General features: G+C 38.0%; 6 protein-coding genes across 8 annotated transcripts; all 6 read right to left on the reverse strand.

Annotated features, from left to right (window-relative positions):
* Positions 1–19,235: 19,235 nt before the first annotated feature.
* etnk1 (ethanolamine kinase 1) lies at positions 19,236–38,485 on the reverse strand. Its single transcript, XM_042511242.2, has 8 exons — positions 38,194–38,485; positions 35,455–35,714; positions 34,263–34,403; positions 31,537–31,679; positions 25,614–25,697; positions 25,357–25,517; positions 23,192–23,265; positions 19,236–22,117 (listed from the first exon to the last, which is right to left on the reverse strand). Exons 1-8 carry the CDS (start codon positions 38,338–38,340, stop codon positions 22,045–22,047), a joined length of 1,083 nt encoding a protein of 360 aa, XP_042367176.1. The 5' UTR covers positions 38,341–38,485; the 3' UTR covers positions 19,236–22,044.
* An 800-nt stretch (positions 38,486–39,285) lies between these two features.
* On the reverse strand, positions 39,286–51,837 carry pyroxd1 (pyridine nucleotide-disulphide oxidoreductase domain 1). 2 transcript variants are annotated; one of them, XM_042511241.2, is made up of 13 exons: positions 51,518–51,837; positions 51,326–51,406; positions 50,951–51,070; positions 49,722–49,850; positions 49,327–49,400; positions 48,696–48,892; positions 48,489–48,586; positions 48,261–48,363; positions 48,045–48,160; positions 45,833–45,955; positions 44,895–45,032; positions 44,627–44,706; positions 39,286–42,765 (listed from the first exon to the last, which is right to left on the reverse strand). In XM_042511241.2, exons 1-13 carry the CDS (start codon positions 51,593–51,595, stop codon positions 42,726–42,728), a joined length of 1,377 nt encoding a protein of 458 aa, XP_042367175.2. In that variant the 5' UTR covers positions 51,596–51,837; the 3' UTR covers positions 39,286–42,725. The 2 variants fall into 2 exon arrangements, with proteins under 2 accessions (XP_042367175.2, XP_042367173.2); XM_042511239.2 differs by having other exon boundaries at positions 44,617–44,706.
* Positions 51,838–55,221: 3,384 nt separating this feature from the next.
* iapp (islet amyloid polypeptide) lies at positions 55,222–59,105 on the reverse strand. Its single transcript, XM_042511024.2, has 4 exons — positions 58,593–59,105; positions 56,880–56,974; positions 56,323–56,463; positions 55,222–55,756 (listed from the first exon to the last, which is right to left on the reverse strand). The coding sequence occupies exons 2-4, from the start codon at positions 56,957–56,959 to the stop codon at positions 55,582–55,584; spliced, it is 396 nt and encodes a 131-aa protein (XP_042366958.1). The 5' UTR covers positions 56,960–56,974; positions 58,593–59,105; the 3' UTR covers positions 55,222–55,581.
* Positions 59,106–64,268: 5,163 nt separating this feature from the next.
* On the reverse strand, positions 64,269–78,584 carry LOC121961584 (solute carrier organic anion transporter family member 1C1-like). 2 transcript variants are annotated; one of them, XM_088072808.1, is made up of 18 exons: positions 77,754–78,584; positions 77,585–77,664; positions 76,625–76,797; positions 76,290–76,417; positions 75,329–75,478; positions 73,746–73,887; positions 73,459–73,591; positions 72,189–72,313; positions 70,246–70,392; positions 69,700–69,798; positions 68,830–69,066; positions 68,523–68,687; positions 67,700–67,895; positions 67,386–67,551; positions 66,980–67,164; positions 66,438–66,502; positions 65,344–65,461; positions 64,269–65,211 (listed from the first exon to the last, which is right to left on the reverse strand). In XM_088072808.1, the coding sequence occupies exons 5-18, from the start codon at positions 75,428–75,430 to the stop codon at positions 64,689–64,691; spliced, it is 2,403 nt and encodes an 800-aa protein (XP_087928934.1). In that variant the 5' UTR covers positions 75,431–75,478; positions 76,290–76,417; positions 76,625–76,797; positions 77,585–77,664; positions 77,754–78,584; the 3' UTR covers positions 64,269–64,688. The 2 variants fall into 2 exon arrangements, with proteins under 2 accessions (XP_087928934.1, XP_087928935.1); XM_088072809.1 differs by lacking the exons at positions 77,585–77,664; positions 77,754–78,584 and having other exon boundaries at positions 68,830–69,063; positions 76,625–77,551.
* Positions 78,585–78,725: 141 nt separating this feature from the next.
* LOC121961436 (solute carrier organic anion transporter family member 1C1-like) lies at positions 78,726–93,356 on the reverse strand. The gene is made up of 15 exons (XM_042511424.2): positions 92,813–93,356; positions 92,277–92,387; positions 90,753–90,894; positions 90,124–90,256; positions 88,891–89,015; positions 88,629–88,775; positions 88,378–88,476; positions 86,734–86,988; positions 85,260–85,424; positions 83,694–83,889; positions 82,634–82,799; positions 81,983–82,167; positions 81,698–81,762; positions 81,488–81,605; positions 78,726–80,485 (listed from the first exon to the last, which is right to left on the reverse strand). The coding sequence occupies exons 2-15, from the start codon at positions 92,325–92,327 to the stop codon at positions 80,272–80,274; spliced, it is 2,061 nt and encodes a 686-aa protein (XP_042367358.1). The 5' UTR covers positions 92,328–92,387; positions 92,813–93,356; the 3' UTR covers positions 78,726–80,271.
* Positions 93,357–93,511: 155 nt separating this feature from the next.
* Positions 93,512–116,314, reverse strand: muc5e (mucin 5e). Its single transcript, XM_042511668.2, has 44 exons — positions 116,175–116,314; positions 114,775–114,819; positions 113,889–114,114; positions 113,109–113,238; positions 112,894–112,957; positions 112,311–112,393; positions 111,719–111,914; positions 110,714–110,839; positions 110,492–110,612; positions 110,227–110,362; positions 110,073–110,150; positions 109,879–109,957; positions 109,600–109,737; positions 109,050–109,199; positions 108,739–108,833; positions 108,508–108,640; positions 107,363–107,606; positions 107,133–107,173; positions 106,845–106,933; positions 106,507–106,661; positions 106,280–106,418; positions 105,441–105,545; positions 105,061–105,255; positions 104,860–104,932; positions 104,622–104,791; positions 104,273–104,429; positions 103,666–103,776; positions 103,314–103,455; positions 103,145–103,173; positions 102,464–103,009; positions 102,144–102,356; positions 100,255–100,496; positions 99,904–100,090; positions 99,010–99,232; positions 98,237–98,397; positions 97,998–98,067; positions 97,778–97,887; positions 96,628–96,659; positions 96,380–96,533; positions 96,239–96,276; positions 95,997–96,104; positions 94,928–94,967; positions 94,585–94,693; positions 93,512–94,341 (listed from the first exon to the last, which is right to left on the reverse strand). The coding sequence occupies exons 1-44, from the start codon at positions 116,221–116,223 to the stop codon at positions 94,161–94,163; spliced, it is 5,913 nt and encodes a 1,970-aa protein (XP_042367602.2). The 5' UTR covers positions 116,224–116,314; the 3' UTR covers positions 93,512–94,160.
* Positions 116,315–121,896: the final 5,582 nt, after the last annotated feature.

The raw sequence follows: 121,896 nt of genomic DNA on the forward strand, positions 1-121,896 counted from the left end.
GCCTCCATGATATTCCCTTGGGGACATTTGCTGCATAATTAAGAATATGAACTGTAATGACACAGTGAGATTTAATGGAAACTTGCAGTCTAAATAGGCGACGTTGGAAAGCCATTATTACCCAGCCAAAGAGGGCTTAGTGGGGTTCTCAAGGGACAACGGGCTCCCCAGAGTGGAACCCTGGGAATAGAAAACCCTAGAGAACAAGAAAGGAAGTACGAAAGAAGGAAGGAAGCAAAGCTCCTTCACCACAGCGTTCCTATCTTAAAACCGAAGGCATAGTTCAGACTTTTGACATTCAATATCACAGGCAGGTATCTATTGTCATTAGCTCAGGTTATTGTGAGGAAGCAGGTTCCCTCAAAGCTTTTACCTCCATAAAGGTGCATTCTGGCTGAATACAAAGAAAATACCCTGCCATGCTTTGTGTGTCCAAATTTGACTGCTAAATTTGACTCTTTCATTTTAGTTGACCACAAACAGCTAAAATTGAATGCCGCTAGCTGTTAGAGTACATGATCGTTCTTGTGTTTGCCTTTGAATTCTGATCTCAAAATGATTTCTTCCTTAAGACCATTCTTTTCCATTTGTCTAGGCTACATGTTTGCAAAATTACTCACAAGGGCTTGTCTTTGCTGTAGCCTTTGCCCTCTTATCAAATTTGCATCTGTTTGTGTCCATTTTTTACTTTTCCTTGACTTAGTATGCAAAAGTGCTGAATCTAAAATGAGCCTCTCATTGACTCTGAACTCAATCTCAGAACACATCAGCTATCATCTGACAACAATAACCCATCTGGGGATGGGTTCCAACATTTCAGACTGATCCAGTGTAGCCAGAAAATATACGGGCCAAGACTTCCTCTTCCATACACCACTCTTGGCTAGTGTCCTTAAAAAGATATCTGCATTTGATGCAAACAAAAAAAATAAAATAAATAAAGCTCATACAAAGCTAATTTGACATCAGACAATAGCCACTGGGTCCCAAGCTTGCATTTTCACCAATGTGTCCTACTTCCTCACACAATCTGTTTACCTGCCGTTCAAATATGATTTGTCAATGCTATCTGGACCATAAACTAACTATAAACCAAAACCAGAACACTTTTGACACCAAAATCTTTTCCCGTTGCATACAGATTCTGCATACAAATGCAAATGTCTGTTAGGAATGTTGGGCGGTCAGTACAGCGCCAGTTTGGAGAAGCAGACAGAAATCCCACCATATAAGCTAAGCAATGTATTGCAGTGGACAGGCAGCAGCAAAACATATTTTAGTTACCAAAAAAGTCCAACTTAAAAGAAAAATCTTTATGTTAAGGTGTGCACGAATTGACAATATTTTCATCACTCTTGCTGTCAGACAGCTATTTCTTTTGGCAACACATTTTTTCCATCAAAGAACTTTTTTATTCCTATGCATAAATGCAACTGTGCCTTACAATGTATAACAATGCGGGTCAGCTGTTTGGGTCAGACAGAGCAGTTTATGGAGGAGATATCAAATACAAAAAGATTCTTAGGAAGGAGTGATTATGACAGCAACAATGTCGTTTACTGTGGAGACAAAATGTTACCATTGTGAATCAGTTTAAAGAAGAAGAGGGAGATTGAATGGGCAACAGAGAGGAGAAAACGGATATTTATTTGAAGGTTTTTAGATCTGTTATACCTGATGGTTGGGTGAAACAGTGCTCTTCAAGCAAGTGTCTCTCTTACTTATTTTGCAGTGGGTTCGCATAATTCTCTTAAGAGAAATGATCACTGGAAATGCAGAGTTGTTTCAGTGTTGTAGGTGGAGTGCTCATGTCTAGACTATATTCTGTGCAGCCAGCAACAGCTGTTGAAGGCCAATATCTATCAATGGAACACAAGGAAATCAAGTGACCATGAGTCTCATTTATATAACGGAGTGTCAGATCCATACTAAAAGTGTACATGTGGGCAAAAGCCGAAAATTATGTGTGATTTGCCAAAATGAGTCAGACATATAAAATCCTGCATCCCTTTATGAATGGTAAGGTAAGGACTGTATGTTGCTCAAACTCACATCCTGCCCTCTACCCACCCACATTCAACCATAAATGGCCAATGCAAAGCACTGCATGAATGTTGATGCACAGAAACTAATCTGCTGATCAATGGTTCTTTACAGTGAATGAAGGCATCAACCGAGAGGAAGACCAAGAAAAGAAATTTTTCTGATGCAGAAATTGAGGTGCTTGTGGGTGAGGTGGAGGTTGGAAAGCATTTATTATTAATTCTACCATCACATTCTCGCAGTGCCAGTGCATCCATCATGTAGCATTATGCACAAGTGTCACCGCAGTATTTATATACAGCAATCAGACTGACTGCTTGACACTTTGCCAAAAATTATAGTGACAATCAGTGACATCCCCCACCCTGGTATATAATTTGAAAATGGAAGTCTGATAGGTGAACACAATTTATACTATTGAGTTTTGTTGTGGTGATTTTGGCCCGCGTTATGATAAGGATTCATAATGAGGATATGGAGCGTAATGATTGTGCGAGAGCTGTCGCTGGCTTTATTTCCAGACTTTTACACAATCCATATGTGCAGGTGGTGAGGATGTGCTGGGTGAGGTGAGTTGAGAAGGGAGTGAATGTGGCAGCCAGCGCGGTGTCTCCAGTGACAGCACAATCATGTTCACTGCAGCGATTTTACACACAAAAACTATAAAAAGTGACATTGTACATATATGCAAAGCACTATTGAATATTGCTGAAAATTACTGATGCTCTGCTTTACAATTCTTTCATGTTAGTCGATGTTATCTTGGATATCTATAACCAGTGATGATAATTTCATCAGTTACAGTCCGTCCCTCTCCTCCTCGCTCTGGGGTCGGGAATATGATGTTAACACGGTGCTGATGAAATATTGAGCAGATTATGATTTAAGATTTGAGTTGGCTTATAGATTTTACAGTTGAAAGGTGCTAATGGGACAGCTATGGCTCACGACAAGCACAAGTACAAATAACACTCCTGGTTTGAATGTTTATGATGATGTGGATCTATAATTAACGTTTGATATTAAGTGGAATTAAATGTGTGAGAGGCATCATCATACAATCTGGCTTCAATTCACCACCTCACCATCTGCGATGCCAATTTCCCCTGGTCTCCAAAATGTTTGTATGCATGGGTCAGGGTTTCTGTACAGGTGCGCACATTCTGCCGTCGAATTTGTTTTTACAGACTGAAAAGCCTGGATAAACACAAAAACGCACCATCTTTGAAACCTTTTAGAAAAATAAAGTTTGATTTCAGTTTGATTTTAGAACAGCACATTCTGACCCAAACAGCTGATCTGCGGCATAATGCAGCACATGACAAGGTTGAGCTTAGGCATCGAAATATGGAATTCCAAGCCAGAAGAAAGGGCTGACATTAAGTTAAAGCTGTTAAAATATTTTAACATAGCATACACTCAAACTGATATAGATTTTAGCCTTTTTTCAAGTGGCTAAAAAGCATTTTGCTCCTGACTCTCATTCACAGCAGTGCATTGCTTAGCTTCCATGGCGATATTCCTGTCTGCTTCTCCAAACTGAAGGAATGCCAACCACTTCTGCAACGACACTACTCGATATCAGCGAAACGGCGGTGGAATACACACTAGCTTGCTAGCTACCTAGATTTATGAAAAATAGTGACCGAAAACTGAGACAAGTGCAGATGAGATTGACACAACTGTATCAGTTGTTTAAGGCAACAAAAGCACATGGTTAGATTTGGAAAAAAGCATTATGGTTTTGGCTGACATTCATACAGGAAGCAAACACTGGTGAAGGTCCGGTGTTTGTTGGATCCTCCAACCCACCCACTCAATGGGGACTTTCCAGCTCCTGGAGTTATTTTGTTGTCCAGCAGTGTTTCATACCACCAAGACAGGATGGCTTTTTACGTCTGTGTCTGACACAAGCAGCTATATTTAAATTATTTCCATATTTCTAAGAAATGAGAACAGGTTGTAACAACAGCCATCATGAAAGGACAGCAGTTTAGTTTAGTCTAAATGTCTGAACTGTGTTGGTTTCTCTTTGGTTTCTCAACATTTGTTTCACAGACAAACGTATGTGTTAAAAATAGAAAGAGGATAGACGCCGGAGAAAAATTAAGTTAACTCTACATTACCTAAAAGCAAGTTGATGTCCTTTTGAACTTCATTCACGTTGCTGTAACAGTATACCCTTTGTTCCTTTAACTCCCCAGGCAGCTATTTTGTTATTGTGTAAGAACCTATTATTGCCCACTGGTCCTTGTTCATCACTCTTGTTGACAATTTTATTCTGATAGGACACAAAACTTGCAAAGCTACTTCAGACTGAAGGAAACTTGAACATTCACAGTTGCTCAGAGCTGAACTTCATGGAAATCTTCAATAGTTGCGAAGCACTAAAAACAGCTGGGAGAATACAGCAGGATGAGGCTGCTGAAGTCAAGGTAAACTATTTGCTGTGAACAGCACGCGGTAAAATAGAGAATTCCTCTGTTGTCAGCGCTCAGTGAGCAAACAAAACAAAGGGAACAATGAGTAAAGATGTAAAAAGCTTGCCGCACCAAAGAATGTGGAACTGAGAGAAAAGAGAGGGAGAAAAGAAAGACTGAGAAAGTGAAAGAGAGGGTGTTGAGAGAGCCAAGGAGAGGGTAAATATGGAGGCCAGATAACAAGAAAACAAAAGCAAAGAGAAGAAAATCAAAAAAGTGTGTGTGTGTGTGTGTGTGTGTGTGTGTGTGTGTGTGTGTGTGTGTGTGTGTGTGTGTGTGTGAAAAGGAGAGAGAAATGAAAGGAAGGAGAGACACAGTTAGCCGCCCGCAGAACAGAACAAACTCATTTACAGAGCAGTGCCAGACTTGAAAACAATTATCTGCCATCTCCGTTGCCTCTGTAGAAGAGTAGCCCGTTTTGTGGGGCTCTTTGTTTTTCTCAAGGACATATTCATTATTTCAGATGAGACCCATTTGAGTCTAAATAAAGACTTTCTCTCCTCTCTGTCAGATTCACTGGTGCTGTGATGTTGCATCTGAGGGGATGTGAAAACACGTTTGAAAAGGAGTCTGATGAAAGCACTTCCATGCCACTAATGCATGTTCATTAAGTTCAAATTCTCTTTTATTTCCACCTCCCTTTTAACATTTGAGTCCGGGTGCTAATATTTGTGTTTTTGTGTTTTTCTGTGTTTGCACTGTGCACAAGTTCTTGAAAAACTGAACGTTCGACCAATCGGTGACATCTTTTTCTTTCGCTCGCCGCCTACGACAATAGTCTTCTGTCCAAACGGGCCTTTGAAAGCAGGCCGCATCTTCTCCTGTGCATGCATGGAAGAGGGAAAAGCCTGGCACTAATCACATCCAGACAAAAGACACCTCTGACAAACAGTAAACAAGGAGCCAGAAGTCTTTTATGACTCACAGGGAACACACACACACATTTACAGAAAGTGTTATTCCTCTCCGGATGAGGCGATTTTGACATTGCAAAAATAATTTGTGTTTGTAGCCTCCTTATTCCCTCCTAAGGTCACAACGCCAAACACAGATGGAATCAAACTGACATTGAGGACGCCGTGGAAAAATAACCGCACGGGTCTCGGGTCCCATCTTACCTGCTCAGGGAGGTTGTCTCGTCTCTGCTGAAAGACCTCAGTGTGTGGAAAAATGAAAGGGGAGGGTACACAGACAAACAAACAGACACAACACACACACACGCATGCAAACACAACACACTTCAAATGGCCTTCGAGAGTGCTGCATTCCACATTTAATTGGAAGCGAAAAAATCCGGCATACAGCACCCTCCAAAGTAAACTTCTCACAGTGGCAAGCCAGCCAATCACGCGGGGAGGCCAGGTCTCAGGGGCCCCACCCTCCAGAAATAGGCACAGATAACCTATTGTTGGAGCTCAAACAGTGGTCACACACACAGATGACCTCATACACAAAAACACATATTCAGAGCAGTTCTGAAAAACCAGCTGCAAACATGTTTGGATCCGAGACGCAGCAGCAGGTACTGCGAGTGTTTTCACAGCTATTTAATCCCAAAAATTGTACACAAGATGAGAAACTAATGGAAACTAATGGATTGGAGTTAAAAGCAGAGCGGAGAACGACAGTGAGAAAGGGGGCATTCAGGTTGTAAGAGGGTAAATAAAGGTATCCTTGGAAACTATCATTTAACAAATGTAATATCAAATTCACAAGATGTATTTCCTCCCCTTTACACACATTTTTGGGATCCAAGTGAGACAATATTGAGGGATAAATTTGGATTTAATTCACACGTATTAATGCGACGTGACGTTTGCACTGTATCATCAGAATGACAGCAGGTCTGTGAGCCCATGTGGGAAATTTGACGACTTTGATCTGAGCTTGTGTGCTTGCAACCCCTTTCAAAAAATTAAAAAGAGAGGAAAAGTATTTTATTTTTTTAGCTGAAATTGTATTTCATTTATGTGCATAATTATCTAAATATTAGTAATGAGTTGGACATTTCCTCAGCGCCTAAAAGACAAAATCAACATGATGTGGCTGTTGTAGTTATTCTCCCATATTTCCTGTAATTTAGGGCATTTGTTTTTGTTCCGACACTTTTTTTCTTTTTCTTTTTTTTTTTTTAAATGCACGATTTAAACTCTCGCGCTCTAAAATAAATAAATGTGTCTGAATCCAATCTGGATTAAAACATTATAATTGTGAGCATTTATCCCTGAAAATCCACATCTGAATTTTTAAGAGGATGTGAGCACTAGTTTTTATTTAACGCAAACACACACAGGGGGGACATCTGTGCTGAACGCTGACCAAATCCGTGGCGACTTTACTCACAATACAATTTTGTTGGAAGTGTTAGAATTTGTTTCAAGTTGATGGCACAGCCTCCATTTTGAGTTGACTTTGATATCATTCTGCAAACAGTGAAATGTCTGGATAAGTGTTGCGTTTAGGCCAGCCATCTGTACCATCTCCAACTCCAGAGCAGTTACATGCAGAGCACCATCGAATTAGAGGGGGAGAGACGCGGCGGCGTTTTAAATGGTTCACTGCTGGCATCTACTGGAGAAACAGAAGAACCCGGGCGCTGAGGGAACTCGGCCGACCCTCACTGTTCACTCTCGTCTCCCTGCTCTTCCCTTCCAAGTGGATGATTAACTCCACGGATGAGGCATCACCTACGATTCAAGCATCATACGTACCATGAATAACAGACATTATGTGGTTTGGCAATTCGAAAAAAAAGCAAGACACGGTACTTAATCATCAACAGTTTTGCCAAAACTGACAGATTTCCTGATGAGGACTGGTTTCAGCTACAAAGTAAAAAAGTGTGAGATGAATTATTAAAGTGCGATGTACATAAAATATGGGACATTTTTCTGATATTGAGTTCAGCACAATCATCAGCATATCAAAGATGTATTTAGAGCTTTCTACCTATCTATTTAAATCTTTACCTGATAACGCAAGATTTAATAAAGGAAAGGAATGAAGAAAAATGGGTTTTGAGCTGTTGATCAAGTGTTGTTTTTAGATGTAAAATGTTAGTTTACTGCTCTTTTTACAGGTTAGAATTCAATATTTGGATGTAGGGTAATGACTGCTTGCTTTAAAGTGCAGAATATTTGTATCGGTCACTCGTATTAATTGTAGAGGCATTTTTTAAATCAGCTAAATGGCAATAAAATGCCAGGTGTAGATTTCAGGACGGACACGTCCACCTCTATACCTAGAACATGTGAATTTCTCTTTCTCAATAAAAAGATAAAAGTAGCAGAGCACTCTAAATTTGACAAAATTGAATACATTTTTACCATAAATTGGTGCAGAAAAGATCTAAATTGGTGCATAAAAAATCACATAATACAGGAAATGTTGTTTCGTGTTTGCTTCAAAATTTCTGGCAGAGGACTCATAACATCTCTGGTCCATATGTGCCCCACCACCCAACGCTGAAACGAAACCTACGCCGTTGCATAAAATAATTTTTTTTTTACTTTTTTTCCCGGCATCTCACTTCCTCTATGTTCATTACAATTTGCCAGGTGGAGACATTATGGAGTGATGAGACGAGAATTAAATAGGTGCTCAACAAGAAGAGAAAGGTAATGGTTGTAAGATAAAATTAAACTTCAGATTATGAGATAAAAAGAAAAAAAATATCCAGTGAAGTAAATGAAATGTTTTAATTAGTCCAGTATAGTCTCTCAATTTGCAAAAGGCTTCATATAATAACTCCAAAAGATTCCTTTTGGGGAAATACTACAAATAACTGTAAATACCTACACATACAGCCTGCATGTGTTTACTATGCTGTATATTTATGTGCATTCTGGGCACACATGGGACTTGACATGTTTATTTACCAGCATCAGTTGCTGCTATAAATGCTTCATTTATTCATGGCCACGACAGTGTGAGTTAAAAGTGCACTAAAAATGGTGTTAAAAACATAGAAACTGTAAACAGTGACATGCATATGACATTTTTTAACTGTCATAATTATTTGTGTTATGTAAGTGTCACCAAGTTGGGTGCAAATAGAAAATCAAAGATACTTTTGAGTATAATAAAAAATCTCCATTTCTTCATTTTTACGTCCATGTGTCACTCCTGACGGCGATCAGAAAGCTTGTAGCGAGAGCAGCTTTGGAAAAGATCTCCTGTGTGAAGGAATGTGATTACTATGATTTCTTTTTTTTTCTTTTGCCACGCACAATTCTCATCTAATTCTTGTAATTGTTGCCTCATAATATGACACATTCATATCAGCGAATGCATTCAGCTCCAGCCTGTTTAGGACGCTGTGGATTGAGTTAGAGAGTTCATCCATTACAATAAGGAACAAAGCGCCCCCCTATCTGTTTCAGACATTTCTCTCTCTATGATGCCGAGTATGGCTCTGAGGTTGTCAGGGAATTCAGGCAAACAATGTATCGCTTTGAGATATATCAAGAGCTCCACAAAAAGATCCTGTGTTGTTGATAATTTTGAAAGGGAGGGAGAAAGAGAGGAGGGGTGTGTGGAGGGGGGGACTGAGACAGAGACAAACTCCAGACAAAAGGGATTGTCTTGATTATTTGTCCGTCAGCGATGTCAGTAGCGTATAATGAACGACGATGGCTCGGAGGATAACAGTGATTGAGATTAGGCCCCGCTGAGAAAGAGAAAGGAAAAAGAGAAAGAGGGGGCGAAAAGAGAGGAGAGAGAGGGAAGGAGAGTGAAGAGTGGAGAATAGGGATGTCACTAGACTAGAAGAGAGCTCTGTGATAACTGCCAGCCAACAGCCTGTTTGATCCAGAGGGATGGCAGAGGGATGTAAGGCGTTTGAAGCTGACAATCCCTTTGTGATGATAACACATGTTTTTCAGTGTGCGCGCTGATCCTCCCTCTCCTATTGTATTATGGGCAGCAGACGGCAGCTACCTTTAGGCCCAGCGTGGTTATGAGCAGCTGTCGGCATTGTGGGAAGTGCTGCTAATCTGCTTCAGTATCTTTAGCCCCTCGTTTAGCTCTTTGATCCTCTCCCATTATGCCTCCCTTCCCATCACAACCAGGGAGTGAGCTTGGCAAAGCTGTGCTGGAATGTTGGGTAGATAGAGAGAGAGGGAGTAAAATACACAATGCTCCCCATCAGAGGCGCGTCTATTAACAGATGTTTCTTGCCATTTTTCCAAGTGTTCCTCTCTCGGAGCTTCTACACCTGTCACGGCTAGTCAGACAGAGAGACAAGAGAAGATGGAAATCTGGCAAACCCTTCATTTGTTCTCCATCACTAAAGCTTTCAATAGGCAGGTGTCCATTACAGATTTGCGCAAAAATTCACTGAGTGATGTTATGCGTCTTTTCTCTCAATGTTATGCCACTTCTCCTCTGGCGATTAACATTCCAACAAGCATGGCGATAGATGTTCAAAACATTAGCAGGTTTTTTTTTCTATTGCAGCCACCGCACTAGCTATCATTATTTCTAATCAATGGTGATGTATGCGTGATGTGTGAGCGATAATGGAAAGGCAAGTCCCTTATACGTGGGAGCAGCTACAACTGCAGCTACAATTGGATTGAAAACTTCCACATGATCTACGTTTTGAAAAGTTACATGATGCAGTAGCACCTCTTGTAGCTTCTGCTGCATCATGCCAGTTTCAACTGACAAGCACAAAGCCATAGCATCATGTGACCTACAAAAGCCAAAAAAGTCTTTCCATTGCAGTTTTTTGCAAATTATTGCTTTTTAGAGTCGCCTGAAATACCAACTAATGTGAGCGTAAAAACTTTTTTTGTGATAAATGGGAGTTTTGTTTTTAAGTGACATGTTTCCATTTGGCATATTTACAGTTTCAATTCGCACAGTTATAGGGTTAATGGACAGTTGCAGTTAGGAACTTGTGGTTAACATCAACTAAACTCCATGCACTCTGGCTCTGTTCACCAATATAGCATTTCTGGCAACAAGTAACCACCACACTATCCCAGTTTATAGGCTACATTCCATTATCCACCTCTCTATCAGTGATCTTGATACACTTAACACATGTTCAAATCAAGTCATAACACCCCTACTCGTGGCCAGAACTATCACCAAGAAAACAATACTACTAAACTGGAAAATTAGGAAAAAGGTCAATATCTCACAATGGTTGGATCTCCTAACACAGCAGATATCAACTTGTGGTTTAAATCCCATCCACTACCTTACCTGCTTCTTCCAAGACATGACAGGAGGAGCTTATTTTGGGTGCATCAATAGTGCAATGCGAAGTCATAATAGTTTGGCAAACAACATGATTTTTAGTAATTTTGTAGTCAGAGGGGAAAGCATGCCTTCTGCACTGTTAAGACATGGGGGAGGACTTACAGTTGTGATTTATGTTGTGGGTGGGTGTAGCAGAGGCTGGTTCAAGCATAACTTATCACATCATCTGTTTCCTCTTCTCTTTACGCAGTCTGCTCTGTGTTAGAACAGGAGTCATCAGTCAAAAGTCAACTCCTGTCTTTGTAACAAGCACATAAACAACACCTTAAATTATAAAGATATATATATATATATATATATATATATATATAATTACTACAGAACACAAGAGCTTTATCTGTGCTTCCACCAGAAAAAAACGGGGTTTAAATTGAGCTCTTTTCATCTATCAGTACTCAATACATTTAGGTTATCGACCAAATAACCAAGTACCAAGTGGGACAGAGACTTCTATTACATATGTATAAAATCATATATTTCTAAGCAACCCGACTATATGTATAATCCATACTGGTAACTTGGTTTTGTCATTATATTGTATGTATTGGAATTCTAACTTATTTGCAATTTTTAGGTGTTTTTATATATTGCAACGTACTGCTAAGTTACCTACTGCTGTTTTTATATTTGCTTATATTTTATCATATTGTTTGCTATTTATTTGATTTTTCTGCTGTTATTTTAGTCCTTGTACATGGCACTCTTTGTATCTGCACTCCTCCAACTTTTTTAGATTTATTGCTATGATGACTGGGCCACTACCAAAGCAGCTATAAGTCGTACAGTCTGTGATGTAGAGCACGGTGTATTTAATGGAGTTAGCAGGTCAGCATGCAGAGATGACACTAAATGAGTGGTGGTGGCATTTTACAGAACTAAATGCTTCCATTCACATGATGGGTGTTGAATGAGGTAGAAAAAATAAGGCATTAAATTAAGTACTGTTTTGGTATCAGTATCACAATAACAGTATTGGTATTGGCACTGGTATGGTAATTTTGTTTATTTTCTGGGAGGGACTTGCACTGCAAAACATCACTGACTGGCCAAATGCTCTCTCCGCAGCATTTTAGACTACCATTTACAAAAAAACAAAGCAATGTTTTGCTCGTATCGCAGGTGTTTTTTGAAAACTGGGGTTTACCCTCCTTTGTTTTCATTAGAAATCCTGTCCACAAAAGCCCTGCTATAAAAGAAAATCTTCGTCCAAAGAGCAAAACACATTTGAGGTGCTGTCAGGCACCGAGTTAACCATAACCCTAAAGCCATGCAAAGAAGAAAAAGAAGAAGAAGAAGAAGAAGATAATGACGATGATGATATTGGCCAATTAGAATCCACAAAACCTGTTTACTGAAGGCCTGCAGCAGTGACCTCCGTGGCTCATATTAATGCCTCTGTTTCTCAATACAGTGGAAGAGTAATTGTACATTTATGAGTAAACAACTAAAAAGTCTTATTAGCAAGGAGCCAACACTATTTTGGTCCTTTCACAGAATGTCGCCTCATTTATGATGCCACAGACATAAATGTGGCGACATTCTTCCCTCAGAGTTTTTCAAAAAGTCCCTTTTTCAGTGACCCGAAGCACAGTTAATGTGTGAACAAACGGCCAAATCATACAGAAAAATCTATATTTTCACACACCCATGTACAAATGGACAAAGCATAAGAATACAGCTGTCTTACAATTTTAGATTTCACAAAAATATCATCCTTGTCTTATTTCCCTGTCACTGTCCTCTTTTGTCAATTGTTCTGCATTGTTTTTAATGCTATATGATAATGAGAAGGACCATTTTCTACAAAGTGGACAATAGCCGTTGCACCTCATTCCGGAGTTCCTGGGACTTTTGTATAAAGAGGGCCTATTTTTCGAGTCAAAAAATACAGTATAAGCCCCTGTTTTCTCAAAAATAAAATCAAGCCAAAATGTGGGAAACTGGCAGGTAAATTCTCACAACTTAACTGTTTTGAAGACGTTTCCAACATCCTCAAAGACTCTTCTGTCCTGCCAGAACCATAAATATTCAGCCCAGTGCTGAAGATTTTCATCTTCATTCCTTCAGACAAAGATGGAAACCAGAGGTGACACACATTTCTTTGCTTTTCCTGTTGTTACAAAACTGTAAGTTTTCTAATCTGCCCTCATTTATCTACATTTCTCTTGTAGTCTATGACGTGTTTGTGTATAATGTGGTGTTTATATTTTGAGGAGGCAAAAACAGTAAAAGAAAGTGACAATCTGAAGTAAGCAAAACCTAATGCTAAACACTAAAAATATTAAACAGAGAAGTGATGCCCCCAAAACACCTGACACCACTCCTGCACCGCTTCATTATCAAATATTCACAATCTGCTGTGGCTCTGCTTCCACTTAAGTGCAGTAAAGTTCACTGAGAGTCATCAAAGTATCCAAAACAAGGCACAAGAGGTAAGAAAAAAAAAAGGTCCACACCTCCTGCGGTGGTGAAATGATAGACAAGGGAGCCGAGCTAATAGGCTAATTATGACTGAGAAACAAATCAGGTATGAGACAAACGACAGTCTTTTAACAGCTTTGACTGTTTGAGCAAAACGGTAAGTAGTAGCCTGTAATGAGACGAGGTAGGTGTTGCGGAGGTGTGTCTGTGTGTGTTTCATTGTGTGTGTCAGCTGGGGGTGCAAGCAAGCTGCAGCGAGTGGAGCAGATACAAGCAGCACACAATTAACAGAAACATAAATATCTCGCCGTGCTTAAGCAAGCCATTAATCAGATATAAATAGAGCGAAGGAGCCCTTTGTGATTAACGAGGTGAGACTCGCTGCTAATTACTGCTTCCCTCTCCTCTGGTAATTAGGTTGGAGCGTTGAATGGGGATGAACAAGACTGCCCTGACCCCCCCCTCCTCCTCCTCCTCAACACACACACATACACCCTGCAATTGTTCTGTTTTGCGCTCTCTTTGATTGCAGTAGGATACATGTATGAGAGTGTGTGTGCTCCTGTCTCTTTTTCCCTTGAGTGGTGTGTTTTTGGCATTTTTAATGGGATGGGCAAAGTGAGACGCAGACCTTCTTTGTCTGATCTGCACGTGAGGGGAACTCGAGTTTTTAAATATGAAATTGTCCAACTTGAGGTCACAGGTGGCAAGGGCACCCTTAGCCACCCCACTGACGCGGCTCTGCTTATTCAACTTGAACTTTTAGTTGCAACATAATATGGTATTCTCCAGGAAACACAAACAAAACATTTACAACATGAAAAAAAATCATGGACACCTTGTTGCCCCTGCGTGTATCTGCACAGCTTTGGCTATTTAGTAGTTTTCAGCTCAGCTGCTCAACAGTTAGGTTAAGCAGATAAATTCAATTTTAAAAAAATTGCATTGATCTGGTAAATACTGAACTTGAAAAAAGTGTGTAATATTTATTAAATTACTGGAGCTGGAATTTTGTTGCAGCTGATGTTTAGTGGATGCCACTAGTTCATATTTTTTAGGCCAGTAGAATAATTGTTAATCGTAGAATGTAGCTGTAATCTGCAGTCTACTCACTGACACACAAACAATTTATAAATTATCATTGCGAATTTGGCTTTAATTATTTAAAGGAGACACATGTGTCAGTTGGAGCAAATCTCTATAGCCCCTTTCCCTGTGGACCAAAAAAACCTACCATCTCCTAACATCTTGCTTTTGTCCTCAGTAAAGGTTATGATCAGCATTTCTTGCTGGGACAAATGTCTCCACCGTATTTATTGGCGCTTATCAGCTCCCGCTTTGATCAGCTATGATGGAAACATGACACGTGGGTGAACTCGCTAAATTTTGCCCCTTTTCTAGCGCAACAATTAGAAACTTCTGCAACTTATCTCAGCAACAAATCCCTTCCAAGCAGTGCTTGAACGTCATTAAAAATAAGTGGAAAGCGAGTTTGAAAAAGAGACAGAATAGGCAAGGGATATTAAAAATAAGTACAATAAGTCTTGTACAACTGCGTTCTACTATTCAATAGCCCTGTTTTTTGGTTTGTTTTTGGCGTTAAAAGTGACACATCCAAGAAAAAAACCCTGACTTCTGGCAATGGGGAAGGAATCTATTGTCATGGGTTTTACTTTGTTTAAAAAGCAGTCTACCCACCCACACGTCCCACCACTGTGGGTCAGGGCAGCATTATCAGCGGTAACTGCCGTATGAGCACAAGGCATAGCTAGTTGGATACAAACACAGGGACTCATATGCATGAACACAAACACACAGCCAGACGTCTGCCAAAACAAAGGACAGAGAAGCTCAGATTACAAAACACAGAGGTAGCATGACCTCATTCTCTGCACAGGACTCCATTACACCACTATATCTTTACATAGCAAAGCGTGGTTTGCTGCTATAATAATGCAGCAATTTCAGTTACCATTACATTTACCAGTTAAAGTTTTTAAATTTGCTTGTGTCTTTGTTGAGCATTACAACAAAATGATTACTTTGGTGGCTGGTAGAACTATGCAAGTAATTTAAAGTCATCTTTGCTGGCCAGTTTAACTCTAAACTGCTTACATGTGTTATTTGGGTGAATGAATCTGCATTAAAGCCTAATCCATACAGGATTTTTGTAGGCTGATACCAATATTGCCAGTGAAGAATTTGACATCCTATTACCAAATCATGTTATGGGTTGTGCAAATAAATTTACACATTTTTAATAAAGTTCTCCTAAAGTTGTTGTTTGTTGTTGCAGGCTTTTTTCAAAAGAAATTTCTACATCCAAGGAATAGAGCCTTGCAGCTGTTAACTGGGTTCATTGTTACATTTTTAAACCCAAACACAAGTTGGGCAAAGAAATCAGACTTTCTCCATTGAGGTTCAACTCAGCCAATGAGATTGTCCTGCCTGCAGAGAAATGAGACCAATGAGACTGCTCTGCCTGCCTGAAATGTTTGTTGCTAAAATTCCACTCCACAGGGACGTTGCCTTATGAGTTTGGTAAAATGACAAATGTAATGGATGTGCATCACAGCTGTGTCAGCATTTCTCCCAGGCCTCAGCCTCCGACTATCAACAGCCTTACTTTCCCACTCCATGTTACACACATGCACACACACACACACTCTGAGCTCTGGTGATATACAAGTGTAATCCATTACTACACACTTACACCAATTGTCTTCAGTTGAAAGTGGCTGCTATGACCTTTTTATGGGAAATGAAAATAAGTGGAGGCGCAGAAGAGCCGATATTGGATTCTGTTGTTAATTAATGTGTGTATTATCCGGGTGGATGAAGCCGGGGGGAGGAAGTTAATTGAATTACAGTCAGCGAGTTGGATAATGCACTGTTGTAATTGTTGGACTGTATAAGACAGTGCTCACATTAGGGAGACGAAAGGCAGGCCTGATTTGCTTCTAGAGAATGGTAAGAAATTACTTGTTTGGTTTTGGGGGCTGAGGCATGAATGAGTTTCTAATTTTACCCTCGAGATGGCAAACTGTAAACATGTGCACAACTAAAGCCTGTCTATGCACCCCTTATTTACTTACAGCGCTTTTGAAGCACAGAGACAAACTAACGCACTACACTATCTCATTTTATAGTACTATTCACCGACTAATAGGCCTAACAAATAATGTTTTGCCTGACATCAGGCTCGAGAGCCCTAGAGCTAACCTAGTCCCTTCTTGAATTCATTTCATATTACCATTATTTAGACCTATATCTTATATTCAGGCTGTATAACTAAATTTGGTCCTCCACAAAGGAAAACTGGCCCAGGGCTCAATGTTGCAAAGCAATCTAAGCCTATTTCAATGTGATATTTTCCTCAGTAAATTCAGTATTTTCCTATTTTCTATGATTAAAGAGGTTCAATACAAGGCATACTAAGGGGCTGTTTTTTTTTTAAATATAGAAATCTGTTAATAAGCATTAATATTACAAATAAAAAATGGTGAAAAGGATTATTTGTACCCTATGGTGTGCTTTTTGCCAGGTTTGGGGACCTGTACACGCACTAATTTGTTTCTATGGGTAGTGCTGCCATCTTGTGGTCAGCTTTGATACAACTCTCAGTAAAATGCATGTATTACACACACATGCTTTCTCACCTCCAGGCCAGTCAGTTCTGATGAGAGGATTAGATGTCAGGATCTTAAAATACAAAGCAACTTTATAGTAATATTCTGATGCTAAAAAATATTTGGAGCTTTCATCTGACTTACACTGAACCCAAATCTAAAACAGTTGCTTGGTGTCTTGCCATGTCATAGCACCTTTGGCGGGTAAATACATTTTTAGTAGAGGAGTGGTTCCAGATGAAGCCACTTTATATGGAGGATGGAAGCTGCCAAAATTAATAATGAATAAATATTTCAGATCGGCTCTAATCCTTCTGCCACCCTTAACAGGAAGCGGTTATAGCTAATGAATGAATAAATGTAACACAAATATCAGAAATAAATTAGGCATTAACAGATAAATGTGACATACATTCATATTTGTTTTAATGTGCCTCTTTATTTTTCACCTTTTTAATAATTCTACTATTTATTTAATTATGTGTCTGCTTACATTTATATTGTCTTAATATTTTTTGGCACATTTAATGGCACATTAATTTATTTATCAAGTCGTTCATTTATGTATCTAATTCGGTAGCTTTCGTCATTCACAACTTAAGACAGGTCAGTTAAAATAATAAGTAGGACAATATTTCATTTGACCTACAGCTAACAAATTTGGATTTGCAATATCATATTGTGCTGTCATACAACAAACCACATGGCGTTCATTGTTAGATTTGTTTTGGGCCACAGATTTACAGTGTATGTTCACATTTCAAAGAAACCGAGCATGTATCACAGATAATTTGAATTTAACCTTCAAAATATAGTAACCCACTAGAAGGATTATACTCTTATCAAAAAAAAAGATTGAACACTAATATCCTCAGAATTAAAAGTTCACCTCAAGTTAAAAAATGCGTATATGAAAACATAACTTACATAGTCTTCACTATGGGCTTGGCAGACCAAATCTAGCTTTGAAGGCCTGCAGTATTCAGGTTCAAGAGAAGATTACAGGACAGTTTAAAACAAAATAAGAATGCAAGATCTCTCACAAAAAAATACCAAACCTGCTGCACGGTTCATGCACACACATTGGCTGAACAGCCAAAAAAAAGTCCCTCAGGGATAACAGCAACAATTCAACAGCTTCAGTACCCATACAAACACCATTTATGTCCTTCATAGCATCAACAAGTGTCAAGAGGGGCTAAAGTATCCACAACAACATTTGAAAACAAACATTTGAAAAGTGACAAGCGAGCAAAGAGACAAAAGACAGGCATAAGATGCGTTTGACTCACGGTTTTGGACATTCAGGCCCTTTCTTCTTTCTGTCTGGAAGTCTCCGTGTGTTAAATCTCCCACGGATGGCCGCTGTGTTGGTTGACAGAAGTCTCCTCTGTCCGTTGTAGTTATTTTCCGCAGCAGAGTCTTGACTCGTCATAGCAGGTAAAACACAGGTGCGTGACCCCGTGAAGTCGTTTGTAGTCATCAATAACGCCGGTGTTTTTTTTTTCCTACAACAGTATAACAAAGCCAAAATATCATAACACAGGCAAGCTTTTAACTAAATTGTGGTGTGAACTTCACGTCGTTTGTTGAGGCGCGCGTGGCACTTAGTCACAATTTGAGCGACTAGCTGGCGTGTAACAGTCTTTTTCCCAGAGGGCGCTGTTTCACTCAACTGACGCTGAAATAAGTGAAGAAGACAAAGCCTATACATCAAAATAAGAACATGATTGAGATGAAACAATTGACTGTCTATTTTGGTAACTGCTCTTTTAAAAATATGTTTTGGTCTAATATTATTAGTACTTATCACTAAAAAATTATGACGTCATTTAGCTGTATTGATATGACTTATTTTATGGATAACCTGGATGCAAATATTTTATGGTGCTAGAACAGTGACAGGGTGTTTTATAAAATTTCCACTGAAATCAAAAACACATGGGCTGAATATTATTTTAATTTCTTTTATTTTGATATCTTTTTGACTTGATGTGTTATTCAATGACAGTTTTCTGATTTTTTAAAATTCTTCGCGCCTCTCTCTGAATTTCTTTTAGATAATGATTCCCGATTCTCCTTCTCTTCAATATTAAATCATGACAGTTGAAACTGACAAGAATGAAAACACTATCAGAGTAAAAAAAAAAAAATGGAAGGATTGTCACTGAAACAGCCCGATCTGAATGCAAATAACTGTCAAAATAAAATAATGTATGATTGTTCTATTTCAAAGTGGAAATACTTCCTTTTGTAATGTCAAATTTTATTTTCAATTTCAATTTAACTGTTAAAGCTGTTATTTTTGTCAGATATTTTAAAACAAAGAAAATCATGAAATACTTTCCATAAAATTAAAGTAAAAGTAGATCAGTCAGTTATAATCATACAATCATATTGCCATTTCATTTATTTTGTTGTAATAAAATTGCCCCCCTGCCAAATAAAAATGACTTAAATGATTTTAACTATTTGAGCTGGTAAATGAGCAACAAAGACAGAAAACTCCCTGTTTAACACAAGACAAAAGGAGGACAAAAATAAGAGTAAATAGACTTTTTTTTTTCAAAGCATGTTTACAGTATTTAAAATGTCATTTTTTAAATTCACCTCTTACCCAAGGCAACTATTCACTTTAATTCAACTTTTAGAAAACAAAAAAAATACAAGAACTCCCTCTATTTACATTCATTCACATTTGAGAACAAGCAGAGATATTATTACATGTGTTTACTGTACATATAAACAAATGCTAAAGTGGCCAGAGAAATTAAAGCACAGACTTTCGTACAATGTTAAATGGTTGTGAAGGTTCATATTGTTAGTAGTGCTGAAATGACCTATGTATAATGTACAGTAAAAAAGGCATTCATTTGTTTCAGATAGACCTGGAAATAAAGCTCTATAGGAAATATTTTAGCAGTGTCATTTTTAACATATTGATTAATCAGATTAAGTAGCAATCACATTTGACCAGCTGCACTGATGTGTATGTACTAACAGGACACCCAACTAAAAACAATTTTTTTGTAACACCTTCACACGTTTCTCCAGCTCAAGTCAACCCCAACAGCTTACCATCAGATACACTTTTAATGGAAGATTTTCACATTTGTTAGGTCAACTTACACACATTTCGAATTCATATAACGCCGGACACACACTACTTCTTAATTCTTCCATCTTCATTCAGTTATAGGCCTAACCCTCAAACCTGTAAGTACAAAATAAGAGCTTTAACAGGCACAGCAGAGGACCAGTGTCCAGTCTTGTCAGTAATGATCTCTTCACAGAGCTATACCAAGCTGTCAGGGCAGAGAGCACCAGGGCAAGTTTTTTTTTTTTAAAACTATTTTTAGTGTAAACAAGAAAACTTGTTTGACCACATTTTTACAAGTCATGTTTCATGTTGACATTGCTCAGGTACAAGAAGCGAATAACCAGGTGCTCTTCTGCTACTTCAGAGTGCTGCTGCATCAGAAAACATCCACACACTCTCAAAGACCTTAACATTTGCATTTAAATAAGTATAAAAAGTCTATATTACTGTTACTCTCTTTGTGCTACATGGGAAATGATACAGTGTGCATTATGTACAAGCAAAAGACAGATGTCAGCACTTTGGTTGTAGGCTTGTTAAAGTAACCAAGAGATTTTTTTTTTCTTTTTAAAATGGCCTAAAGCTCACTTTAAAAAAAAATACATAAAGGTTGAAGGTGAATATCAAGAAAAAGTTACTGACAGACGCTATTATTTTTTCCTCCAGCAGATGGTGCTCTTGCTCTTCAGGTCCCACAAACAGCTGACTTTCATTACATTGTCTTTAACTCAACACAGATGTGTACGTAACCAACCAACTCCACTTTCTTTGTTGACAAAAATCCACTTTACAACGACTTTCATCACTTAAAAAAAGATGACGCCAACAGTGGCTCAGCAATCTGACATTAGTCAGCATCACATTATCTAAACACACGCATGTGAATGAAAACTGGTCTACACGTGTATAAAACGTCCCTCTTCAGGACTGAACAGCAGTGTTTTTTTTTAAAGATGATTCCCAAACGTTCCCTGACATGGAGCAGACAACATAATGGTTTGGTCTCGCTCGGTACAGCATGTCTTACAGTCGATGTCACAGTGAGTAAAGTCCCCAACACTGCTAACTGACCATGTGAACTACAACCAGTTTTACTATCTACCAATATGAACACGGAATGTTCAAAATACAGTGAGATGCAACTTGTCCCCAGTTCAGACAAAAACCAAAACAAAACAAGAAACGTACAGTGAAAACCTCCCTCGGGTCAAAACGCTGCATATACTCCGCGGCTATTCGACTCGAGGGAGAGGTTAGATGTAAACACAAGATGCTCTCCTACAACTCCATGTTTCTACCTTCATACCGTAATGTCAAAACACACAAGCTCTCATCAAACTACACAACAATGACTACGCAGCTATTCTGGCGCACCACCCATGCACAGTATGCTGACGGAAAATAAGGGTGAAAACAAGAGTCACAAGGCAGGCCACAAGTTTGTTTGGAGTGATTGAGCTCATCTCACGTGGGATTAAGGGACAGCACTGGCCTTTCCATGTTGGCATTTCTTATTTTCTTTCATCTTGGTATCAAACAAAGTGGGCTTTGTATTGCTTTTATGTACCGTTATAAATGTGGTCGTTAGCTGGGCTGATCTCTCGAGAGTTCTCCCCATAAATGCGTATATGAGGAAGGTGACTCCAGGTGATGAGATTAGTGTTTGGGCCACCTGTCAGTCATGTCCGTGGTTACTATATGTCAAATAGAGTGACAATCCACCTCCTTATTTAAAGTGATTTGGGCTTCTAGAAAAGCTGCTTACATGTATGATATCATGTTAATTGAGATTAGAATAATTGCATTAAATTTAGCCGTGTCAGCTTTACATTATCGCAGGTCTGTACTTCACACACGTCCACATTACAAATATTTTGGGCTACCGATTAACAAACGTGTGGCAGCAGAGGATGGAAAAGCTTGTGGTCCATTCAATCTTTAGAGATAAGGACATGTAGAGGGGACCGAGCAGGACAGACTCTCAGTCTGGCTCTTCCCTATGCAGACCCCCACAGGGCGCTCTGCAGTTGTCATGTGAGGCTCAGAGCAGGTCGGAAGGGAGAAAGAGCGGGAGGAAGAGAAGATGAGGGGGGCGGGGTTTTTATTCGGGTAAGGTCAGCTCAGCTACCTCCACTTTCATCTTGAAGTACTGGCTGAAACGCAGGACTGCGTATCTGGGACACAGAGAGAGGAGAGCAGCGTTAGCAATACGATTTGAAAAATGTACATGACATGTTAGTGACAAGTGCAAAAGTTTCTGTTAAAACACTGAGCACGAAGATGACACAAATTATATCAGTCTGGATGCTTTATATTTTGTTCTGCAACACATGATTAAAATAAATACACAGCTGTCGATTAAACGTTTGAGACCTTGTTTGACATCAGTTTTCTTGTGCTGTTTCAGATGTCTTTCACAAGCATTTCAACCTTTAAAATGTGAGAAAATTGATTTGCTTTCTTTCACTGGGTTCCTACAGCTTAAGGAAAGTTAGATTTAAGACTTTTTTGACACCACTCAAAATAGAATTCGGGACAATTTTTACAATAATGAACTGACATCAATAAATAGATGTAGTTGATGTACAGGAGTGTTGTTGGTTTCTTTATCCTGATTTGCGTGGTGTTGTTTTGTTTTTTTTAAAGATATTTCCAATTATTTTAAGATTTTATGATGCAATGTCAGAAAAATAATATTCTTAATATCCTACTTCCAATGTTGTAGCATTTTTAAGATTTTGAAAGATTGATTTAAGACATTTTTATGCGAATTAAGGCCTTATTTATAGATTTATTCATTTAATGCCTTTAAAGACTTTAGGAATCCGCAGGAATCCTGCTTTTAAAACATTCGAGAAAGGCATTCAGCAACTTGGCATGAAATATTCCGCAAATTGCAAAAATGTAGTGAAAAAGAGACAAAAGAATAACCTGAAATTTAGCTTAAAAAAAGAGAGAGCGAGAATCATTAGAAAATAATTAATGAACTAGGAAAAGCTGGGAAAAAGAGCTATACTTATAATTATCTTTATTTTTTTATATTAAACTTTAATTATTATATTATCATTATTTATTTATTTAGTTTTATTTTATTTTAGCACTTTTTTTCAGGTCCTGTTCTGCTTTCATTCTATTACTTGTCTTTGAGTGGTTTCTTTTTCTAATTTCAGGTAATTTTCTTGCAACTTTTAATACATTTCCTGCACATTTTTGGGTCATTTCTTGTCAATGGCAAGATGGCAACTTACTCCAAGAAGTCAAAGTCAATGGTGGAGACCTTGGCCTGAATCAGAGCCCAGAGACCCCAGAAGAAATGAGATGCCTGGAAACAGAGGCGAAAAAGAACAACACAGAGACACAAAGGATTAACATGCACTCACTGTCTAAAAGTAAATGTCGTTTCTAATTACCCAACACAGCACACCCAAGCATGTACAAAGCCAGCAGAAGCCCTATGGCAACAACACCAAATAGCTGACACGGAAACACAATTGCTTCTCTTGCCCATCCTCCACGCTGCCCTCTTTTCCTCTTGACAGTAAACAAGGCAGAGTGTGGCTCAGGGGAAGAGCGCCGAGGCTCAGAGGGGTTACTTGTTGTCATTAAGAGCGCCTCTCACATGCTGGCCGCATCAGTGAGCACATCACAAACATCCGTCTCTTATATTCGGAGCAGGTGGCGCAGGTAACAGCCTGCATCACTCGGTATTCTTGTTTAACCCACATCATAATAAAACTCATGTTTGCTGACCCAACACCTGGCATCAGGCCTGGAAAATGTACTCCGAAAAAGCCCCCGGGACGTTTACAGTGCAAGTTAAGCTTTTTGATCATTTCCTTGACCGTACACAAGACTAACAATTAACTTCTTTATTAACAAACTACTGAGAAAATAAAGTATATATGTGTAGCTAATACTTTGACGGTATATTTTTTCAAGATTATGACTAGACCCAGGTAATTTTATTTTACCAGCTATTTTTTATCAGTCGTCACTCCCCTAAAGGCACATCGCTCACAACTGTTTAAACAAACAGAACTCATATGGGTGAACACAAGCTATTAAACAAGGTAGGAGGGCACGTACACCCAAAGGACTTCTACAGGTGCAGGATTAAAAATTAAGAATCAAAGTCAAAATCTGCACACTGCACTCAAAGCTCCTAATAAATTTTAATTCCCGTCGAAACATTGCCGAATTAAAATTTATTGGGAGCTTTGAGTGCAGTGTGCGGATCGTTCGTTTGATTCTGACCACAAACTATTACCAGATAACAATCTTGATGTTCTTCATTTTCGTCCTCAAATTAGTGACAACTGATAACTGATGACAAGTTTAACACAAATAATAATGACACTCTTGTTATCTATAATCACATCATATTAGGAAAAAGGCTTAAATGCAATCAGACAACTACCTACTTGCCAATCAACTTTCACCATCTTGGTCATTAAAATTCTAGACTAACAATGATTTACTTGATGCACAATCTTTTATTGTTGGCAAAGAAATGGTAACTTATCTTGGCTCAAATTACTACTGACACACCTTAAAAACACAGATCACATGACCATTCACGTACACTGGGTATGTACGTGTCAGTGTAAAGAGGAAGCAGATAGTCTCCTCTGCTGTTGGCTGCTTTGCTATCAAATCTATTACTTAAGTGGAGCAAAGTAAGACCATACATGTCTTTGCTTGGACCGACATTGAGGTGGAACTGTTACTGACGTAACAGTTCCACCTCAATGTCGAAACAGAAAGGGCGATGGTGAAAAGCATATACAGCAACATATAGAGCGGCACCAGGCACACTGAACAGAGGTGCATTGCTAGAGGAAGCCATGACAATAGGAAACTAGAACCCAGACAATGAAATCACAAAAGAACCATTCACAGTTAATTGTGTTTGAGAATCTTTTGTGTGCTTCTTGTTTTGTATAATTTTTTGAAGCTTGATTAAAAAATTGAAACTAAACTATCATGTTTTTGCTTGACACGTTGTGGTTGATAAGACCCATAACATGGGTGTCTGTATTTTTGTTTTCAAAAGATTCAACCCCCCCCCTGCCAAGACTAAAATGCAACTTTGGAGATTTCAAAAGAGTAGTGGGGGCACTCTGCTTAAATGTAGCAATAAATCCACACTTTAAAACAAGAAGATTATTATGGATGTAGCTAAAGACTTGTCAGATGTAGATATGCTCTACTCTTATCTAACGTGGTTCACATTATTTACATTTGTGATAGATATTTTTGACAAAAGTACATGCATCAACCATGAATCTTTTGGGTTTCTTGTTTTGTGTAATTTGTTATTTTCATTTTTTTATTCTTGTGTCATTTCTCTTTATAAGTTCGAAATAAAACTGAACTAACTAACTAACAATGCATGTGCAATAAAAATACCTACCAGGGCAAAACGGTTGACTTGGACATAAAGAGCGTCCACCTCTCTGTCGCTCACTTCACTGCTCTGGCCTTTGTGCTCCTTATAGGCCTCCAGGTAGGAGCGTAACCACTGGAGCTGAAAGGCCCGCTGTGGGTAGTTACTATAATCCACCTCATTAATGCCTGCAACACGTAAACACACCCAAAGTTTAACAATCCTAACCATCGTTGAACAACTCAATTTTTTTATGCATATCAAGCAGTGCAAATAATACTTACCAGCAAACTCGTTGAAATGGTTCCCAATGTCGTAGGCTTGGTAATTGTACCCAGCATACTCGTAGTCAATGAACTTTACATTGCCTGAAAAGAGAAGCAGTGTTGTTTAGACACAGACATGGGAAGGAGACAAAAAGTGATAATGATGTGTTCTGCCTTTGATAACTCAGAATGTCAAGGCTTTTTTTATTTCATACTGTAACTTTCTTCCTGTCTGACTGGAGTGGCTGGCTAGTTGGCTGATTGTGGGGCAAAGAGTAAGAGCTTGTATTTTGAGGAACATAGACTGTAAAAGGGAGGCGTCAGCACAGAAAATGAAATAAAGGGAATTAACAGAGAGACATTTAGACTTAAGGGGTGGTCATCTGAAAATAACTGCTGACAAACACATCCTACACATGCACTACAATGTTGTTAAGAACAAAAACAATCATGCTGTGAAGATTTAGGGAAGTCACACTCAACATATATATTCAGAATAAAAGCTCTTGTCAGTAAATGTGGGAAATTTGACAGTTTTTATTAGTTATAGCTAAGAACTACAAGCGAAGCTATCAGAACATAAAGATAGCTTGCACATCCCCATGGTGGTTGAGCAGTAAAACTCCTATGATTTCTTAGTAAACACATTAGATGTACCAGTAACTAAGTTATCAGCCTTTGTTTTCCCCCCACGAGACCACAAAATAAGCAGCCGGGATTCATTAACAGAGATGAAAATGTGCAATCCTGATGTAACACATGGAACGTGTACAAAAATCCAGGCATAAAGTGGACTACATCTGGCTTTTCAGTGAATGTTTGTTTTGGATACATGCACAGAATACAGGGGCCAAGACAAAGTTATGTTTTGAGGAGATGGAGGAAAAAAAGTGCAAAGAAAGCAGAGGGACAAAGGGAGGAAGATGGTAAAGTACAAAGAAAGTGGTCTGTAGAAAAGTACAGTGAGCTGCCAAAGCAAATGTACAGCAACACACTGTTTGATACTCAGATCTTTGTTGACTAAAGGCGGGCTCAGACTACAGATGTTTTATAATCCTAGCTGATTTGGAAATCAAGTTGCATCACACACGCAAGGAGAAACTTCACAGATGTTCTTCTCTCTAACCTCAAATATGCACACACTGCAAAATTTGAAAACGGCAAAACAGATGCTAAAAAAATGGAGACTGACTTGGTTCGACAACTTGCTGTAACGTTACCAATGCTTTGCAGTGAGAAAAACACAAGCAGAACAGCAAACTATTTTTTTTTCTTTTAAATGCATGTGTCCCCTTGTAACATACTGCATCCCCTTGCTAAATTCTGAGGTTTTGGTGGGTTGGTGAATGCAGCGCAGATGGAGCTCTTTATGAGTACTCTTTTTTCTTAGCAACAGTTTGTGAGTTGTGGTTGGGATAATTGATCAGTCTATCTGTTCAGAGCTGATCAGATCAGTGGATGAGAGGAGCAGCTGCTTCAAAGGAAAGTGAATGCAAACTTTTATAACAAGCAGAATGAACGTTTAAGTTTCACTGTCAATGCACCTGAACTTCTGCTGCTCCATCTGTGCCCTGAGTACACTCTGCAGTGCGAAAGTGCAGCTCCAAAAATAGATAATCAATATGTGGCAGAGGATGTTTTAATCGTGGTGGGCCACCACAAATAAATGAATATGTGGGAAGACCTGAAGAAGGTTAAACGTGTCTGGATGAGAAAATGTTTGAGAAGATGCAGTCAGCAAAGGTAGTCTATTCTTCAGAGAAAACTGGAGGTGAGATTTTAACTGTCAATTTTAAGATCTGTCAACAGTAGTTTGCTAGCTCGCATTAGCTTCAAGGGCTAAAATGTTTACCATTGTTTTGTAACACCATGAGCTGCTTTGTACTGACGTAATCATAACTGTAATCCATATTTTAATTCCTAAATATAAAACATGTTTGACATTATCAGGGCAGCCAAAATGAGTCTGGAAGGCTTAAGGCTGGCTCTGAAAACCTCTCACATTACCAAATAATCTGGGACATCAGCACTGACCAAGATCCAAGACCTTATTTCAACTCTGATTGTCAGATGGGGTGAATCTGGGACAAATCAGCCCACAACTCCTGTAGTCTGAGCCCAGCATCACAGCAGGAAGTGAACTTGTCAGTAACTGAGAGCCAACTAGAGTTATAGCTCTTTACAGTAAACCTTTGAGGCAAGTTGAAACGTTATTTTTATAGCCTTGTGATGTTTATGCGAGTCCCATATGTCTTGAAGTCCGCCCACAAAGTTGTAAACCAACAGCTTGAATGCTTATGTTCATAAATACATTCTCCGCTTCCACATCTGTGTCTCTTTAAACTTTTGAATCTTGAATCTTTGAATTTTCATGCACGGAAAGGAAGAGTCAAAGAATGTGTTGCTGGTTACATTTGTAGGCCGCTGCAGATATGAAGTGTCGGCGAACAAAGATGGTGGCACTGATCTGAAAATAGCTGATCTCAAAATACAAACCCTTACTTCTAAAAGCCCGGTTGTTACAGCGATATTAACAATTAAATGTAATTTTAAAAAAAAAAAAAAAAAAACTGATCAAATGTTTCCACTCTTAAATGTTTTTGTTTGTTTTGGCCTTGGCTAGATTCCTTGGCTTAACATGTGGAACATGAGTTTTTGAGGTGGTGCTGGACTACAGAGAAAGACACTTTGAGGTGGGTTACCAGCCGGCGTGTGGGTCCTAGCGGGACACAACTGAACACCTCCAGGCAGTGGCTATAGCCCCCCCTGTGCAGCAGATGAAAAGGTTGGGGCAAACACATCTTTCACACAAGCTCACTCTCACACTGACATATTTGTCTTTTATCCATTCTTACTCCCACGCACAGTGTTGGAACATCAGGCCCCACTGCCAGACCTCCCATTCCATGTTTTCCCCACCCGCCTTCCTACACATGCAACCTCACTTCCCCTTCTCACAACACACCCCTCCAATGCTCCCTTCCCATTGGCCCGCTGCGAACCCAATAGCGTGACTCCCTCTGCTGCGTCTGCAAGTGACAGAATCTTTGAGAGGCTTCCTGTTGGCTGCTGAGCTACAGATTTTATGGCCTTAGGACTCAGAAAAAAAATGTGTGCAGATCTGTTTTTATTTGCAAACGTCTGAGTAAAGTAAAAGGGGCAGGGCAACTAAAGCAGCCTGTGTTGGCAGCTGAGAGACACATTAAAGAGAGACAAAAAGAGAGACAAAGTAAAAGTACAGCACTTGTTGGGAGTACGTGTAAAGCTTTTAAACAGTATCTTTGGAAAACTGAGAAAAAAAATTGAGCTTCCACCACTTCTGTTTATGGTTTAATCAATACAGGAAATGGTGGCCTCTCTGCTGTCGCATTTGGCAGATGAGTGGTTTCAACTCAGCAACTATAGCTGAGAGGAGATAGGAAGCAGTGGGTTGCTGTTCAGTCTCATGTCATGCCTACTCTATTTTTCAAATCAACAAAAGGCTGCAAGTGCAGACTCAGATGAGGATTGAGTTTGCTAAGACGACGGGTTTGACAACTTTAGCTGGGTGTAGTCAGAAATGTAGTAATTATGGCTTGGAACTGAATCCCCTCGACTCTACTGTGGCGTCTCTTTCATTGTGGATGTAATCTTTAGGTGTGGTCTAATTGTGTTTGCAGTGTTAATACATAATGAGATTAAACTAGAGATAATGGGAAATAAATCTTTTTTTATACAGCATTTAAGCCATTATACTTCCAAAAGAGAAGTACTGATAACCTCAGCCTTACTTACTGAAGCCTGAAACAAGATTCTGCAAGTCCAAATATGCATGGATGTTGCGCAGTCTTTTAAGTGTCTGTACAAGGGATTTGTATCATCAAAAGGAATTCTTCACTGAGTGTTGGTCTATTTCCTAGTGAAGCGGATACAGGTCAGCATTTGTTTTATCTGCAGAACCACAGATTCAAATTAGATTCTGCAGGTGTGCATGTCTACTTCTCTATGAGGTACCCAGAAACTTTTTCTGTGAACTTATTGCAAAGGTATTTCACTGCATTTTTTGCAGAAGCAATTTCAATTTCAAAGGACGGAGTTGATGTTATTCTTAATTACTGTTAATGCTAACAAATCCCATGGAAAGAAGAAAACCAACAGTCTCTCTTTACTATCCAGATTCCCCTGTCTGTCTGTGGTCCTCAGCCACAAGCCCATTTTCCCCTTATGAGGACAAGTCTCGAAAAATGGGGTCACAAATGTACACAGAAGGCTTCCTAAAACAGCCGCACAAATTAGTTTTGACCCAAACATGAGTAAACAGTGAATTTATTGACTATTTTCAGCTGTGTGTTCATATACATTTGGTGCATTGAGTATTTAAAACAGCAGGATGGTGACTCAAAATACCTGGACAACTATGAAGCTCTGTTGCACAGAGTAGTACATTGTAGGGCTGATCCCTGAAATTCGGAGATTTGAACTCATGTCTTTTCTTTTTTTTTCTGAAAATGTGGGAAATTTGTGAGTATTTATACTGAACACCCTGATCGCCTGACATAATTCCAAGTCAGGAACAGCCCTAATATATAGATAGAGTTTGGGGTACTAAGGTTATACTTTTTACTGTTATCAATTTAAGGCGGTTTTGATTTTTTCATGGGGTATGTTGGCAGTAAAATATGCTTTCACTCATATAGTCTTCTCAGTGATCAATACAGAAGCAATGAAGTGGAAATTGTGGAGTAAAGAGCAGTGACGGAAAGTACACTTTACGCTGGTGCTCAGAGCGACTTAAAGCAAGTGCAAACCATAAAAAATGTGTGTAATAAGCAGCATCGTGAGTAGCCTCACTACTGTCAGGGGGACAACTGGTGGGCGAGTAGCACTGGAGGGTAATAAGTAGGTACTCCTACTGCCATGAACTCATCCCGATTAGCCTGAGCAGTAGGCAGACTACGCGAGGGGCCCTCAAAGCCGACTGTGCGCGAGGTTTGTCTCTCTCCATTGCCTTCCCCGGGGCCGGGCGGCGCAGGGCAGCCACAGCCTCGGCTGTCATTCCTAAGGGAGAAAGGCTAGACACAAGGAGCTGTGAGAAGGGCCCCGCCCCTCGCCGGTTCGCGACGAGGGGGCTGACAGCTCTTATCCCCACCCCACCCCACCCCAACTCCCACATACATAAAAACTTACATACTCTGTTCTCCCCCCCCTCCCCTCTTTGTTATTTGTTATCAACCCAAAATTCCTCTGCTACAAAGACAATGATTACAACAGTCTCATTGACCAGTATGATTTAAGTCACTCAGTGCCTGAGGACAGATCACTTGACCTTCATACCATCCCAAAAAAAAAAAAAACATGGCTAAAGCACCACAAAAATGTGCTGTCAATAAAAGTGAGACTTGGTATGTGGTATGATGTAATGGTATTGTTTGTTTAGGCTGATAACAGTGGTTTAGGTTCTTCGTGTTCAGCACAGAATTAGAATGACAGATCAGACAAAATTTAGGAAAAAGAATGAAATCCTGATATGAAACCTTGCAGTTCATTATGAGGCCTTGGTATTGCCTCAGAGGATATAAAAGATATGGGAAATTTAAATCCAAAAGACCATATGAAATCTGGAACAGACGCGTTTCTTTAATACACATCTGCCAAATTATCTGGAGGCAGATACACGTAACTTTGCCCCACCCTTCAATGCTCATCAATCAATTACCATATTTCAAATTTGGATCTAGAGCCAAACAGAGCATCCGAATAACATGTTTGTCTTTTCTGACCATTCTAATTCTACGCCTGCAGCCCAACGAAAACACTGACAATGAGTGAAGCATGTGACTAGGGTCAAGGAAGTGCAGTTAATGCAGTCCTACCTGAGCGCAGACACCAGTGCAGTTCACACTACAACACAATTCAGTCACACGGTAATGTCTATGACTACACTCGTGCAGTTAATACTCACCTGCATCCTCATTGTAGATGATGTTTTTGCACAGCAGGTCGTTGTGACAGAGAACGACGGGGGAGCCCAGCACAGACAAGCTCTGCTGGAGCCACACCAGCTCTTCTCGGAGGCACCGCGGGCTGGGCACCTCTGCGTTCAGCCTGGAGGAGGCAGAGACAAAGACAGTGAATAGTGTATAATTTATAGAAGGACAGGTGGAGGGGAAATCATTACAGGGAACTTGAAAGTAGACTTGGAAACAGAGGTGGGAATAGAAATAGGAACAGAAAGTAAGAAGCATGTAAAGGGAATATAGGGAAATATCACTCTTAATTTTATAGACAGGCTGTGCAATACAATTCATGTGGCAAAAAATGAGGAAACAGAAAAAGAGATTTATTTATAATTGTACTCTCAGCATAAACCAATTGACAACAAAGAAACCACACAATCTGGGTGCAGATGTGCACATTTATGAAATATTTATTCAATTTAGCAACAAGTTGTGTCTCACAAAAAATTATTTCTAGCAAAATAGGATCATTTCTTAAAAGAATACGCTTCATCAAAGGAATAAGTAAAGGTCAACTCAAATCTGCCAAATCTGACTACAACAGTTTATGTCACCTACGTTTTCACTGTAGCATATTCACCATTACATTTCTAGACTGTTAGATTAGTTTCTATTATTGCTATATATTGCCATATGAATCTTCAAGAAAATGTAATTATTTTATGGAAATAAGCAGATTGCCTTTCTCTGGCTGCTTAGGGAGTGAAAAGGGCGTGTTAAAAATCAGTAAGAAACCCAAGATTTTTGCTCACAGGGACTACTTCTACATACTTTTACCTCATTATTTGAAACTTTCAGTGTGAACAACCTTCAATTAAACACGATATATGAGGCACAAAAGACAGAAAAGTATAATCCCCTTTGAAGAAAGTAAGAGTCACTGCGCTAACTAAGGGTAATATTTATATCCCTTTCCACAGAAAGCAGTAGCCACAATCTGATTGCCTTTTTTCTTTGCTTTTTTTGCTTGAGAATTACATTTATCATTTTTTGGGTGCTGCTCTCTTATGTTTCACACTATTTTAAGGGAAACTGTCACTCTGTTGTGTTATCTCTTAGGAATGCCAGAGCTGTAAAGTGAAGTAACACCTGCTGAGATTACGAAAGGAATTCTGCATATGTCCTCAGACATGTGAGACACCTACAGCTGATTATGAAAACTCTTGTGTTGTGCCGGTGCACATGATATGATGTGGATCATTGATGACTCACTGATAAAAGAGGTAAGGAGCCAAAGTTCCACATAGAGATCACAAAGAACAGAAATACCCAACAGGCAAAGCCTTATGTTCCCAAAACAATCTGATGAAAGCCTGTCTTCTTTAAAAGCTAAAAAAATTACATACTTGCGCTTTGATTTCTGTAACTAAGCTGTTTGATTAGTGGCGAATTCAAGTTTTAGTACTATTATGCATTCTCCAGGGTTCCCGCATGTTTATCACTAAATTTTCTAAACTTTTCCATAAAAATGTACCCCATTCCCATGACCTTTTTAAAGTACTTTGAAAAGGTTGAGCCCATAAAGCGATACAACTTAACGTAATGAAACACACTTCTCAGGCTTTTGCAGATGAGAAAACTGCTAGCACTTATTATATTTTTCTTCATGATACACTCCCACCAATTGCCATTAGTCCAGACACAGATAGGTTCTTGGCAAAACGTCAAGGCCGCGTCCCATTTTTATGGGATAGCAAACTGAAGATCCTGTCGATTTCAATAGAATTCTATGGGGTTTTTTGGATTATAAGTTAGTATGCATTTTTTTCTTGTTATGATCACGTCTTTTGTGCAAATATTTGTTCTGTGATCTTGTCTGACCCCGAGCCTTTACTATACATTAATAAACAAAGGCTGGTACTTTAATAAATTAAATTTGATCACTGTCTTGTCCCCCTCAGTTTTTCTCTATCCAAGTGGATGAATGACCCGACACACTGGCCACATTTTTTTGCTTATCTGGATTCTGATACCTTGTGATTCAGTCACATATGTAGATTTGATTGAATCACCAGGTAGTGTTAAGCTAAAAGTGTCTGTAAATAATAAACCCGTTAAAAGCAAAAAATGTTTGAGCTACAGGCTGAGATTCAGCTGAGTGAGTCTAATTCACAGCACTGAAAGGGATCATTCATGTATTTTATTTGCCTCTGATCTCAGTGTGAAAGCCTTGATTCTGATCTTTCCCCTAAAAAAAGGGTGCTGCCATGGCAATATTGTGATGCCAGTCAGATCTATGTGTAGCACATAAACTTATGCTGTTTCAAAATCATGCAGCACAGCACTACATTTTATGTATATAATACAAGAAGTGTATTTTGCATAACATTAAACCTGTTTTGGGATTTTTATGTGCATATTTTTAGACAAAAGCGAAAACCATTTCCAGCCCTGGACAGTGAACAGTTTTTCTAATTTCGTAACTACTACTCCCTACATCTTTATTGGCCAGTGTAAAACCTGCTATAACCTGTCAGGTGAGTCATAAAGTGTACACGCTGTCTAGAGCACACCTTGGCTCTCAGCCAGGACTGTGAGAACGAAACCGATTTAAGCTTTCAAACTTTCATTGATGTATAAAAAACATTTTAAGGGAAATGGGGAGAAGTCTATCAACAACATCCTAGGGTCTGGCAGATTTTAGTAACCATGCTCTCCTACGTGGCCTCACCTGGCGTTCTTCTCAGGGTCCTTGAAGTACTTGGGGATGAGAGAAAAGTACTTGCCCATCTTTAGCCACAGGTCAGACTGGGGCACCCAGCCATTGTGGGCGTGGATTGCATGGTACTTGGCCAGCTGCCTGGCGATGAGCCTAAAAGGTAGAAAATAAAGAAAATGGATTTAAATTATAGCAATTAGCAGCAATATGTGACTGGACTCCATCTAGCAATTAAGTTGTGAAGGGAGAAAAATATTTAAATTACTTCATCATCGCAAAGTATACTGTTTGAAAACTTCAACAAATTTCAGGTTACAGAAACAAATCTGTTTAAAAGAAATGTTGTTAGGATATTTGCTTACGTCGTTGTCTATTATACAATCAGGACAAATTTCTAAATTCTACCAAAAATGTAAAACAATTTAATTTAACACAGTTCATCTACCATACGCTTATGACACATACTGCCTATGAAATACATTTAAGCACTTAAAGTCTTTTAGCTTGTACAAGCTAAATTTTTCATTTTCAAACCACATACAAGAAATTACTAGATAAAATACTAGAAATTGTACTGGAGTATTTTCATATGCCCACCACAACAAACACAAAGTGTATAAGTGCATTAAGAGAGAGAGGCACCTCTCTCTCTCTCTCTCATCAAATATTAACCAAGATTCTTTTACAGTACTACCTTTCTTTCACCTAAAATCTGTTTAGAAACATATTTTTGTACACTCTTTAGTTGTAATATGTGAGTCTGTAAACAGAAAATTGGTGCCATATGCATGAAAAACTGAGCTCAAAAAGTTAAACTTAGCCTTGCTGATCAAGCATGAACCAAGATTCTGTTGCTGTGTTGTCTTAATCTCACCCAAAATGTTTTCAGAAACATGTTTTAGTGCACTATTTAACTGCAATTTGAGATTATTTGCCCGCTGGCTGCTATATTGTTTTTTGTGTCAAAACAGGCAAGCTTGCATTACGTCATTCAACATCTGAAGCGTTTATTGGTCTGATGCGGTGCTGTGCAATCTGGTAGTTCAAGGTTTTCTACCTCTTGAACACAAGCAAACGCCACATCCCTTTTTTTTTTTCGTAAATGTAGCCCCAGTTTCAAAAGTATTTACCTCTTCCTGCTGCATACAAACCCCAGTTTAATGAAGTAAGCTTTGTGAGTAAACCACAAAAATGTTGTATTTACCTGAAAACAGGTTGGCTGCGTATGTCCTCAGGCTCCAGGGCAGTTCCTTGCAGAAATTCATAACAGAGGCCATTGTTGAAGGTGCAATATAGGCGTGGTGCGCAGCGGTGTGCATGTAGTACTCTGAAACTCTTCACTTCATTTTCCCGGTCGACCAATAATTCTGTTTTGTTGCCATAAATACGAACCAGGACCACATCCTGCATGACTGGGCCCACATAGCAGCCCAGCAGCTTATTGGTTATCCCATCAGTGAAAAACTGCAGAGACAAAAAAGAGCAGAGAACAGGTGAATCAAGGGAAATATGTGTCGGAGAACCACAGTGGCCGAAAACATGAAAATGTGAATGGCCCTATCTAGAGCCAGTGTTTGGTTTGTCTGTTCTGAGCGAGTGTTAAAAACATGTCGTCGTTGGGGCGTCGGGTGGCTCAGTGGATAAAGCAGGCGCCCCATAAATGAAGGCAGTGTTCGATTGCGGCTTGCAGCCCTTTGCTGCATGTCATCCCCTCTCTCTCCCCCTTTTCACGCTATCAATCTTCTGTGCTGTCTAATAAAGGCAAAAATGCCAAAAATGAATTTAAAAAAAAAAAACACACACAAAAAAAAGTTGAACTCTGGAAGTGGACCCGCTTCTTATATATATATAGATTTATAGATTTATAGATATAAACTGCTCATTCTATGGTAAGGAAAACACAACTATTCTTATTTTCAGGTGATTATAAATGAATAAAAACCCAGTTATTAATATTATATACCTTTTCTGCCAGTAGATGCCCCTAAATCCTGCACAATGGGAGTTAAGGTACAGTGCATGAAAACCTACATTGTTTTGAGTATTGCATAAGTTCTGAGGGGAGTCACAATCTGGCAAGCTACACAAAAGAGAGGAGTGAATGTAGACTTGGGAAATTAGGGCTTGTCTGGCTTGATTTAAGCTGAACTGTCTCTGCTGTGAAGCTGGGAAAATTTTTAGGGAGAGGTGGGAGGGGGGTGCCAACATACCAGCCCTAATTGTTCCCTCTATAAGGGATTGACTGAGAAAAACAGGACGGGACGGTCAGGAATTTTATTTTGCATGAGGACGCTATGGCAGGCATTTGCTGAGCTCCCACTTTGCACTCATTGATGAATATAGGCAAGGGTGGCGAAGCATGTGACCAGCTCCCATCCTCACTGTGTTTACCAAGTGGAGCCACACCCCCAGCCTGTTACTGGAAAGGAAAAATAAGTCACTTTCTGGGTATCTGCCCCAGGCTATATTATTGAGTGTATGTATCCCTTGGCTTCTCTAGGACAATATGTTCCCTTTTCTGTTTGCTTTATTCTATATGTTTGACTTAAGCAGATCAAATAGGACACTTTGAATTATATTAGGTAAATAAAAATACTTTGTCACGCTCTATTTGTAATCTGTGTTTCTTCCAGACGTTTAGAGACTAGTCTCAGGACTAATCTCCTAAATTCCAGTCAAAAGGGCACAGCATGATGATAATATTAGGCTAAACAGATAGATAAACCTCTCCTCTATCTGTATAACCACCTCCAGTAAATCTGCGATGTTGTGCCTTATGTAACACTCTACAGCATTATTTAATATGTGACTTTAGTGTATTAAGATGTAGTGGTGGAGTGTAATGTTAGAGTGTAACATTTACTAAAGTGTGGTACTTCAGTGTGAATTTGAAGCACTTGTACTTTAGTTGAGTATTTTCTTTTCATACCAGTTTATACTTTTACTCCACTTTATTTCAGTGGGAAATATTGTAATTTTGGCATCATTACATTCATCTGAAAGCTTTAATTTATTTGCAAATTGAGATGTTTGCATAAAAACAAAGGAATGGTTTATTAAATATTGTGTTGTGTTATATATTAAATATATATCAAAACAGTTTACACAAGTACAGCTGAATCAGTAACCGTTTAATCAGTCGATTCACAGAAAATTGATTGAAAACTACTATTTTTTTTATAATTTTGAGTTTTGCTATTTTTCATTATTTCTATGATTTTGAGTTGATTGGATGATTTTTTTCTTCTTTTTTAAAATAACTGACTTGGGGGGGTCAGATTTTTTAAAATATTTTTTGTTCGTGGGTGTTTGTTTTTTTTTAATAATTTGGAGATTTTTGGGTGTTTTTATAAAGACTTGTCTGAATCGGGCACTTTTAATACTATAAGTACATTTTCCTGATTATACTAACTTTTACTTCAGTGCAGGACTTTTACCTGTAATAGAGTATATTCACAGGGCTTTATTGGTGCTTTTTCTTGAATAAAGGACCTTAATACTTCTTCCACCGCTGGTAAAATTGCAGGTAAATCTTGGTTTGTAGGCCAACTCCAACCTTTTGATCATAACCTAAACTGACGCAGATGCAAAACGTTAACCCTAACGGGGGAGTCGCCGCAGTGTCTTCGGGGGTGTAACAGCGAAGAAACCATCTCTGTGGGTGTCAGCAGCTCTTTTATAACGTTAGCGACACGAATATACAACTTTTATCTGCCTGTAGTGTCATTATAATAGCTATTTTCGTGTGTCACTCACTCCAGGAGTTATTTAACATTAGCTTACTTGAGTTTTTCATTTGAGAACACGTTGCTAGCTTACCCGTTTTCGCTATTTTAAGCGACGTTAGCTACAAAAATAAGGATGCAAATGCTATTGAGGAATGCGGAGACATGTCATACCATGCAGACTAATATTAAAATGCATGAAAAGATATAAACTGCACCTTTAGTTTGACCTCAGATGGCTTCCAGCTCGGTCTCAGCTCCTTGATCAGCTTCAATGCGCCGGATCTGTAGTCGCTTTCGTCAACTGTCACGTCTATTTTGGGCACAGCGGGAGCCTCCTCGGGAACATGAATGTAGTTGGCCATAGTTAAGTCTTTATTTTTTGGAATATCTCAAACTGTGACTGCGAGGGTGCTGTACGCGGCGGCTAGAAGCGTAATGTATGGAAATGTGTTACTAACGCCGAGCATATATTCCGTGAGTGGTTCGTGTGCGGCAACGCCTCTCTAAAAATCCCACCCACCAGAAAAGAAAAAAAAATCTCCCGGTGCATGCTGGTAGATGAATGACTCACTGGAAGCGCGTGTTCAATGCGTCAGCGTGCACCGTAGGTGGAGCTTAGGCATTAAAAACATATAAATGTGCAATTCATGTCAATGTCATCCTAAACACTTATGATAAATAACACAAATAAAGTCATAAGACAAGATCTAATCAAATACATGACCAAAGATGCTCTATATTTCAAAATTAACAATGGTAATTTAAATCGATAGTCCTTGGTGGATACAAACAAGCGGGCACACGTAGCGCACTACGCCTCTGACGTCACCCCAGTAATCTATTTGAATGAAATGAGCTTTGTGTAAAAGTCCGTCTGAGCATTTCAAATGTCAGAGCTGTCAAAGCCCCTGCACTGACACACAGAGAGTAAATCCATGTTTACTCAGGTTAATCCAGTTTTCTAGTGTCATACACACTGTTGATGCGTTTGCTACAAAGGAAAAATGGCAAAAGTTAATGTTTTAGTGTATACAGAAGACTGCATTGCCAGGTATTAGTGGTTACTGGTGGAGTTAAATATCTACTTATTTGTCATATCCATCATTCGTTGCATAAGTACCCAGTCTTATTAATGCAGTAGCATCATATAATGAAAGTCTTTACACATGGATAGATTACTGAAGGGGACTTTCCAGGCTCAGGCCTAGGGGCCCAAAGTGCACAGCCACCCTCGCAAAATGTCACTTAAGGCAGGAACTTTAAATTATCAAAACAAAAAGGAGAGACACAAAAAGACCACAAAGAGATGCAAAAGAACTGCAAAGAGACACAATATAACTGCAAAAATGGGTAAAACAGCCACAGAAAGACACATAATGACAACAACGAGACACAATATGGCTTAAAGAGAAACAGTGACCACAAATAGATGCAAAGGAACTGCAAAGAGACACAAAAACACACAATGAGACATAAAATGACTACAGAAACACAAAAACACTGCAAATAGAAAGCCATTAAAATCAGCATAACAACCACAGGGTTATACAAAATGAACATAAAGAGACGGAAAACACACAAAACAACTGCAGGGAGACTCAAAAATTCTTAAGAAAGAGACCCAAAATGACCCCAAAGAGACACAAAAAGACCTCAAAGATAATGCAAAGGAGTGACAATTACACACAAAATAACTATAAAAACTGGCATGACCACCACAAGGAGATACAAAATTACTTCAACAAAACACAAAACAACCACACAGAGAAACAAAATTACTACAAAGTGAAAGAAAATTATCATAAAATCAGCACAACTTCTACAATATCTGTGATTTCACATATTACATGTTACAACAATTCATGTTATGAACAATTCAGACCATAATGTTAAAAAAAATAAAAGAGGTCAATTGCAACCTGCAAACCCTATGTGCAGCCTATATTTAAAAAAAAAAAATCTACTTGAGGAAAGACTTCCTGAGAACCCCCATTGCAGAGGCTTAGCCCCTCTAAATATATAAATCTAAATATACTTTATATCAATGGTGACAACCCTGGTGTATTTCCATCTTGACCATAGGCCAGCTTGACCGTGTAATGTCCACGTTGGCATCCAGTTCATGACATCTGGATTGTTGCTTGGCAACACTCTGTGCAAAACATTACCAGGAATCTCATTGCACCGATTGTCCTACCCTCCATGTCCATCGGAGATTTGAATTTTATCTTGTAAACAGTGCTTTGCTCTCTGCCCACACAGGTGCACACTTACACTTGGGAGAGCTTCCCAGTGCAATCAGCTGGTCATTTGGGAAGCGCCAGTTGAGTTAAGTGGAGGGTGTCGTCTTGTTTTATTCATTTTTATGGCTCTTATGTCGTCAGTCTCTTTTGGAAACTTGTCCTCCACAGTTGTAAGTTAGGGAAAATAACTACAAGTCCCTCTTTCCCCCTCACTACTTGCAGGCTTATTACTCAATAGCTGTCATGCTACTCATATATATTTTTACTCATTCGGCACAATGTTCAGTTATTAAACACACAGAGTTGCCATATCAACCTTTATCAGCCAATGGTAGCAGCTAAATCAATGTTGGTGAACCACTGACCCAAAAAACACACACTCATAAAAGACAAACCTACAGGTAAACTAACACATAGAAATGGGTAATTGTTTGCAGTCTTTTAGTCATTTATTTTGTGCTTGTGGTGATTGCTATTTCCACTTAACTTCTAAGGTTTCTTGTTCTTTAAAATGTGGACTTTTAGGGGATTTTCAAATAGCAGCATCTCCAAGAGCAACATATCCAGGGAACAATGGACAGCATTGTGCAATCCTGATAATGTCTATTGTTATAACGCCTGCTGAGGCACAGGAGGAGCCGTAGTTGCTGTGTAGGATGAAATTTGATCAAGAGAATCAACATAGCAACAAAAGGATTGTGTTTCTTTATCACCATGTATTGCTGAACATATCCCATTCTGAGGAGTAAAATGGTGTCAGTGTCTCATAGCTGCAAGTGTTTCTCATTTAAGTTTATAAAATGACGGGAAAAAAAGGGAAGCAAATGGCTTGGGCGTTATCACTTCTAAGTCATATACTGTATATGTATGAAATTTTTAAGAAGGTATTAAATATTACATACCATCCATGCCTAAGCCTTATCTAAACACATCAATCTAGTGCTAATTTAGTACACTTGGTTTTGAAAATAATTTATTTTAAAGCAAAAAACTGTTATTTACAGGTGTCTTAAGAGGCAACTTCAACCAGCTCTGTGTCATTGCAGTGTGTGCAGTGTTAACTGCATTCAATTTACCTATTGAAGTCAGAGGTCGGAGCTGGAAATGACCCAGTGGACTGCAATCCAGTACAAATTGGAAAACCAAGATGTCGTTAGCAATACCAGTTCTAGCCAGCGTAGCCACTATTAGGAATATTAACTGATAAAAGGTTACGGCAGCTTTTTTAACGCCACTCTGATTGAAGTTCAAGACCAATTTTCTAATGACCAAAACTGAAGGACAATATTATTTTGCCCAAATGTTTACTGTAATATAAAACATAACTGGTTTTGTCCAGTGAAAAAGTTAAATTATCTACTTCAAATGTTGCAAAAAACCCAACCCTTTTTAGAGTGGAACACACTAAAGACAATGAAAATATTATACAGTCATAAAAGTACCTATTTGGTACTTACCAACAAAAGGGAATTATCTGGTATTTCTGACTGGATTTAGTGTTTCTCAATCTGCATGTGAGATTCCACTGATTGGATTCCCATCATGACGTGTTTAAGAAAAGGAATTTATTAAATTATTTCACAAAAAAATAGATGTTACCAATTATTTTGAGGTTTTTCAATGCAAAGCCAGAAAAAAACAATTCAAAAAATCCCACTTCGCATGTCTGAAAGACTTTTGAAATTTTAATTTAAGCCAATTTCATTCAAAGTAAGGCCTTGTTTTTAGATTAATGAATTCAATACCCTAAGACTTTTTAAGGGTCACTGGGCACCTTGTGATAATAACGCATTAAATCATATTTTGGGCATTCAAGCACCATAGCAACATGTCCACATATAAAAGTTGGGCAATAGCGTGTGTATGAATGTTTTAGTGAGACACAAATAAGAGAAAAGTGCTAATTAACATTTTACTGCTACAGCTTTCACTACTGTTGATGCGTGGAACAGCCATCCTGCATTTTGAGGTCAGGGTTGGTGAGGTTCATCCAACTCAACAACCCCAAGACTTCAGGGGACATTTCAGTTAAGATTATGTGACTGAGAATTCAAAACTTCTGCTTTCTAAGTGCAAATGAAATGCACCACGAGTGCAGAAAAACAGTATCTGGCTTTCACCCATGATGCAAGCACTAGCAGCAGGGGTGGAGGCCAAACAACGTTCATTTGTACACACTGCGATGACACAGAGCTAGTGAAAATTGGTACAGTTTCCCTTTAACATCAACCAAATAATTGCTACAACTTCATCAGACAGCTGTTTCTCATTGCCCCTAAAAATCCGACACACCCATTAACTTAGAGATGATAGAAACCACATTTCTTTCTCATGCCATCAGACATTCTTAAGGCTCCATGTATTCCTGTATCACACCCTGAACGCTCAATCAAAGTAGTCCTCTATGTCAATGTCAGGGTTAAGAAGGTCCTCGCCGTACCGGGTCAGATCCATCTGGTTGAGGATCAAGTTCTCAAAGGTCTCCTCCAGATCTGTTTCCCCGATCAGCACCGCTCCCGCCATCCTACCTCCACTGAGGACAACCTGGAGCAGAAATGAAGGGGTTAACTGTCTGAACGTGAGGCTAAACATGATTTCTTCACTGTTGAATTAAATCTCAATAATGACAAGGAGACACATCTGCAGATATATCTACTAAAATTCCCCCCCAGACAGATTTTAATGTATGTAAAATATTTTGTTTAATATTGTTTTCCCACATGAATAGTAAACTAAAGCCACAGCCTCACAGTTATATGCCTCCGCAAACCAGTCAAGTTGCAATTACAGTTTACATCCATGTCGGTGAAAACATGGATGCTTCACACACATCTTGAACCCGGCAGCACAGATCTGAATCTGACCCGAATTATGGCGCTGAATAATGGCCAGAGGGGTGTGTTTGCAGAACAATATAAAGTCATGGCTGACCTGCGACCTTTTAGATATAAATTGTCATCACTATCATCTTGTCCTGTTAGACATTGATGGAAAATTTCGTCACAATTAGAGTATGAATTCTTGAGTAACGTGTTTTGTGAGGTCACAGTCACCTTGGGTCCAAGTGGACGTTAGGTGCCATTAAGAAATTCTGGATTTGGCTTCTGGCCCGCCCACCACCGCTGCTTGCTCTAGGTTAAAAGAGCCAGTTGCGCCAAAATGGCCAGCGTTATAGATGACATCAGCTAGATTTATACTTGTTTGAGCAGATTTATCAGAATGTTGATTGCAGTTAGCAACTTTTATTTGTTTTTGTTGTTTGTTAGCTTGTAGGCTAACTGGCAGTGGCTGACGCAGCGTTAGTGGTTGTGATATGTACTATAATATCTGCTACGATGGTACAGTGTATATTAGGTGTAATTAGATCTGTGATGGACATTTCAGGTTTCTTTGCTGGAATTTGCATTACGGGCAGTAGCTGGTTTTTATATTAGTGATGTATCTAATCTAGTTTGACCAGCATATGTTTGTATCTCAGATTATACGGAAAAGCATGCACATCGCTCCTTTCAGGAGAGGAATATGGAAACACCACTCTAGTGACAAACTTTGCACAGATAGAAGTCAGTATAGTTAAGGTCACTTAAGGAAACATAAACAGCGGAAAATACATTTTTGAGGCGAAGGGGTACTTAAGAAATAACCATCTGATCCTGTTTTGCTTCTGGCTCATTCGCAGCATTAGACCGTACCCACAGTAAACAGTGGTTTCTTTCACATGGCTACAAAAATTCTAATGACACATTTTCTTGATGCGATTGGCAGCACAAGAATGTCTAACAGCATCAAAGCAGCATGTGACTTTAATACTGTTTCATAAAAGGCAGTACATTTGTGTGTGTAATAAATCCTTTTTTTGATGAAAGTGAATCAGTATTTAAAAATGAGCCACACATATGTTACACTGGTGCTGTTTAACCCTTTAAAACCTGGAGCAACATCACTTTTCTTTTCCTACTTTCAGACACCTTTGACAAGTATTTCAACCCTTGAACAAGAAGGAAATCGGTGCAAATTCTTTAATAAACATGGGAAAAGTGTCACTAAGCACTTCAGTAAGAAATGTGAGAAAAAGGGAAAAGAGAAAAAAGCTGGGGAAAAATTATATTTATAGCTAATTGTAATATTAACATATTTAAATTCATGTTACAGCATTATGGGAAAAAAGACCTTTTATGGGTGATTTCCTTATTTTTCTATGTGTTTTCTTGTTTGTTTGTTTTTACTAATTTTCATGTAATTTTCTTTAACTTTTTAAAATTATTATTATTTTTTTTTACAAATTTCTTGCTAATTTTTGGGTCATATCTTCTTTTGTTGCTCATTGCTTTCTTCCAATTCCAATTTTTTCAACACAACCTAGCAGAAGCACTTTGTTATCCACTACAGTATCACCTTGACGTACTCCTGGCCTTTGGTGACGCGCACCAGCAGCTCCTGGTCGGGCCCCAGCCCCTGCCCATTAAACTTCCCCAGCAGGACCACCTGTGGAAGGACCAGCAGACAGGAAGTTGTTTAAATGCACAGCTTGAATTAGACTGGAGGTAAGAGACAAGGGGGCACCAAGTCGCACTGTGAAATGACCGTAAAGGGTTTTGAAATATGCGCAGTAGATGATTAACATACTGGTTATTACTGGTTAAGCAACGCCCCTGCAGTAAAATGTCACGCACCTTGTAGTTGAAGAATTTGGTGATGTGTGAAAAGAGTTCGAAGCAGAAGTCCAGCTCTATTGGCTCAGACAGGACGTGCGCCGCCATGCATCGGCCGGCGTACCAGCCCATCTGACGGGCCTGCGTCCACAAACGCATCTGCATAAATAATACATACTATGTGAATTCAAATTATAGAGGAAATATGAAACTGTTTTTTAATTTCTATTAATACCTATTTCAGCTTCCCTGTTGAATGATATTAATTCAAATAGTTGGCTTATATTAATGCTGATAGCACACATCGGCTTTTTACAGGACAAAAAAGTTATAATGTATATTTTTACAGATGTGTGTTTTCATACTCATTTACAATGGCCTGCCCTAATAGCAAGTGCTGTGTGTAAATTCATTATCCAACGAATAAAAGGCTATCAGAGAAAGAAAGTTGGTTGTTGAGTGTCATTCCTAGGTTGTCAAATTACGATGCTTTGCAGATCAGTTCTACGATCAACCCAAAATGCAAAAATATTTGACAACCTGGGAAAAAAAAAAAATCAACTATCTTTCTCCAGATTTGCATACTGACCTTAAACTCAAGGATATCAAGTTTGTCTTTGAACTTCGGTGAAATATTTACAGTACACATGTTTAATGATTAATGACACATCAGTTTAATAATTTACATTTGTAAAGCGGTGAGCGTTTTAGAAGAACAATTCAACAAAATCAAATTGGTTTGAACTGGATTATGGGCAATGTGTTGGAATAAACAATGCACAGGATCTCTGCTTTGAAAGAACTGAAATTATCAAAATCATTTTCAGACGGCATCTTTACAACCCTAGTAGATATTCAGACACGGAGAATGACATAAGGAAAATAATCAGGCACTATCTGATGTACGTGAGTTTCTAAATAAACACAGGCTGATACAATCATTTGTCATGTTACTTTACCTGCTGCCACATCGGGCTGTGTTCCCAGCATGCAGTGCACACATCTCCTGCTGCATACACATCTGGCTCTGATGTCATCATGTGGTCGTCTACTTGCAGGCCGCCATCATCTGCGATAGCAAACTAAATACATGAAACCAAAAAAAGGGATCACCGTTAAAGCCACAGTTGGTTTTTGTCATATTGCTTAAACTGTCACTACATGCTGTACAAGTACATGAGACTAATAGTCTGTGAATGTATTTTAAATTCTTGAGTTATGGCCAAAAACATTTTTGTGAGGTCACAGCCACCTTTAAGCACCAAAATCTAATCAGTTCATGTTTAAGTGAACTTCCCTTTGAGGCATTCTTGAGATATCGCGTTCAGGAGAATGCCTGTTTCCTGCTGCTCTAGTCAGTGGGTCACAAACTTTCTCATTTTACAGCTAAACAGCACACTAAATTATTTTTCTGAAAACATTTGAGGCAAGAAATAGGCAATGCAGTAACAGAATCTTGATTCATATTTGGTCAGCACTGCTTAATTTTACAGTTTTATCAAAGTTTTTTCCATATTCACAACACAGGAGAAGTATAACACCCACTTCTTCTTGACAAACTCATGCAATACACAATTTACTCTGGTTTTTCCCAACTGCTGCAGTTGCAGCTGCTTGACGGTTTAAGCAAAAATGACAAAAATTTATTTTTATAAAAGTTACCAACTTCAGCTTTAATCTCTCGTCTTTGTGAAGTTACTGACTTTATAGATCTAAGTAACAGAGTGGAGTTTAGTTTGACCAACGAGTGAAAGTCATACAAACATTCTGATACAATAAGACACTGGTATTAAAATGATGTTTTGAGCGTTTTGGAGTGCCTTATGATATTAAAAACTGGATTTTGAGCAATAATTTGTGTCTGCACTAATCTTAAATAGGTGTTAGAGATTACCTTAGTGGGTCCTGATGTTAGCTGTTACCCTTGTGTGCTGCTAATCTTGACATCTTATAGTATAGTAAATTGTATATGTTGTATTGCACTTTGTATTGTGCAGTGTTTTTTCTTTTATTGTGTAAGGCATCTGTGCTTCATCAGTTGCATTAATTGGTATTTCATATTGTAATTTGTATTGTGCAATGTGCACCCACTGGTCTCTCTAGCGTAAGGAATCTGCACTGGTAAACTGATCAATTTTTAAATCTGTGTATTGTGTATTTCATACTGTTGTGCAATTTTCAGTTACTTTTTATACTGCAAGAAATCTGCATTGGTCATTTTAACTGTGCTGACTTTTGCATTGCACAGTGCATAAATAACTGCACATGTAACTTTGTCATAAGGATGTGGTTACTGTGTATACCGTGTTGTGTTTTGTGCTGTCTGGTGTGTGCCTAATATCCTCTGTTGTGTGGGACGTCTGTTTTTCTTCTGTTCCGTATTGTTACTGTATTTTTTGCGTCAGTCAATTCGTTTTTAGACTACAGATGGAAATTAGCATCTCACTAAATCTGGTGCAACTATGTTTTTATTGCTTATAAATGATCAGTGTCAACGCAGGCTGTCCTTTTTCTAAATTAAATAAACTAAACTAAATACTGGACACTGTCAACATGTAGTCTCATTAATATTCTTACCATGTGCAGTGTCTCTTGAGTTTTATGTGTTGCTATTGACAGTAATAAGAATAGACCGTAAAGGCATGTCATGAGGGTTTATTGGCAGGTATGGCTGCTAAGAGTCACACAGATCACATATTTTATTCATAGTTAAAATCAGACATAAAGATTTGGTCTTTGGTTTGTCTTTCAAAGCTGCAATCAAGTGCAAAAAATCTATATTATATTTGTGTTCACAAAAAGGAGAAAGAAAATAATATGCAAACTCTTTGCTTTAAAATGTCACTAATTTTGACACAATGTGCTAATGAAAGCTTATCTGTCCTTCAGTGACATCTAGAGGCCTTCAATTGCACTACTTAACATCAAACTTGATGCACATGAAGATGTAAAAGAAAAGAGAGCAAATTTTTCCTTTATATATGCATTCCTTGAATAAATGTAGTCCTTATTCACCATTTGATAAGCTTTACGCTTAATGTGACCATTTGAAGTCTCTCTCTCTTTCTCTATCTATCTGTACTGGTACTTATTTCTTTTTTCTATAATTCGTTATGGTTGGCATCAGAGCACCCCCCCATCTATTTTTTTTATATGGGTGAGTTTACTTACATTGTTGCCATGGAGAAATGGCTCAGTGTTCGGCACGACACCAGTGGCACTAACAACAAAATCACAGCCAAATGTTTTGCCGTTGGTGAGCTGGATGTAAACTGGCCAGGATCCTTCTGAAAGGAAAGCACAGCTCGCTGAGTGAGGAGTAGTAAGGAAAAAAGGGAGCGAGGAAAAGGATGAGTCCAGATTCGAGCAGCGGGGCGTGGTTCTCACCATTCTCGGGTCTGAGCGTTTTCTGAGGGGAACTGAGCAGCTCCTCAGAGGTGAAGATCTTTTCCACTTCACACTGGTATTCCAGTGAAACTCTGCGGGACACCTGAGCAGAGCAGCAGAGAGAAGAGACCCGGGATAAGAGGAGGAAGGTGTAACATAACATGAAGGTCAAGACATATGAAGAAGGTAACATCTATAGAAACAGACTAGCTGCACACACTATCTCACCTGCTCTGCTCCTTGTAGAACTAGTCCTTCATGCCAGTCTGGGCCAAGGGCACTGCCAGCCTCTATAGCACCAGAACCCTGCTTTCGAGCGTTTCTATCTGGAAATTCACACATAAAAACAACAATAGAATCACACTGCGACAGATTTTAGTGCTGCATAAGCAAAGAACAGAAAGGCACGTGTCACACTAAAGGTAAGCTGAAGACCTGCTGTGAAGGTCTGGGGTGCTCCGGGTGCTGGTTCCTCTGTGGTGTAGCGAGGTCTCTTACAGGAAGCAGCTCTTTGTGGTTTGTCCGCCTCCAATGACGGAATGAGGAACTGTGCCGCGCCGGCGTCAAAGAAGGTGTTTCCTATGGCCTTGTCCTTCACAGCCCAGATCACCTCGCAGCCCTCCACTTCATATCTAACCACAACATGTTCAGAGACCTTGAAGGACTGGACGGCGTAAAAAATCTCTGAATATGATGGTAATATCATATGAAGGGGTCTTATACAATCTCAGTGCTCTTCAGCTACATTACAATTACAATACAAACGACAAAGAACACTATCACACATTACGCCTCATTCACAAACACTGTGTAAGTACAAATCTGGGCTTAACTCCTGTATATGAACGTTAAAGTAGAAATCCGGGATTCATCACTATTTTCTTTTTTTTACTTTTTTCATTCTTTAATGAAGGCCTGGCAGTCTTAGAAAATGTAACACACACCTCTATTTAAATGCAGAGCATGTTAAAAGTACATACTAACTTACTTACTTACTAATACTTACAAATGCATGCACCTTTTAACTTAAGATTTTGTTTAGGCATTTTGGTTATAGTTTACTTACACTAATTCAAGAGCAATCCCTCCGTTGCCAACAACAACAATTCTCTTTGCTTTGGATAACCGCTTCTGAAACTCCTGAAACACAAAAACAAGGAAAACTGTTAAGCATCAATATCTGTGTGCTGATTAATCCCTGACTAAGGACAGGGTGTCACAGTAACTTCTTACATTGGTTCCACTGGTGTGCAGCACAGGTGAATTTTCACAGGAATAGAGGAAAGGATGAAAATACACACACAGAACAAAACACAAACAAAATGAAATTGGAGTATCTTATTGTCTGTAGAACAGGAAGCTTCTCGCCACTGTAAGAGGGTCTTACTTGTTAAATGTCTTAAGGAATCTCACACCTGCATGTCAATGACAATACACACATCCAGAGTGATGAGACTGTACCTGGGCGCTGTCTGTGTCCCGTATCCCCAGGACATAAGGGTTGTCCTGGGTTAGGAGTTTGGGTCTGCCCCCACTGCAGATACACAGCTTCTCATAACCAAAAACCCGTCCATCTGCTGTTTCCACAAACTGAGAAAACAAGGAAGAATGGAAAATAGTGATGAAATGTCACATAGAGCTTTTTGTTTCTCTTGTTCCTTTTCAAAGATCTGGGTTCAGTTTTGGGCATAAGACTTTTTTTTTTGTCGCATCAGTCCTATAAAACAGCACTTTGAACAAATGTTGTAACCATATGTCCACCAGGTGGCGATAGTAGATAGATAATAAACAACAAGAAATTGAGTCTTACTACAAAAATGAGCCATATGTGTCATTAATAAAGGTGGTTACTATAATTACACTAATGAGCTATTTTCAAAATACCAAACCATAAAATGAAATGATTTGGTTCATTAAAAAATAATCCAAAAACTGTTCAGAGTGAAAACTAAGTCAATCCAAGAAAGTCCCCAATTTCTCAGTTTTGAGATCAACAAAGTATATCTATCTATCTATCTATCTATCTATCTAAGTGTGCAAAGAACTTTTTTAGTACCAGAGCAAATGTGATTTAAGAGTTTCTTGGTAATTTCTCTGAACCAAAAGCAAAAAAAGAGATTAAAAGGAGATGTGTCTCTGTTAAATTTCTCTCTTAAAATGTGAAACAATGCCAATGTAACATTAAAAATATGTGACTAATTGTTGGTTTTCCAAAGAATGGCTTACAACAATATTTTTTTAAGGTTACAAGTCTGAATGATTTATTTTTATTCTTAAAAGGGTAGATTAAATTGATAAGAATGCAGGAGAGGCAAATATGAGCTTTTGCTTCTGCCTGAGCCGTTCCAGTCACTATTTATCACGTACACTGGTGATTTTGCTCATACAGTTTGTATTGTTTGTACTCATTGTATTATGTGTAATGACTGAATTAAAAAAAATACTGTAAATACTGAATAGCAGTCACTAAAAAGCCTTTGTTGAGATAGAAGCAGGAAATATCAATCTAAATTGTGTTGAAACATACAAATGTTACCAGAAGTGTTACAGTTTCTTATCAAATCTAGCATACCAAACCAGAAACAATACACAACTTCAAACAGAGCATTACATATAACAAAAATTATTGCATTTATACACAGCATTTTGATTTATCAGTTGCCACTACAGTCTGTAGAAGAGCTACTTACATGTGACTGTGTGTTAAGTGATTTGACAGCAGAGTGGATGACAGTAAGGTTGGGAAACTTCTCCTCTAAAACACTGGATGATCGCTCCTCCACATCAAACTCTTCCAGCGTCCTGGACACCTTAACAAGAAGACCAAAGCAGAAGATTAGTGGGTGCAAACTGAGCAGAATGACATGTGATTGACTAAATAATACAAAAGTATATTCAGGAAAAACAAAATAAGTCAAACTATAAAAGTACAGGCGTCCATGCATTCATTGTCTGGGAGACCAAGAGGGAAACAAACCCTCTCAGCCATTAGTGTGTATGTATAACAATGTTGCCCCATACACCACCATCATCATCATCATCATCATCATCATCATCATCCTGACCTGTTTATAGTTGGTCACCGCCTTGATATGGGGACCTGCTGTAATCAGAGCCACTTCAGCTGACGGAATCTGGGATGACAGCTGTCAATGAAGATTAATTTTTAGTAGTTAGCCACATAAGCTTAGTAACCTCGCCCAGGTTAATAGATATAATATGTAGATCTAACATGTTACTTAACAATTCATTTTCACCTGCTCAACACATGTCACACCGGCGATGCCACCTCCCACGATCACAAATCTGAATGTTTTCTCTTTTTTGTCTGCCATTCCTATGGGGAAATTGCTAAGCTAACGGTACTTAGCTAACACTGACTCCCTTCGCATTTTCAGTCAAAGCTGTCGCTATATTCTTTTATTTCTCAACGTGGACAGGCTTGATAAGTATTTAAGCACCAGCTGGTAATTCGCAAAAGTGTTCAAATACTTTTCGATAAGTCCAGTGATAGCTAGCTGGCCATACTCTCTTCAGCACATGACAACAGAGCACTAAAAGCAGCGTAACTTCCGTGTTTACAATTAACTACGGCAAGCAGCAGGAGCGCTTTTCAGAGCGTATGGGCTGTGCGCTTAATAAACTGAGAAACACTGTAGGTCCATGAAAGCAAGTATATATCTCATGCTGACGATAATATAACAATAGTAATAATGTGAAGTTGTTATGTAAATTCACTCATCTGCTGAAGGCACCAGCAGGTATGATTAACAGATGGAAAATGGAAAAATTTAGACTTATAAAAACCTTTTTTTCACAGCAATGATATACACACTAAGCATGGCGCACTTAATAGTGTATAAATACTTTTTTATTGTTATGAGTAAAACGCATGTGTTCAAAGTTCAACTTAACGTAAAAGTACAAAAGTGGGAAAGAAGAAGAAGAAAAGAAGAAAAAATATAGCCCAATTAAAGTACCAAAAGTAAAAGTAACAGTACTCCTTATGCAGAATGGCCCATTTCAGACTGATATTAGGATATATAGGATATTAAAGGACTGTAATTATTGATGCATGGATGTGTTTTTTGTTGTGTTTGGGGTTTTTTTTACATAGAGCTCATTTTAAGTACTTAAAATCCAATTTCATGCTGTTTATATAGAGATAATTTTAAGTAGTTTGTATGCTGTTCCATCGGTGTGTGAGTGCGTGTGAATGTATAAAAACATAAAAGCAGGAGACACCTTGTACAATAGCCTCGGCCATCAGTGTATGAATGTGAGTGTGAATAGGTAAATGTGAATCATAGTGTGAAAGTAACTAAAGCTGTCAGATCGATGTTGTGGAGTAAATGGGGTCCCATTATGCCTAAAAAAAAAAGGGCATAAAACACAGTTTAATCACACATAACTGCAGTGCTCTCACAGTTAGTTATTTCCTTGTGTAACCACAATACAGATTCTTATTTTTATTACCACCCTATAATTAAATTTGTTATGTCTTGATTGTCAAAATAATAAAAATATCAGTTAATGTGCTTGTCAAAAATAATTTTAAGAGAGTTCCATTTGATTTATATTAGAACTGCAATCCCCTTTAATGAGCCAGTATGAACAATAAAAAACATTTCCAGTTTCTCACACCAGACCTTACAGGCAGAGAACTGTGCATAGATTCTGTTATTAATAAATACTGAATGCATAAGTTATGTAAGTTGCTCTATTATACGGAGATTGTTAATATGCATCTATTGATGGAAAGAGTAGACTAACTACACTATATTTGGTCTGTTAGAGGAACATTTGTCAGTAAAAGGATGTTATGTTATTGCCAGCATCAGAAAAAGTTGATTTATTCTTTGTCTAGTTCCAGTCGCTGCATTAATAGACCTGTATATTAATTGTGCAGTGGGAGCAGGTACGAGTCCTTTATGATGGATTTTGGTGGCAGGGCGACCCTCTTGTTTATATTTGGATCACAACTGCATCTCCAATGTCAGAGATTAATGTGGTCACGGGTTCATGAATCAGATCTAAAATTCCATCAAAACATTCATCCCCCGTCATTACAGCAGCGATAAACAACTCCCCACCGGATGACAGTTGAAGTACAATGCCATTTGTAATTTTACATGAAGTAATCGACAGATCTTGACACAATCCGCGTTCTCTGTCAGGGTGTTTTGCAGATAATGGCTGCATTGTTTTTGGGTTCATCAGCAAAAGCTGGCACTTGTTCTATTTTTGAAGACCCTTTTATGCCGGTGTTAACCATGCATGGGAGTATTGATGTCAGCGTCTGAGATGACTGGGTCACTGGTAATCAAATACAGGTCAATGCTGTGCGTCATACCCCCCTCTCTTGATTTTCATTACGTTACCCTGAATAACCCCTACAGCAGTGGTGTCAAACTCATTTTAGCTCATGGGCCACATACAGCCCAGTTTGATCTCAAGTGGGCCGGACCAGTAAACCCTTTCCATAATCATCCATAAATAACAACACCTTAAACAATTTCTCTTTAAATGTACAATATGTTTCAGTTTTTCCACATTTAGTAAGTCTACAGTATATTCACTGTCATTAAATGTGCATTTTGCCACTCCTGGATTGTAATGCTGGCCTCTCCTCACCAAACTCAAGTGATTTTATGAAGAAAGCAGGTTCCGACAATATTTTATTAAGACAGACGTCTCGTATATGTCTCAAAATACAAATGGCCCTATCTAGAGTCAGTGTTTGGTTTGTCTGTCTGGCTCTGTAGAAACAACACGGCAAACTGTGGAGGAGGACCTGCTCTGTATGTAGATATAAACAGCTCATTCTAAGGTACCGAATACACAGTGATTCTAATTTTCATGTGTTTTTAAACTAATGAACACATAGTAATGAATATTGTATTCCATTTCTGCTAATAATATCCCTAAATTCTACACATTGGACCTTTAAAGTGGAAACAGACAACTTTTCAACTCTCCCCTTTTTGTTGTGTCCACACTGCAAGAACTATTTAGTTTTTGTTAGGCCAGAAATAGCTCAAGTTAAGACATTACAACGTTTTGTGAAAACACAATGTGTGAGAGTTTGCAAACAAATATTTTAAAGTAGTTTTACTGTTGTTAAACGTTTTTTTTGTTAATTATTTGTTTACTGGAGTCATGCGAAAAAAGTTTTTTCACAAATTCACGGTAGCACAGCATAAAGAACTGATAGCCTATATAAATGATCATTTTGTGCACAGCCAACAGCATCACTCGGATTTTCAGATCACCACAATGATACGTTTTTGGCAGAGGTTGAACCAATTAAAATACTCATAATGCGTTATTTTTTAATCCTTGATATTTTGTTATTTTCATTAAAATGTGCTATAATTCTATAGCCACACATTGTATACATGTATACATGTATACACTGTAGTCATTAAAACTCATAGTGTGTGCACTTTTGCTGTGCGGCCCTTTTATCAAAGGCTTGCTCCTTAAAATGGCACTCAGTCACAGAACTTTGAGAATCCCTGATCTCAGATTTTTTTTAAATGCTTGAAAAAAATTCCTCATAGATTTCCCTTGAAGGTTGGGTCGCAGAAGGTGTAGGTTGAAAATGGTGCTCTCCGATGTCAAATATGTTCCTAATGTTCCCATGCTATCACTCAGGAAAGAAATGGTCTATAGGTCAAACTCTCGTAGCTAAGAGGGAGTAAGGCATTCCTCTTAGATCACCTGTGGGAGCTCCACAACAGCTTATAAATGTAACTAAACTTCATAAGATCTTTTGGATGTCTCTTGTTTGCAAGTTCATTCTGTAGCGTGTGTGGGAAATGGAGAAGTGAGGTGCGAGCTGGTTATCAAACTTAACTTCAACTCTTTTGTTTTAATGGACATTCGACATGGAACTATAGCATCTGATGACTAACAGCAGTTAATATTATGCAATAATGTGGCTTAAAACAGATTCAGATTTTTAAAAATTTATTTTTACAATTTTATTATAAAAATCAACAGATAACATTTATTTCTTATGGCTTTACATCATTTTTGTTTGTTTTTTAATTCTTTTATTGAATTTACTTTGATGTATCATTATATTCACATCATGCCATTGTGGAACAGCATTAACAGAAAAAGAGGACATGTAATGACTTTGATGGTTTAAATTAAAGGCACTGTTTCATAAAATTCTATCAAATAAACAAGAAAACTGTTCATTATCAGCATCATCACCATCAGTGCCACTGTTATTGTCACAATCATTGTTACATAAGATGTCTGGTTATATCATCAGAGCACAGGGAGTGCTGGTGGAGGTTCCTCAGTCGGTCTAGAGAGGCAGGAGGCTGGGAGGCAGCAGAAGGTCCCTCTTGCCGTAGGTGGCGGATCCCACGTTGGTCGGCGCATAGACGGTACCAATAGTGTTACTGGATCGGACCAGGAAGTCTGCTAGCCTCTGGGTGACGCAGGTGGCTGTGTTGCATTTCCTCTTCTCCACATGATGGCTGAGAGGATTAAAGAGAGTACAGAAAAGTCACAATAACACTCATTTTCATGTAATAATGATTAAACTCCTTGAACCATGGGTAAATTGGCTTGATTTCTTTCAAAAACATAGGAAGTAGACAATCAGCAACTTGAGAAGAATTGACCCAAAAATTTGTAATACATTTGTTGGAAAAAAAACCCCTGAAAATTACCTGATATTGGTAAAAACCAAAAAAAAAAAACCCAAACAAACAAACAAAAAAACAACTGGGGGAAAAACTGCTTTAAAAATATAGTAATTCTGTAAAATAATTGAAAATATATAATTATAAATTATAGTTCTCTGGACATTTCCCCTAGCTTTTCTATTTATTTTTATTTTTTAAGTTTTCTACATTTACTAATTTCTTGCAGTTTCTTGCCAAGTTGCCTTTTCCCCATGTTTTCAAAGAATATTAATAAATTTACTTAGGTTTCAAAGACTTAAATACTTGTGAAAGGTGTCTAAATGCAACGCTAAAAAGTGATGTCGATCCAGATTTCAAAGGGTTAAAGGGCTCCTGGTTTCTGTAAATGCCGTCACCTGTTCATAGCAGCGAGCCCTCTCTCTGGCCGTGTACCCATGAGGCCAAGAAACGGGTTGGAGATTAGCCCAGGAGCTAACCAGCTGTCTCCGTCTGGGAGAGCACTTTCCTGCTCGCCGGATGAGCTGCGACTGAAGTACCTGAATCACAGAGGAAAAAGAACCAAACCCTTTTCACACTGATAGCTGATTACACCCTCTTCAAAACATCCACTAGTCCCGAGAGCAAGAAAAAGTGGGCACTTAGCTCCCCACGAGCTGCACAATGAAACACTTTCCCACAGATGAGCACAATTGGCTTTCACCTCCAGAGTTATCAATGCCCCACCGCTCCTCATACAGAACATTACAGCCCATGCTTATCGCACAATCTCCATGACATTCTGCTGCTCGTCTGCTGACCTCAGATCTCATATGATCAACGTTTCAGCAAAGTGAAACCTGCACAGTTTAATTGATTGCCATCATTTAAACTTTGCCCCAACAATCTCAGACCACTTTTTTTTTTACACTCATTGCACAGAGCACACTGCTCTGCCTGTAGTTTGTACACTTACCTGTAGCTTGGGGCAGCGGTGACGCAGCGCAGCAACACAAGCAGCATGAGGAGAAGCACAGGCACCCTCAGGTGATACATAGTGTAAGGTGATACCTGGATGAACATACAAAACACTTTTTTGTTATGGGGGGCTAGGGTTAACCAGTGAATGCCGAATTTGCACGCAGTATTTGTTGTAATTAACCTTTATTTAACTATGATGACCTGGCTGAAAGACACAAAAACATGCCAATCGATGCACATCATCAGTACATAATGTCAGAATATAACATACATAAAAGAGTCTCTATTAATTTTCATCATGATAAGAAAAAAAAGTATTGTTTTCTATAGTATACCTACAGTCTTAATTAAGGCTGTGCTCAGTGACTCACTAACAATAATACACCTGCTATAAGGCTGGGCAATATGGAGAAACCAAATATCACAATATTTTTGACCAAAGAACTCGATACCAATATTGCATCTATATTGTGGGGTTGACTCTTGATGCTTTAATTTAATATTGTCACAATGAGATTTTTTTTAAGTAATTACCAGTACTGTGGATATTATGTCTTATGGGTAAAGGCAAATAATAGAACAGCAAGAACAGTTACATCAGTTACAGTTACAGTTAGCAAAGTTACATCACTTTACTGTGATGCAGCCTTTAAAACTAGGAAAATACAACACTTCAGATAGTATGATATCCAAAATGCAAGACAATCTCATCTTATATCACAATATCAATATACAATATTGATACACTGCCCAGCCCTACAAGCATTAACAAGTTCAACATTGATGTTATAATACACTTATAATACTCTAATTTTCTCAATACGTATAATGTTCTTACGTTTTACAAACAGAGTAACAACTAACAATTAATTTCATCATTGATTAATCTGCTGGTTATTTTTATAATATTTATACAATTTCTGTCAAATGGCAGAAAACAGGGTCTGGAACCAGATAATACACACACACACACACTTTTGATTAGGACTGGAAAAACACTGATACTTTATCGATGTTGTGATATCAATATCTTCTTAGATTTTGAATATCGTAATATTGTAAGTATCGTCCTGTTTTTAAATGCTGCATTATTTGAATGTTATTTACCTACTAGTCATCATATCCACATTACAGGTGATTATTAATCAAAAATCCTCTTTGTGTAAATATTTTGTGAAAGCCCCTACTGTCCACCCTACAATATTGTCACAATATCAATCCAGGTATTTGGTCAAAAATATTGTGATTTTTTTTTTTTTTTAATTTCCCCAAATCTGCAATAGAGTCATGGTATTGAACACAATATAATGTGCACAAGCTGTGGAGCTTTATTAAAGCTTATGTGCATCACACTTCTGAGTAAAACTCTTTTTTTTTTAATATGTTTTTGATACTTTCTTACATTAAAGAGAATATCACAATCTACATCATTTTTAGGCACATTTCTCTGTGATGTAACAAGACACCTTTTGATTTCTTTGGAAACCATTTGAATCATGAAAGTCAAATATAGTAGTTATATTTATTTGAAGAAAAGAAATGGTACAAATTTAACAAAATATCTATTCAAACCTACAAGAAAACAGCAAGGAAAAAACTGTTAATTTACTGTAGCCCCCATTCAAATATATAAACAAAAGAATTAGAGACATGGGTCCTGTATACAAACTAAGGCAAAGTAAGCCCTTAAGTGGGGCAGAGCACTTACTTTGTGTTGTCAGCCAGCAGATCCCAGTCCGTCACTGGAGCAGTCCAGGGTTTGTCAGACTGTCACACAAACAGACTCCAACAGTTATAGGCTCATCGCTCAAACCACTTGTGACATCAGCTCTGTCCAAATATAGCCTTGCATTCTCATTTACACAGAATGGGGAGGACGAGGGGCGGAGGAGGGGTGAATGGGGGTGTCTGAAAGTCCAAGAGGGTCTTATATATATTAATATATATTTATATGCTGTACGCACACTCGGCTGTACCTTAATGTGCACGCTGAAACCTGTGCACATGCAGAATAATGATCATTCTCACAGCACATCACACACACATAAAATGCACACACACATCTTTGTACGTCACCATCCTCATCATCATCCTCGTCATCATTGTCACGAGCCTCCGTGATGGGACTGACCCGCCATAAAACCACACCAGGGAGAGAAAAGTTGTCTTCCTATTTACCTTGAGACACGTATTGAAGTTTTAGGTCGCCAACTCTGGCCCTCCCTCTGCCTCCCCGTGGGTTTCATCGACAATTAATAATAGATGTGAAGATGAATTATCGTTAATAATGAATGTTGTCTCATTATTTTGATGGGACATGTCACAAACAACTGAGAAGGTACTAATTAATGAAACGATGGTGAAGCTTGTGAGTAACACCCAACGCACGTGACCTGGGAATCTGACTAGTTAGCAATCACATCTCTTTGTTATAGTTTTTTCAAACTTGGTTTAAAATACACAGTACTTCTCTGAAGCGGGTCAGGGTTCAGTGCAAACCTATGGGGGTCCCGGGGCGCTTCCCCTATTTAATTCCATTTACGGTAGCTATACGCACCATTTCCAAGGCCATCTGTATGTATAAAAATCTGTACACCAGCTGGGAAAAAAATGATTGCTGCCATGGATAAATAATCAACCTGTGATTCTCTTATTTGTTATCTAATTGTTACATTACTATTATTGAAACCTGATTTGTTAGCCTATACTATGTTGGAGTAGAGTTCAGAGAATGAATGTTTAGTTGAAAAATCTGCAACATTCAAATCCCTGCCATCCCTGCCATAATAACTTGGACCAATCAAGGATCAGCAACAATGTAAATGTGGTCATCAATACTCTGAAATGCATATCAGGCCAACAGATGAATATTTACTTGAAAAAATAGCATGTTAGGATAAACAACGTGGGCAGACAGATCATTGTCTGAAAAACACAAAGTTGAAGGTATTTTTAGAAAACCCAAAAGATTCTGGACTTTTCAATTTAAAAAAAATGGGGCTGGAGCCCCAGACGCCACCCGCTTGTTTCGCCCCTGCGTTTCTGTTACTTAAAGCCGCTATAATAATTTATTTTATATTAGCAATTGATCACATGACCATGTGCAATTTAAAATGGTATGCTTGTGGTGACAAATCCACCAATACTAATCACTTGACTATCCCCTTAGCGCTACATTGCATTTTAGGGTGTTTTAGCTCATTGTTTCGGTTTCACAGTCCATACCTTGTTTTGTTTTACTCTCACAGTTCTTAAGACTGACTATACAGCAGTTTAGCAACTATCTAGTGAACCTAGCTGAGCATTTAGCAGCTTATAATTCTGACATTTCCCCTTGGAAATAGTGGTTTGTGGACTACCGTTTTAATGCCACAAGTTTGGCAATTTGGCCATCTTGGATTTTTGCATCCAGCAGCGGCCAGAAACTGACATATTTAGACGAGAGGGTGGAGCTGGGTGGGAGCTAAAATTTCAGCTTAGAAGGTTATGCCAGTGTTTGTGTTTACAGCTTGTTACTTTTGCCCCCCCCCCAAACTCTGATTGGTGCATGGAAATAAATGACATCAACTTTTCCTGGCTGAGCCACACCCAATTTAAATCACTAATAAAAATGCAAATTAAAATAACACAGATACAAATACAAAACAAATTTCATGTCCCCTGTGCTTACAAATATGGTTTACGGAGCCTTTAACTCTCACTTCTGTTATCCTGCGCTGCACAGGAGCAGATGAATTTTCAGATGAAAACAAGCTTTGCTTGGATTAAACGTAAAATGAAATTGAGGAAGCCTATACTGTAGGAGCAGTCATAAAAATGCAATTATCAGAGAATACAAGAAAAGGGCATTAAATTAAACATTCCATCTAAAATGATGACGTTCATCACACAGTCTCAGTGGGGAGATGCCACCACAGGCAGCAGGATGCCGGTAAGTGCCGGAGGATTTTACCGCAGCTTTGAGCTCACAGTGAGATATAGTGGAGTCCTAATGCACATTTAACACCCCCATTCCCACAAAGGTCCAGTGAACACCTTGTATTTCCTGTGAGCTTTCCAAGAAAACCTGCAGTAACTGCAGACTAAGATAAAGTTACAGGATATTCTTTCAGATTTCTTTACTTTCACATGGATTGTATAGTACAGGCCATTTCTGGAGTTATCACAAATAATGGAACTACTTCAAAATGATCATATGTGTACTTTACAAGAGTTTTTCTTAATGCAAATATCTCCTGAGTCATTGACAAACGCTGGTTGATAAAATAATAATAATAATTTGATTTAATATATAATTAACCTATTAAATATTTAACTACTCAAGCAGGGTGTTGAGAATAGTTAATGTGCACAATCTTGAATGAAAAGGCGGAAGGACAGACTCAAGATAAAGAATAAAGTGAGAGGTATGTGGAGGATTTTAATTCTATTTTGGTAAACTAATGTCCTGGGAAACATGTCTCTTGTATCATTCTGTTTTCTTGTCCCTTGGATTACTTTGGTTATAGTGCTCTTGTCACAGAAAGAAAGCTGCAACAAACCCTCAGTTTACTTAAAGGTGCTACATACCACATTCAGAACATTATTACAGCAGCAGGTACCAGAACGTTCTTCTTAAAGTTAGGGTAACATTCTCTATAAACATCAAAAAAATGTGTTTTTTATTTATCTTTTTTCACATATCACACTACATTACATTTTCAAAAAAAAAGTGTTCTGTAATCTCAGGCTTAATAACATATTCTGAATGTTGTTTTGAAAACGTTTTTTTCTTTGTTCTCATGTAACATTGTGGGAACATTTTTTAAAAACAAAACAAAAAAAAAATCCTAGAACATTCTAGCATCTGTCACCCCTCAGCGTCACCAAAACATCCTCAGAATGTTGCAGTTAAAATTTTTGGTCTTAGTCAGCATTAAACCTTACAGGAACATTGAAAATGATGAACGTCCTTAAAACGTTCTTTGAACATTGTTTTCTTTAAAACTAACCAGTGATAGGCTTAAAGAGGATCAAATGTCACTGGGGAATGATTGGTGGATAAGTAGCCAGAGTCAGAAAAGGTAACAGTGCTTTGGCCTCTGCTGTTCATGTCTATTATATTATCAACTGGGGACGTGTCCACTATTGCATATTGCACTGTTTAAATGAGAGACATTCAAGTGTATGCATACTTTCTTTGCACAATATTTGCACACATTATTCATTAGAGGAACCCAACACATACTCACAGTTACAGAGACCTCGGTGGAATAACAGCCCAACTGTTAAGTGAAGAGAGGAGCCCCCGCACGTACGTGTGTAGTCTCTTCCCTCTTCACGGTGCAGCCACACACAGACAGACGCTTAACGTCACCAGCACCTGTATTGGGAAAACAAATATCTACTACATGAGTATGAATGACTCCTTTATCAGGAGTGCCAGTGGTTTGTTGTTTTGTCTGTCTATCACTGCTCAGTAACATCTTCCAGCCAAATTATAACACTATCTGGGCTTGTTGAACAGTAGGCAGCTCATGTACTGTACATACATTTAGGCCTCTGGTCAGTTTTCTATTGATTATTGTTGAATTGTAGTTCTGTGATTCCGTGTAAATAACAGTAGTGGTTGAAATCTTAAATTTATCTTTATTTTGTACATATTTTACTGCTATCTGTAACTAATTTAAGACATCACAATATCCACACAAACAAATCTTAACTTTTACCAAAACTTAAAGCTGCTATGGTCAATATTTTTGTATTAACAATGGATCAAACACACGTTTTTTTGTAATGTAATCATCTTTGAACTTATCAGTTTTATGGTCTGCAATTTCAAAATTATGGTTCACTCTCACAGCTCTCATCAGGGTCATATTCACACGCAGCGGGCAGTATGGGGGAAAAGAAGTTACAATACACTAACTGTACACAAAACACAACAGCACACAAACTTAGCCACCAGCTGTTGAACACTGTGGGCCATTTAGCAGCTAAAGAACCACATATTTTCCTCAGGAGTTGTTCGAGAGTAAATCGGAGTCATTACAGGCCTGACGAAACACAACTCCAAATGAAAGCTAATGTTGCTCTACATCTGCTCAAGGTGTAAATGAGCCGGTCTTTGCTCGCACATTTTTTCTTCAGCTCGTTGTTGCGCTGCCCCAAGTGGCCAAAAACTCAATTACTGCAGGTTTAATTAACAATGACGTTGTTGAAAATCAATTTGCACTTGAGCACGTAAGCCACTTGTGAGCAAGGAACCTGACAGGAGTACACAGGGTTTTTTTCCTCGCTCAAAATGAAGTGAAAGTGGCGTCATGTGCGCACATGTACCTTTAACTGGGTCAAGCAAACATTTTATTACATGGATAATCAACTGTGTCTGTTAGTGAATCACTGGATGTTCATTTGTAATTTTCTGTGGTGGTCCCAGCAATAGCCTACTTTTTTAAAATGTACTGAAGTAATGTTTAAGACTGACAATACCACGAAATGTACTAAATATCTTGTATTTTAGTCTTTGCTTTTATCAGTAGTATATACTTTTTAAAAAAATGTTTTACTTTATTTAAATTCTTTGCTTTCATGAAATTGTATCATTCTTTTTAAAATAATTTATTTTACTTTCTAAATTTTAATGCATTGCTTTTGTCAGTAGTATATCTAGTATATATATAATAGCATATTTTATATGTAGTATAAAATAAGTTATTTTAATTTTTTTATTCAAATATATTCATATTCATATTCATTTTCTCAGTAGCAAATAAGTAGTAGAATGCATATAGTGGGATAGTGAACTATCATTTTCTACATATGTAAGTGTGGAATAGAAGTTAATTAAAGCTACTTTATTTCCTTATATCTTACCAGTGAATACTGTAGTCACAGTACAAGAGAGATATATAAAACTGCAGCCATATTCCATTTGGAGAATACTGCATGTGTCACTAGAACTATAGTGTATTTGTTCTTAACTGTATTTGCACTGTACTGTTTTTGTACTGTATTCAGTTAAATATAGGTCAAAGTGGATTTGTAAACCATTGCATGATGTTTCTTTTTACTTTTTACAGTGTCCCAACTTTTTGTAACTTTTTTTAACTAACATATAATAGCTAGTTAAATGCTAATTTAACATTTTATTAAGGGCTTTTGGGGCTTTTGCGTCTGGGCCAAGAAACAAAGGTGACTGATCATGAGCTAACTGTGAGCTGATGGTGAGTTAACATTTGACAAAGGCGGCCGCCTCATAATTCTCTATGCAGGAAAAAAAATTCCAGCAAAATTTTTAAAAATGTGTTGTGTCTTCAGCATGATTTTGTGTCAGCACTGGTTCCATGCATGTTTTTGAGACTGTGCATATATCACATCAGCAAAATGTAGTTTGACAATAATATTACACATTCAAGGATTCATTTATTGACATGAAAAGAAAGACATTCAATTTGAACAATAAGATTATTCTATAATGTTTTGGGCCTTGCAGGGCTGTTGTGTAATCATGTGCATACATGAGTCTTTATTTTGAATTGTTGGTCGACGTGAAAATTCAGTGCATTTCCAGTTTTGTACTAAATGCTATACTACGTTTCTATACGGCTGTGAAAATGGGATCACTGTTATTCCATTTCCTCTTCAGGACTATGTGTAATGTAACAGCTCTATACTGTAATAAAAGAGGGGGGATAGTGTTAGCCTGAGGAATACTATATCCCAGATGAAGACACAATCCCTCTTGACAGTAAATGACTTTTGGTCAAACACAGTAACATGTCTAGAATGGTCCCCACCTGTTTGAGACCACGCGAGCGAACACTCAGTTTTGTGGGCCGTCAGTTTCTTTGCTGTGTGTCGTTTCTTTCTCTAACTCTTTCACATCTGAGAGACGGTCCTCTTTTTCCACCTGAGCATTCGTCTCTTTGCAAACCTCGTCTTTTCCCTCTTTCACCTCCTCTGACTTCAGCTCATCCATCTCTATCTTTGCTTCTTCACGTATTAGAGGATTTAATTCAACAGTGGTTTCTGTCAGGGATTTGAGCTGTTGCTTCTCCTGGGTGTTATTCGTGGAGCTGCTGTCTTTGGGGAGCTGCTCCGTTCTTGGAATCTCTCCTCCCTCCTTCAGTTTGGATCTGGTCATTACCCGACCTCTGGGAACATAAGGAGGTCTGGAAGCTTTAGGAGCGCTAGGATTCGACGGGTTCTGTAGTCCAGCTTTTGTGATCTGCATGTCTGTTTCCCGCTGTGGTTTTCGAAACTGTCGTCTGAGGAGGACGATGACGGCAATGATGAAGAAATAGGAAGAACCACTGAGACAGGTAATTAGGCTCAGGAAGATGATCCTGAAAATGGAGACAAATGATGGTGAGACAGCAATAAATGGCAGAAATCTTTATTGCTTTAGTGTCTGAAGTAGAAATACTCAACATTTTAAGCAAATTAATACTTGCAGTCATTTGTAGTTCTTGGCATACCTGTACATATCAGAGTCATAAAAGCGGCATGCTCCCCGGCCCCCGCACTTTTTGATCGACCACTTCAGGCAAGTTGAATCAATCAGGGCTCCAAAGTACACTGGTGCAGGCAGTCCACCTACAGACAAGGTTATCGCCCTAATATGTACTGTTACAATGTTGCAATGGAGAGAAATATTGTGCGCCCCTCAATTATATTTCTCATATTATCTTTTTTTGACTGCCAAACTTTTACAAAAAATGTGCACTCAAACCAGACTAATACCTGGTGCACAAAAGACGTGGAGGCACTGCGAAGCATAAGGATTTTCTGTGGACTCTGCCCATACTAAATCCAATTAAAAACCAATGTGTTTCTGTAAGAGCCACTTAATCACACATTTTATACTTGGTAAAAATGTTAATGTTAGTATATGACATATATAGGTTTTGATATTCCAATTTTTACAACAGTTTCTGTGTATTTTGAATGGTGTAGTAGACTAAACTAAAGTTATGTCTATAGTTTTTGTTATTACTTCTTATATTATTGCTGTTACAGTGCTGGCTAGGTTATGTTATACAGCTATGGTGCCGTAAGGCAGTTTAGTACTGATATAAGTTTTTGATCATGCTTTATCGTATAGGAATGTGTTTTGGAGTTTTGAGATAGGAAATCAAGTGGGTAGTGGATGAGACGAGATGTGATTATGGAAGGACTTTGTTTGCTGTATTTTTCTGCATTTTTCTGCAGTCCAAAATAAACTTTGTTGAAGTTTTTTCCTGCCTCACATGAGTACTTGGATTCTACAGAATGGAGCGGAAACACGAGTCAAAATCGAGACACTTTTCAGACTAAGTGGCCTCGGAACTATGGTTTGTTCAAACAGCAACTAGAGTCTCATTTGTGCTGTGTAGTAAAACAAGTCTGCATTGGTTTGGAATCACAGAAAGCTATAAAAAAAAAATGATTGCATCATGTAAACAGCAATTGATTGATGGTGTCTAAATCAGCTTCAGTAATTATGAGATTTTTTTTTGTAATACTGTGCAAACACTGGAAACCGAAACTTTTTGCAAATACATGAAAAAGAAATTAAACTAACAAAGCTTACCAAGGGTCCTAGTTGCCAAGGCCTGGATACCCAGCGCAAGAGATTTAAGCTCTGGTGAGATGCATCTGTAATTACAAAACAACACTGGGTCACTTATACAGATTACTTTGTAGAAAGTTATTACACCAGTCAGTGTCTTTAAAGGTACATTTTGGATAATACACTTTGCAAAAGTGACATGAGGAGATAGATACCACTCTCATGTCTGTACACTGAATATGAATCCAGAGGCGGCAACTGCATCAAAACCATGATATTTGCGATGCTACTCACAACTCAAATCATAAGATACAGTAGCACTAATATTTCACCTTATAATTTTCCCTTCTTGCACTGAAAAAAAGAGAATTGTTAGCCAACTTGATTCTTCAATTGGTGAAACATAAATGAATTAAGTTTTTTCAAATCAAGTTATCAAGTTAAATTAACACAACTGCTTAGAAATCAAGTTAAAAAAAAACTTAATTAATTTTTATTGAAGTAATTATTAAAGCTGCTTAATAATTCTCTTTTTTCAGTTGGCCAGAAGTGAGTGCACAGACCGTATGATGACCATGTAGCCAGGCGTGGCTCCCAGAGCGTTGATGAAGGAGCTGAGAACAGATACAGCCATGTAGGAGGTGAAACTGCGGCTACAGTCCTTGGCATGAGGACACTGGCCCAGCCGCACAGACGTACTGCTGCCTGCTGGGAAGGAGGCGGACACACAGCTGCAGTTGTGAAACACCTGGTGACGAGAGAGAAACTGCACTGTAGTGGGAAAACTTACTGGGAATTAATGACGTTATCACTCATCAATCATTAATTTAGATGAGAAATGTGTTACTTACAATTCATTCTGACATGTGGGATCTTGATAAAACATAATGCGATAATGAAATATTAAATACTGCTGAAAAGGCTTAAAATGAGATACTGGTAGTAACAAATTTTTGTGTACAGCTTTACCGTGTTCTTGCCGTGTCCAGTGGAGCTGATGCAGCCAGCCATACACGGAGAGATGTAGGTGATGCCGCTGTCTGAGCACACGGGCTCCCACTCCTCTGCTGAACACGCACAATCTCTGTTACACTCTGCAAAGAGCGTATTCCTGTCGGATGATATACTCTGCGTCCTGTAGGGCAAAGTAGGCTTATAATTAAGATTAGCTGTAGGTTGAGCTTCTAGAAAAATTGTTTTTGGAGGCTGTAAAAATAGCTCCTATTATAGATTAGTTTTGGTGTGTTAAAGCTGTGGTCATCTTCATCTTCCTCCGCACTGACCCGTTGTACGAGATGGTGAGCCCAGCCATGGGAACGTTATCACACTTGGTGCCAAACTTCAGCAGCAGGAGGAGGTATGCCATGAAGGATGTGGCAAAGGAGAGCTGTGCTCCTGACACCAAACTCAGTTTATACCTCTTCATCAGCAGCCCTCCCAGAAAGATCCCCACCGCCACCGCTGGCAGGTTCAACACACCTGAAAGACAAAGCAGTAGTAGCAGTAGTAGTAGCAGTAGTAGTAGTAGTAGTGCACCTACAGTAGGAAGTCTTTCACCATCAGACACCCAAAAATAGTTGCTTTCTATTAGTCTCAACAGTGTCTCTCATTTTACGATAAGAAACCAGATACTGGCAAGTATCAGAGGCAAGAGCTTCATCTAATGGACACATACTGTCTAATCATAGAAAAAGGTACTTTGTAACTGTCTTACAGAGAGTGTGCACATTTATTTATTTATCTAAATGTAATCAAACATTTAGCCTTGAGTGAATTCATGAGTTTTTGGCTTTCAAGGCGGTGGTGTTCACTCTGTCCTTAAAGGTCTAGTGTGTAGGATGTGGCACCATCCTGTGGTGAGGCTCCAAAACTGAAACTTCTCTCCTGCACCAATAGACTGTTTATTAAAGATGGGCTAGGTTATAACCCCAGCCCCCTCCATGTTAGCACATGGGAAATGGAACAAACCAAAAACTCAAAGTACACATCAAATACATTTTTCCCAAAGGGTGGTTTCTGTCATCTAAAGGTAGTTCTTCTCACACTGATGTGTGTTCAAGTTTTTTTTTTTTTTTTTCAACTATGTTAATGCAATTTATTTTTCACCTATGAGGAAGTTGGCTCTGGAGGCGGACTGTCCAAACTGTTGTTCCATGTATTTGGCTTTGAAGGTAATCAGGCCGATGAAAGAGTTGAACTTCAGGATGGTCCCACAAAGGAGCAGGAAGTAGGCAGGAGTTCCCAACAGACGCTTCAGCGAGGGGAGAAAGCCTGTAGGACGGACATTCAATAAAAACACAAAATTGACCACAAACCTGCACACAAATCAGTACTTAATGTCAGTTTGAACTGGAAACGAAATGAAGTTTCATCAGTGTTTTGTTATAAAAAAAAAAAAGAGGATTGTCTCAACCTTTAGCGATGTCACTCAGCTTAAGGTTTTGATTGTTGTTGAGGGCGTCCTCTATCCCATCGAGGGTCTGTGAGATGGCGGGGGTGGGCTTGCCCTCGTCTCCCTCCTGCTTTGGCAGCGTGCGGGGCAGGAACCAGAAAGGAATGCTGGAGATGAGCAGGAGGGCGGAGGACACCATGAAGCCCATCCACCAGGCGCCCACCCAGCGGGCGTCTGTAGGAGTGATGGTCACACCTTCTGGATGCCAAAAAAGAGCATTCGAATGAGTGCAGCAGGAAGCCTAGTGTGTGTTTAGGCTTTCACTTTTTGTAATTTCAATCTGTCTTTGTGTCAAGTGATCATGCTCACCAGAATGGGCAAATTGCATCAGAGCTGAGACACTTTTCTTTATTGACACTGAACACTTGAAGTGGACGGATTAAGTTTGTTTGAGAAATGAATTATTGATTTTACTTTATATATCTGTGAGAGTTGAGATAAATCCTCACAGGATCACTCAGAAGAGTCCTTGCTGATACACTCTGACAGGTTTGAGCCTATTTTTATGGACGTGTGCACCCTGAGCTGCAAGCTGAGTCAAAATTAGTCTGAGACAAAGCTCTGACCAGAGTCTGCATTTCTCTTTTGTCAAACCATGAAATTTAGCCAAAAAGCATTTCCTGGTTTAACTTTATCAGCCTGTGTGAATTTTTTATTTTTAGCTCATTGTAAATTTAGATTTTTTTGAGTCTTTGATTTCAGATACAGGATGACAAAATGAAATGAGCAGTGTCAATTGCACATTTTAGCTAAGTAATAAAGCTAACGTTAGTTTTAGAGGGAAGACTAACTGATGATACACACTTCCTACATAGCAAAAATTACACTTACCAATATCAACAAATCCAATATCAACATATATTTTGGCACAATAGGAGCCCAAAAGGAAACCAAACATAGGGCCCAGGAGTGTGATGGTCTGGAGACAAGCTGCAAATCACAAAATAATCAAATCAATAGATTCACATTTTGTATGATGCCATCTAGAAGAAGGGAGCTGAAAAGACTAATTTTAACACAACTCTAATTGGAATACATTTGAGAAGAGTTAAGAAGGCAAAGGACACACATGGCAAGAAAATTAAAAAATTATATATGTTGGCTCTGCACTCCTGCCACTCACATGACGTGTTTATGTGACATCATGATATGTAGCAAACATACTTTTAATGGAAAACTAGATTTATTTTCTATTTCTACACAGTAGTGTTGTTGTCTAAACCTAACTCTGACAGTTTCAAAACATTAATCACATTATGTGTTTCAGCAGTGCGTCACATAGAGAGGCTAAAAGGGCATGGCAAAACATCAGCATTTGATGACCTGGAAGTGGAAAACCAAAATAAAAAAAACCCAAAATAAACAATCAGATCTTACCTATATAGAAGGGTGAGTTTTCCGCTTTAGCGAAGTCGTCAATGTACGAGATGCCCAGAGGTGTGACAGGGGTTTCTCCAATCCCCCGCAGAGTGTTCCCCAGGAACACATAGATCCACATGTTGGAACCAGACTCTCTCACACAGGCTCCATGGAGACAAAACAAGAAAGCATGATATTGATTTTGTTGCGAAGATCTGATTGTTTAACATTATACATGTATTAAATGTTTAAAATCACCCAAATTTTGTTGTATAACATGCAATGGAAATAAAGGTCTATCTATCTATCTATATTGCCATGAAAAGCGGTTGTTTTTTAATGAGTCATTGCTGCTTCTTCTGCCCGAAGTGCAACAAAAGAGTGGCTGATTATTTCCAAAATATCACTGCATTTCCAGAGGGGATTGTGCCAAAACCAAACCAAAACTAGTTATTTTAAGCCAAAACATTTTTACCATAAACAAGTCATTTTTGTACCTAAACCCAATCACACGTTAACCACAATGTTGTTGAAACATAAAGTTTCAATTTATCTGCTACATAATAAATGCAAATGTCACATATTCATTGTCTGAGGAAACATGCAATGCCAGAAAGTTTTCTGGTTATTGGCTTGAACAGATTCTTACAAAACGTGTGTTTCTAAAGGAAGACTTTGGTGATGTGTATCAAAAGCCCCTTCCCATTCTCAAGTTATTGAAAAATAAAAGAGAAAAATAAAGTCTACAACCTCAATTATTCTGACTACCTCAAACCAGATGTATGAATACAATGTCCTGTTGGTTTAGTATCAGTGTAAGAGGATTCTGCTTTAAGCTTGCATACTTCTGCATTGTGAATTCCATATTGTGTTTCTTTTCAAATACATCTCATCAGAGTAGCTGAACAGGATCAATGCATTGCATTCTGTGGGTCTATGATGTGATTTTGCAAGAAGAAGAATCCATTATGGATCAACAATAGTGAGACTGAAATAACATTTCAACTGAAGCCCATCTCAAGGAGGTGGAACTGATTGGAAGGATGCATAAACAGATCTGTGTTTGTTTATTACCATAAATATTAGAGATCACTGCCTTCTCAGTGACGCTATTAGGTAAGACCTGATGCTCCCACATATTATTCTTTCTCCTTTTTTCCTGTAGTCTACATACAGACTGATTGGTGCTGGATAACTTGAGCAACTATGTGCAAGTATGTCGACAGCACAGGAGGTGAGAGGCTCTGACGGTCAGACCAGGATCAGTGCATACCAGGGATAGTTGGAAGAGAGCCATGACTTGTTAATGCTTTTTAACCAGATTCACAACAAAAACTGGGTTTCTTAGAACATAAAATGTTTCTCTGGTCCAGAAACGCCTTTTGTTGAATTACTGATTTACTACTACTTTAGCATTATTTTACTGAAAAAAAAAAAACCTCCTCCTAACAAAGAGTTTTGCTCTTAATACTGATTCTGTCTTAAGTCCCATTATTACATTGGTCATGTGATCACAGCCGTCGCAGTTACATGGTTTGCATACAAATTTATGGCTCATGATTGCTTGGGTTGTATACGAGCTCTGGTGCATTAATTATCGTAGGTATATATATATATGAATAGTACGTAAGAACAACCTGTTTGCTTTGACCTGCTGATGGTGCTAGAAGGAAGTCAAAGTTATCCTCTAGACAATATCAGTCTCCATACAATATTTCAATATATACATTTGTTGTTGAGCCATTTCAGTCAAGGGAGCAGTGGCCCGACCGACATTTCCACCCACAGAGCCATGCTGGCTGAGCCAAAAGTGAATACCTATATTCTGGATGTGTGCTAAAGGTGAACGATGAGTGTATTTTCTGCATAAAAATGTTGCTAACTGGATATCCAAAATACTGATACAACAGTTGAAATCATGTTAAAGGTTCCCATTTGAGCCCAGTGTGTAGCCCACTTACATTTGTTGTGTTCCACAGAGGGCTCAATCTCAATTTCAGGTACTTCTGTTCTCAGTGGATCCGCACAGGCGGCGATGTTCACACTGTGATTCTGGAAAACCTGAATGACTGTGTTGTACTTGTAGCTGTGAAAACCACAAAGAGACATTTTAGGAATATTTCAACACCAAAAGACACAAAGATTTGAACATCAGTTCCTCACCCAGTGTTAAGTTAAATTTGTAAAGAAACATGATTTTCTCGCATTCCTCCAAGGTAAATGAGGAATTTGAAGATGGCGAACGCTCTTGATGAATGGAGTAAAAGGGAGCTGCATTTATTGCAACATCACCATGTAAAAACATCTGTTTGAAAATTCTCAAACAAATCCTGCAGTATAATCCAAGTCTCATTTATCCAGTCATATGCTCAGTACTTCCCAAACAGATGGATTTATTCTCAAACCTTAAACAGCACATGTGCGCAAGTCGCCATGCATGAGACTGCAGGCTAGATTTAGCATATTGTCACCACTCTACCTTGCCATCAACAGCCTTTTCCAGCTGGTAACTGAAGCTGTTATCTCTTCAAAACCTTCAGACTCCACTGTCAAAATGGTAATTTTATCAAAGCTGCCTTGATCAGTACTTTGTGTTATTGTGTGACTTCAGTTAATCCAAATCAGTTCCTTGAAAACACCATTCATACTATAACACAAACAAACTGATCCATGTAGTGGTAGACTCCGGTGAACAGCAAGGTCAAATTACTGTTTTTGTTAATGAGATGTGGCTTTGAAGAGAGCATCCATAATTTTCACTTTCAGTAAGTTAAAACAGTGAAAATATTAAAAATATAGCATACACTTAAACTCATATTGACTGTTTTTTAGGTAGCTGAACTACATTTTGTACAGTCTAATGCACAGATGAGTAACTTCACTGTTTATGCAAAAGTGATTCAAATAGTAAGGGTTTTTTTGTGTAAATGCATGTGTTTGGGAAGTACTCAACATAAGACTGGATAAATGAGATGCATTGAAGAGCACAAATTGTGTGAAAGTTAAAAGTAAAAGAATGTGATATAGTTTAGCTTCTATTAAACACGGCCTCCAGTTGCTTCTATTTATCAAGTCAGTTCATCAGTTATAATTCAATGTAAAAACTGATAAGTTGTTGATATACAAATGCTCATTGTGATGTATTCCTTTGAACAACATCATTTGGAGCATTATTTAAAAATCATTTTTGTTTGCATCTACAAATTTAAGCATTTTTTTTTTTGCGCTTACCGTCCCATGAAGAAGTGTGTCAGGCCGGTGAGAAAGGCCCCTAAAGCCATGAGGAAACAGCCCACAGCAATGAATCTGGGGCGATGTAGCTTGGCCCCAAAATAGCTAACAGCAGCGAGAAACAGCAAGTTGCCTGCCTCCAACACAGAGAAAACAAGAAACCGAAAATAACAAATTATAGATTTGGAAAATAATAAGCTACAGAGCCAAAGACAAAAAAAGTGGCAGAAACAAATGTAACAGATCAGATGTGCAAAATGTATGAGATCAATCAAAGTGTATGGTACCCATCTCAAAACTGCCATCTATGAGTCCTACATGAGTGCTGGAGAGGTCGAAACGTCTCTCAATCTGAGTGATGGAGCTCTTCATGTAGGTTCCAGTCAGTGCCTTGGAGAAGCAGGCGAAGGACATCGCCACAATAAACAACTAGAAAACATAAGAAGAAATGTAAGCCATCAAAATAGGCTAATTTATGTCTTTTAAATCCAGGCAATCTATACTGTAAATGAAAAGTTACTGTGATTTTCTGATAAATATCTACCATTTCATTTTCCCACTTTGATTTAATTAAAAAAATCTTAAATTAAATCTTAAATTTTTAAACCCGTAATTTGCTGCATTCTTATTACAAAAATATTGATTACGGCCACTATAATACTCAAACTGAAAAACCTTAAACCAGCACCCAGTTTTTCCTTTTCTTTTTGGTTTAATTGACGACTATGAACAACAATATTTGAAACAGTTCCAAAATTGTTGTTCTCATTAGCTACTTAAACACATCAACATGGATAAATTGAGTTCTTGTTGAAAAATACAGAAGCTACCCTTTAACAGTTCCTGCCTCTTCCATAGCAGCCTCCACAGTCTCTGTGGGCACCCTGGACTCCCGTTACTACTAACTTAATTTCCATTGGGGATATTCTCCTGCAATTTCTGCTATCTACTGTGTTTTATCTATTATGTTGTACTGCAAAGGAAGTTTTCATTCTCAGCTTAAATTTGATTAGGTAGGACTCAGTCTGACAGGTATGGACCACTTTGGGCTGTGAATTCTCTTAAAAACCTTAATCAGTACTCATTAATCAGTGTGTATATTTTGTATTATTTTGTGTAAGTTTGTGTGTGTGTGTGTGTGTGTTTGGTGATTATTCTGATCATTTGCTTTTCAGCCCAGTATCTCCACACATATATAGTAAAGGAGTCTTGTATGCAATAGTTGTAGTCAATGTGTTTTGGGAGAAATGCTCCATTAATTCTGCAAATGCTGATGTAGTGCGGCAATCAGGCGAGGCTGAGCTCAGGACTGATATTGAAGTGTCTGACAAAAGCTGATATGCTGATCCAGATGAGAAATGTGGTTTGCCAAGATTTTCCAAAACATCATCATGATCAGCTCTTGGCTTGATTCTACCTACTTTGGGGGAAAGCATATCTCCGAAAACGCTCATTTGACCACAACTGATGTGCATCTCACATTTTAAGCATTTCTCCATCCATCTATCATCTATATGCACTTCTTGAAGTTTGTCCTCTTCAGTGGCAGTGGTGCCCCTGGGGGGGGGGGGGCAGGGAGGCCATGGCCACCCTGATACAATCACTGTTGGACCCCCTGTGTGGTGGAAATAATTTGAGGCCAACATTACTGCATTTAAGATGCTGTGCGCACCTATTTGTTAAGCGAAGTGAAAGTAGTGGTATCTTGTAAAACTAGTCAAAACCTGAAAAAAAATCAGGCAATTAAAGCAGGACAATGAGGGTGTTGTGTTATTTTATGTTGATGATTTACTCTGATTGCATCATCAGGATTAACTTCAACCTTTAAAGAAAAACATAATTAAAAGTAACAAGCAGAAGGCTTTCATACTTTGAGAGTGGAGATGCCGGGGCGTTTCCTGGTCTGCTCATCAGGCTCACACAGAGCCTGCTGGCTGATCAGCTTGTCTCCGCCCTGTGCTGCTTTCTCCATCCTTCACTCAGTGTTTGTCTGCCAGTCTATCTACCTGTCCTCTGGCAACTACAACAAAAGCAGAAAAAGAAAAAAAAAATCAATAAAAGTAGGAATGTCAACTTAAAGACATGGAAAATGTGTTTTGACTACATTCAGAACACTTTAACAGTTTATATAAAATCCAGTTGTGAAGTGAAGACCTACTTAAAGGTATAGCTTTAACCGCCTGGCACTTATATTACAGTCTTATTTTACACTATAAGTGATTTCTCCTTTCCTCTAAAATACCCAGTGGGTACCTGAAATTTACATACAATTAAGTCAGTCCTTACTAATATTATTTGTTACTCCCTTGTTCTGCCATGCATTTAAGTACTGGTAGAACCAGCTAAGTATTTTATAGTTACTGTTCATACAATGTACTGTACACTGTAAATTAAGAGCACTTGCACTGTAAGTAGACTATCGGGTAATTACATTGTAAGTCATAATCTTCATTGTAAATTTTGTCAACTAGTCACATTTTGCTTAAAATGGAAATGCTACTTATTCATAATACACATCATATAAAATGGTATCTAATAAATGTTAATTTTCTTAAATGTAGCTGTCTGTTGAAAAATTGGCAGTTATATTCTTATAGTAATGATTACCTTTGCACAGACATTATAGTTTACCAAGTTTTTCATTCATCACTCAGTAATCACTGCATAATAAAGCTTACAAGCATGGACAGTTTAAAGAACTTCAGATAAACAGATAAAGATGCATGTTAACTTATCAACTTTTTTGTATTGAAGTGCAAAGCCAATCCTGTCACTTTGGTTTCACGTTTGAATTTGCAAAGTGATTGAAAGCAGAGAATCTGCATTGGTACCTGTTTAAACTCCACCAGCGTCTTGTCCTCACAGTGCTCTCAGCTTAGTTAGCATCAGGAGCTGCAGGCTGAATCCATATCAGAGAGGAAAATGGTTTCTGATGACATCTCATTTGTCCTCTGGAAAACTTGAGCAAGAAAGCAAAGTAACACATCAACCAGTGTGTTTCCATTTCATAAGTCCATGAATTCCCCTCAGCTTTAGCCCAGTAAATACTCAAAAGCACAGCCTGTCTTTAAAGTCTTTAAAGATCAATACTAGACCAGCAAGTCAATCAGAAGCATTCAGATTTAGAGGAACAGCAAAATCACTAGTGCAAAGTTTAACAATTTACCTAGTGCATCTCCAGGCCCAGGGGACAGGGGTCTCCCCTCTCTTCTTCTTCTGCTTCTCTTTAAGCAGCCATGTGTCTCTCGTCCTACTGAGAGGAGAAAACCTGCTCTTCCCAAGCTCCTATTCTCCAGTGTGAGGGCAGAGCAGTTACTTGGAACCAGCGGGACAAAAGGCCTCACGCATTTTTATTCCACACACATGCCAGCCAGTCCAGGAGGGGGACAGCAACAAGAGAACAGGGGGGAGGCGGAGGGGAGACAGATTAGTAACTCCAAACCAGGAATTATTTTCTTCTCATAAGGTAAAAATATCAGATGCTTGTTGCTTTTAACAAGTGTATAAGTGTACTTTGTTCACATTTGATCAATCAGACTCATTCTTTAGATTTGCTGGATTGTTTTGATAAAGAGGTCAAATATGGAACAGTGTTTCCCAGTATTAACAGTGAGTGTCGGTGTAAACACGTGTCTGGGAATGCTGTATTAGTCCAGTGAACAGTGGGGGGTTCAGGCAGCCAGGCAGCAGGTCGTTCAATCAGCTTTGGCCCCGCACAAATTCCAAAGATTAAGATTAAGAGCCTTCACATTCCTGCACAGCAACAGTGAAACAAGTGTTTGCCATATTACCTTGCTTGCATGTATTTTATCTCTGTATCTAGTGTCAGGTGCATTCAGACAGGAATGCAATTTGCTACTTAGATCATTAACTGCTGCAAATTAGTTCATAGATACTTTTAGACATAATTTTCCATATTCTTCATCACAGATTTCCTCTTGCTGGCTTTGGTTAACAGAAGCAGTGAGACATCATCAATAGCATCACTTCACAGTGAATATTTTGTTGTGGAGAGTGCAGCCTGCTGGCGAAACCACACATTGCACACAGGTTCATGAGCACCAACACACTAAAGAAAAACAAAATGAAGAGAATTAATGAAATAAAGAACAGAGATTATACTCACCAGCCACTGTATAAGGTACACCTCTTCCACTGCTTGGTAATCAGCCAATCACATTGCAGAAACTCAGCATCAAAGACGATCTGCTGAAGTTCAAACCAAGCATCACAATAAAAGGTGATTTAAAGAGACAACTCACCGCAGCATCAAAAGTACATATTTTTCCTCTTACCTGTAGCGCTACTTATCAGTCTGGATTGTTTTGATGCCAAGTGTTGGAAATACCAGCCATAACAATGTCTGACTTCTTTCCAATATAATGGAACTAGATGGCACTCAGCTTGTGGTGCTCAAAACGGCAAAAACAAATAAATACATTTAAAAAAAAAGTTGTATTTATGCTGAGACAACAAACAAAAGGGGGTCCACTTTGGTACTAGCAGCTGTACCTGTGCAAAGTGTCTAGTGAGTGCTTAGCATTTCCATTTTAAGCTAAATTAGACAAGTAAACAACTTTTTAAATACTTAATAATAGTATAGCATTATAGCTATACTGGTGTAGTAACGAGGGTTAAACAATAAAAACACATGAGAAAGGTTCAAAAGTAAAGCACAGTTGCAAAATAAACTATTTGTCCAATAACATTAAAAGAAAACACATCAGAAGAGGAACAAAGCAAACACAGAGGAGTCAAAGTCTATGTGATGACAACCTTCAACTTCAAACACACCAGACTGGCATGTGAACACACATGTTCAAAAAGAAAGATGAGATAGTTTTGTAGTATACAGATTTACATAATACAGAAGTAATGATTAACTTTAACTGTGATCAGCACTGGATGATATTCCTATGGGGGGGCTACAAATGCTACAAGCTAGAGTGGTAACGAAATGCAATAAAATTAATTTTAAAACCAAATACTTCAGACACCCTAATTGTGTCAATATTTACTTTTTCACTGTTAAAGTCTCTGTTTTGAGGCTGGTATTGTAAATAAACTCAACCAGATTGTCAGTGGATGTAGAACTGGAGACTTTTTAAGATAATTGATGTTAGGTAAGTGACCAGTGTTGTCGATGCCATTAACTTATATTAAGCTATAACTGGTCTTGTATAAATTGAGGGGCAAAAATAAGTAAAAGCTTTTTGCAGCCTTAGCAGAGCATTTCTCTTTTAAATAATAGACTAATGATGTGATCATTAATTGTGAAAAATTGTCTTTAATGCTTATAGATATACTTCAAGGACAATCAATGAAACTGTAAAAAAGAAAAAAGGATAAGATGATGAAACAAAATGTAGCAACATACTAAAACTCAACATATAAATTCTCATAATTAACAGCAGTTATATATTAGCTGATGATACATTTTCGTTGATGATTATGAAAATAACAGAGTATCCTTATCCTTTTTTAACCACTAACCTACTTTTTTTTTTGCATTTTTCTCTTGCTTTCTAACTCTTGAGCTGTTGTAACGTGTGAATTTCTCCAGTGTGGGATTAATAATGTTTTGTATTGTTTGTCTTATCTTAAATAACAGAGTAAAACAAGTACAATCAAGTTTAAGTTACACTCTGCTCATTCATAATCCACTGTCTGAACTATAGTGAACTTATCCAGACACCAAACACTGGTGGTTCAGGAAATGTGTTGTACCAAGCAGCAACCTCCAAGGCTGAAAAATAAAGCCGATGTGATAGTGCCAAAAACTGCAGTTCCTCTAGTGGCCACTTGAGGTTGGCTCCAAGAGCGAGTAAATGCCCATGGACCCCAATTTTAATATGACCAACTTTACAACAGAAACAGCCTGGTACAAAAAACTGTTTTGGTCTCTATATCTAATTTCAACATTCATGATAACTGTACTTTAAAAAAAAATATAATGTTATTAAGGCTTGCATAGATAAGGGCAGGGCTGCTTTGAATGACAGGCTGTTGCTACAGTCTATAAAGTGTGACACTTCCATCCCAAAACGGTCACTTCTGGGTTCAAACATCCAACATGGATTCAAAACCTCCACAAACCAATACGCAATGAAACAAGGCTATTGGCATTATTTTTGTACAGTCTATGGATAAGATTTAACATTTCTAACAAACTCTCAGTCTCACTGAAAAACATGAAAGAAAACATTGTCTATTACCAAAAAACATGACCAGTTGTTAATATTACAAAGTGTTGCTACCACATGTTTGGCTGTCAAACACTGCAGTTGTCTTGTGCTGGTATTTAAAACTATACTAAACTATACACTGTACATATATTGGACATATACTGTATACATGTTGGCAAAACAGTCACTGCACGCAAATGACTTTAAAGCTGTAGGATGAGACATCACTATCATTATCTGACCTAATACTATTCAAGTATAAATGCTAGACAGCCAACTGTTTTGAAGTAGAGCTAAAAATGACCTCTAAGTTGATGCATTTTTGGAAAGATGTGGAATGCACATCATTTAATGTCATTTGATTATTTATATTAACACTATGCTCAAGTCCAGATCTTTGACCTTTGAAGTGAACAAACTGTGGTAGATGTTTTCAGCACAATATCTGTGTAAAAAAAAAAAAAGAAAAAGAAAAAAAAAGAAAAGTAGTGTGCTGCTCGAAGACCAAAGAGCGCTGACACTGTACCATGCCCACATTAGGTCATATGTGTGATGGATGCATCACAGTACTTGTGGAAAATCTGTCGTCCACCTGCATTATTCAACGGCGTTGCCTTCCTCAAACACCTTAAACAGTGCTCTCATTGTCTGCATCTTCTTTGGTTTGAGCAATGTTGATGTTGGCATGTCCATTGCCTGCCGTGTCCCCCTCCAGTCCATTTTCTTTGGCCGGATTCTTCAGTGCTAACTTCTTCTGTCTTTTGACAATTGTGAAGTAGAGGAGTCCCCAAAGCATGTTGGAAAGGCAGTAGAGTCCAGTAATCAACCCTAAAAATGTCATTCTGAAAGTAGAGTACATTTTAACAAGTTAAATTCAGGTTTTTACTTCACTGAATTGCTCTCATGTCTGAGTTCTGAACAAAACAACTATTCTATCGAGTGAAACTTGTGTATTGAAAAATAGGCATAGAAATCCATTAGAGACTTTCAAAATGTTAATGAAGGTGGGACTAGTTCTTGGCCAGAAACAGCGACTTCCTGGAAATTTTCAAATATGTAATCATCTGTAAAAAAACAAACTTGAAGTCTTAACTATTTGGATTTTGAACAGATGAAACAAAAAGAGGATATAAGATGCTGAATTATGAGCTTTGGAAGTGATGGTGGCACCAGAGCCAAGCCGGCTGTTGTCAGTCTTTATGCTAAACTCAGCAAATTAGACGCTGGCTGTAGCTTCATATTTAAGCTAAATTCTTGAAAGTGAGCATACTTCTTAAAATATCAATCCTGGTACTGGAAATGCCTCCAAAATGTTGGATCAGGTATCAGTGAATATGCACCGATCCAATACCATGTAATTTATCGTTAAACTCTAAAGTAGTTTTAACACCCGCTTAAAACAGCATTTTTACCAGAAAGTAGCCTACACACCAAGTTGTGCTGTGCAGTCACCAGCAACTACTTCTTTTAGGGTAGCAAAGAAGAACTAATATCACATAAAAAATGTTAGCGTTAGCCATCAGCAAACTAGATAATACAAGATAGTTCTGTAGCGTTCATTTTCTGTATTTGTTCATGTTTTATAAAGGGTTTAACATGAGCCATGCCATAAAACAATCAACAATAATTTCAAATCCACACAGAGTTAGTTGTATACAGCTGTTAAATTTTTCTTTAATGCAATGGTATTGGATCAGTACTTGTTATCAGCCAATAGACAAGTTCAGGGATCGGAATCAGTATTGGATCTAGATAACATTTTCAAATGAATAACACACATCTTCCTCAGGAATATTATGTGTAGGATATTCAAGCAATAAAATAAGATTCTGCTTTCACAGTACCTGAATGCGTCAGCGTCATAGAGTCGACATGCTCCACGGCCTCCACAATGCTTGGTACCCCACTTCAGACAGGTTCTGTCAATCAGTGCTCCAAAATATATAGGAGGAGGTATCCCACCTGAAAACGCACAAGTAAATGTAACTAATGTTGCTCCCAGTAAAAGGATGGGCCTGTAACCTATACATTCAACAACTATTTCTGTTACTCACCCAGAGTTCTTACTATCAGTGTCTGCATACCCAAAGCCAGTGACTTCAAGTCTGGCTGTATGGACCTGGAAGATTATCACAAACATTATCATATCAGACTCTGACATCACCTTTCTAGCTTAAAGAAAACGCAATATGTAATATTACATAAAATAGTGTTACTGAGGCAGCTCACACAAAGTCACAAAATCAGGACATATGCCAAAAAAACGATAAAACACTGTTGGACATCATTATACTCAGTCATAGAACGATGTGAGCTCTTCTAGCTTAAGCGTCTCTGACCTGAGCAGTACGATGTATCCCGGCGTGCCCCCACAGGCAGAAATGAAAGACCCCACGACAGACAAAGCCATGTAGATTTTGAATATGTGATCACAGTTGCTCCTCCTGGGGCACTGGCCCAGCACTGCGGACATGTTCATGCCTGGAGTCATTATCTCACCAGTGCAGGTGCAGTTATGAAACACCTAAAGAACCAAAAGACAAAAATGTGAATACTTACTTAATCTACCAGTTTTATCTACCAAAAAACTTTCCAAAATATATGCCTAGTCCCAATAAGACGCCGTCCCTTTTACTAGCCCAGTGTGGCGACACATTTTGACAAATAAAGGCCTTTCTCAATTAGAAGCCTGGTCTGGCTGTAATGCAGTTTGTTTTTATAGAAGTTGTTTGGATGTATAAAACTGGATTGTTGGCTACCCGCTGGAGATAACCTTGGGTAGCTGCTTAGATCATGCATACAAAATGTATATATGTTTATTTTTAACTTTGTCATCACTCAGTAAATTTAACTGACACCATGAGCACCAAATAGAAGTATTATTGGAGTAGTGATAAAAAGAAAAGAAAAAAAAGAAGAGATTAGTAGATGCAGAAGACTATTAGAAATTAAATTATTAGAAGTACTAGAAATATAAGTTGCTGACTTACTATTTCCTTTCCAGTGCCAGTGGAGGTCTGGCAGCCTGCCAGGCAGGGCGAGGCATACGTCACTCCATTGTAGGCACAAACTGGGTCCCAATGCTTCATTGAGCAAGAACAGCCCATGTTGCACTCTGACAGCAAGGTCTGTTGGTTGAAGGACACTTGAGGAACCCTGGTGCACACAGACATGGACAGAGATGCATGAGAAGGGGATAAATGCCTTTCTACGTAGATCATTCTTAAATCACGATAGAGTCAAAATCATCTCAACCTTTGACAAATAAGCTTATTTAGCATGTTTTCATGTTGTTCACCCAAAAATTGTAAGAAAAATATACACAAATTTTACTGTAAAATTGTGGCAAAATACTGGCAGCACTAGTTACCAGCATCCTACCGTTATTTTACAGTATCAGTGCCATAAATTACTTCAACAGTATACTACTGTTAAATTAATGACACTATTCTACAGTAGACTGTGGGGTCAACAGTTTGATATTGGCTCAAAAATGCATAAACATTTAAAGTGTTTCACTGTAATTTGAAGAAAAAAAAGCCTTTTTTTTATAGCAATTTGTTATTGTAAATTTCTGTGGAATTACATGTAGTTCCCAGTATCCTACTATTATTTTATCATGGCAATACTATAAATTACTTCAATAGTGTATTACCAGTAAATGTATTACACTATTCTACAGCTGAATGTGAGGTTGACAGTGTAATGATGGCACTAAAAGGCATCAAGATTTACATCGGTTTTACTGTAATTTTGAAAAAAAAAAAAAAAAAAAAAACGAACCAAAATTTTACTGTTAAAACTTAGCAGCAGTTATATTTGCTTGAAAAAGCCTAAAGATTTATGTTTTACTGTAATAAAAAAAGATGCACATCACATGTTAGAATTTGGCCATATTTATAAAGCATCTTGTTACACTGTAAAATAAAAAAACAAATAACTACAAAAAAGAAAAACAATAGACTGAGTGTAAGGAAAATTTGTAATGCACCCATCCCTTTCCTAACTCCACTAATGTTCATGTAAATGGGCGGTCTGCACACCACTCACCCCTGATATGTGACTGTGAGACCTGCCACCTCTGCCTTGTCACAGCTGATGAAGACCTGCATGAAAAGCAGACATAAGGACCCGATGGAAGCCGTCATCGACACCCTGGCTGCTCCGATGACACCCAGCTTAAAACGCTTCAGTACGAAACCTCCGGTGATGATACCCAAAGCTACTGCTGGCAGGTTAAGTATACCTGGATGGATGAATGGAGAAATGCACGATCAATATACTGGAAATACCATAAAATTGGAAAAAAAAGTCCCTCTTATCAAAATTGGATGCCAAAATGTAACAAAAACACTGCATAACACTTTGAAGAATACAAATATAAAGTGATATGGGGCATTGGGAAATAATGACATGGATGTATTTGAATATCTATTATTTAGTGTAGGTACCATTCCTAAAAGCCCTGTCAGATGAACTTTAGTACACCGTCATCAACACTGCTTGTCATCTTCAAAATGTAAACACTGGAAATAATTTAAACTATTTCATATCTATCACATTATCATTTTAAGAATTTATCAATTTATTTTAACAATTTCAACTGTGTAGTCATTACTGTTAGCAGATGATTTCAGCGAGGCCTACATAATTTCAGCTATTTAAACAATTTTTTAAGTCTATTTTAGCGCATCAATTTAAGCCATACGTATATCCATTACTTTTAGCAATCTCAAAAGTTTATTTAGTACTTTTAGCTAACTATTTCAAGATGTTATTCATTATTTTAGGTAAAATTTAACCATTTATGCATTTATGGCTAACTAGCTCAACAGCTGTTTTTTTTTTTACCTTACACAACTGTCTGAACTGTTTACAATACTTTTAGCTAATTATTTCAACTATTTCATTATTATTTTTAGGCAAATTTTAACCATTTCTGCATTACTCTTAGCTACATATTTTTGTTTCCATTTAGTTAACTGTTTGAACCATTGATCCATCACCTTAAGCAATATTTTAACCATTTATTCACTTTTAGCCACCTACTTCAACTTTTTAGGCTTTTCTTAACTGAGTACTTCAACTTTTTTCAATGAATTTGGCTAACTATTTTACACAATTATCTATTACTTTGGGAAATCAATTTTAAAAATGTGTCCATTAATTTGCTAACTCGTGAACACTCTGGACCCAATACTGATGTCACACTGTGCCAGGTTTTTTTCAGCACAACCATATTTCCACGTACACCACGTTGTGTGCATTTGCATTAAAATGGTTCTCCACAGCACCTGATTGCTGTTGTTCTCACGTCACGTTTCATAATAGCAGGTGATTGTCGAACAATGACTTTAAAACATCAATATGCCAACAAAAACAATGCTAGCTGTGCTGGTAAACAGTCATTAAAAGCTAATCATAGCTTAGGGTACTACTTTCCAGAGAAACACAAAAGGAGAGCTGACAGTGGGCTACTTAGTGCTTACTTTTCAAGCCAACTTTATCTCTCGCAATCACACTTCCCTTCAATAACATCATTGTTTCAGTAGCCTTGGGCTCCAGGCTGTAGTACAGGAAAGACAGAGTGAATGGGGATCAGTTTTGGCTCTGTACCTATGAGGAAAATGGCCTTGGAGGCGGACTGGCCGTAGATTTGCTCCAAGAATTTTGGCTTGAAGGTGATCATGCCAATGAAGCCGTTAACAGCCACAAGGTACATAAGGACCATCAGCGTGAAGATCCTGTTATTGAAGAGTCTTTTCAGAGATGGAATGAAACCTGTGAAAAACAAAACACAAAGAGAGATTATAACACTCAACGTATAAAATTAACACAAATAAGATTTTAAGCAAAAGTGTTAAAGGATGGATCAGAGATGTGAGCATTTTTAACTTAGCATTAATTTTAGAAAGTCTTTTAGTTGAGTGTTGTAACTGTATATAGCATTGATATTTGTGTTTTTACTGTAACTATGTTTTAATTCTATGTTATCTTGATGTAAATATTTACCTTTTGTCCTCTTTTTATCATAACTGTTATTTTGTGCATGTTATTGTTTGTAACCTTGATATTTTCTATTTTTTTCTTCTTTTTCTTTACTAAAAGCCCAACTAGAGACAGGAGTTGGAAACTAGTAATAGCTATAATCTCTAAATGTGAAACATTAGTTACTACAGCCTGTTTGCGACAGGCCAAAGTTGCACTACGTTAATTTGCATTTTCCCTATCAAATAAACTACATGAAAAAGCATAAAATAAAAGTAGATATACTGAGAAGCACAATAGCTTTCTTATTATTGACAAAGTAAAAATAGAAATGTATCGAGTCAAAAATAATTTAGTGTCCTAAGTCAAAATAGCAACCCTTTTGAGAATGAAATGCCTGTTTGTTTGAAATGTTGATGTTTAAAAACTTTCTATCTATATCTGGCTAATGTATGCTTGTGTTTATTTACATTTGGCAAAATTACCTAGATTGACATTTATTTTCTGATTTAACTCCCGCACTAGATTTTATCTGGCATATTTTAATCTTATACACATATTCTTTTTTTGTTACCTTTAATCTTCTCATCTATTTTGAACTCTTACTTACTTGCTACTTTTTGAAAATATTATCACTTTAATATGATCACTTACAAAGGTGAATTCTGTTTTGACATAACGTTGTGAAATGTTCAACTCTACAACATTACTGGCTCTTAGCTTATGCAACAGTTTTTTTCTGTCCTGTGGTGTCATTCAACTTTTGCCAAGATTGGGCAATTCACTGAGTTGGTTTGTCTGGGCTTTACCTGGTTAATGATTAAACACATCAATTGTAAATTTTCAAAGTGACAAATGTCTTGGTGTTTAAAATTGAGAAAATCACTGGAGGCATGCATTGTTTTGCTGCTCATAGAAAAAGCTGTGGAACTTGAAATAAAAACATTAAAAAAAACTACTGCAAACAAAAAACCTACTGGAAAACCTTATTTCTAACAGAAATTTCTGTCAAGTCATAGGTGATGAACCGCCCTTAAATGCAGAGTTTTGCATGTCATCACCTTCTCAGTGCTTTGTAGCATTTTGATACAAAAGCTTGTACCTTTAGCCAGCTCCTGGAATGTAAGCGGCTTCTCCTCATGTTCTTGGTTTTCGTCTGGCAGGAAATTCTCCTGCTCTGCCACTGTGGCGAGCTCTGTGGCCTTACTCTGGCTCTGCTCTTGCCCCTGCTTGGGCAAAGACTTGGGCAGGAACCAGAATGGGATACTGGACAGCAGGATAATGGTGCCAGTCACTATGAAGCCCAGCCACCAGGCCCCCACCCAGCGGGAGTCTTTGTGGTTGATGGTGACACTGTCTGGGAGAGGACGAGCAAAGACGACAGATTATGGACTTTTATTGGTGCGCTTTAACCATTTTTGGTGTGACAGTTTACATATAAGCCAGGGGATGTCAGGGGCTATCAACAGCTCTAATCCAGGCAAGTAGTAAATAGTAAACTAGTAATACTAGGTCAACATTTGAAACTTAAATGACAAACTTTTTTGCTCTTTAACGATGACCTTGCCATAGAGAGGAAAGGTTAATTGTTTTGCTTAAGGGCCCTTTGCTGCCAGATTTTAACTAAGGGTTTATGTGTAAATTGTCTGCACACAGCCAATTACTCAATATTGGTCTTATCAATATAGGCTATCACTGATAAAGGAATATTTCACCCATAAAATGACCAATTTTGTATCAGTTCCTCACTCTGTGTTACGCTGAAGTTTGTGAACACTACTTTGTTTATCTTGCACGCCTCCACGGTGAACAAAGAATCCCAAAACAGGGGGGCTGAGTAAGAGTAGCACACTTGTGCAAGCATCTGCATTTGAACTTGTTCATGCCATTGCATAATTGATGTAAATAATGAGGTTTTAGCAGAAATGCATGTGCATGTTTAATATGTAGCATTGGTGTACTCTATGTGATGACCGGGTATACGCCGCTTACACACTAAGAAAGCTCCAGGATTTCTGTATACACACTTAAAAATGCATGAGAACAACTTTTGTGACAAAACCTTCTTTTCAGCAAATTCTTTGCACAAATATCAGATCAAGTGATGTGACAACAAACTGAACAAATGCTCAGTGCATAACGTGTTACAGCTGAACAAGTGTAACGAGTGATTTGGATGCGCTGAGAGCTGACAGTTATTGGCAATCAGAGAAGAAATTAGCGGTAAAAAGATCAAGTAGTGATAACTGTACAGTGCAGATTTGGGAGGGTGGAGGTTTAGAAGTTTTGATATAGTTTTGCTGTTATTAAATGCAGTCTCCTATTACACTTCAGTTCAAGAATTTTTTCTGTTTTTTTTCAAGTTATTTTTCACTGTGCAATAAATATTATTTTCCAAGAATATTGGTCACTCATTACATTGCAACTGCATTTATTTTGTGTATGAACTTGTGTACAAACTTTTTTGCTGGTATGTGAAAAACTGGAGGATGACACATGATTTGTATTATGATGGCGTCTTGTAATCCCATGTGGGATGGGCAAGAAATGGCATGACACATAAATAAAAACTAACTAACTAACTTACAAAAAAAAATATTCTTCAGGAATTCAACGTAACCCAAATGGTCATTTTGTGGTTGTGGTATTCCTTTATTGGATAAAAACTACCCAAAACACAGTCTGCCCATTTTGCCACATTAACAGGTCTTGTTTTTTGTCCCTCTTATACTGAGAAGAGCCATACCTAAATCCACAGATCCAACATCCACGTAGATCTTGGCAAGGAAGGACCCGAGCATGAAGCCAAACATGGGTCCTAGGATTCCCACTGTGTGGATGCAGGCTGGGGAATGGCAAACCAGAGAAAGAAAGGTTACTGTCACATCGCTCAAGCATTATCCAAATTACGCAGGGGAGGCATACAGAGAAGCAACAAAACACAAATAGCAGGACATTTTGTAAAATAACATGTTTGGAGAGTAAAAAGTAACTAACCCAAATAGAAAGGCGTGTTCTCTTCTCTGGAGAAGTCGTCCAGGTAGGACACACCCAGAGGCATGACTGGAGTTTCTCCAATCCCACGCAGCATGTTTCCCAAAAATACATAGATCCACAGGGAAGAGCCGGCTGCCTTTTCACAAGCTGAGGGAGGAACACATGACTTAGATTGTGAAATGAAACTTGACAAAACATGGAAATCGCTTCCTTCTGCTTTTCTGTATTTATTGTTGTGGCATCTTATCTGTTTGCCATTTACCTGTTCTAGCGTCTAAATCGGGTGCCTCATCTGCTTCAACCAGGCTGTGATTGGCCAGACAGGGCAGGGTACTCTCAGTGCTGTTGATATTTGTAGTGTGAGACATGCTGGTCTCATATTTATACCTGGAAAATATTGATAATTATTACACTGGCTGTAATATTTTACATCTTGAATACATTATATAGACAAAGACATCCTAAGTGTTAACATCTGTTGCTTTTCTAAGAAGACATGCAAAGTTGGGTTTAACGCACTATACGACCAAACATACTGTGTGTGTCTTTAAAGGGAACCTGTTGTGTTCTTATTGTTTTCTGTCATATATATGTAGTGTTATAAAACTGGATGTTCATATTAAACGTTGCAAAAGTTTCCAATAACAATACATGTATATAAAATTAAATCCTGTGTGCAAAAAACTCAGGCTTTAAATTGTACCTTATACAGTTTTCTCAGTTATAGCACAGACTGTATGAGGGAAAAGGTATTTTTTGAACATATAAGTATGTAAATATGTTCTAGTAGAAAACCAAAAATACAACACTAAATCCGAACATAATCTGAGTTTAAGAAACCCCTTTTAAATCTTAACATCTCATACAAAATCTTCTCTAGTGAGATGCACATTGACTCCCAGGGGTCACAAAAGCCTTAAAAGTTACTGCGTGCCGTTGATCTTTGGAATTTAATTAACTGTGAGTTTTCCAAGGAAGTTTTAATCATCTAACCCTGTCTTTCAGCAGGCAGGGTCTTGAGTTAAGTTTTAACACTTAAAGCTAATAAACTAAACTCCACACGGTCTGTGTTCTGAAGATTTATTTTCATCATGTAATACTGAAAAGAGTGCTGTGTGCACTGAATTACGAGGCAACGTGATATATACACAGGTTGGGTCGTGGCCTCAATGTGGGGTCAACAACAAATTTCTGCCCTGATGCCCCAAACTGCTTAATCTGATCATATGCACCTGTATTAGCTTTAATTACATGATTTTACTCTTGCATTTTGCAAAGGGAGGTTTCAGTCTGATATAGTGTGTCCTGAATAACAGTGGCTCTCTTTCCATTGTAGTTGAATTAAATGCTAAAAGTGTCTTGGAGCAGCTCAACCTTCAAGCAATATATAATTTGATTCCAATTAATGATTTGTATGATTACTGCAGGACATAAACCACAATATGACATAACCAAAATGTAAATATTGAGAAGTTCAAAGAAATTAGGTACTCACAGTCCCTGGAAGAAGTGAGGCAAGGCGATGAGGTAAGATCCTGCAGCCATGATTACACAACCAATACCAATCAGCCTGGGACGATGGAGCTTCGCGCCAAAGTAGCTTACAAAGGCTATCACCAACAGGTTTCCTGGTAAGGAGAAGAATTACAACCCTCTGTTAACTTGAATGAGGATTAATTATTTAGTCTTGCCTAATAGATGTTCCAAATGCCATCAGACAGAATGGATCAAATCCTATAGTCTTTTCATGGGGGCTGTGATGCTCAAAAAAAGCGTTTCCACTGATTTACAGATGTCACTTTCTTGATGTAAGTTTATGGGAAAAAGTAGTTTTGAGCCCAATGACATCATGGGACACAACCGCATGCTGTAATTCAACAGTTTGGCAACTCTGTCAAATTGGCTTTGAAGCCCAGTGCTGTGTCTTCAGGTTTGTATGAAAGTGGTATTGATCTTCTCATCTCTCTCAACAAGAAGGCAAGAAAGCGTATATTCCAAAATATCATTGTTTTTCTTTTAAAAGTGAGGATCGATGCTTTCATCTACTACACAAATCCAATACCGAGCTGATTTTCTTTTCTTTGTTTACCATCCAAAATCTAGAAGAGAGATTGCTGCACATACCCATTTCAAAGCTGCCATCTATAACTCCTATGAGGGAGCTGGGGATATCAAAGCGCCTCTCAATCTGGGTGATGGAGCTCTTCATATAGGCTCCACCAAAGGCTTTGGAAAAGTATACAAATGACATAGAGGCCAGGAAGAGCTGGAAACACAGAGAACAAGCATGTCTGATGAAACAGTTATTCTTTAGATATGCTGAAGGATGTTTGATTTGATTAGGTTTAATGAAAAGGGTTTCTCAAGTGGTGAAAGTGTGTGTGGAAGCCTTTCGTAACGTGGTTATCTTTCTTCAAAGAGTGAGAGGATTTATCGACTTTTTTGCAGTTCCAGTAATGCAATGAAAGGTTTTTTGAATGAGGGTCATCTCGATACAAAGAATAAAGGACATTTGTTAAAGAAAGGGTGAATGACTGCATTTACAGATAGACTCCTCCCGTTATGGATTAGGCACACACACAAAACCTAACACACATTTAAAGACCTGCAGTACTTCACACCTGCTTCCAACATTGATTAGATTAACCTTCTTTTAGATTAGATTATTTTAAAAGTGAGCTTATGTTTAAAAAATCGTCTCTTCATTTCTACATCATGCTTGTGTAAAACAAAGACATACAAGATACAATCTGTCACACCATATTTTGTCAAATAAAATTGGTACAAAGTTTCAGTTCTGGATATCAAATGGAACAATGTTGAGTGAAATGTTAAAATCTTTGTGAAATAATTTGAGTCTTTTTTTTTTTAGTTTGTTTGCTTAAATGTGTGTAGCCACATCCTTGACATGCAGAAAGTTAAAGATTAAAAGGGATTCAGACTAGGCTGTAGGTCATAGACTTTTCTGTGACTATGTTTAGAGAACAGATAGATTTTAACAGGTAAACAAAAATTTTATATCCTCCAGAGTTCAACACTCAAGAAATTAATATTATGAACAAATATTAATTGCTACTGATCTGATAATGTCCCATATCAGCCTGCTTTCAAAAAGCATGTAATAAACTGTTGCCATAAAGGTAAACCAATTAAGAAAAACAAACAAACAAAAACCTAATGGTATGACTATAGGTCTCCACAACCACTGCATATAAACGTTCTAATAGCTTTATCTCTGTGCGCTTGTTTTTGGTCAGCATACATTTTTACACTCGTAAACAGCTTTGTTCCCATTCCAGGAGCAAGAAAAAAAACATACTTTTCATGGACTTAAGGTCTTACTTGGTGTCAAAGTCTCAGATTTTATCTGGTCAAGTGGAATATTGGGCTTTTTTTGTTAATGCTTTGCCTTTTACTGCGCCATCAGGTTGCACACAGATTATAGCGACACACAAATGAAATACCAAGACATACATGGAGATAAGGCTGAAGAAAAGCAGTTTCACAATAAGGTTTTACGACTTGTTACTATCACAAGACTATTTGCATTCTCAAACATGGATTTAAATTACTCTGAGCACTTATGAAGCACTGAGCCATCTTCCCTGACACTTTGAAATACTTGGAATAGGGTCGCATTTCACCAACCTTCAGCTTGGAGCAGCAAGCCTCACGTGTTTTTTTGGACTCCACACTCATGATGCTGCTGACGTGCTCAACAGAAGAAAGGAAGCCGAAAAAAAAACCGCAGTGAAGGACCTGCAGAAAGACACCAAACTTATGAGCACATTAGAGTTTCGGGCAAATTATGTTATTTCATCAGATTTCATTAATTTTCTTTAAAATATCAAAATTTCAAAAATGACCTACTTTCTTCTCACCAGTTTTTCCAGATTTGGATTAAATAAGGGAACTGGTTAGTGATAAAGAGTCCATGGTCAGTGTTTCGAGCATAAAATTACATTGCCAACCTGTCATAAATACTGGTATTTATATTTTGAAGAGGCTTAACTTTGAGATTTGTTATCAAACTCACTTTACTAGTCTGTTTTCTGATCACAGTGCAGACAATACACCAAAAACCTACACTAAAAAAGGTCGAATGTCCTTTTTTCCCTCAATGCATCTTGCAGAGGACCTTAAGGCAGAATTATAAGTATTGAAAAAACAGAAAAAGTATTTACCTTAGAGGCGGCAGTGGTCTTGTGGAGGATGGGATGGATGTGGTGAAGTAGCTGCAGGCTCGTTGTACTTGGCAGGACTTTGCGCTTAAAGCAAGAGCCTTATCACTAACAAACTATAACATCATCAGTAATCAGTAACCCAGCCACTCGTGTGCACTTGTTGATCATGTCAATAAAAATCCCCTCCAACTCCTCCAGTCCTCATGCACGCACACACGCACGCACCACAAACCCAAACGTGACTTCTGTGGTTGGGTAAGGTCCAGTGGGATACATGTGTGACCAGCACCGGAAGGTTCAGAGGTTCACTGAATGCAAACACACGCACATTTATGGCCCGCGTACACTCGCACATCCTCCTCTGTGAACATCATAAGCCTCCTGAGAATCTATCCTTTTGAACGCACAACAAACAGCAGCAGCGTGAAGCTGGGCCAAAGCTTATTTTACAAGCCGGCTGTTTCTGTTGGTTTGCTGTTTTCAAAGAGTGAAATGCTTTCCTCTTCTGGAGATTCAGCTTTTGTAAGGCTGGGTGTTTCCTTAGCATGATCAAAGTCTTCCTGTCCTATTGATAGCTCCTAACAATGGCTTTCTCTCTGTTTCCTAATGGCTGAGTAACGCAAATCACATCCCTTGATCAGATTTGTTAGAGTGTTTAAGAAATTCAGTAGAAATACTCAGAACAATAGAGTCATCATCAGCTGTTTCATACCTGTGTATTTCATATTTTTCATAGTACCAGTGGCAGAGATTTTTGCTAACATACAGTTAAAAAACTTCACTTAAAGTACAAAATATGTATTTTCTTGCTTACTTCTATTGATATTACCCATACAATCAGTTAATGAATAAAATTTAGATAGCATTTTTTGTAACTAGTAATCTAATCTTTTGGATTACAAAAACAACTTGTAATCTAATCGGAATGCCTCTGGATGATTTAAAAATCAAACTATATATTGAAATTATATATATATTGCACTTTATAGTAAAAAAATGGATGCAGCCACAAAAATGTGAGATTTCCATCTTTAAACATCACATTTTTTTAAAAATGCAAATAAAATGCATTTTTCAAGTTCAGTCAAATCAAACTACCCTTACAAATTAGTCCTATCAGAAACTTCTACTGTTGCTGCTGTTTTTTAATCAAAGGTTACATGGAAGAGTCGGTGATCATGACAAAATTTCATTATTTTAAAGACATTATTAAAAATGTAATCAAGTAATCATTGACAATGTAACTACAATTAAACATTTTTTTAATTTTAAATTTAAACATTTTTTTCAACCTGGTCTGATTATAGTTACTTATTTTTCGTGGTTGATTACATAATCCCAGCTAAATTTAATCCATTACTAACCAATTCGGGCTGCAGGGTGTGCACTCACAGCTGGTGATATGCCTGTAGACGTAGTGTCTGGTGGTGTGGTCGGCGCACAGCAGGGTCACTGTTCTCTTCTGTGAGCTTTGCTCCAGACAGCATCTGCTCTTCTGCTCCACCTGCAGGTCACCACGCAACACCACGCTGTTGTGGTGAGCCGAGGAACATAAGGTCAAAGGGCAGAGTGGGAGAGGACGGAGGGAAGAAAGACAGGAGAGAGAAATTGGGACAGACAGAGGAAGATGTGTGATAATTCAACAAAATTTATTTGAAAAAAAAAAAAAAAAAGAAAGTCCTCAACATGAAAACTAATAACCTAAAAATGTGCTGACTTGCCTTGTTACAATTATTGGTATTGATAATGAGTGATAGTGTGTTTCTTCTCACCTGTGCTGAGACTCACACTGGCCCTGACACACAGGCATTTGCATGTCGGTGGTACAGTTGTCTACAGTGATGCTAACTCTGCTCATTTTGGGAGCACAGCTCTGGTTACCTGAAGTCAGAAAAAGGCTGCATGATGAGTGGGAGCGAAATCTCTACAAAATGTGACAATATTTTTGCTTCTTTATCAAGTTTTGAATGCATGAAAGTCCCACATTTTTAACTTTTGATGGTTAAATTGTTGATACAAGACTTTCAAACTACACACTGAAACGAATGTGAAACAGTTTTTAAGTCAATGTGTCAAAGTAAAGCAATTGTTAATGGTGATTTTGACTCAACTGACATGAATAGCAGCAGTGATGGTCATCCCAAACTCTGTCTCCCTGGTGAAAGAAAAATCACAAAAACTCAAGGTTAAATGTTTGCTGTTTAATTTTGTTTTAAGCTGTTTAATATGTCCTGCTTCCAGTGTATCAGCTAGTGAATTAAAATAATCCCCTGTGACTTTGTTAGCTATTTTTTCTTTCAAAATGAAGCCTTGTAGGAATAAAAATGCTTCCTTTCTGCAACTTTTTCCCCAATAAAAGCTAGTCTCCTTAAACATCTTAAGAGGACGTAGATTCCATTTCAAAAAGGTGGATATTCCTTTAAACAGTAAATTTTGAGCGACAACCATTCATTTTGTTTCCTGCATTCTGGTGATTTTTTTATGCACCAATTTACAGTGCAAATCTCATTTTATGGAAAAGTGGAAAAGAAAGCACAAAACTCAGGTGACAGGTTGTATTTAAAATATTAAAATATAATGGAATATAATGCATCAAGTATCTCTGGCATTCTGTATTGCTTTCAAATAGGAGGAAGTGACCTTGCTGTAACTGCATGTGGCATCATTCACGTAAATGATACATTCATTATTCTTAATAAATCTCTAATGACTCACATGTTTTTCCGCAAGATTTCTGCTCATGTTTAAAACTTTTTTCTCTCTGCCTGGTACTTCCTGCTTGAAGTTCAAACGGTGGCAAGACTGAGAGCCTATAAACTTTTTTCTAATCTCACATTGCACAAAAAATATCTCATGTTCATGTTGAAAGCACCTTTTATTTAATTAACACTGTCATTCCACCTAGGCACCTATTAGCAAAGTACGTTACAAGGCTATGCATGTACATCCAGTATTTCTAGACATTTGGCAAAATAAGAGTCTTCTGCTCATGTTTTAATTGAAGGGGGCAAATGCACACATTTTAAACACTGAGGAAAACGTGTCCCCTGAAATCTATGCCTATGTATAATAATGATATATTTTTATTATAAAACATTTTTTAGCTTGTAGGTAGTGCACTGAAATATTGTTACTGTAGAAGAAGACCAAAAGTTCAAAGAACAAAGCAGGGCATGTGTAGTACCTCCTGAGAGTCTTCTGTGGGACAGACTCTAGTCTCAGTCTGAATACCATCTTTGCTGCAGTTATATGACACGCAGGGATGGGCGACATCTGTCCATTTGTCTCCCACCTACACACAGAGATAGATATCACCAAAAGACACTAAGCAGCACAATGATACATTTCAATCTGGAATGCATTTTATTTCTAAGAGAAAGCACTTTTCTTTTTCATACACGGAGAGTGAGATTAGACACTACATACCTTGTATGTTTCTCCTTGATAACTGCATGTCTTCTCAACTGAAAAATAACAAAGTGTTTTATATGTTTTAGTATTTATGTGAACGGAAGGTCTCTGGGATGAAACCATCACTTGAAAATCTTGAGACACACCAGCACTTACCACAAATCTGATCACCGCAGCAGGAGGTGTTTACCAGTACAGCATTGGGGCCACAGAGTGGCGCTGGCTCAGGAGGTTTAGGAGAACACACCTCTGTGCGAGTCTGGTTGTTGCATGTACACAGGTCACAGCCGGACAGCCACATCTCACCAGGCTGGAGGAAAGACATAAAAATATGTTGCATTTTAAGATCCAATCTAGAGTCAGAGATATTAGTATTTTCATACAGATGAAACAAAGGTACTCACCAGTTTGGGTTCACCATGCGGTCCTTTACAATCTGAAGGAAAACACACACCATTTAGAACCAAATTATGTCCCAAACACACAAAAAATATTGTAATTTTGGATTTCCACTCTAAACACACTAATAAATCACTGGCATTGTTTATTACATACATTACTACATTACTATACAAATACTTAATTATGTATTATTTCTTTCTGTTTCCAATCCCAACACAGAAAACACTTCATAGTAAAAATGACAACAGATAGTTTTAACAGACATTTTTAAAAAAGCAAAAAAAACCATGAGAATTAATTTTTAATGAATGGTTAAGTCATATCAATAAATAAAGTGATGCTTTAAAGCATATTGCATGTAATGTGCTCCAGTAATGAGTCCTAAATCCTGTAAATGAGTTGACATTTTAGAACCTCTCGTTCCCTTGTCTTTAAGCTGAGGGAACCAAGGCAATGCTCACTTCCACATCAGCCTACATAAAACGACATCCCTGGGACACTCTATAGAGTTTGTATTGCATTTTTTAAAAATATATTTCTGAAGAATCTCCAGAAAACACTATATCCTAAAGCTCCTGAGATGAATATTCTGTGAGGCATTACAGGCTGATTGCATCATTAGAAAGACAAAACAGAAAAGTTTAAAGAAATGAGAACAGTACTTCCCCTTTCAATTTCAGTGACATTAAAATCCTCTGTCCATTCCAACGGACAGATTTTTTTTTGTTTTTTAAACCTAGGTAAAAGCTAAAAATCTCTCATTTTATTTTTTTTAACAAGTTAAAGTAATATAACATCACATTTATTTTAAACACAATTTAACCACTTTAACAAAAACACTGAAAATTCTTTAACAATATGACTAATGGATTAAAACATGCCTTGCACCTCCTCCTTGCCTCAAAGTCAGCCAAGCTTGCTGAAAAAGGCGGTGTGGCTCAAATGCAGTCCACTTTATATGATGTGGAACACTGCGATTGGTGTAGAGACGCTCAGTCACACTAGTGTTCACATTTGGGTGTCGTCAAATGACAGTAATCACAGATCAGACCTCCTAAAAAGGTCCAGTGGAACGGTTGGGGGATCTGAACGAGTTTGTTATGACTACATCTTGTAGGTGTTAGTGTCAGCCTCATAGGCCATGCTACTCACAGTCACATTCAGACACACAGATGTGCGAGTGATTTCCTGCCCTGAAGTGGCCACTGGGACAAAAACAGCCTTCCCCACTGTTCTCAAGCAAGGCTCCTTGATGAAGTGCTCTGCACAGCCACACAGGAAACATTTTGGATTTCATAAAGTGAGAAACAAATGACACAACAAGGATGTTAAACTTAAGAAATAAAAATAATAACAGCTTTATTTTACAAACCCTCCATAGCAGAAGTCATCCAGCTTGTCATGACATTCTCTGTAAACCAACCCTTTTGGACATGGTATACCTAAAACATGAACCAGGACAACAATAAGTATCCGTTTTAGGAAGAATTTATCATTGACATTTTGAATAAAAACACCGTCACATCCAGGTCCATGTGTGCAAATATTTTAAGTCTGTAGTCTGACTGGCGTTGCTTTACATAGTGTAAAAAAAGGATGGAGGATACGCACTACAGATTCCATTAGTCAGTCCTCTCCAGTCGATGCAAACACCAGTCTTCTTGCACTCCTTAGCAGCTTGCTCTAGTGAAGAGCAAGGACCATTCCTGCATGAATCAAACTCACAGTTCCTCTTTGTAATGTTCAGATCCACACTGCAATTTGAAAAGACCCTGAGGAAACAATGGATATGATTTTTAGACAATAATTAAACACTAGTATACTTAAAATACAACTCAAAATATATGCAAAGAAACAGCCAAGCAATTAAAGCCATTAAAGTTAAATAAACTACTTAGAAAAGTAAGAAAACAAGTACATGTTTTTTTGGGTGGTTCTTTGTGGTAATGTGCAGGAATTTGCTGGCCACATGACTGTGAGAAAATTACCCTCACTAAGTGTTGTATTTGTAATGCAATACCTATTTTGAACTTTTTGCATCTTGTCCTTCTCATTTACCAGCCATATTAATTAAAAAAGTAAAATCCCTTAAAATAACTAAAGTGAAATTGAAAACAATTATTAAAAATTAAAACAAAAACTAAAATAAAAAGTAATGAGAAAGACAAAACTTGTAAGGTGTTATGAGTGATTGCAAGTAAATTAGTGGCTAAAGTATATGAGGTGACTGGGTGGTTGTTGCTATGCATCTTCATTAGTCACAGTTGTAGTGTTTTGGTTTGGTTTGTTTTCTTCTCAAGAAAAAGCACTGTCATGACAGTTCACAATTCACATTTCAACTTTCAAGTCCCGATTACGTGAGTGTGTCAGTGTGTGGAACATACGGGTGGTGTAGCAGCTCACATAACGCGCTCACAGGGCAGGGGGTGGAAGGGGGTGTGCTTGGAGGTCCTGTAGAAGGTGAGTGACAAGGTACGTCCCTTGGTGCAGAAGCACAGTTTGGCTTCAGCGGGTCGGGGTACACCCAGTCATAGGCCGTCTTATCACAGCAGCTGTCATCCTCAATCTGCCCTCCTCTACGGATACATGATCCACCACCACATACACCTGGAGAGAAGATGAGAGGTGAGCTCAGCAAAGACAGGCAATTTGATTTATAATATACATATGTATAAATGTTACATAGGCTCTTAACTATGTGTGACTTTAAGCCTTAATAATATGTAAATTGATGAGTTATATAAAAATTGACCCCCCACATACAGTTGTCATAAACACAAATAGCTAAAGACAATGTAGACAACTAAATATTTTTTGTACCAGGCTGTAAACATGTTTATTTGTGCTTGACTTGCTTTTGGAAACAGCCTCAAGTGGTCTTTAGAGGAACTGCAATTTTTGGCACATTCATGCTGATTATTTCTGCTCCTGAGGTTGCAGCTTCTCGCAAACAACCTCAAACAAGCAGCGTTTACGCTTTCTAAAAACAGAAAGAGGCTGGTGAGATGTGAACAGGCAAACTGGTTTATAAACAAGTTTCTTTGTTGTTTCTTTCTGCCCTCTAGTGATCAGAAATTGTTTAAGGCAGCTTCAGGCTAAACACACTGTCAGGCTTTGTTAGCCAACAAGTTTATTTAGCAACATATTGGCTACTGTTATAAGGTTGACAGACAAGATTAAGCCTTTGCATTACCTGAAATCCACTCTACAAACACTAACACAATGTTCAAATGGATATAAAGTATGCACTGGACCATCACTTTCAATCTATTACCCACCACATTGTCCCTGGGTGTTGTTGAGGAAGTACTCCATGGCCAGACTGACCACCAGAGTGTAAGACGGACTGAGGGAGACATAGGAGCGGATCTCAGGGAGGTAGATTGATACTATGTACCCCGTAGTCTCAAACCTCCACCCATGCTCCTCATATGGTGGCTGTATGGTCATGTTGTTCAGAGTGGCCTACAGCAGATTAGATCAGTATTAAACCAACTGTCTGATTCTTTCAACAAAGTATGGTAGCCTCAAATATGTGCATCTTTGAAATTATAGCCAAATGTCCAATATACAGTATAAGGATGCAATGTGATATGACATATATTGAACAAAGCTGTGTGATATCCTACCTGTACTGTAAACAAATCTGGAATGATAGTGAGAGTAGCTATACTGTTCTTATATTTCAGGATGATCCCTTTAGCACAAGAGCCTTCAAGGCCTGGCACACAGAAGAAGTTGTCCACAGCAATAAACAGATGATGACGCGGTGACCTCTCCTCCACCAGGATGTAGGTGCAATCATCAAGGAAATCAAAAGTGGCACCTTGGAAAGAGATGTAGTGAGGATCCCCATATAGATCACAGCGACCTAGGGATAAGATGGTAAGAGGTGATTTTTAGTAGATACGGACAGAAACAGACAAATGTACTTAAAAAAATAATGTCAACAGCATGGCTGTAAGAATAGCATTGTCAGTTGGTTAATTCACCGATTTAGTCGAGACTAAAGTATCTCAACAACTACTGTATGGATTGCCATTTACTACAGACCACAGACTGTATAAAAGAAATGGATGTAGCCACCATGATGTCACCCACTGGTTTGTTGACAACCATTTTGAGGCCTCAGTTTTGGTATTTTGGCTGTCATCATCTTAGTTGAGACCAGATTTGAGAGGGTGGAGTAATTGAGCAGTGAGGGGTGGATCCGATTGCGAACCAGAGAACACCACCGTGGAAATAACTTCAATCGCAAAAAGGCCCTGCCCTAAAGCAAACCTTGCTTTTTTATTTATTTTACTCTAAATTGGACCATAATTAGTTCACTAAATAAACGTAATGCTGCGTTGAAGAAGACTTGAAATTAGCAATTGAGACCATAAACTCATTAGGAAAATATTTACCACGGTAATAAATAAACACAGGCATCTTATATATATATACATATACAAACAGGCATCTTTTTGCAACCTTTGGAGTTGCCACCTGCTGGCCATTAGAACAGAATGCAGGTTTAAGGATCTCTGGGGGATGGCTTTACCTTTAAAATATGGAGATTTCCACTTGGTACAGACCATACACTGTATATAAAGGTGAACAGCATGAAAGCTACCCAAAAGTGAGGCCAAAAATTTTTGATTGCCCCCTGATGGCTTGCTCCATCATAAGTCATAAAGCCCACCCCTTAGTGAATGGGACATAAGCCAAACAAAAAACTCAGTACGCTAAATAGTTCAACCTTATGTTTGTTCAGGTATTCGTTTTCTGATAACTTTGGTTTTAATGACTTATTTGATGCTATAAAAAGGGGGTTTAACATCATGTCTGAAGGCTGGTTTGTCAGTTGGTGTGCTCACAGTCAATGGTACTGCTCGTGATTGGTCAGACTGCGATATTTGGCTTCATTTTTGTACAGCTGGAGGAAGTGGAGATGCATCATCCATATGTACAGACATTCATGGCCCCCACAGGATTGATTTATTAACCTTGGTGGTACTTCAACTTTTCCGCTAGCACCATCATCAGGTCAAATTTAACATTTGTCAGATACATCACATTGTGACCCTTAACACTGACAACATTCCCATCAGCCTCAGCTGTGCTTTGTGTTAAGAGCTAATAAGCAAAAGTTAGCACACTAAACAAAGATGGGGACCATAGAAAAAAAGCGACCGCTGAATGTCGGTATGTTAACTTTGCCAGTGTGAGCATGTTAGCATGCTGCATTTATGCCAAAGCACCAGTGTTCCCTTAATGCAGCCTCACAGAGCTGTTAGTGTGGCATTAGAAGGACAGATGTGCCAATACAAACTGATTCAAGGCAAGATTACTTGATGCTGGTATTAAGAGCAGCACTTTGTACTCATAAATAAATAAAACACCCTGCCTAAACACACCAAATAGCAAACAGAGATAGATATGTAGAGGCAAATATTAAACAAAAAAGAAAAAAAAACAGGAGGTTTAAATGAGGGCTAATAAGAGCAGTGGCCACGATAGACAAAGAGGCACTTACAGTCACACTTCCATGTTTCACAGCATCCATCCAAGACTTTTTTGACCTGGTTTCTGGGGCATTTTGGAATTGCTGACTTTGGACAAACCACCGCAGTCAGCTCTATCTTCCCCTCTATACACCTCTTATGGAAGCAGTCCTCCATCCACGTCTCACCGCAGTTCCAGCTTTGTTTCCTCTTAGGGTCTGTACACTTGCACACTGGTGGTTGTACTAATACAAAAGAACACAGTGATCATACAAAACCGTTAAGGTAATTTAACAGATTGCTAGGATAACTGAAAACAGAGTAACATGCAGAACAAGTACATGGCACCTACCAGTAGTTGTGGAGTTTGTTACTTGCTCATCTGTTGACACACCATATGTTGTCTCTGGTGGGCCAGTCACTACTGTATAGTAGGTGTGGTGTGTTTCTGTTGTCATTGTTGTGCCTGATTCTTCATAGGTTGTTGGTTCAGTGGTAGATGTTAAATTAGTGATTCCCTCACTCGTGGAAATCTCGGTGGTCTTTGTTGCTGGTGGCATCGTCGTAGATTCATAATTCACTCCATAAGACGTAGTTGTTGGTGTAGAGGTACTGGAAAGTACAGTAGTAGTCGAGGCATTGGTAATGGTCGTCATCAATGTAGATACGGTGGGTTGCATTGTTGACAATGTTTCAGCGGTAGTTGAGGCAACTGTTGTCAATGGTGTAGAGGTGGTGGTGGGCGTTGTTGAAGTTTCAGCCGTCGACACAATAACTGTTTTTGGTGTAGTGGTGGTAGAAAAGATAGTTGTTTCAGTGTTAGTCCAGGCAGTTTTGGTGGGAGTGGCTAATGTAGGAGTGGTGGCAGACACAGCGGTTGGTGCAGGTGTTGGAGGCACTGTTGGAGCAGAGGTGAAATTGAGGTATGTGAAGGCACATATACTGCAATCTAAAACATTCAAAAAGCTTATTGCCACAAAACTCATATTTTTAAATATAAATGTAGTGTTACATGAAAATAATTCATACTTACGACAGTTCACTCTTCCATTTTCACAGAGGCTGATAAGGTCAGTATAAGACAGACAGAAGTAATCAGCTGTCAAGGTATTCTTCCCCAAAAATATTTTTCAAATTAAGGTTACCCCGAAAATGTACATATTTAGACACGCTGTATATATTTTAAGAAAAGCCCAGCTTACCACTCAGTGGACTGTATCTTCATCACTGCTCCAGGCTGAATGGTTGTGTCATTAAAATAACAGGTGCAGTTTCTCAATTCAGTGCATTCTCCAGTATTTTCATCATAGTATGGTGTCTCCTTTGAACATCTGGGGTAGCAGCCTTTTTCCAACAATAAACATATTGTTTATTTTATGTATAAAAATTTAAAGATTTGAAAGCATTTACTTGAAAAAACACTTTTACTTTTACTCAAATCAAAATTGTGAGAATTGTAATCAAATGCTATTCTACGGAGAGAATTATACAAGCTAAGTAACAACCAATAAAAGTAAAGTTTCAACCAATTATTAAGAAACAAGTTCAACTTACCCTCTAACTTGTGAGTTACAGTGTTGTCTTTGCCGCAGGTAAGCATCTCACCACAGGCTTCATAGTGCCAGCTACACTGGCCTTGCTCATTGTAGTAGTCACAGTAGACCGCTAAGGTAAAAATTTCTCTATGTTACATTCTTACAAACCAAGTTGTGATTTATGTTTTTTAAACATCCAATAAAGAATGATGCACTTATCATAATGAATTGTTGGCTATATGGATTGATGATTTTGTGTCTTACAGTGTCAGTCCTTTGCACAATGACAAAGAAATCCTTAAATATTGATAAAACATTACATTGTCTAAAATATGTGAAATGCTGAAATGCCTGTAATGTATATGCCATATAATTCAGCTTTTTGGGAAGAAAGCAAACGTAAATAAGATATGATGCACATTCGGGGCAATAAGCATGGCCAAGTAAAAAAAGGTGATTTTTGTGAAAATATCTCCTGTTATGACAATCAAGAGGACTCAACTGACAAGTTATTACAAAATATTAAATCACAATTACCTCATGAATAACCATTTGAAAAAGATAAGTCTGAAGTTAGAGTTAAGATCGTACTAATCTTGGTGGGAAAAAAAGGGGTGTCAACTTACGACACAAATCAGGTGTTCTCCATTTAATACATGCATCCTGGTCGCTGCAGGCCTCTGCGTAGGCTGCCACAGCTGTGCAGAAGCCCAGGAACTTCCCTTCAAACTCACAGGAGCAGGACTCCTGCACACAGGCATGATAGTAGGGCTCTGGATCCACCTGCAGATTTTAGAACATCCAGAGCAGAGCCTTTCTTAACAAGTGCTTTCTTTGAAGGTCTGTTACTGTTACTGTAGTTTCATACTGCAATAGATTTGGATAAGAAATTCCCAAATGTACAGCAGTTAAAGATCTGCACAAGAGTCCAACCTCTGACCCTGGTGTGACATATCAAATGTTTAAACTACAGACCTTTAAGTGGCAGTCCTTGAATGTGTCCCCTGTGATGATCATGCAGCGGCGCTTGGCCCAGGCTGAGCAGTATGAGTTGCGTTCGCATGGAAATATCTCAGTGGTCACATCAGAGCAAGGGGGTGTGGCAGATTTCCAGCTGTTGCCAAATGCCAGGGGACTGGACACCACTATAAACAGATTTTGATGTTATTTTGACCATGCCAAAAGTTAAAATTAAAAGACAAACTCAATTTACCTGCCGAGCCACTTATCTGAAGGTCATTCATCTCATTGGAGTCAAAATTCCCACAGAGGCCGCACACTCGGCTCTGCAGGAGGGATGGTTAAAAGTCCATTTAAAATGTATTCAAAATTACACTTACACTTACATTTAGCAGTAAGGATGTTATCATGTGAAAAGTGATACATAAATGATTATATCATCCTCATCACTCACCCTCCAGTGTGAATGCAGCTCTATAGTGATTCGAGTGTGTTTGTCCCAGATGAGAGTTATCCCTCTGTTTGGCACTGAGATTATGATGTAGAGTCCCACAGTGTGTATGGAGTAAAGTGAGTCTTCCTTCAGAGTCCAGCCTTCATGGTAGCGTCGAGTCACCTTCATGTCGCTTAGTGTCAGGGTGACCTTACCCTTTTGGAGCAGCACAGATACACGTCATGACATAAGAATACATTTAATTGTTAAAGTTAACTGGTTCATAATGGAATAAAGGAACGGATATTACAGAATAATGACGACAAAGAGAGATAGTAAACATGAACAATAGCTCAGCATCTCAGTGAAGAAAAATGAGAATCACAGAATAGGTCATCCACCTGCAGGTCAAGGATGATGGAGCGAGAGCAAGTGAGTGCCTCATCACAGCAGGGTACACTCTCCACTCTGACAGAGAAGGTGCCGTTTCTTTTTCCACAGTCATCCTAAAAGTAATGAGATCAGAGTTAAAAACATATTGTTGTGAAAAATATAGCAAGTTATGGCCTATATTTTTAAATTTTGTCCAATTTTGTAGACTTGCAGATTTTGTTAATTTGAGTTCTCATAACTCATAACTGAGTTCATTTTTGTTATTTCTTACTTTGTTGTGTTGTCACCTACAGAATTAATACTATTAAAGTCCAGTTATCAATGACATTGATGTCTCTTGGACATGTGGGAGCTTTTAGTCATTAAAAACATATCCATTCTCATAATTACATTGTATCTTTATTTCACATTCAGTGCCTGTTGGCATGACAACTTGATCTGCTCTGAGCAAAACACTGCAGCTTCATCAGATATAGACGAGGCATGTTTTTAATTTATTGCTTGGACGCTTCTGAAACATACTTGTAACTTAACTGTCCTATATTTTATTAGCCAGCTACTTTTTTAATGGCTTTAATGTCTTACTACTTCTTACTGGTTGGTTGTTGATCTTGATTGTTTTAATTTGTATTCTTACGTGTCTGTTTTAACTTTGTTTACTGATGCGTAACATTTTATCTTTACAATATTCACATATTGTTTGTGGCTGCAACTTCTGAGTTAGCTCACATTGTGCAGCACATCGTGCTTCCATCTTAAAATAATGTGCAAGCATAGACAAAGTTTGGCTTGCATGGCTACAAAGCTTCTGCAAAGAAATATGTTACCGGTGGATACTTGGTCTTACCTGTACAAGTGTGTACTGACACTGTCCATCAAAGCGGTACCATTTGGTGTCAAAGGTCTGGTAGTGTCCGTTTCCATAAACTTGACATTTCCCAGGACATGGCTCGTCTTTGCAGTGCCACTGACCCTGACCACAGACACTGTCAGACAGAGTGACAGTTATTTTATTTGGAAAACTAAGACTTTTTGAATGAACAAGTAAAAATGCAGCACTAATGCAGGTGTTACCATGTTTTACAGTTGGTTTTGACGTGCTGTCCTGCACTGTATACTTTGCCACTGTACACACAGGTGCAGTTGTCCAGAGAAACACAGTTGCCACGGTGATCCTCATACTGGTCATGTGGGCAGTAACAGCCGCTCTCACAGGTCACACCGGCACTCTGGATATTACACCAAAAGAAAAACTTTGAGCTCAAGAAAACATTTGACCCATCACAATAAAAGTTATGTTCCCATTATGCAGTTCTAACAAACAAGGCAGCTATTGCTCTTGAAAGAAGAATGAATAATAATGCATGAATAATTAAAAGCCTTCTATAAAAACATTTAATCTGTTGACCTACCATTGGTTTGCTGAGACTGTCGCAGGTTTTCCAAGCCGTGTTAACAGGGTTCTCTAAGCAGAATACACAATCCTTCCCATCTGTGCACACTGATGCAAACAGTCAGGAAACACAGAAAACACAATAGACACTTTGTCAGCCTTTCTTTTCTGAAACTAGAAACTAGAGTTAAAGGCATGTAAAATTGCATGTAAATTTCAACTATGAATAAATAAAGTTGAAACAGTGGAGCAGAGAGAGCGAAGGATGAGTATAATTTTGATATTATTATGAAGATTTTTTATTTACCACAATTCTGAGAACACTGCAGTTTTCCATAATTACAGAAGCTGCAATAGACACATAAGCATGTGTACATCATAGGTGTAGACTACACAATTGAGCACATGGTAACAGCATTGGGAAGTCTTAGTTAGGACAGACAGCCACTAATGAAGTAAGCTACAGAAGTTAAATGCTAAGATAAATAGTATATTGTAAGTTTTAAATGGCTCTAAATACTGAGATGATCAACTCACCACTTTCGTCCGTCTATAAAAACTATACCCGTGGAAGTTGTACCACCATAGTAGTGGCAAGGGCACTCTGCCTTTGGGGTACAGGTGTGACCCTGGTTTAGGTGAGTTCCCTCCGGACAGCCACAGCCCTCCACAGGATCATCGCCCAGCCCGCAACGAGGGTCAGGGCCAGACAGGGAGCGGCAGGTGTGGTTGCAGGCTTGCATGTTATAGGAGAATTCTTGGTTCTTCTGACATTTCAAAGCTGCGACACAACATTGTGATTAACACTGAATATACCACAGACTTTTATTTCTACTGGTTCAAATACATTTATGAACAGAAGCCCTAAGAGGCCAGCGAGAAAAAAATGAGGTGATGCATGTCCTATGTCGGATCTAATTTTTTTTTTCTGCGTTTATGACCATTTTTCAACCAAGTCTGTGTGGTGTTTGTTTGGCTTCCACCTGTGCAGATCGCCCCTGAAGCTGTTGCTAAAATATGCTCTATATGTGTAAATAGATTTTCCTCACCTTGCCTAGTTACCTTTTGCAATAATCATTTTTCTAGGTTTACAATTTTTTTTTTACATCTGTGAAATTCATTTGTCGTTGTTATACTCAGGTTGGCCACAAGAGGCTGAGGTGCAAACTAAAAGCATTCTGTGTGTTCAGATAACACAGTGCTAGCCTCACAAAAACTGTGCCTGGTCCAAAACATTTACCACAGCATAATGTCAACATTACATTCTCTGTAACTATCACTGACAGCAAATTAGCACCTAAAATTTCTTAAAAAATAAAAAATTCCTGCCACCTGTTCTTTAGCCATACACATTTAAGCAAACTAATTAGATCAGACTTAGAAATAAATAATAATAAATAATAAATAAATAAATATCCATTCTTGGCAGCTGTAACACAGTCTTTATATTTACTTTTATACAATCTGATATCTGAAACGTTTTAATTCCATGCTCTTATTATCACAAAAGTGAAAAAACTACAGTCTCAAACATTGCCACTAGTAGAATTGATCTGATTTAGGCTTTTTGGACCAGTTGTTAAGTTGAACGTTATTCTGATGGTTCTTTTTGGCTGACTTTAAAAAATAAAGTAGAAGGATGCAGACAGAGTAAGTTGTGTATTTATCAAAACTGAACTCACTGCAGTTGGTGGCTGTCCTCCAGTCACCAATTACAACACCCAGACTGGCGCAGGCTTTAGCATAGCTGCCCAGAGCAGCGCACAAGCACTGTTGCGGACTCCTGTGACAGTTACATGTTCTTTGAATGCAAGCCTGGAGATAAAAATCATTGTTAACAAGAGGAGCTCAATGATATGTTAATTAACTGCTAGATTTATTAAGAATTTAGTTTGGTGCAAAAGTCTTATTACCATGTGGTAGTGATCAGTTGATATGTGACCATGGCACTGAGCAAATACCCCAGTTGGGTCGTTCAACACAGAACACTTTTCATCAGCAAATATTTCTGCAATAACATTGAGACAATGAAATTTTCTTGTAGCTGAATTATTTCTATTATCGATGGGAAAGCGAGACAGTAAATTGCAATGTTCTAATATAAACATTTAATTCCTTTATATTTACTCTTAAAAGAGAAGAATTCAGGAGGTCAAATCTTGTGTGACAATTTATCCACATATTTCCAGTATTTTAGAAGCACATTTATATCACTGATTGGTACCATAGTCTGTGTTGATGCAGGTGGTGGGTATGTTCATTGCACAGGTACCCAAACTCCAGGACTGAGCGAAAGGTTGAGCTGAGTTCTCGATGATCCCACTGCTGCTTGTAAAGTCGTCTGTGGTGTCATTGTTGTTGTTGCCACAAAGACCTGAAAAACACACTGGTTGTGATAACAAATCAAACTCGCTTTACATTTTTTTTGCTAGAACATTTTTTGAAGTACAGTTTTTTTCTAGTACAATTGTTTATCAAACATTTCTTTTACAGTAGGGTATTTACACTACAATTTACTACAGTACAATATTTTATAAAACAGATTTTATGGTAACGTTTTTTACAGTTAAATGTTTCAATTTTTTACAATACAGTACAATTTTTTATGAAACATCTTTTATAATGCAATGGAACATACACTAACACTCACTATTTTATTTATTTATTTGATTTTATTTTGGTCTTGGGGGCTCATAAAAAATCTTTTTTTTAAATAAAGGCTTTAGCAAAAGTAAACCCTGACTCTTGAATTGTTTGTAGACCGAGGTCCTAACCTGAGATCATGCCAGTGTAGTTTGTGGGTGGGTTGATATACAGCTGGATTTCAGGAGACATCTGGACTTGGAGCACCATACCAAAGGATGTGTGGACACGGACATACATGGAGGACTGCCAGAAAACAAGAGCATGATCTGAAAAGTGACACAAGTTGATAAGTGATTTAGTGAGTAGGTAACAAAGACAACAACAATAATATAACATAAATATTAAAATATAATACAAGACTCCTAAAATGATGCAATAGACAACAATTACGTCCATTTTTGTTTTACCAGACTGATGAAGTTCAGTTATCTCCTCCCCTTCGAATTTAATCATGTTGTTTGAGAATACATATGTTTCCTTCAAATCCTAAAAAATAAGGCCGTTTACAGTCAGTGGCTGTGAACTCCTGTTGCTTGGCATTTGTTTGATGTATTATATTATATTATATATATTATATTCAATCCTCAAAGACTGTTTGCACCTGAGAAAGTTGAAGAATAACTGTATCCAGGGAGGGTGCCTCTTCAGAAAACTTGATTATTATCATCCAGCCGAGACCCTTAAAGAATGACAAAGTAATTAGTATGATAAAAAGACGGTGTGGATTCAAGGTTGGAGAAGTGGGAAATATTCACCTGTGAAGCCACATATGTACATTTACCAGGGATGGCAAATTGTTTGCCATCAAATGTTGTCACGAACTGTCCTTCGATGAGACATCTGGTGGGGCAGGAGTTTTCAGAGCACCGCCATGTCCCGCTATCACACATACTGCACAGAGAAATAAGGATAAAACTTAGACTAAAAAAACCTTTAACTAGTTCATTTTTTGATCCTGAATAGAAATTTGTAATTTATTGATATTGCATAAGAATCAAAACACCTTTTCCATCTGCTTACCATGACTGACACTTGGTGCTGCGTATGTCTCCGGTGGAGTAGGTCCTGCCAGCGAATACACAGGGACAGTTGGACACACTCACACATTGGAAGCCATCTGCACGATCATTCAGCACAGTACCTGCAACACAAATTAGTGTACCTTTAATTATCAGGCTCGGGTTGGCTAAACAAGCAATAAAACAAGTCAAGAGCTACATCATTAAGTCAGACAGCGCTCACCCTTTCGACAGACACAGGAGCTGGTGAGTTCTTGGCTGGAGAAAGTGGGGTTCGGACTGGAGCAGCTGGGAACAAAGGCCACACCCTGTTCTACATAATCAAGGTCTCCTGGACAACTCGGTTCCTCTGCATTCACCCACAGAAAAAGGCAATCAAATCAAATGTCCATCAAATTGGTGTCCAAACTTTAATTGGGCCCAGTTGAATAATTAGCCATTGTTAGTACAAACACATACAACACAGCCAAACTTTAACAGCAGAACTTTACCATAAATTCTAGTGTTAACCTCAAAGTCTGAAATATCAAAATTTGTCAGGCTGAATTTTGGGAAATGTATCTGAAAAATGTTGCCATTCTAGGGTTCTACAAACCATAGAAACATAAGATTTGCATTGTTATTATGTAGTGTAAACTTCTCAACTTTACATTTATAATGCTGTGGCTAATGTGTGGTTAGGTTTAGGCAGAAAAACATCCTGGTTATTGTGAGGAAAAGATCATATTTAAAATACACGCTTTTGGGGGGTCACAAATTCAGCTGGAAGAAAAACAGAAATGTCTGGATAAAGACATCTGCTTTTCATGCTATTATTCGGGCAGAAAATGTTACAATATCTTGGTGAAAAAACAAAAACAGGTCGCTTTAAAACTACCAGATAAGGTGCTTAAAAAGCTGCTGGAAACATAGCAATGTTGGTTTCATATGGTGGTCTGCAGTGGTCTGTATCTCAGCAGGTGTCTAACACGGGTGACCCATCATCCACCATACACTACACTACACTACACTACAATTAAGACATATAAATGTAATATATTCAAGGTATGCAGAAAAGTACAATGCCAACCTTTTTATTTTTGGTGACTGGGTGGTTTGCTTAACACAAGACTTGATGTTTCATTCAGTGTAACCATGATATACCTTCAATGGAGGTGACTTATCCTTACTAAAAGCTTCTAAATAAAAGGGGGGCAATTGATGTTAAGGGGTTTTAATGAGCACCTACCACATCTGGTTAGACCTCTCCATAGCCTCCAGATATAGCTGTTGTTTCCACACTGTTGGACAACTTCTTTGAAGAAAGCACAGCCAATGTACTTGCTGCTTTCATAACTATAAATGTTTTCTTCACAGAGTTGGATATAATGAAGCGTCTTGGCTGGCAGACAATCCAAGGTGTAGGAGAAGAACAATCTGCAATCCTATAAATATCATCAGAGAAACATTTGGAGTTAGGACATATTGCATGAGTGAGAGTGTTAAAACTGAGGTGGGTATGCCTTCATTTTATGGTTAACCACAGTCAAATGGGTTGACTGAAAAACAAGCATTATTGAAAAAAATGTATAAGATTTACAATTCAACATTTTAAAACTTACATGATATCTCAAAAAGTCATGACTTTATAACTCCAGGGCCAGTATCATTATTAAATTTAAACCCTGTTGCTCTTTCAAATGAGATCACAGAAAGTAAAAAAAACATATTGTATACATAGATCAGCAGTAGCAATATCAGACTGAAATGCAGTTTCATCACAACATCCACTGGACTGTGTTTAAAATATTAACACTCAGTTATTTCAACAGATGACTTACTAGATTTGTAACGGAGACAGGATCTTTGGTTTGACATGTGTCCTCAGCAAGCACACTCTCCGTAATCAACTGCTGCTTGTTGCCTAATTTCATAGAGACACACTTTATTTTACAGTAAACTGTATGCAAAATATGGAAGACCATTACTGCATGTGATAAAATGAAAAGTATCCTTTACGTCATTATAATGAGAAACTTTGTATTGAACAATTATGAATTATTGTCTCAAAATAATGAAAAATGTTCCTAAAATTTGGATAGGCCTATGTGTTGTGCATAACTTCACGATGGTAGGCCACAGTCAAGATATTGATAAAAGTTTTCATCTTTTTTAAGATGTCATAATAAAATAATAATATGGTAAGGCAAAGTAATGCGTTAGCATTTCAAAATAGTGAACTGCTATCTAAAAGTAACGACCTAAATGTCAAAATGTCTTTACATAACCAATAACCACTTTTTTTTAGCTACCACCGACATTTAAACTGCTGCTACAAGGCCTATTAAAATATTGCTGCTAATGCTACTGCTAAACTGTAATGCAACAATTCTGCTATCACTTCCAGTCGTTTAAGAATCGTACCTGTGACGTTGTGTTTTCCACACAGTCCGGTCATGTCGATGCTCAGCTCCTGCTCAATCTCCACCTAAAGTTTTTTAATAAAGACTTCAGTGGTGAGGTTAGTTCTATGCAGTTCCAAACTAAATGTAATCATTCAAATTAAAACAGGATGATGCATTATGTGTGGGTGCATTTGTGTGCTTGTGTGCTCTCATGTGTGTTTGTTGTGAACTCACCCACACAGTGTCTATTCCTCCAGGGATACTGTGCCATGTGACAGACAGAGGCAGCAGCGAGCTTCTCAGTTTAGTGTAGATGCCGAACTGAAATATATGCTGGTAGGTGTGGTCGTATGGAAGGGAAACACTGTCAACAAAAAAACATAGATATCAAAACACATCAGAGAAAAGGGGTTATAAGTGTGGACTTTAAATACAAATAAAAACAAAATAATTTCAAAAACAAATCTTTGTCAGGCAAAATTAAGAGTAACGTGTTGTGAAACAGCTCTTTATTTTAATTCCTGACTGATCATTAGTTTTCTCACTTCGCCGACTTTGATTTGAAAACCCGGTTAAGTATAACAGTGTCCACTTCCCCAAACACAGTCTGTAAACAACCTTGAAGAATGTGACAACTTGCTTTAAAACTCTGTTTTTATTGAACTTGACCTAGAGAGACAAACTATTCATAATGCAGAGTTGAAGTTAATGATCAACTAACACTGATGACATTGAGAATACATAAAAACATCATCCACCTGGCTGAGTATGAATGCCATTTAAGTGAACGATTTGTGCCTTTTAGCAAAACTTGACAGCTGATTAATCACAACTCACTCTTCCTGTAATTCTCGGTGGCTGAAAAATGCGATCATTTATTTTTCTAAGTTTAGAAATTTGGATCAAAGTACACACAGACTCAGGGGATTGGATGAAACTCTGATTCAGTCATTATTTGATTATCTGTGCGGCTGCAGTTAATGAAACCGTATAGGGGTTGGCTTTTGCACAAACCTTTTCTTTTCCACCAGGATGCTTCCATTCTTCACAACAGTCCTAACTTTGTTGATGATGATCTCAACCTCAATCAGCAGCCCATTGTCACCTCGCCGTGCAGTGATATCACTTTCCACCCGGTTGTGGATGAATCGTGTGAGGCTGAATGGGCAGTTAGACCGAACATAGAAACTTGAGCCGTTGAAAGGCTGGATGACCCCGCTGCCAAATGTCCTGCAAGTGTCTGATGACAATTCACTGATTAATAGACAATAAAGACATGACTGAACTCAATAATAAAGCAGTGAATTACATTATTTTGTTGTGTCGGATTTTGGTTTTAAAAAGTAAGTCAAAATGTATTCTGTTTTTCTTGCCTTTAGCAATACTATCTTTTAAATTATCAACTGAGAACTCAGTTATGAAATTTAACAACTTTGAACTACTTTGCAACAAGTAAATTCCCTTTTTGATTGCAGTATAGCATAGAGCATTTTTGGAATAGGCTTGCCGTTTTAAAAACAATAAGCTACATGATCAACTTATATTTCAAGTCAAAAAAAAAATCTAATCAAAATTCACAAATCACATATAATCATCACATACACAATCATACACAGTTCAAAGTGCAGGGAAATTTATTTGCTATTGGTTCAAGAAAGAAACTAATAAACTGCATTTAAGGGGATAAACTCAACCATATAAAATAAAATATTTCATAAAAGACACAATAAAACAATACATTTTGGAGAAATACAATTGTACAGAGAAACAATAAAACAGTACGAGCTTTGTACAAAATTAAGAAATATAACTGGTAAATATACTGTAACAGATGCAATCATCAATAAAAAGTAATCTGTATAATGAACTGAAGATCCAACATTGATTAACTTATACTCACATTTCTGAATATCTGTTGTTGTGACTGATTCCCCTGTGCCTAAAACTAGAGGAGAAATACAATGTTGAAGTGAAAGTAAACATGAATCATCATTAAACATCATAAATAATTTATAATACTACAAATACTTTGGATATAGCAGGAATGTTATTGATAAAACAGAAAGTGTTCAATTAGAAAACATATATACTGTATATAGATATGTAATGCACAGATGGTGCACCTCAGTGGTGAAAGTATTCAGAGTCTAGGAATTTTTTTAAGTAAAACTAGCAAAAGTGCAATATTAAATCCTCAGTTACAAGTTGAAGTCCTACATTGAAAATGTCAATTAATTAAACTATTACTAGCTAACTCTACTTCAGAGTATCAAAAGGTTAGGTCTAATTGAGAAAAATACCTCATGTGAGTGTTAAAACCAATTACATAATTATATAACTGGACTACTGAGTGGTTTAATTTACGACAGTCAGTATGTTTTTGTTGTTGTTTTTACTACACACTTCTACTTCAAAACACTTTAGAGAAAAATATTTTACATTTTATGGTTCTATAGTTATTTGATTATCTTAGTTACTTGTTACTTTGCAGATCTACATTATTAATACAAAATCTAAATCAACCAATTTATTATATGTTATTATAGATTAAGCTACACAGCAATATATAAAGCAATTAAAATAATCTCCCACTTTCAGCAACATTAAAGTAAGATTCACATTAATGCATCAGTAATTAAAATTGAATAATATCAACTGCTCTACATAAAGGCTACTTTTACTTTTCACATTTTAAGTATATTTCAATGCTAATAATTTTTCACTTTAACTTAAATAATATCAGTGCAGTAGTTTTACTTATAACTGATTATTTCTGAATTATGGAATTGTTTCTTTTACTCAAGCAAAAGATCTGAATACTCAATCCACCACTGATAACATTGCATCACTTGTAACTAAACCTGATAAAATTAAAGTAGTGGAATAAATGGAGCTTTATTTCTTTTCAAATTGTAGCGTACTAAAAGTATAAAGTAGCATTAAATAGAAATATTTAAGTACAAGTACCTTTAATTTATATGTGAGTACAGTAATGAAGTAAACAACATTTTGTTCCAACACTCAATATCACACTGATACACACCATTCTTTACACTTGTTGGCCACATGTGACTAATAAATAAATTAATAAAGAAAGAAAGAAAGCATCCCTGAAAACTAAAAAATAATTTAATAGACTACAGCAGATGTTTAAATCTTGCTTTGTAATCATTTCACTGTTCATGTAGTTTTTGTGGGGTCATATTGTTGTAAAATGACCTTGCAATATCCTCTTTTCACCTTTTCTGCTCAGAAGAGTAAAGTCCTATTCAGATGATTAAATGAAGTACTGCATGGTACCTGAGGCCAGTGAAAAGCAGAATGCAAGCATCCATCGCCGGGAGGTCATGCTGCCTGATGCTCTCTTGCAGGTGAAACTGCACAAACAGCCGCCACATGGTTTATATAGTCCTAAAGACACAGTACAAACCACTCACCCTGTGCAAACATTCACACATACCAGGAAACAAGAAAATGGAAAAAATAAATCAGATTAAACATTAAACTAATTGTTAATTAAGCACAGAAATTAAATGATCACATCACCAATGCTGGAAAACCAGCTTAATTTAAAGAATATTCTGCTTATCAAGTTTCATTTACATTAAAAAAAAAACTATTCCAGGGTAATGCAACCCTCTGAGAGAAACACCCGTGGGAAATTAAGAGTACCGTTATGAAAGTGAGATCTTGGTACAAAACAGGTCAGGATGGATGCACAAATACAGTGTAAAGGACTCAACATCTTTGAAAAGTTTGAAACTTAATCCTCGTCTTTCCTTCCTTTAAAATATCTTGTTTCCTGGAATCTTGACAGAAATGATAACAACATGTTAATATCCTGGTCACAACCTCACACATAATGGGTGAAACATTAAGTCCTGTATTATGAACAAGGAGGGATGGTTACTCTTGGCAAACACTTGTGGACCAGACAATGCCTTGCCGGTTAACAAAGGCCAAATGGGCCACTGACAAAATGAGAAATGAGTTTATGGGTAAATGGCCAGAGTGCATGAACCAGGATGTAGTTAGTTATTTTTCAGTTTGAGAGCTAAGGCATCCCACATAATGTTTAAAGACATGTCTGCTCAGATTTCTTTTAATGCAAAGATCATACAAGTTAGAAAGCGCCTTAACTTCAATCAGTGAGGTGGTAAAAGGATGAATCAACACATCAATCGGCCACATTAAAAGCTGAGTTTTACCATCCAAAGCCACCACCTGACAATTGAGACATTATGTTTGAACTGAAACTGTCAGTGTAGATACAGAGGAGAATCTGGGAATACTTTCACCGCAAACAACAACTGTCAGGATAATACTTGTATACTGGGCTGCTACTAGAACATGTTTACATGCAGTAATGTTCAAAAAATACCTTTCCCTATACTGTCTGGCTGAATAAACCTTTGTTCATCCTATGTCTAAAATGCTCAATTTTAGCACCTGTCTCTTTAAGCCCCCCCTTCTGAAAATTCAAATGTCATTGTAAACTTCCATGACTTTTCCAGGTTTTCCATGACTGTTTGGACTACATGTCCTAATTCACTGATTGTACCTGCCATTGAAAACTTTTTTTTTTAATTCTAATTGGAGGGAAAAACAGCAGTTCATCCTCTTTCACAGAAAACACCAACATCACTTTGATTTTATGGAAGAAAGTGCCATTTGGGAAAATGTAAAAAAAACAAAAACAAACAAAAAAAACTCTTTAGTTTTAAAGATTACAAAATAATATACATTGACATGACTTTAGCTAATACTTAATATAGTCGTTAGGGATCAGAAGAGCTCCAAAATAAGCTAACTTGATATGTCATCACCTTTAACAGGCTTTGGCTAATCTGTTAGCAACTTACCTATTTCCAGTAGACGCACAGACACATTATTATGCCTTTAAAGTCATGTTTCCAGTCACTGGCAACACAAGTCTGGCATTCACTGGCATTGGTTTGGGCTCAACAAATTCCTGAAAAAGATATATAGGTCTTTTTGCTTCTGTTAGCTGCTTGACTTTGCTCAACAGCTAACGTTAGCTAACGGTTAGTAGTTAGTAGCAGCAGCAGTAGCATTGGCGTTCTTGCTAAGTTAGCATACTTTGATATAATTTTAAGGCAAATTGTCCCAGTAATGGTAAAGAAAACCTTCACTTTTAACATTGCAAAATGTATTAAATGTTGTAAAGCTAAATTTAAATATTTTTGAAGGAGGCATTCAAACCCCAAAATAAACTTACAAAGCTATGGCTAATCAGTCCACAGGCAGTTACCCGGCAGTTACTTACACTCACCTGCTCAGGATTGGTGTGATGGGTGTTTAGGCGGGAACTCCCCCATCGCGGATATCGTTACTGCGCAGACGCAGGGCGCCACCTACACTCGTAAGATGGCAACGCTCTTATCCCGGATATTTTAACCTCACTTCAGCATCGCGGGGGTAAGTGCGGGCACTTCCTCTGTCTTTATTTACAGTCTATGCATTCAGCAGACACAGAACAATATCATCTTGTCTTGTTTCTGGGATGAGTAAAAGCAAGTCCAATATTCACTCCCCTTCTTCAACCTCCAGGGAAAGATGGCGGAGTCTTTTAGCTGCTGGCTGTTCGACTTCGTTCACCAGCTAGCTAGTTGTTAACTGTAAATCTTTGCTGTTTGATGACAGGCATAGACTGTATGTATATATATATTAAGTACCAAAATTGTTTTTTTTTTTTTTGCTGCTTGTATCCAATATGCCGATATTTAACAATTCATTGGGCTGATAACCAAGGTCAATATCAATATACCCACTTTTTTCCCCACCTAATTTTAGTGATCATCAGTTCTATTCAGTAGTGGAAAAATAATTCAACTTAGGGCTGATGTTTTGTAGTCTATATTGTTACTTTGTCAATTATAAAATACATTACAAAATAAATTTAAACATTGGTTTGTCATATCAGCAGAGCTCAGCATGTTGGCCAATATCAGTATTTCATTTTAAAGCCAATATCAGCTGATACGATGACATGCGGGTATTATTATGCATCCAAGTATTGTGTGCAAATGTATTTCACTTCCTGTTCCCTCATGTTTAAGTCAATGGGTTTTTTAAATGTTTCTTTTTTAGATGCTTGAATATGGTCTGTGGTTAACACGAGCTTAAGAGGTTTTAATGTTTTATCCTGTGTTGTAAAATATGTCAGTAAATACATCACTTGTGAATTTTGAAGCATTTATTTGTCTTTAAAAAGGTGCTTGCTCATGTTACACTTTCAAGAATGACGTTACATCCGATCCTTGGTGTAGCACATTAAATTTTATTCCTGTAGGAACAATAACAAAAAAACACATCAATATCAGTCCTTGGCGTCTGTGTTGTTTCTGCATAACTCTATGGCCTGACGTCTTCCTCTGCTTGAGGGCTGGCTTATTTCAGAACACGCATTAAAATTAAACAAACAGAATCAAATTACAGTCAAACGTCCATGTAATGATTCATCATGTAAACATCTTTTTAACTAAGAGCACCTATCTCTATTCTACTCCATTCGTCCTCAAAATGAACTGTTCTACCCTTTTAACTTCACTTATAGCTATTTATTAATCATTACTATTTATTCTTGTCTTTGTAACCTCCTTATTCACGAAAAACAACAATTATTTAAATACAGAAATCACGTTTCTCATATAAACTCTCATTTCTAACTGTCAAAACAAAACCCATGTTCAATGCGTCATTTACGCTCTTATTCTGAAACTCACTGGAAACCGCCTACTGCACGACGGTCAGAGCCGCCATGTGCGCGAGCTTCATTATGGCTAACACTGGCGCCATCGGCCGTTGCTCATTCACACACAAATAAAGCTTTTATGAACTGTTTTCACATCGGCCATTAGCATGAATTAAGTTCACCGTTGCACCATTCGCACTTTAGAAGGCAGTTTCACAGTTTGGTTTCACCATCCTTGGCATTGCTCGCCATATTGGACTACTGTTCATTCGTTCCACAAGCTAGCTCGTCTTCACTCAAAGTTATGTTCAAACTCACTACATGTCACCGTCACAGTCTAAGGCTTTTACACGTTATATTGTCATCATATTTCATTCTGGTTATGATTTCTGAAACTCTTACCTGTAGGAACAATAACAAAAAAACACATCAATATCAGTCCTTAGCGTCTGTGTTGTTTCTGCATAACTCTGTGGCCTGACGTCTTACTCGGCTTGAGGGCTGGCGTCAGCCGTAGACACCTCATGCGCACAGCGCCCTCTGCTGACTCAATATTTCAACCATGTAAACATAACCAGAACTGCTATTAAATGAATGAAATCACACAGGAAATCCCATTACATTCCCTTTCTAACGTTTTAAAGTCCTTAGCTGTTTTAATGAGTTTGAATTTTAAATGGGGGCAAGATATTTGAATCAAAATATTTGAATCAAGTCTCTAAATCAAGTCTTTAGTGTGAATGTCTCTGAAACACACAGTGCCACACTCACTAGTGGTTAAACGAGACTACAGATCACAGCAAACACGGCCTTACAGCCTTGTTGTGGTGGCGACATTAAATCATGTGACCTGGTGTCGTTTTTTTGTAGCCTAACATTAGCTTTTTACTTTTCACAATTACACGAAGGCTTCAAAAATCCTAAAAATGGTGCTTATTTATGAAGATTATCTTGCTGAACAAACGGTTTAAGTATTATAAATGTTTGTTTACCACAGAACTTATTTTTTGCAGTGATCTAAAATCCAAGAGAAAAATCCCATAAGCTTTTTGATGAGGTAACCAAGTCAGCGCTAACATCCGCGGCAGCCCACAGGAAAAGATCATTTCTGGGGCACTCTATTTTACCTAACTTCACCTTTGACCTCTTTCTTTACCTTAACTCATTTAGAAATGGGAATTAAACCTGGCCCTAGACCTCTTTTCTAACATTTTACTTGTAGCCTACTAGCAGAAAAAAACACAGCTGTAATTAATCACATTAATTAGGGCTTTATTCCATTAATGCCCCAGTGAGCCAGCACGCACTATACAGGCAGGAACTTGCTGGCCTGCTGTAAGGTCTTTGTTAGTAATGTTTTCAATTACACCTGTGCTGTTCCTGCTACAGTGTGATATTATATGTGAAAATGTCTGCTGTGAAAAAAGGTCTATAGGTTTTAGTTGTCAATACCAAGCCCACTTGGCACAGTTGGTCTGAAACCAAGATACCGCTGTGTTTCCTCGATTTAAACTGTTATTACGATATTATCCTCTCCACAGGTGGGTTGAGGCTGGTTTTTACACAAAGACTGAGGATTGGGTTCTTTTAACCCTGTACTTTCTCCCTGTAATGCTGCACTTCAGCTGGCCTAACTCATTTTGGTGCTTGTAGTGCAGCAAATGTTGGTGGTGTTTTTTTGACTTGTTAAGCCTGATTATGGAGACTTGCTTAGTTAACCCTTTGCAACCTGGATGGACATCAGTTTTCTTGTGCTGTGTTGACGCCTTTAACAAACTATTTGACCCTTTGAAATGTGAACAAATAGGTTTGATCTCTTTCGATGACCGTCTTGGGAACAAATGTCGCACAAATTGCAAGGAAATTACCTTTAAAAAAGTTTTACAATCGAGGGGAGGGTAATTAAAAAAATAACCAAAAATAGGGAAAATGTCCCAAAAACTATATTTATAGCTTAATTATCATATTTTACATTACAAATCATGTTACAGAAAAAATAGTAAAATATATAAAATATATTGTCTTTTATTTCAGGATTTTTTTTCATATTTTCAGGTAATTTTCTTGTAACATTTTCTTACCTTTTTTCAAATTTAAACCAATTTGCCCAGGTTTCAAGGGGTTAAAGGAAGAAATGACTCAGTTATTGGCTTGGCAATCTGACAACACGTTAGGATTTGTCATCTCGGCTGAATATTTTTTTTTAGGTCTATCTGTCTTCCTGGTTACAAACCTTTGTAGATAACATCAGAGGGCAAACAGTCCAGATAAATAAATTAGTCATTCATAGAATTATTCACTTGTACC

The sequence above is a fragment of the Plectropomus leopardus genome, chromosome 22 (genome assembly GCF_026936395.1).
Source record: "Plectropomus leopardus strain MGB_pleo_1.0 chromosome 22, ASM2693639v1, whole genome shotgun sequence".
Taxonomy (NCBI): domain Eukaryota; kingdom Metazoa; phylum Chordata; class Actinopteri; order Perciformes; family Serranidae; genus Plectropomus; species Plectropomus leopardus.

Excerpts from the sequence above, each read along its gene's own strand:
- muc5e (XM_042511668.2), bottom strand. The coding sequence starts at position 116,223 with ATGACCTCCCGGCGATGGATGCTTGCATTCTGCTTTTCACTGGCCTCA. Across the intron at positions 110,840-111,718 it reads GAGAGGTCTAACCAGATGTG|AGGAACCGAGTTGTCCAGGA; the intron begins GTAGGTGCTCAT and ends GGGTGAATGCAG. Across the intron at positions 106,419-106,506 it reads AAAACCAACTGTAAAACATG|TGTCTGTGGTCAGGGTCAGT; the intron begins GTAACACCTGCA and ends TCTGTCTGACAG.
- iapp (XM_042511024.2), bottom strand. The coding sequence starts at position 56,959 with ATGTATCACCTGAGGGTGCCTGTGCTTCTCCTCATGCTGCTTGTGTTG. Across the intron at positions 56,464-56,879 it reads ACCGCTGCCCCAAGCTACAG|GTACTTCAGTCGCAGCTCAT; the intron begins GTAAGTGTACAA and ends TCTGTGATTCAG. Across the intron at positions 55,757-56,322 it reads GGGCTCGCTGCTATGAACAG|CCATCATGTGGAGAAGAGGA; the intron begins GTGACGGCATTT and ends TAATCCTCTCAG.
- pyroxd1 (XM_042511239.2), bottom strand. The coding sequence starts at position 51,595 with ATGGCAGACAAAAAAGAGAAAACATTCAGATTTGTGATCGTGGGAGGT. Across the intron at positions 49,851-50,950 it reads CACTTAACACACAGTCACAT|TTTGTGGAAACAGCAGATGG; the intron begins GTAAGTAGCTCT and ends TTGTTTTCTCAG. Across the intron at positions 48,893-49,326 it reads GGGATTGCTCTTGAATTAGT|ATATGAAGTGGAGGGCTGCG; the intron begins GTAAGTAAACTA and ends TGTTGTGGTTAG.
- etnk1 (XM_042511242.2), bottom strand. The coding sequence starts at position 38,340 with ATGGCCAACTACATTCATGTTCCCGAGGAGGCTCCCGCTGTGCCCAAA. Across the intron at positions 25,518-25,613 it reads CCATTTCAACGAGTTTGCTG|GCATTAATGAGGTGGATTAT; the intron begins GTAAGTATTATT and ends TACGTGTTGCAG. Across the intron at positions 22,118-23,191 it reads ATTGACTTTGACTTCTTGGA|ATACGCAGTCCTGCGTTTCA; the intron begins GTAAGTTGCCAT and ends TCTGTGTCCCAG.
- LOC121961584 (XM_088072808.1), bottom strand. The coding sequence starts at position 75,430 with ATGGAGAAAGCAGCACAGGGCGGAGACAAGCTGATCAGCCAGCAGGCT. Across the intron at positions 67,896-68,522 it reads CAGAGCCAACTTCCTCATAG|GTGTGTTGAACCTGCCAGCG; the intron begins GTGAAAAATAAA and ends TTTGTCTTTCAG. Across the intron at positions 67,552-67,699 it reads CTCACCATCTCGTACAACGG|GACGCAGAGTATATCATCCG; the intron begins GTCAGTGCGGAG and ends TTTGCCCTACAG.
- LOC121961436 (XM_042511424.2), bottom strand. The coding sequence starts at position 92,327 with ATGAGTGTGGAGTCCAAAAAAACACGTGAGGCTTGCTGCTCCAAGCTG. Across the intron at positions 90,257-90,752 it reads AGATGGCAGCTTTGAAATGG|GAAACCTGTTGGTGATAGCC; the intron begins GTATGTGCAGCA and ends TCTCCTTACCAG. Across the intron at positions 80,486-81,487 it reads TATGACGCTGACGCATTCAG|AATGACATTTTTAGGGTTGA; the intron begins GTACTGTGAAAG and ends CTCTACTTTCAG.